This window comes from Nyctibius grandis, chromosome 1 (assembly GCF_013368605.1).
Source record: "Nyctibius grandis isolate bNycGra1 chromosome 1, bNycGra1.pri, whole genome shotgun sequence".
Classification (NCBI taxonomy): Eukaryota; Metazoa; Chordata; class Aves; order Nyctibiiformes; family Nyctibiidae; genus Nyctibius; species Nyctibius grandis.
Window position 1 is genome coordinate 21,471,396 of NC_090658.1, and position 144,179 is coordinate 21,615,574.

Consider the following 144,179-nt stretch of genomic DNA (forward strand, 5'->3'; position numbering starts at 1 on the left):
GACAGTCCAAGTGTCCTTTAATGTTTTCTTTTATAGATGATTACCCTTTTTTTTTCCTTAGCTGTTGAGGAAGGGAGAAAAGAGCAGGAGAGATCCCATCCTTTGGTGCTGTGGGACTTGGTCTGTTTTAATAATAATAACAACAAAATATTGAAAAGGAAAAAAAATGCAGTATATCAGCATGTTTTTAAGGTTGGTGGGAAAAAAAAGACCTTCTAGTCCCAGTGGTATCAGTGAGGAAAACATCCATTGGATTCTAGTTCTTAAAAAAAAAAAAAACTGAGTCATGCAGAAAGTGCTCGGCTTGGGTAACTGGAGCGCTGGCAAGGGGGAAAGGAAACAAGCTCCCAGTCCAGAGCCTCATCACAGCCTTAGGAAAACTAACAAGTCTGTGAAGATGTGTTCTCTAACGGGGAGGGTGCTGCTTGCCCAGGGGGAGAGGGAAGGAGAGGGGGAGGAGAAGGAGCGAAAGTTCGCTTCCATTTCACTCCAAACTTGCTAAATTCAGCCCTTCATTTGCTGAAGAGAAGAACTAGACCTCACACTCCACCTGGCAAGATAATTTTTCCCCTAGTCATCAAAGGCTGGAAAATGGGTGTCTGCACTGAAGGAATTTTTCTGAATAGGTGATGACAGTTACAACTTTATTCCTTTTTCCACTATTTTACATAGATTTGAGTCCTCTGATCTGTACCCACAAGAAAGCCTGCTTTCCAAAGGTGGGATCAGGCAGAGACTCTCCATAGCTGCAGGGAGAGGGTGCTAAGTACGCATGCACGCACATATACGTACACAGGCATGCGTGATGCACAGGGCAGCACCGCGCCAGAGCCCAGATCACTGCACGGACACCTTGCTTGGAGGATGGAGCCAGGGTGATGGAAGGGGAGGAATGGAGTTGGGTATTTCACTCTTTTTCAGAAAGGAGCTTCTCTGATGGTAGGGAAAGACACAGAGAGATGGAGCAGAGGAGGAGGGATCTGCATGACTGGTGTGACTGGGTTACAGCAGACCCCCGCTGCGGACTGCGTGCTGCTCTCTCACCATGGCTCTGCAGCAGCAGGCTCGGCCTCTCCCACCTCTGGCTGAAATGACAGTAACAGCAGGAGCAATCTCTCCTTGCCTTTGAGATGCTCGGGAGAAGCCACCCACCACTTCACTCTGGAGAGCCAGGAAACCTGAGTGGGGAGAAAAGCAGCTCCCCCTGGCCGGGCTCCCTGCCCCAAGCCCGGGGCAGCCCACGGGTCCTTCCAGCCTTTCAGCTGGCACTTGTTCCTTCCCAGGCCATGTTCCTATGATTTAGGCTCAACTGTAATACTGCTTTTGGTTTGATGGTTAAATGAAAGTCCAGATTCCCCTGAAGTCATATGATTTAGGAGCTCATTCTTTAGGTTCAGGCTTACTGCTGGTGTCTTAATCTGCCCCCAGCTACAAGTGAGCAGGGATTTCTGTTGCTTCTTCACCAAAAACATCCCTTTTTCAGGTTTTCAGTAAAACTGGCAAGTGTCCGTGTTAAATGCTGTTAAAGGAGAAACCTTTCATTTTGATCAACAGTTCCCAAGGACAGGCTCTATGGACAGCTCTATGGACAGGATAGGTGAGTGAGAAAGAAATGGGTGATAGCGCCTGCTTAACTAGAGGCAAAGCAATGGGATCCCTCATTAATGGACTGGGTCCTCAAATTTTCTGAAACATCAGGCCCTTAGGGTGTCACAAAATGATCAACCCATAAAGGAACCAGATAGAATCACAGTCCCCTAATAAATAAATAAATGGCCGAGTTTTCACTTGTCACCCACGTGCAGGCCTAGGAACGAGTCTCCCAGGGTCCAGCTCCAGCTCTACAACTCCCAGAATGAACAGGACTAGAATTTCGCTTTGGAGTCGTCTCTCCAAACACGTTGCAAATCCCTTTGCAATGAGAAGCACTTCATAATCCTTCTATTCATGACCGTCCCTCCAAATTTAAACACACATTTAAAAAATAAATAGGGCATGGGTGATGTGCAGGAACAGCTTGCTGCTGCTTTTTTTTCTTTTCCTTTTTTAAAAAAATCAATAAAACAGCCTTAAAGAGGCCCCCTCAAATGAGTTCTGTTCATTTATTTTTCTTGGAAACTTCCAGTCTCCTTAACTCTTTTTAGACACATAAGAGGTGAATGATTAAGTTGAAACTATTATCTTTGCAAAGAACATCTCTGCTGGCCGCCAGCCAAACGGAGAGGAAAAGTGAAATGAAATAAACATGCCGGAGCTATTGTGTCCCCGACCGGTCCCTGCGGCGAGGTGCTGGGAAGCCTGGCGAAGTTGAAAGGAGGTCCCTGGGTGGGGACTGTTAATGAGGCAGGGCACGTTTTAGAAGAATGTTTTTCTGGCCAGAAATAAGAGCGTATGAATAACTTAACATGAGACGAGGTCAGCCCTCGTACAAACAGGTGCCACGCGGAGCTGCAACGCACTGGCGGTCACTCCTGCCAGCTGCGGCTACCACCCTCCTCCTGCCCCAGACAAGCCATCCACCTCCTGCCCTTTGCCACCCCTCGCCAGGACATGAAAGCAAACCCTTTGCCAGCAAAGAGCACAAAATGGACATGAGCCAGCAATGTGTGCTCACAGCCCAGAAGGCCAACCATATCCTGGGCTGCATCAAAAGAACCATGGTCAGCAAGCCAAAGGAGGTGATTCTGCCCCTCTACTCCACTCTGGTGAGACCCCACCTGCAGTACTGCGTCCAGCCCTGGAGCCCTCAGTACAGAAAAGACATAGACGTGTTGGAGGGGTCCACAACTATTTGTACTGTCTCTGTGCTGCTGCAGCGCTCAGAGGCTGTGGGCAGGGAGAGGGACCCCGCAGTGCTGGACAGCAGCAGGGCGAGCAACAGGCATGGGCTCTCCCGCCCTGGGACGTGCACTGATATGAGCCCCCACGAGATGCACCCCCTTTACTCCTGGCTCTGCCATCAAGCTGATGGTGCACCCGTTGGTAATAGCCTGTGCATCCATTTTCCAGCTGACACGTGCGCTTTGGGCAGACGTTGCCAGGTAAGGTTGGGAAGAATGAAAGTCTTGTGCATGAAGAGATGAGCATCCTCAGGGCCTGACTCCCGGAGCTCCAGCAGTTGTGGTTGCTGCTCTCTGAGCCTCTAGGGCTGGCACACAGCTTGAGGACAGCACTGAGGCACTGCTGCACTGGCACCAAGGAAGCTCAGGGATGCATCCAGCTGTTGGTGCAGGAAGACATGAGCTCTGGGGCTGCAGCTGCCTGGTGGGGGGACAGTTCACAGCCCCAGGGTGACCCACTGACACCAGACTGCTCAGGGAAGGGTCTGTGCCAAGGGACCAGCAGTCGGCCAGGCTGCCGGCCTCGACACAGGCACAGAGGGACATCAAATGTGATAGCTCACGGGGCTTATCCTTACAAAACACCCAGACAAGTGAGCATCTACAAAGGTTACAAACACACTTACTCTGTTACAGCTGCATCTGATTCAGCAGAAATTACACGACATCCTGAAAATGAGGTGATTTAAAAGACCTAAACCATTTAATCCAGCTCTATTTCCAGACTTCAGACTATGGCATTAAGTTGTCTTCAAGAGAAACGTGAGATGCAAAATACTTACTGATTTATTACTCCAAAAGAACTACAAGCAGCAGTTCAATATCCTGCTCAGGATAGAGACATCAGTGCGTCAGTGGATAAAGTGGTGGGATTCATGCAGGCAGTTATGCACGATGCACATATTGAAGCTGCTCTGAAAATTTGTCTTACTTGCTAATTTCATGTGAAAAAGTGACATGCAAGGTATTGCAAATTGTCCCTGGACCTGACTGAGTCAAGGAAAAGCCTGAAATGGCCACCACAGGCCCATGTGTCTCACGTACAAGCTGACTGTTGCTTTGGAATCACCCCGTTGGACTACTTAAAAAAAAAAAAGAAGAAAAAAAAAAAAGGCCAGAAGTAACATTTACGTCACAAGTCACATCTGCTCCTGTAATTACTTTCCTGTCAACTGTTTTTAGCGGAGAAGGAAACCTGACAAAACTGGTATCCAACAATGGATTACAATTCACCTCCTTGAAATCTCTGTTTTTTCTGAAGGGGGAAGAAACGGTGGTGCACAGCTGATCCTCAGCGTGTTGCCATGAGGACAACAGAAAAATCAAATGCTTGGCTTTGAGACCGTGTTTACAGACCACTCGCCAGGAAAGGAAAGCTTAGAAAATCTCCCCCGTGAACTTCCTACGTGCGTACGTAGCTGCACACGGCACAACAATGCCCCAGTCACCTGCCAGGCTGAGCTGCTGCAGGAGGGGAAACCTCACGCGAACCGAACAGTGCCGGCTCATTGAGGCTTAATCTTCGAGCCACACGCAATCAAAAGACAAACAGTCCGGCAGCAATAGCGGCGATACCACATGCGTGCAGAACAATAGCACGGCAGCCAGGACAAGCTGTTTAAGTGCAGGTCACTTAGAAAAGTGCAGAAAACCTGGCAGACCACAGAAAAAAGAGAGAAACAAAATTCAGTGTAGCGCAAGCCATTTCCAAAGAAAACACGCAGTGTGCACAAATTATCTGCTAGACGAGAAAGGGAGGGTTTTCTGCAAGAGTAAAAATGGGGGATGACGCAAAGATCCTTTGTACTACATGCCTTAGCTTGGATCAGCTAATAGACAACTTCCTTTGCCTTCTCCAGAGCAGAAGGAACAAGAGGCAGCATCTGTTCGCTGCCTCACCAGAGCCAGGATTTTCTTTGTTTTGATTTGAGATCGTGATAGGTAAACCCTAACGCATTTCAGTGCTAAGGCACAGAAAATACTTATTCCATTGCCGCTCCTGCATATCTTGGTGGTGGTATCATCTTTCCAGCCTGGATGCGCTCCTGGTGCTGCAGCAGCGTGTTTGGACACCAGATGCTCGGCAGAGATGTCCTGAGCAGGGCTGAGCTCGCCCTGGGCTTGCTCAGCCCCTTGCCTTGCTGCTGCCACAGCAGTGATGTACCTCTGCATGCAGGAAAAAGGTTTCTTTTCTTTTCCTACACATTTTTTGATGGCATTTGGTCTCAATGGTGGTGGGCACCACAACCCATGCCAGCTCAGCCTGCCAGGAGGAAGCTTTGGCTGCATCCCCGTGCCAGCTGTTGGGAAAGAGTGGCAGTGACTTTCCCAAGCAGATGGAAAAATGATCTTCCAGGAGCACTGGATCCAGATGTTCAGTGTGACTTTCAGCACCAAGTCTGTGGAGATTGATTTCTGTGCTACGCCTGTCAAGCCCAGAGCACCAGTCCCATTTCATTCATGTTCATTTTCTTCCTTTTCTTAAACAAATCTAAAAATTATTCCAAAACTACTGTTTAATAGACATACAATAAAATCAGACGTCGTAAGGGGAGAACGCTGCTGTTCCCTGAGCCAAACACACTCCCATATTTCCTGGCTGAGGATGGTGACCATCAGGACAAGCATTACGTTTCAGCTTTGCTTGGGCCTGAAGTCAGCGGCCGGCAAGAGGGTCTCCATCTGGAGTCATTTTATAGCACTACAACGGTTCTCCTCCAGCGGCAGCCACCGCCTGCTAATATAAAAATACTTGGGAGAAAAAGTAATACATTTTATTAGGTTGGTAGGAGGAAAAAAAAGCAGCTCTACTCAAGACTTCCATTAACTTCTATGAATATCTCCAAAGAGATTTCTTTTTATAACAACATCGAAGCAGAGGAATAAAACCCAAGTTTCTTGACACTTGCAATTACGATTGCTCACCAGAGGCAAGTCCGGAGTGTCTGTGGCCAAGCCCTGCCCACCTTGTTCATATGAAGAGCACCTCTGAAAGCCGGAGCCTGGCTGTGAGAGGAAGGATGGCCCCGTGGCTGGCACTCAAGGGACCTGTGCTCATATTTTGGTGCTGCCGCAGGCTCCCTGCGTGACCCCCTCCGCATCACTGGTTTGTCCCAGAGATGTTCAGACTTGCTCCTGGAGTCCCACCAAGTGCTGAAGTAACCTGTCCCACTTCGGATCCTAGCCTGTGATAATCAGAGGTTGTCCTTTGCCTAGTAAAAGCTAGGCAAAAACTTAGTATTTCTATCCAATTAATACAACACACCCTCTCTTGACTTTGGCAAGTCTCAGCATTCACACAGCCCATCCGAACATCAGCCCTTTTCAGAACGTGCCGCACCGCTGGCCTTCGCTATCTCCTGCGGCAGGGAGCTCCTCAGCCTGAGCACATGTCGCATAAAAATACTTCCTCTGGTCTGTTTTGAATTTGCCACCTTTTAATTTCATTGAATACCCCTTTGTTTCAGTGTTACATGACATGGTCCTGCCAATCTATTTTCTCTAGACTATTTATCATTTTCCTTCCCCTCTTAAAACCTAAAGCAACGTTACAGAAGGAAAAAAAGGGGAAAAAAAAAAAAAGAAAAAAGCTCCCCAGGAAATTGTTCTAATAAAAAAACATTATACTTCACAGTGTGGCCTTGCTGCTCTCTACAGCTGTTGCAAACAAAACCCGTGTGGCGTTGAGCTGTCAGGACCGAGGCACCACGTACGTGATGCTCACGCATGGTCCCGCATGGCCCAGGCAGCCCAGATGTGCTGGCACCGGGTGGGCAGAGAGGCACCAGAGCTGGGAATTTATTTGTTTGGTTTTGAGGCTGCGATAGGCAAACTCGGAGGCGTTTCAGCATTGCAGCTCCCGCCCGGTCACCGCTGCCAGAGAGGGGAAGGTCCCGCCGCTGCCCAAGCACGTCTAGGTGCTCACGAGCCACATTCTCACCAACCCAACAGGAAACATGACAAAAATTTGCTCTGATGAGTAAAAGTCTCTCAGCTGGGAGCACATTCCTAATGAGATTTCCACCAGTGGCTGGGAAGCAGCCGGCTGGCCGGGGTGTTTGCAAGGCTGCTGCGGCAGGCGGCTCCCGCCCTGTGCGGCCCTGGGCACGTGCTTTATGCTGCAGCCACTGCAAGACGTGAAGAAGAAGAGCCCCCAACCCCCTCCCCAGGCACAGCTCCATCCCGCATTGTTTATGTTTTCAGCTGCATTTTTAAAGCACAGCTGATATCTTTGTTGATACACTGCCCAGTGACCACACAGCTCTTGCCGGGAAGCCCGCAGAAGCTGGGTGAGATGGCGCAGCACATGGAGGAGCACTGGGACCAGACTGGGAACTGGCACAAGGAAGGCGATCCTGCTGGTCCCTGCTGGGCTTTCAGAGTCCAAGGGGACAGATAAATGGTACCTGCTCAGTTGCAGCAGCAGACACTTGTCCCTGGTCGCCCAGCCCACGATCTACCTCGTGGCCAACAACGTGGCCATGAAATACTGAAACACTTGAAGTAACAGCTACGCCTTTCAGCAGTAAGCCAAGGGACAGCATGGACACTTTTTAAAAATAGCACTGAGGTAAATAGAGCTGCTCCCTTCTTGTTTCAGGCTGGCTGCAGACTAGGACATACAACATACAGATTTATACTGGGGTCGCTGTGTTCTTCCCCACCACAAAAGCCTGGTCACCTTTCCTCTTCTATCTTCCTTTAAACAAGTGGAACAATAAAAGCTCAAATTCTGCAGTGCAGCTTCTGCAGCCATTTCAGGAGTGACACTTTCCAGCAATTCAAGCAGCTGCATCCTCACACCATCCAGAGGCTCTCAAACATTTGAGCAAGAAGATGACCTTGTACCACAGGGGCTCGGTACTCCCTGAGGAACAGCCCAGGCCTTCACAGTTCTGGTGTTGACCTTGGAGCACCAACCACCAGCAGCTCTTGGCGCCAGGTCTAAGGCCACGGACTACGAGGGCAATGCTGTATTCACAGCCCTTCTGCCTGCTTCACCCAGCAAGTCAGCAAGCAGCTCCTGTGGAGGGAGGCCAGGGCACAGAAGCAGCAGCTCCTTGCGCATCCCTGGCTGGAGCAGAAGGAACAGGGCTGGCCCTTCAGGGCTCACCCAGACACTTCAGCTCACCCTTCCCTCCCTGGAATAAGAGGGGTCCAGCCTTGGCCCCTCATCCAGGTTGACACCATTTACACTTTCCAAAGGTCCTAAGCAGCCTTGAAGGGCTCAGAGCAAAGCATGCAGCGAGCAAGCACAGTGCAACCAGCCTGTTCAGGTATTTGTAAACGAGGAGAAAAAAGCCCCACGACTCTATCAGGACATTGTCCTCTGAAGTGGACACAAAGCTCCCTTTACTGGAATGGCAGGCACGTGTCTTTTCTGAGGAAAGAGGATCTGCCTCTTTGCTCTGCTTCCAGCAGCCGAGGTCCCACAGGGCAGGACATGCCGCGCATGAGAACAGCACACGTTCTGCTCGGCGCAGCGCACTGGGACTGTTCCCCACTGCAGCAAGGACAACAACTCAAGGCAGCTCCATTTTAAACTCAGGAAGACAGAAATTTAAGGGAGGACAATTTTACAACTGATTGTTGCAGGTCTCTGCAGTTTCTGCTCCCAGTGCGAAGGGGAAGCTCCACATACCATCAGCAATTTGTCCAACTCCAGAGGAATACCAGCGTCCAGGTACAATGACTCTGTCTCTCCGATTTATTTGAGGACAGAGGGTACTGCCTACCCCACTCAGGGCAGGCAGGCCAGGGAAGCAGGCAGCAGGCTCAGCCCAGAGCAGGGCTCCCCGTGCCGTCCGCTGTATCCGACTGCCCTCTACCCGGCGGCGCTGGACACACAGCGTGCGGCTCGCTCAGCAACCCAGCCCAAAGCAATGCTGTCAGTTATTAAAAAAAAAAAAAAAAGAAGAAATGCATCCAGCCCTTAGGACATACCCTCTTTAGTTTCTCAAGACTCATGCCACAATGCTCCGAGTAAGGAAAATGTGCCATTGCAAATATTTATAACATCTGATTTAATGTTACGCAGCTTCTCCCAGCCATAAACCAGAACAAATACTCCAAAGATTTATTACATCCTTTACTCCAGGGCCTTAAGCAATTGTACTTGATTAATTCAGCAGTTAAACAGCACCAGGCAGAAGCATGATAATTTTGCATCCAGGATTCCTAAGATGCATACTGTTTTCCACATGGATTTAGGTCTAAAACCAGAAAGATGAGTCTCTAAATATGATCTTATCCATTTGCACAGGATAACAACATGCACTGGACATTTCCTCCTTGCAGAGGGATGCTAAGTTAAGTTTGTTTTTGCTCCCCGACATTAAGAATTACTCATCACTTTTTGTAGCAGTAAATACCTGTTCCTCAGCTTACATTCTGGGTAGCACAAGTATTCTCACTGCCTTACTGCAGTGTCGTTTTAAGTGATAGAAACATTTCTTCAGTGCCACTGTTAACAGGATTGAGACCTTCTGGTCCATTTCTCCTGTAAACATCTCTTTGGTCAGCTCAACATCTCCTGCAAGCGGAGTGAAGAAACTTCCCTTTGCCCCAACCCCATTCACGAACATCCAGATTTGCCTCAATTCTGCTTCCTTGCAAATCTATGAGAGAGTTTTGAAAGTTCATTATTTCCTTTCTCTGCATAAATTCCTTACAGCAAAGTCTCCATGAGGAGAGACTCAATTGTGTTGGTAGCATGCTGGTGTCAGAGATGGGTACAGTGACAGGCAGTTCCCCTCCAGAAAGGCACTGGAAAAACAGACACCAAGAGTTTCTTACACATTTTCTCAGGACCTCTCACAGCAGGTCTATCCACATGACAAGAGCTCTTCAAATGCTAGCTAGAACACATGAACGGGATCTGGAAGAAAGCAGGTAGCCTTTCTGTTTCATAGCTTCTTCCAGGGTCCCATTCTGCCCCCTTGAGAGACCTGTGCACCCAAGGAAGGGTGTAAGCCGAGGAAGAAAGCAAACCTGCCTTTTGCATATAGTTAATGAATTTATGGAAGCAGAACCAGAAAGGAGCACTTGTGGACAGCGTATCGGCTTTGAAGTGCTAGAGCAATTGAAAACGGCGAGCCTACTTTATATCATCACTGCGGTAAGCAGGGGGTACTGAACAGGGTGTACTTCAGTTAACTATAATGCACAGAATTTATTGCAAATTAAACTGTTTACTGTACAGGCAATTTGCAAGTACTGTCATGTTCACAAGTTCCTTTACTGTTGATTTTTCAAGTATTAAAAAACCATCAAAACAATATTAATTGAATGCTCCCTATGCCCTTCCATATTCTCAAAGACATTTACACATCTTCAAGTAATTGAGAAAAATGACCTAGATTGTTTGCATCTGATGGGTCATTACAGTTCTACAATACCCACTGGAAAACACGTGTTAACAGCGGTTTGACAATAATGTATTTGAAGCTACACAAAAAATCGTGGAGTGTATAGACTAGTGCTTCAGTTGATTTGAAATACGGTCTAGCATTTGTCTTGGCTGCATTAACAAGGTCTGTTTTACCAATACATTTGTATTTATGATGACTAAGGGCAGATTATAGTTGTTAAAATTTGTCCTCCTGACATGAAAACACTACTTTGTCATTAATACATTTTGTAGTATAAACTATGATGTCAGGTCAATGTAAAGGGTAAAAACTTTCCTAAAGTATGCACACATCATTTTTTTTAAAGCTATTGAGCCTAATGGAATAACAAAGGTCATAATAACAAACCATTACAGCTTTGGTCTTGGCAACTATGTCCACAGAAGAATCCTCCAAGAAACAATCATCATTTCTCCAATGTTATGGCATTAGGACGACAGGAATGGTTCACAAATGAGTCATGTGAGCCCAGAAACGCAGTAGCTATGTGAAAGCTGAGCAATCAATTATTCATTTGTTTACTGAGAGCTTTCTCAGCTGACATTAACCAGAACTTCTTAAAAAGAAGAACTTTACAGCTGTCCTTGGCTGTCCCATGAGGCTGTGCTCAGAGGCTGAAAAGATTGCTTAATTTCTCTGTAAGTAATCTGGTATTTTTATTGAAATAAACAACAACATATGGACTAATTAACCAGGTTCAACCTGAGACCCAGCAGGTGTCAAAATATCAAGGACCCAGGGTTAGGGTGATGATGAGATGCGAGACCAGGGCAGGGAAAAGGACACTGAAGCAACCAAAATCTAGCTCTTGCTCAAAATGCAGTACATGAAATCCCAAGTAAGCTTTCCTGTACATAGCATATTGAGGATACATATACACATTCTGCTCACGTTAATACATGTAATTAATCTGCTCTGATTAAATTAGGTTTTTCTCATTTTGTAGTGATTGTTTACCCTAGACCCTAACAAAGTTGTTACACTGAAATCTCTTTCAGCCACAAATGAGTAAGGATTAAAGAGGTTTAAATATCACACCTTCAGCTCTCTTTAATCTATGCCGTTTTTGCCTTTTTTGGTTTGAAAGACCCATCCACACCAGGGAAGACTGCCATACAAAAGGAACTGAGAAAATCTGGACATAAACACAGTATAATCAAGTGCAAAGCAAGCACATAAAAAGAGTTGATCTGAGTAGAGCTAAAAAATGTTTTTTAAACAGTTTCCTCTACATGACAAAGCTGATGAGGAACACTAAAGCTTAGGATAAATGCAGACAGAAGAAAAATGTTTATACATGGGACTTCACTGAATTACATCTGAACTCCATTAATATTTCTAGATGAAACAAAACTGAGAAAAACCTGAAATACTAAAATCTTTCATGCTGACATTCCCGTTGTGTTCAGGCTTAGATTCTCAAGATGCCATCTGCAATACCAACCAGAAGTGTCTATGGAGTTGGAGATTCTGATTTTTCAAAGTCGCGAGCAAATGAAAAACCCTACCTTAACCTTTTGATATTTACCCTGATCAATCAGCCTCAGTTTAATTTTGTTTTCTTTTTCAGACTGAATGCAAAAAATGTGTGCACACTTTAGGAAACATTTCACCCTTTACATTGACCTGCATCTACTTCTAGAAATAAGGGCAATAAAAACTACACTAACAGCATACCTTTAAAAAGTTTGTTATATTTCTAGGGTAATGTAGTAAGAATTCAGATTCTGGCAAGAAGAGAGTCCAGCAGGATCTGAGAGGTGGTGTGGCACTGCTGTGAAATCCACTCACAGAAAAATCTCCTTTTTTTGTATGCTTTTTTAGCACTTCTAAAGAGGCTTTAGCTATCCATCCTACATGTGTTTCTCGAACGCACTGTCCCTTCTCTATCGTGTATAAAAACAACTGAATAAACCCAGCAAACTCTAGCACTTACTGGAAGAGCAGCTGGGATGGCTAGAGTGCCTTGCTAGCCAGGGAAAGGCTTGGAGGGGACCCAGGAATCCTACTTTTACTTCTTCCTCTGATCACGCCTAACGATACTGGCACTTCAGATAAGTTTATTACTCAGCACAGCTCCATCCTCCCACTTTACAAGGAAAGCAAGTATCAATCCACCCGTGTCAGAGACAAAATACAGGAGGCTCAGAAAGGCTGCGCAGGGTCTCTTTAGGCAGAGCTGGGAACAGAATCCCTGTCTAAACAAAAGTCTCATCCATTTCACCCCGCTGCTCTCCTGTAAATGATTATGCCAGCCCTATAAGCTATAGCCGGCCTATAGGTAAAATCCCACCTGTCTACTTTCACTAACAGACAAATGAAGAGATAACCATTAACAAAACAAAAAGCGAACGAGAGTATTGGCTCTTCTGCATTAGTCACTGCAAAGAGGAAATTCAGGAGAACAGGGAAATCCTGAGTCCCACCATGCAGCTACAGCCAGAAAACAGATGGATAAAATGTGTATCACCACCCTTCCAATACATTTATCTCTGTTACCATGAGCTACTTCTCAAGATACTTAACCATCTAGTACAAAAGCCTGTTTAGAAGGAATCTAGTCAATGTTGCTTTTGGTAGACATACCTCTAAAAGCAATCACCTCTTCTTTCAAGTGTGTGTCTGTCGCCTGAGAATTGTGGTTTGTTTCTGTGTGGTGTTTTTGTTTGTTTGTTTGTTTTTTGTCACTGCATACACGAGTTTAGGGATGGAGGTGTACAGAACACATATAACATAAAGACCAGGAGCTGATCAAAATGAAAACCCATAATATGAAGTCATGTATATCTAGATTCCTTTTTAAAAAAATCTGATTTAAACAAACTTTTTAGCATTTCAGTTTACTTGAGCTCTTATGCGTGAAATGCACTGTAAATATACACACTTGTTGGAAACACTGTTCATTTGCACAAGGTCTGAGCTGCTTATTCAGATAAAAAAAATGAAGCAGTCTGTCTCCATTTAGCCTGCACCCAGGGCTAAACAATAACCAGTTGGTCTATCACCCAATAACCCCTCCCCAGCCAAGAAACAGAATTGGGAAAAGGAGGGAGACTCGTGGGTTGAAATTGAAACAGATTTAATAAAATAATAAAACGAATATCAATGCTAATACAAAATACACAAAGTTATACTTAGCCCATACAGTGGCAGCAAGACCCTCCAGGGATAGCAACCATCGAGGAGAAAGAGAAGAGTCAGACAAGAACAAGCCCAGGCCATCCCCAGGAAACTTTCCAATTTATAGTGAATGTGATTTTTATGGTATAGAATACACCTGAGAGCCACTCTGGGTCAGCTGCCCTGGCTTTCGCTTGTCATACCTTTAGCGTCTGGCTAACTCAAAACCGTTAACAGCCTTGATCACCATGGAAGCCTGCATACCATGGCTGGCCATGAACTAAAACAAAATGTAACAGAAAATTGATTCTATGATTTTATCCCAGCAAAACCAGGACACAGTTATGAGTAAAAAAGTGAAAGCTATCACTCACAAAAAGTTGAACCTTCCCAAGGTCATATCCTTAAAAGAGACTCCACCTTTTGAATATATGAGTTACAGTCCCATCTGCAACAGATAGTATACCATTTTTATGCAGTTAGTTGGAAAATTGATCCCATATATTAGTTCATTTTCAACAGTAATAATGACTGGACAATATTATTTCTAACAAAATTCTAATAGTTAATGGAACCAAATAATGCTACACTAATGTATCTACACTAGCATGAAGGTAAAATTGCTGCCTTCACTTTCTTTTCCTAAAAAAGGCTGACTGGGGGTAATGTAAATGAAATCATCTTTTAATTTATTTCACCTTCCCATACCCACTTTTGTCCCAGATGATTAAACCTCTCTGGCACGTCAACTACTCTCTTTTCCAGCAGACCAGTTCGAGACAGAGCTGACTATATGCAGCACATCAGGGATACAGCGGTAGACAATTGCTGCCCCAACATATTCTTAATTTCTGGAAACCGGCACTGACACCCCTACCTGCTACCACGCTGCATGCTGGTTCCTGACTTTGGGAGATTCTAAGTCTGAGGCCTCAGCGTGAAGCCTAATTCTGAATTTCTTTCTCAGAACAGTTTCCAGCCCCTTTTTTTGTCAACAGCTAATCCTGTAGCAGAATCACTGGATTTCAAACGTTGACATAGCATCTCTTGTTTATAAATATCCTGTTGCTAAATCACACTGCCTTTTCCCTCCTTTCTCCTGCACATGGTTGCACTCACAGAGCCACATTTGCTGCTTTAGGGTCTTACAAAGAGGCAGCGATAGGCAGGCTGCAGGACGGTACATCTTCTCTCAGCACTTGCTCAGAGGTGCAGCAAGCTCCAGCTCACCTGGCCCTGTCCAAGGATCTGCTCGGCACCACTGAGAGGGCAGCAGAGCCTGGCACTGTGGCATTTGCTCTCTGTCACTGTGGCACTTGCCAGAGTATCTGTCCCTTTAGGAAAAGCAGATGAAAATGAGGTCTTGTTGAAGTCAGTGGGAACTTGAGGAGGAATTATCCACCAGCAGGTATGGTAATGCATGGGTGTTATTAGGAAAGAGAGCAACGGCAAGGAACAACCACGTGAGCACTGGCAAGCAAAGAAGAAGTAAAGCCACAAGGACAGATTAGCATAGGGAGAGCAGACAGGTGGTGAGGAAAGCAAATGAATAAATAGTACTACAATACAGATAGCGATGCTCATGACGAAATGACTCACCACAGCCATTTTACAGCATTCCTTCTGCTTGACAACATTTTTTCAGGACATTGTCCAAGCTATAATGGCATAGAAAAGAAAGCAAAGCCTCCCCATCCCTCTCATCTAACCCAGCTGTGTTCTAGTTACATTGGTCTGCTAGAAAAAGTACAGTAAACCAGAACTGCCTTTCTTCTCATACTCCTTCTGCCTCATTACTCTGTTGATCAGATAAAACATAAAGTATAAAATATACTTCATATTCATTTCAGGACTGTTGTTCTGCTAGAAGGAGTAAGCTCATGCTGTAAGGAAAACTTGAAGATTGAACATCAATATATCACCTGGTGACATGACAGGAAAGAATAAATAAAGTTTGGCAAGTCATAAGACCTGTACAGGGATAATATTTTTCCAGAGGTTTATGCGATGCAAAATCCAAATCAGAAGGGAATATGGTAGTTATTTCAGAAACATGGATTCAGAAAAAAATATAGTCAGACAGCTGAAAGCATATTCCCTTGCTCACTTTGTAAGTGGGAGCCTGGATTCCTCCCACCCAACTCCAGGTACCAGATTGTCTTTGCTTTCTTTGTAGTTAGGAGAAAGACAGAGGCATCTCTTGAGGGTGGTTTGGCCTTGCTAACTCCAGGTCCTCTGCTGGACCCTGCAGCTAGGCGGGAAGTTTTCAGGATGGCCTCTCCACACTGAAATGCATCTCCAAGCAGCCAGTGCTTTAAGGAATATTCTCACTGGAAGTGAAACCAGTTTGTTGAGAGGATTCGGAGAATGATTAAATTGTGCCTCAAGTACCAGTAAAAATTAAACTCACCATCAGAAAAGCAGAAACGCTGTTTCTAAAGTACAGTTCTAAGACTTTTCTTCCCCCAACGACAAAAGAGGGCAAAATATATAGCAGTATAACGTGCTTGCAGCGCCTGTTTGTGGATATGTAAGGCTCCGCTTTCTCTCCCAGCTCATCATTAGAAACTGTCCAACTGGTACCGAAAGAGCTGCGTGCTTTCTGGATTTGCAGGGAGCAGAGAAGTGTATTTGGAAGAATTTGTAAGGCAACAGGTTGCCCAACATGGGTGGCCTCTTTCACCAGTTTTATTGTACATTTTTCTTAGGGTTCAACATGTGAATTAAAATGCTGTAAAACAAGGAAAGCACATAAAATCCTAAACCGGTGGAGGCTTGATCCTCTTTCCTTTGAAAATGATGGCAAAACTTCTGCTGATACACAGGACAGGCAATTCCACAGTGAAACAACCAGTGGTATATTTGTGGACACACCACAAGCAGCAGATGGGAGAGGGAGATCTCTCCTAAGATCCCAGCCGAAAGAGGTGCATTTCCAGCAATACCAGAACACCTAAATAGAAAGGGGAGCAAAGCAAGCTCCCTGAAACATTCAGCCAAAGGTAATCCGAGCTCCAGCAACAGCAACAGCGCCCTGACAGGTGAGCAACAGCAACTCTATTCAAATGTGGTTTTAAAGTGTATTTATCAGTGATTTAAGATCTTAACTTTTGTATTTATTTAAAAAGCAGCACCACTGTCAAACAGCTGACAATAAGAGTAAAATGCAGCTTTCCTTCTTGAACATCTGGAAAAGGATAGGAGTAGGAGAACAGCTTGCTGACAACTGTAGAGCTAGCATAGATTTAAGACCCAGTGTTGCCAAATGCAAAGCCTCTCCAGGCAAAAGTGAAGGATCCTCAGCTGGATTGGTCCTCCAGAATGCAGCAAAGGACATCAGTCCCTCAAATTAATGATTCCCTTTCCTGGAAATCTACACTTTGTCATATTTATGGGAGCTTAAAGTTCATGCACAGTCCTAAGACAGGCTAGAGAGCTCATGTTGAATTCTATTATCTGGGAGAAGTTTGAGTTTTGTAAGACGGTTGAAAACAGGCAGAGTTCAGTTTATTTGCACTGAAGTCCCTTATGGACACAGTTCTCATTTATCCACGCAGACATCCTAGTGAGCAGGTACACGACAGCAGACCACATGGGGACTTCCTGGATGTGGACTTCAGCTGGAACAGGTCTCACAGCAAGAGTGCGACATTTCCAGTGCTGCATTTTTGTATATAAATAACACTGTAACAAAACCAGGGATGCTCACATGTGGACAGTTTACCAGACTAAACAGCTCACACAAAAAACAAGAGCTCTGAAGAAGCAGGAGCACAAATCCCTGCTGTATTGTTCAACAAAACATCCTGAAGGAAGGAGAAAGGTAAAGATGACCTGCAGCACACTGAGACCTCAAGTCAAATCCTACTCGCCTTATTTAGGTGAAATGATTCTTCAGTTTCAGGTGTCACTCTTGGAGATGCTGGATATATGGCTTCTTAGGGCTTACAAACCCTTAACAGTTCAAAGAAGATAACTAAAAATGCCAGTGATTAAGGCTGTGTGTATTCAAATGAAGAGCTACTGAAATGTGGAACACGTCAGGAACCACAAAAAGAACACAAATAAGGAATGAGTCACTCTAAAAGCAATCTCCAGTGGAAACTGAGGGTGAAAATGTATCATATTGCACAGTGAGTTTTGACAAGTATAGATGAAAATGGAAGTGAAACCACACAGGTTGGTTTGTGCTCTCTGGATATGCGAGGCTAAATCAGCTTTTAATTGTGTCCACAGATGAAATATGCCTCAGGTTGGTTTTGTTTGTTTTGTTTTATTTTTCCCAGAAGGTGCAGGGAGAGTTCAATAACAAACCAAATCACTTTTAGTCTGTCTATTCTTTGTACAGAGTTTTCTATCCAAACTTATTTATTCTAGCATAGGCAGAAATTAGTGTTTGTTTTTAATGACTCAAAATGCCAGATCTACGACGTAAGTGGCTGAAGCCACAGGCTACAATGTTTTACACACCTCTCCAGGCCCTGCCTGCTGTGCTATACCTATGCATACTTTTTACTTACATCCTCCAAGACCACTTCTATTTGGGAGAATGCATCGGCACAGGCTAGCATGTTTTCCTAAACATGGAAGAGGGAGGTCATAACATGTCTATGCTGCCAGCACCCTTAGGAGAGGACATCACTACTGTACATGCTGCACTTTCACATCCAGAAAGAATTTACAGACTAAAGTAGCAATGCAAAAAAAAAAAAACCAGAAGAAGGGGGTGGGAAGGACTGATAAATCATCCAGTTCAATCCCTGCCCTAAGGCAGGATCAGCTACTATGTTATTTCTGGGCAAGGTTTGTCCAACTTGTCCTTAAAAATCTCTAGTAGCAAAGCCTTTCCCGATGCCTGCACAACCCAGTCCAGCTTCTCCCTGTCTTTGCCGCTCAGAAAGGTTTTCCCAGTGCCTAACCTGGACGAGCTCTGCCGCTCAGCCACCCACAAGCTGAGCGCTGCTGTATATAAAGGTCTCCTTAAATCCTGTCTGGTTATGAGGACAGACTGCTTGGGCTACAGTAAAGTTAGGAAGATGGGATGCCTCACAGAGAAGCCATTCCTGTTCTGTAGGCAATGTTAAATCCTGAACGAGCCTTTTGCTCCACTGCAGCTGTGGATCAACCCAGGCTACCCATTATCCCATTATATATCCTAACACACCATTATCACCAGCCTTTGCTTCAGAAAGGGTGACAACTACAACTGATACCTCAAGGGAAGAGGAGCTAAAGGAGCTTATGAGGAGAGGCTGAGGGAGCTGGGTCTCTTTAGCTTGGAGAAGAGGAGACTGAGGGGTGACCTCATTAATGTTTATAAATATGTAAAGAGCAAGTGTCATGAGGATGGAGCCAGGCTCTTCTCAGTGACATCCATTGACAGGACAAGGGGCAACAGGTGCAAGCTGGAACACAGGAGGTTCCACATAAATATGAGGAAAAACTTCTTTACAGTGAGGGTAACTGAACACTGGAACAGGCTGCCCAGAGAGGTTGTGGAGTCTCCTTCTCTGGAGACATTCAAAACCCGCCTGGACGCGTTCCTGTGTGATATAATCTAGGTAATCCTGCTCTGGCCGGGGGATTGGACTAGATGATCTTTTGAGGTCCCTTCCAATCCCTAAGATTCTCTGTTCTGTGTTTCCACCCCACAAAGCCAAGCACAGGACAAAAATACCCACTGTAGCACCAACCCAAGCTCCTCACAGCACAGCCGAACACCAAGCACAGATAGTCCTCAGCAGGATTCACGTGGTACCTCCATCCAGGGTTCAGCCTAGCAAAGCCCTGGGTGCTCAGCCTTCACCCGCTGCTGCCTTGGAGTTCCTCGGCCTGCACCACCACGGGGCTACTAGACCCAGGTTATGTGCAGCCTGCCTGCCAGCACGCCGGAGGCTCCTGGGTGCCGTGGGCTCTCTGCGCACGCCCTGCGTGGCACACGTGGGCTCCTGCCAGCCTCTGAGCAACACCTGGCCGCCCTCCAGCAGCCACTGCTTTCTGACTGCAAAAAGCTGGCAGGAGACGACTGTCATTATCAGAGCATTTCACCTCTCGTGCTTCACTCTGCTCCTCTCCAAGAACGAGAGAACGATTATCCGTTCCCTTTGGGGTTTGTAAGAAGCCCAAAGCCTGCCAGGTGCTGAATTAACACGTCCGAGGTGCTGCAAGCCCTTCGTGGGGCAGCCACCGGAATATTTCACAAGTGACTCCTGGCTCTCATTCAGAAGCGATTTCCTGCTCTGCCAGTTGGCTGCAGAAACAACACTTGGTGACATTTTCATGAGCTTGTTACTACTGAGATAAAAACCAACAGAGACTGGAGACTCTCAGTGCCCTCCACCACCTGCCGATGCCACCTCCATCAGACGCAGCCGGTGCAGCACTGCCAGGCAGCAATGCAGAGCAGGCTGGTGGCCAAGACTGAGCCACAGCACCCTGGTGCTCGGAGGAGGGATTTCCCCAGTGCTCTTCCAAAATGTAGTGGAAGTGCACCTGTTATTTTGTAACACACGAAGAGTGCTTTTTTCCATTTGTTCTGATCCATCAAAAGGATGTTAAAAGAATGATGTTAAAAATACTGAAATTCTGACCAAAAGGAACCCATATGAGAAGGAAAACCATTTTCAAGATGCCGTGTTCTCAAAAACAGGAGCCCCTTCTCCGTCCCCGCACCAGTACTGCACACCCCAGGAACGTCATTATCACAGCACCCTCCTTCGGGGTGCACTGCCCAGTCATTCAACACTTCAGCCTTCACAGATAGCTTCTTGGTTATTTCAACTAGTCATTTCAGCAATCATAGGTTACTACAGATAAATCCTGCCCTGACTTAGAAAAACTCCCTGATAGAACTGCTTCATTCAATGAAGCATCATTTCTGCAATGTCACTTATGCCTGCCTTGAAAGCTGCTCCCAGAGATTTCCTTTCTGGGTGATTTTTTTTTCCCCCTGAGGCAACTTGCAAGATTTCGCCTAAAGTAGTTATTCCTTCTCAGACACTGATAGCATGCACAGCATTCTCAAGAAGCTGATCTGTGCGAAACCTTCATGTGTTTATTGTCACCCTTGTGTTCCTGCCTGGCTTGGGCTTGTCCCACGCAATTTATAGACGGCTCCCTAGAGCACAGGCTGCTGTTCAGCCGTGCCACTGGCAGGAACTGGTTCCAGTCACAGATGCAACTGAAACAAAAATCATGCATAAAACTTCACTTGGGACAGGTTTGAAGAGAGAATCTTGGTCAGTTATTTATTTCCTGGCACTGCTGATTGCCAAGACTTTCAACATGCCATGAATACTTTCGATAAGGATATACTTTCAATGCCATGAAGACTTTCAATATGCCACGAATTTCAATATGCCATGAAGATTCAAAGCAGAGAAGCAGAACTCCTGACACCAGTGGGATTAGACATAAATACATTCACTCTAACCCAATAAGCCTGGGACATCCTATTTCCCAAATTGATTTTGCATCTTTCTTTCTCAGTATATCATCTTTAAAAGATATATATTTGGCATGCATCTACAAAACAGCCAGGTGATACATTAATCAAAAGCTTCTGCAACAGTATAGGCACAATCAACGTGTAGGAAAGTGTATCAAACTGGAAAACCCCACGTCCCAGCACAGTGCACCTGAGAGATCACTCGGTAAAGACAGTTAGCGAAAGATTTACTGAAGCTGCAAAACCAAGATAAGCAACATCATACTCCAGAGAAGGCCAGCGGACAACCTTCAGCAGAGAGCACCTCCCAGTCACAGCAAAAGCTAAAGCAGACTACGCGCTGCAGCCAGTCACTAGTATACACCCAAGGCTGGTTTCCAGTTCCACCGGATACCTCAGGGGATGCAACCTGATGCCATCCAGCTTTCTTTTACAAAGCTGCACAGATGTGCACACACCAGAGCTGCTGTCTGGTTCTGCAGCATAGGAGGAGGCTGCAGGGTGAGTGCCCCACCTCTGTGCACAGCATCCTCGCAGATGCCACTGGGACAGCTGGCGAAAACCCGGGCTCCCCCCAGCATCACAGACACCCTCAAAGGAGCATACACCTGTAATGCAGCCAGTGCACCCCACCATGCACTGGGGGCTGGTGTTTTCAGGATGGGGCTGCATTTATGACCATGCGCTCATCTCTCTAGGAACCTGCCAGGCATGCTAAGGTAAAACATGGAAACCCAGGAGCGATGGTGAGGGTCCTACGTTCTCAACAGAACTTGCCCTTAACCAGCAGAAATGCATTATCCCCTGGGCAAACAGAAATCCCAAACTATTTACCTATCATTCCAATGAATTATGATAGTTCTTCTTCTCCCCTTCCTTTCCCTGACCTCACTACACACTAAGGTGAGCAGAGCGCCCCAATGCCAACTGATTGCCCACTTCGCATCTGACTGCACTACACCCTGAAAGGCTATGCGAGCAACTGCACTAAGAGTCACTGTAGTTGGAGGAAAGATGTTCAACCTGCAGAAAAGGTGACCGAGTACTCAAACGCACTAAGGGATGCACCATCGGTTTGACAGAGAGGGACTTAAGTGCAGCAGGGAGCACTGAGGCTGGACATTTAGAGAGAGCTTCCTTTAAGGTCCCTTACACCACATCACTTTCCAGTCACTAAAGACAGAGAAAGAAAAGAGAAAGAAAAATAAGTCAAGAAAAATAAAGGAAAGGAAAAATATAAGACAAGATTTAAAAGTTCAAAAGCTAATTACCACAACTTCATCCAGGGCTGGGACACTACATGCCATCTTTCTTTATTTCCCTAATGCCTTTTAATGGCCTTTTAGTCCAGAAGATGTACCAAAAGTGATGCCTTCATTTTTCAGTGGAAACCTGCCAGCGAAGAAAATGAAAAAATCCATGCATACGTTATAAAAGGTTGTGGTGAGCATAACACAAGAACCACAAGCCAAGGAACCTTCACGTTTTGCAGGAATGGAGCTTCCACTCCCTTACACAAGTTAAATATGTCATTCAAAATGATTCAAAAGTAAGTAATCAGGGATGGAAATAATGGGGTCAGAGCTGATTATCTTGCCAACTTGAGATGCCTTCGGACATTTGTTTGGGGCAGGGGAGCCTGAGAAAACAAAGTATTTGAGTATAAATGCAAACTATGCCATTTTGAAACAAAGGTTGGTTTCTTATACATTCAAGGATAAATATGCATATGTACATACATATACACACACACACATAGACACACACACACACTCTATAAACAGCTGACTACAGTACAGATTTAAGAGTGAAGGAAATACAGTGTCCATATTGCACTACCCTGTAAGGAAAGTGAGAAAGGACAGAAGGAATTGAATTGACTTTTAGAAAACGTATTTGTATTGTGTGATTTTTGCAGAGAATTTCAGGACTTTGTAATTTTGGGGAGAATATGCAAATTACACATTGACACTCCCCAGATAAGCCCTAATCAAAACCAAACCCATTATCTGAAGTCTATTGTAAACACTGCATGATCAAGTGTATTTTTTTTAATGAATAAGCTTAGTATAAGTGTAGCTGTATTAAGACTCACCTGCGGGCAAACTTCCCTCTCTTTTAAATTTACGTATCTTCATGTCTTCTAATCCAGCTCCAAATCCACTTTGACAGCTCCCTCTAGATGAATACATAAAACACACTGACCTCTCCTATGGAGATATATTAAACAGCATCTGTGGGAGGCCCCTTCAGAACAGGCATGCCAGAGACATACTTTATCCAAACCTACTCCATTTAAAAAGGGCAAACAACCCCATGGGGACCAGGGAGGCCAGGAACTATCTGTGATGCTAACTAATAGCTTTAAATATAGTCTATTTTCTTCAAATGTAGCTGGCATCATATGTATTTATGTACGTAGAAAGTTCAGTGGGGTAGGAACAGCTATTTTTGGGTTGCAAGAAGGTCAGAGGAATGCAAGACAAGCACTGGGGTTCCAAGGCTCTTGTAAGGATGCTAAACTTGACAGGGCTTTTTAGGAAAACGCTATTTTAGTAAAGGGTAGATGGCTGGTGGATGGCTCCATAATGATTACACATATTAAGTAAAAAACTCCACTTGTTGATCAGCAATACAGCTTTTCTACTGCTTGGAGCTGAGGTGTTGGGAATCTTTTTCGTAACAAACAAACAAAACCCCAGGGTTTGTTGGTTTTAGGGGTTTTTTTTGTCATGGTTTTTGTGGGGGTTTTTTTGGTTGGGTTTTTTTTTTTTTTTTTTTAAGTTAAATGAAATTGTATTTTAACATAACTGTGCAAATAAAGAATTGATAATTTTCTGCTGCCCTCTTGAAAAGCAAATGAAACAAAAGGTTTAATGGCAGTTAATTACATAGTCAAGCTAAGTAACTAAGGCTTTGCATAGAAACGAGATACCACAGGAAGAGCAGTACACCAGGCTGCCCCTTTTTAGTTTGGAGTGTAGCTGGAGCTCAGCCTCCTGCCACTCTGAAGCAAACCTGCTATACCTAAAGCATCCAAAGAAGCCCCAGACAGGACCTGCCTCGCATGCACCCTGCCCACAGCTCCTGGGGCCTTTGGGTCTTAAAAGCTCTCAGCCAGGCCCATGGACACTGAGGCTCCAGAGTATTTCCAGCAGCACCAGAGTTGCAGGCATGCTTTGGAAGCACAGTGCTTCACACACACTGCTACTTCTAACCTCTCTGGGTGCAGGAGGTAACCTCTTTTGCTCACCATGCAAGGAGCATATTTAGCCATGCCATCCACGTTTGCAGTTTCTCTACAGTTGGCAAGTGCAACAGAATAAAGAGGTGGAAAGCAGGCGAATCTTTTTATTTACTCTAGCGGCTTTCCCTTGTCTGCTGCATTGCCTGCCTGCCTTCCCTTGTGTTCAGCTGCATGTTCAAATCAAAGAAATCAGATGGACTTTGCTCTTGTTGACAATCTTAAAATATATACATATGCTCCCCTCTCCACTGTGTCTTTCACATACTGCCCAGAGAACAGCCCAGATAGCAGGCAAGCGTGGCACTGTTTCAAGATACTTGAAAATGAACACCAAAAGTGAAGAAAATTATATCTACAGGTGACAACTCTTGTTCCACACCAGGAAAGTCAATACAAGTGAAGATTCTGGCTCCAGAATCCAAATATTGTCATGCTGAGTAAGCAGATTTGGTGTCTGAAACCATTACTGACTTCACCAGTGTCTCTGGGTAAAATGTAAAAAATTACTAGGAACAGTGACATTCTAAGTAGATTGTTAACATTAACACAATGGCTATGTAGAATATGTAAAAATAGGAACCTTTATGAGGTATGAATGCCGCCTCTCTTCCAGCTGAAGAGAAAACTGATACATTGTTTTGATGCCTGCACTATTTTTAAGAACCTTCTGTCCAAAAGAAACAAAGAGTCTGCAGGTGTAGTCCTCAGCCCTGCAGCTGCCCAGTACAAGGAATTTCTTATGGATCACAAAATGAAAATGAGGGAATTTAAGGTGCTAGAATAGACCAGACACGAACACCTTGTGGCAGCCCTTTCTGAAACCTTTGCCATTTGGAATGTAAAGTGCCAGGAACTTCTTCTTAAGCAGAAGTGAAGCAATGCCTTTGGAAGGCTTTTTTTCCCCCTTAAGATGCAGAAGCATGGATCTTTCTCTTTTTTTTTTCAGGGGGGCAGTCTTGGCTGAAGATGTAACCATCGCAAATCTCAAGCAACCAGTAAATTTCTACCTGCAAGGACTGTCCTTCTCTCACACAGTATTCTGCAAGAATTATGTTGCTGTAGCAAGCGCTGTAAAACAAGTTTTGGCTTTATACTTAGAGACCTGAAATAGGAATGACTTTGCGTTGACTTGAGTGTATTAAACTTTCCTACTTTCAAACCCATTTTTCCCTATTTTCATGTCTGTGGAGAAAAGAAGATAGTCTGTCAACATCTTGTTCATCATCTGGATCATAAGGGTTGTAAAATTGAGTCTGAAGACCACTTACATCTGATGGTTCTGCTCTCCTACACATATGGCTTCCTCTGGTTAACTGCATGTTTTCCTGAACTTAGAGGTAAAATTAAAAAAAAATAATAATCGTTGTTAATTACATACAAGGTCCTGGAAACAGCAGTGGAAGTTAAATGCCGAAACAGAAAACCAAGAAAAAAGAAGATTCACAAATTTTACACCTTACAAGAGATTGGATTCAACAGAAGTTTATATTTTTGTTTTCTTCCTCTAGAGTTAAAAAAGGCAATTAACACTTCTAAGTACACAATTTAAAAATGTTTTGTGACTGACATGTTTTCAGTCAATTTCCTAAATCACTTTAGCAAAATCAAATACAATTCCTAGTTACAGCAGTTGAACATTTATATTAAGATATTTATATTGTAACATTCGTAAGTTACTCTCCATTTCCCAGAATGGCCCTCTTTCATCACATAATTGATTTAAGTGTTATTTGTGAAATGTGTTGTACTCAGATGCATACCTGTTTTAGGATTCTAGCCAAATTCTTCTAAGGGGCTTTTACAGGGATAATTCGGGGCTTTAGATCTACAGCATTTTCTTAAAAGGAATGCAGATGCAGTTTCTCATTGGAAAGACAACCTCATTTCCAAATTAGCCCAATCGATGACAGCCTAACAAGAAGCAACATGATCTATACCACACAAGTTGTGTTACGTAAATCCTAATGCGGTGCTAAACCAACACTCAAAAATATGTTTGGCCAGAGGCAAAAATTCAGCTCTCTTTCCTTCCGCTCCTTTGACTTAACGAAGAGACACAATGTTAACTAATTGCTTTGACAGGCCAGCAGGCTGTCTTTGCTTAATAATACCACTAGGAACTCCACAAGGTTTCAGCTTCTAATATTAAGGATCTTCAACATATGCTTTTTTTTTAAAAAAAAAAAACCTCAATACTATTTTCCTTCTTAAAAGATGCTTTTTCTCTCACTTCCTCCCACTAGTTGCTGCATCAGGCATAACAATGCACAAATATGCAACGTGCAGTCCTAGCTGGGCACTTGTCTGTCACAGGAAAACCTAACGCTTACAGAGCACTCTGCTAACAAAAGGACATTTGGAGCAACTCTTGCATTCACAAATAATAGAGAACTACCTTCCCCATATGCCTGCTTCAGACTTGCCACGTACATCCATCCGAATTTGTTCAAAGGCACGACGGCTCTTCATTTTACAGGTCTGAGTTGTGAACACGCAGCACAATTCCAGTTTCATATTCACAACTGAAAACAAAGAATCTAAACACCAAATTGGGTCATGATTTGTCCTTCTTCACACTTAATTAGATTCCTCTTTTTGGCTAGTTCAACCCTCTTTCTAGATCTAGTAATCCATAACAAAGCAACAGGCAGTCAAGCATATGAAAGATGGCTGACTTTTGTCTTGGAGTCCACTTTTTTTAAAAAAAATCATGTAATATTTAAAGAAAAGATATACTATCATCCAACTAGTTTCCTCCCCTACCTGTTTTAGGCAGTACATAATATAGCAGAAAATATAATTATCAGCTTCATACAAATGGCTGACATTTTGTTTAGAATATGGGTAGGGGTGGAGGCAACCAGAGATGTAAATGCGTAACCAGTAAGGATGTTAACAGGCTCTGCCTAAAACTGCAGCTTCCCAAACATCTGCTTAGCAGCCTAACTTTCTACAGCAAGAGATTCACTGAGCCAGAGAGGAATTACACATGAACACAGAGCCCTATAATATTGGCCTGGACATCAGCTTGAACGAGGCAGGCTCAGAATCAGATCACTCCCAACAGCTTTTCTTCCTCTCCAGTGTGCATAAAGTCTCTGATCCAATGAACACCTAATTCTTTTAATCAAACTGGAAGTTCTACTGATACGTTAGCAAATGCATCACTACTCTACAGCCTGGCTGTTACAGTATGCTTCACAAGAGAAAAAAAATTGATGGTTCCAACTCTATCAAGCAGAGGTCATAAACTAAACAACCCCCCCAGTCCTGCACATCGTTAGCCCGTGCTCCCACCTCTAGATTAGAGTAGCATTTAGTCAGCTCACAAACCTTTCTCCTTCTGATATTGCTCCAGTCTCAAAACACAGGAGCAATGTTCAGGAAACGACTGCAGGATAAGAAACATTGCAAGAAAGTACCTCCAGACATAGATCGGGTAAGATGCTTAGGACCAAAAGAAGTGCAGAATCTAAGACAGAGCCTTGCCATCTGCACTCCCTGTTCACCTGTAAAGGCAGGTCCATGAGCAACATACTTACTTTACACTTGGTATGACTGTTTCTGTGGTTCTTTATAGGCACTGAATGTATCTAATACATGATGCAAAGTTCTTGTACGTAATTTTGGATTCCGATACCAAGTTTGACATAAAATTTTAGAAGTGTGATACTCACAGTAGTGCTGTGAAATCTGTCTTGGATTAGAGTTTCTTCTATCACAGCCTCCAGTAAAACTAAAGACGTGATTGCTACAGGCATGCTAGTAGATGACACGATCTGAAATGATTGGCACTTCATAGCCTCAAAGACAACCCCTCCCCGCACCTCACAAAGGAACATAGCACAAAAAATATTTCAAGGTGTAAGAAAAAGTTACACTGGTGACTGTGTTCATGGGAAAACAATTTGCATATCAAAGTGAAAAGGCATCTTCTGATCAAAGCATCTCTCATTACTCGACCATCTTGTACACAGGGTCTCCAACTTGAATCATTCCAGTTTTGTCAACGGCAAAGTATTTTCCAAAGAGAGGGCTGGATTTGTATATGTTTCGCTCAGATGGATCACATAAGCGGTAACTGCAGAGAGAACACTTCTTTAGAATCAGTGGCAGCAAATTCTAAACATCAAAATATCAGTGATGAGAGAACATATGACTAGTGATGCCCTGTTTTGGTCACCATACTAGACTAAAAACTAAATAAATACTACAGTTAAGTGAAGCAAGTAGTTGAAATGGAGGAAAAAAGCCTGACTGTATTCACACATTCATGTATAACTCATACACAAAAGACTTTATAAAAAGAAATGCCAAAGTTGCAAAGTTAGACCTTTAAATACCTTAAATACCTGTTACCCCAGGCATGCACCCTACCAGAGATGAAAGAGACAGGGAATGTAAAGTTTGCAAGAAAGAAGAGAGAACTTCCTGAATTTTCTTACCATATAGAATTGCAGAAAGTAGAATGGAAGCCAATATACACAGACCTTTACACTGCATTATTATGTCCCACACCTACTTCAAACCACTTTTAAAACACTAATCTGACATCTGTTGGGATCTAGCCTAAATCCACTCCCACTGCCTAAGAAGCACTGGTATTTTTACAACCTTTTCAATGTTTCCAGGGGCTCCTTCCTGTCCAGGACCCCAGTGTCTGGGTCAACAGTTGTTAAAATACACCTGCAATGACAGACAGCGCCAAATCAATAACAGCTTCTTATTATACATCTCTATACGTCTATATAAAATAACGGTCTCAAACGTTTACCTGCTACAACACACTGTCCCTTTCAACTCCACATTGCCAATAAGAATCTCCTCCCAGGTGTCCTGAGGGAAGGTAAACATTATGCACAGATTAGACATATCCACATGCAACCATTTTTCCAGGAGTGGCACAGTCATTCCTAGAAGAAGCAGTACCATTCCAGATGATCACCTTTACTTGCACCTTCAAAATAAGTACAATTATATTATGGTACTATTTTAATGAAAACTCTACGGTCACTGCATTCATTCAATTCAGGAACCACTAGTAATTACATCTGGAAAGAAAGATACACAAGTAATAAATCCCGTTCTGCAGTGTGCGCTTGTCTGAACATAAAGCAAGCTTATTCTTACTGTATATGTGATAATCTGATCTGTGACCTCTGGTAAGTCACCATTTTTGCAGAAAGGAAATTTTTAGTGGAAGTAAGTTTTCACTTCTTGTTTACACAGGCTTCCTATTGTAATCCTTCTTGGAAGACAGAAACCCATTCCCATTTTAGGAACTACTTGGATCTGGGAAATTACCATATCTATCCAGAGCTAATTCTTTGGAAAAATGGCAACATGACATAAAAATTCTTTAAAGCCACCAACACCAGTTCACTTCATCACCAGACACCTTCCTAGACAGTGTTTCTTGAGCTACTAGAATATTGTCAGAGATGCAGTGATAGACTGCAGTATTGCAAGGGTCAGTTTTACTCTTGTCAAAGGCTGTAAAACATCACACTGCCAATTTACAAATTGTTCATTTCTATCATTAATTGATCAATTATAGCGTGCATAGCTTTCCCTACTTTACACTTAAAGATGAGCTTCCAGTAGCAGCCTGTCATTTAAATACACTTACTTTATCCTTTGATAAGCTAAATAAGCATTCACAGACCTGTCTCCTCCCTCAATGTTTCACATGCACTGATGCGAACAGAAAACGTATCTCTGGAATTCAGTTGCAAAGATCACAGTATAGCAGCTTTCCTCATCCTTGTAGGCACCATCACACAAGGAAACTGAGTTACAAAGGAACATTACCAAGCCTTCAAAAAGACATTTAAGACAGCTATTTACCTCCTCAAAAGTACTGCAATCTGTCACAAGAATATTTGGTCTGAAGTACTCTATCTTAACTTTCTTCTCCAGCCTGGTATTTAGATCTTCCAGGGAAGCTTCTGAGATGATCAAGACTGGGCTACAGTCAGGATAGGCAACCTATATAAACAAACACAAACAAATCCTAAGGCTGCTGTAAGAGCACGGGAGTAAAGTTAGTGAATGGCAAAAGGACAGATGTGTTGGAACCAGTGGCCACATATTAGCCTGACTGTTAGGCTGCTGCATTCAGGTTTTAATTTTCCTGGAAGCAGCTTAATAAGTAAAACAACATGCCCTTTCCTATTTCAGTAACCATGGCAAGTTTCATTTGCCTAAATTGTAAAATTAAACTTTTACTTATAGAATTAAATCAAAATTATATAATCTACCTCAACTTTTTACAAAATAATACTGTATGCATGTCCCAGACATTTATTCTACGTGTTACAGACGGACCTAAGTATATCAGTAAAACACGCTAAATTATGAAAGGTACTTAAGACATTTATGGACCTGCTGAAGTTACCTTGTTGACTATTATCAACCAACTGGATTTTTCTATATAATGAATCTATCTTGTCGCAACACCAGAGTGTCTCACACACAGAATCGCAATACTAAATTGACACAGCCCATTCGTCAGTCTCAGTTTGCTCGGAAGTGGGAGGGCTGCCATTTCAGCAAACAAGGTCAATAAACAGTATTAAAAGAAAACTCCTATATATACTAGTTACACAGGAAAAAAAAAAGAAATTTTGGCAAGAATTTTAGCGCATAGCCTTCCTCCTGTCTGTTTCTTATATCATCCTTTCCCCTGCCTTGGACATGTCTTTACAACCACAAGAAGATGAGTGTTGAAAGAACTATACAAACAACTCTGCCCTCGTATCATGCTAGGATTCCTGAATGTCACCCCTCCTAATCTGACATCCCTTCTGCTGAAGCCTAGTCTTCTGTATTGGTCTCAGTGCCCTTACATAATAAATGCGTATGTATAGAAGTCCATAATTGAATATAGCTGCTTCTCTTTGTGCAAAAACAAGCAAATCACTGATGCCCTATAGGTAATAACATCACATCAGTAAGGCAGGGTACTCACAATTTGCATTTGCTTACACTCATCACGTACAGTTCAAAACATCTTCACGTGAGAGAGTTGTTCAGACAAAAAGGGCATCAGTGGCTCCAAGGATATGAGGATGTCTGAACACAGCATCTCCTTTCCCTACCTGCATCAACTTTCTCTAATATCGCACCTTCAAGCCTCTTCCCACAGGAAGAGTGAGAGATGACACCACTGTAACCTCCTTTGAATTTTAATTCCGAAGCTCACAACTATAGAGCCCTGAGTTAAGCACCATTCCATTAAACAAAACACAAGGTAACACAACTCGCAGCAGTACACTCCTAGACCTAACAAGGGATGGGGAACGGAGGTTTTCTATGCGACACAGACTACACCATCAAAATATCTTTAAAAACATAACTTTTTTCTATTCACTGAGGCACAAAAGGAATGCTATTAAATTCTGCAATGTAACAGTTCCCCTTCAAATATCAGTATCAGACTCTTCAGCTGTGAATGGTCACCAGCTTAGAACAAATTTAAAGTAAAATCTAAGCAAGTCATCTCATCATAGAAAAGAAGAATATTCATGTGGTTTAAGTACATGACTACACACCTCGCTAAACTGGGCTCAATCACCAATGACGGAATGGGCAGGTTTCAGTGGGTGGGTGGGAAATGGTTAAAAGAAACTACTGAGAAAAAGAACATTCATTTACCTCATCTGTAGTTCGGAAAAGGCTTATGATGTCCTTTGACTTTCTTGGCATCATGGAGGGCTCAAAGTGCACCAGTCGATATGGCTCTGAATTCAGGAAAGTGGTGAGCCACTGAGCCACTTCATCTCCACAGTCCCTGCCTTGGATATCCAGCCGAAACACCCTGAAGGGTCACAAGACACATCAGCAAATTAGCTGCAAAGCCAAAGGCTCAAGCATGCTTATTGTTCAAAGGCAAACAACTTGTTTTAATAGTAGCAAGATACAGTAAACAAACAAACAAGGTGGAAGTTGGTTTCTGAATTTGGCACAAGGACCGCCCCCAGTGTGCAATCTCCTTGTGGCCACCCTGTTTTGGAAACTAAGTAACATGGACATGGCCAGATGATACCAGTTGGTGAAAGAATGAGCCACTAAATAGCCTTTAGATGCTCAGAGCTAACTGTCACATCAACGACCAGTAACAAACCTACCCATTTGCCATAGTTTCAAGGAAAAAAAGGATCTACCCTTGTATTTGCATGCGACTGTAACACCAAAAGACCTCTACCCGGAAATCAACGGAAAGGTAACTAATTTCAGAAAATGAATGATAGTTTGAAAGGATGTGGTTAGTTACTGTAATTGACATTTATAAATACTATTAATTGTAAATGTCCCTGATTGTTAAGGAAGCTTTCCTTCAGATTTTAGTGCTGTAAAAATTTAGCCAGAGCTGAGTGAAACTCTTAAGCTCAAACTTAGCATATAGAATAGCTCAGGATCTTACGAGAGGTTAAACATTTATAATGGAAGCAAAGTCCACAGGGCATAAAAAGCCACTGGCCGCAGAATACAAATAAGTTTACGCAAGCAACACTTTCCTGGCAAGAAAAGGTAAACCTCAGCTCAACCTTTCAATAAACTTCAACACCAGCCACGAATAGTTTTACTACTCTCTTCGAAGCAGCGATTTTGACCGAAATGCACTGCAGTTTTCTCCACCTCTGCAATCATACCCTGGACAGCTTAAAGCAGAGATGCCCAGGCAGTTCATCTAGCCTGAGCCCAGCTCCCAGGAGCCCTCCTTTACTCACCTTGGGGAAGAGATGAATCATTAGGGTGCTTGCAGCAACATCCCTGCTCTGTTTGCTGGGATCCCTGTATCAACTCTGTGGCATAGACTGGGATTAAACACTATTGCCCCAGACAGCATTCAACTGCCTTTCTCTTCCCTCCATTCTCTTAGTTCCTGCATGCCTTCCAGCTGGCAGGACAACAGAGGTGAGGGTCTTACAGCCTCCTATGCTACCGTTTTCTACCCATGAAGCAGATCTATCCTGAGCACTTGGTGGCATAGGGATCCATGGGAACAGATCATGCAATTTAAGTATTGCAACACATACTGACAAAAAGCACAAATGAAGAACACGAGGCTTCTTAACCAGAGGCCTATAGAAACCCTCTAACATTTGCACAAATAGAAACAGTGCCTACGCAATGGCTTCAGTCCTACCTTTGACTCCCCCAGACACAGGATTTTTAAATATACATGTAAAATCTGCAACCGAACTTAGCAAATAGCCTTTTGCACCCAGATGCACTATTGCATTGCCTTGGCTCCAAACTACCAGGCACAAGTCGGCACCAATCTGAAAGCACCATGCTCGTCCAGTGGCCGAACAAATACAAGTCTGTGCAGAGGGCCTTGCTGGCAGAGCGTACCATGCAGTAAGACAGCTACTCCTGTGCAAAAGCTGGAAGGGAAGAATCTCAGAGCAAAAGCCGAATCTTCATTTGCCAGAATACAGTACTATTCCCAAACCTCATTCTTACGAATAGCTGAATGGATCAGAAAGAATCAGCCTTGAGCTGATGAATGGCAAGTTGTTTAAGCACAGCAGAGTCATACAGAACCTCAGCATTTCTCCTGAGTACCAGGCAATGTTTAACTATGGGTATTGCTAACTTCACATCCTATGACACCACCTACAATACCAGACAACCTGGTAATTTTTAAAGTCCGTTTACATGCATCTAACTTTTGCTCACTTGTGTTCCCAAATTCTAGCAATTTTAAAGCCAGGGAGTGCAATCGTTTATTAAAGCAAAGAAAGAAAAATTAAGAGAAAAACAAGTCACTGAGATCTAAAAATTGGAAAATCCAAGAGAATTTTTCATTACTGAAATGCATTTAGTCTATTTAAATTTTTTTCTAATGGTACAACAAATTTCTGAAAAATAACATCTTGAAAACTGTATGTTTTTGTAGTATATGTGTCATTGGCTAACATATATACATTATAGACAGATTTTTAAAAGACTGTCCTATTTCTCCATGAGAAATGCTATCATTTGTAACTTGCACCTGCCTTGTATAAACAGAGATACTGAGCTATGCTGATCAAGAGTTTCCACAGCAACAGGTTTATGCTAAAAGCTAGCGAATGCAGTTCCTTTCTAGCACTCTTTTAGTTTTAATTATAGCAGCCGGTACATTAACCTTCTCTGCTATCCAAAGGAAAAACACTTACCAGTATGTTTGTAGGGGCTAACACCATTTACAGTTACTAAATAGTCTTACATATTAATTGACATTTTAATAAGGAAAAGGTTTTCTGCTTCAACTTGTCAGTTTTCCAGCATGGATTTCAATGCACGGATAAAATAACTAGGCCTGCACACAGCTAAAAGACTATGTTTGTAATCTGTTCTCCTGGAAACCCCTTTGAGATAGCGCCTACAGGGAATGACACGCTCTCTGGGGACGCCCATCTTTCCCCTGTGACCACAGAGTGAGCCTCGGGCAACCAAATTACTAATTTAGGCACCTCAGTTAAATGCCTACAAACAGGGGTGAGGGAATCTAAACCCCAAAACCTCAACAATTCCAAACAGCCAGTGTGTATCCAAAAATATTGATGCATATACTAGCGGTGACCGAGAAATACCAACAAGCATGACCAAGGCTCTGAGATGCAATTGCTCACCCAAGCAAAAATGAAAACACTAGAAGTAAGCACAAATGAGTAAACACGACAGTCTATGAAGACTGAAGATCACAGTTCATTTGGCAGGTGTATAATGTATGGTTTTTGAAACTGGCATATTTTTTTCCTAAGATTTGTTTTCACCCTTGTTTAGCAGATCAAAACTAGACCTTTTGTTATGACAATCAGCCCTGGCCTCCTGTATAACACACAAGGCAGAGAATTTCACAGAATGGTTTGGGTTGGAAAAAGCCCTTTAAAAATCACCTAGTCCAACCCCGCTGCCACAGGCAGGGACACCTTTCACTAGACCAGGTTGCTCAAAGCCCCATCCAACCTGGCCTTGAACACTTCCAGGGAGGGGGCATCAACTTCTCTGGGCAACCTGTTCCAGTGTCTCGCCATGCCCCTCATAAAAAATGTCTTCCTTATGTCTAATCTAAGCCTACTCTCTTTTAGTTTCAAACCATTGCCCCTTGTCCTGTCACTGCCCTGGTCTGAAGTCTCTCCCCATTATGCAGATGGGGAGACAGACCCTTAGAGCAAAGAAGCAGAGGCACCTAACTTTCACCCTCCAGTTTCTGCATAAGAAAACACAAACCATCACACAGTCTTGAAAAGCAAAGCATGTAAGTGAGAGGCAGTATTTAGAGAGAAGGGAGGGCAAAAAACCTCCTTCTCCAGTACCTGCAGTTCCGCACAGGATTTTTCCTGGGGAGCTTGACAGGCAAGCACAGCTTCTGCATATCTGGGGCCTCCAAGGTCAAGTGCCCGTTTTCACAGCTGACAGAAATGAGGACCAGCCGCGGCTCCTGGCGAGCTGTAACCATGTGCCCATCTTCCTTGGTCACCAGCCAAAACCTGCAGCGTGACAGGGGACAGAAACACGTTGAACAACGCTAAAGGCCGGTGCCGGGCGCAGGCTACTCCCGCAGCCCCGCCGAGAGCCGGGCACGGCAGCACCAGCACAACGGGTGCCTCTTCAAGGCGCCGAGGCAAACCAAACGTGGAGCCAGGACAGAGGCCTGGCAGCAGGGCCCGCCGCCAGGCCGGGCCGAAGCACCGCGGCTCGCCCCGCTCCCCAGCCCGCCCCGCCGTCCCTGTCCCGCAGCTCCCCGCTCCCCAGCCCGCCCCGCCGTCCCTGTCCCGCAGCTCCCCGCTCCCCAGCCCGCCCCGCCGTACCTGTCCCGCAGCTCCCCGCTCTGCAGCCCCATCGGCGTCACCTGCGCCCGCCCCACGGCCACCCCCCGGCACGACTTCACCGGGTACACGAAGAGCTTCAGCACCGTCCCCACCCGCTGCAGGCGGCGGCGGCGCCCCGCCGCCCGCCTCCGCCCGCCGGCCCACCGCCAGGCTCCCAGCAGGGCGCCCAGCGCCAGCACCGCTGCCGCCCCCCACAGCCAGCCCAGCCGCACCGCCCGCAGCGACAGGCCCAGGGCGCCCCGCGCCCCGCTCATGGCGACTGGGCCGCGGCGGCGGCAGCGCGGCGCCTGAAGGGGCTGGGGCCGGGGGCGGGCCAAGGGCCGGCGGCCGCCCCCCTACGGCGCCGCCGCGCCTGGCGCGCAACGGGCCCCGCTGCGGTCGGAGACCCGACGGCCTGGGGGGGTTACGCGGCACGTGCCCGCTGCCCCAGGCCGAGGCCTCCGCGGGGCCGAGACCTTTGGTGGAAGAAAGAGTTGCGGTCACGGCGCGGGAAATAAAAGCTTGAGTGCGCTCTGTCCGCGTCCGGCTTGATGAAATACAGGCAGCAAATGCGTTTCTTTTAATATCTGGGCTTTCGTTTAAAAACAATGTTGCAGAAAAAGTATGAGCTGTCTAGAAATACATGAGTATGTGAAATTCAGCTGTTTGCTTTGACTCAGAGAAGGGGGAAACAGGTGGCTGGAGGTGAAGAGCTGGTGTGGGGGCCGAAAAATGGCAGCGCCTGAGGTTGGGGTGGGGGGTCCCGTGCCCTGTGGTCGCCTTGGGGCTTCTGCCAGCGCCAGCTGCCTGGTTCCACACTCGTGAGACCCACTCCGAGAGCTTCCCTCTTGTCGACAGGATCGTGGGGAAGTCACTCTGTGGGACACCCGGCTGTGAGGGAAACATGACATCGTAGAACAGGCTGGAGTGGCAAACGCTGCTGTTGTCACAGGTTTCTCCTCACAGGCAAAGCAAGGGCCTTGGCTGTTGATTTCCCCCAGCTCCCCTGTTCAGGCTTGCAGGGATCTGAAGACAAACTGAAATTTTTAGGACCAGTGTGTTGAGACTAAAGTCCCAGCAAGCAGAAGACAGAAAAGCCTTGGTGTTGGGCATTTCTGAGAGATTTGGACAGCCCAGCCATGATGGATTCCTGGAAGTGCTACATCAATGGCATCCTGGTGGACAGGAATGTTGCAGATGTGGCTATCATGGGCCTCTCTGACAACAACTGTGTTGTAAGCCAGGAGGGCTTCTTGCAGCCATCTCACCTCAAGAAGGGCGCTTGATCACAGACCAGGATTGGAAAACGTTCCTGCTAACGGGAATCACCGTAGCTGGCAAAAAGTGCAGTGTGACTCGTGACAACCTGATGGTGGATGAAGACAACGTGATGGATGTCGGAAGCAAAGGCAGTGACAGCAGATCCATCTGTATTGGCAAGACCCCCAAAGCCCTGATCTTCCTCATGAGCAAGAAGGGAGTCCATGGAGGAGCCCTCAACCAAAACGTCCATGATATGATTGTGGGCATGAAAGCATGAAGCAAATAGTGCCAAAGAGCCAGACATCTTCTGCCTGAGCACAGGGGCACAGTCGTTGCCGTGGCAGAGAAAGGAAATAAACCTGATTTGGTTGCGCATGTCTTTGCCTCCTTCTTTCAGGTGGGGGGGTGCTGGGCAGGCAGAAGTGCTGGGACACTAACAGTCTACTTGACCAGCTGTGGTGCAGAAGGGAGTAACATCTACATTCCTCATCAGGATCCTTGGTATCACTTGCATGGTCTCCCAGCCATCTTGGATAGTTGCTCCCTGTTATTCTCATTTTACTGGCTGATTTGGGGGTGAAGGTCTCTGATAACATTAGCTTTGGGAAAGGGCAGGAGGGAGGGCAATCCCTTTGCCCTCTTGTTCACCACTTTGCTGTTCAATCATGCCCTAATGCCATTCATGGGTTTTGAGACCTTCTTCCTTCTACAAGTAGGCCACAACACTAAGGATAAGTAGGACCTACTGTTTATTTTGAATTTGCCCCTGGAACAAGCGCAGTTCATTCTGGAGATTAACTATTGATCAGCAGAGCCTTGTGCTGCTGTTGGACCGTGTGGGAGGCGGGTGCAGATATAAGCCTACCACCTGCTCACCTTCCACATACATCACTTGAAACCCCTTCTTACACTACTTTACTGAGCAAATTGCGGTTTTTATGAGATGTTACCTGTCTTGCATCTGTGGTGTGGGGATCTTCTGAAGGTTGCTTCCTTTCCATCCTGCTCAGTCGCACTGTCTGGGCTCAAGATCATGGGAGTCCCTGTAAGCCCCCCAGGACACCCAGGAGGACATGGATTTGTGCCGAATGCTGCAGATTTCCTCCTTCAATCACCAGTACAGCCCTCCTCTCCTGCTCCCGCTTGTAACCCTCAACGGCCAGTCTGAAATGAGGCAGAATTGGTGCGCTTGAGATGGGACTGATGCAGGGATGACTCGAGTGGTATCTCTGGCAGGGCTGATCTCCTCACACGCGGGCTTTCCTTGCTCTATTTCTCCTGGCAGCTGTGGCAGCTGCCTGGCAGCAAGCCTGAATCCACTGCATGCTGTCCTGCTGCAGCACAGGTGGGCTGTGACCACCCACCCATGGTGAAACACCCTGTCCTCTATACCCCTGGGAGCCCCCCATTGTGCCAGGTAACTCATAGGTGCTAAACTGCTTGGTCTGGTTTGACCAGACCTCCCCCACCACCTTCAAACCGTTGACCCACTGAGTCAAAAATAATTACTCATGATGACTTTTATGACGCTGTCACAGACACAAGGGGAGAGCTGGCCCTGCTGAGCATTAATCTTCTCATTTAACGTGGAGGCAATATTTTGTCATTTAATTGAATTCACACAGAGATCGTTAATCTGCAACCACACCCACAGGAGCAGAAAAACCCTACAAGGGGAACCAGACAACTAGTGTATTAGCAAATGTTCAACAAGACTGCAATGCCTGGCTAATTAGTAAGCGCTGTTTGATAAGCAGTGCTTACAAGCATGGAGCAAAACAAATTAACATAAGTACTAAAGGGAAAAAAACACAAAACCGCAAACTGGTTTTAAAATCTCACAATAAAAGCAACGCATCAAATCAAATAAATAAATGAAAAAAAAAGTTAATATTTATGCTGTCCACAAGTTTTTCAAACAGCAAAGGCATTCCTAATGAACATTGCTGCTTATTTTCACAAGCTTAAGGCAAAAATGAGTAACGATCTCCTGTGATTGCTCGAGCACCGGTAGTATTCTCCACTGCACAAGTCACAAAACGCAAAAAGCTTTCACCCTCCAAACTTCAGTCTAAGAGGCATCAAAATGACAGGATTTGGAGTAAGAGAAAATAATTTTGGATGATTTACTGCTTGCTCCCTTATTCAGGGTGCCAAAAAAACCAGGTCTGGAGTGTATATATATATATACTTTACCAGCATGAGAATTTGGAGAAGTATGGACCTATATAGCATGATGGTGGTGCGAATAGCTACAGCTCCTCCCTGGTTAGACCTTATGGACAGCACAATGGTGTACAACACTGGTATCTTTCAGTTTGAAGGCTTTATTAACTAAACTCAGAAATAACTAGCCTTTGCTAGTGATTGCACATTAATTTAGAGACAAATTATTTCGAAATCCAAGAAGGACCTTAAACTTCCATTCCCTAAATCTACCAGCCTGGAGCCTAAGGAGATTTTGTTCAGACCAGCCATGAAAAGTAGCTGTTATGTTCAGCCCTGACTCTTCTTGAAGACTATGGTGTGAAGGAGCTTAAAGAGGAATAACAGAAGGTGGCAGCATCTGTATAATCTCTCCTCTCCTGATCTTAAAGGTCCTTTCCAACCAAAACGATTCTATGGTTCTATGATACGAGGAACATAAAATTAGAAATAGCTGCAGAGAGTGTGGCTGTGGCTTAACGCTTCAGGTCTAAGACTGCAGCCTTTGAGAAGAGCTCTCTTCACACCAGGCACTTCTCAAAATGCCTCCAGTAAAGAGCTTGACCAGCAGGTTTGTTTAATCCTCCATCCCAGCCACACCTGTGCTTACCTAGGAGCCACCAACTCCATCTGCTATAAAGCAGTGTGAACAGATCCATTCAGACAGGGTACTGCTGTTGTTACAATCTCCAGCCTCTTAAGCAACAGCATTGTATTTGCTGTAGCCAGAGTGGGCACAGTAAACCTGTGCTCAACAGGAAATGACCATGTTTTCAATAGTTTATAACTTCATCAAACTTCAGGACAGTTGTGCTGAAATTCTCTGCGCCAGGTCCTTGCCACAGGCTGCTTAAAATGTGTCTGATCAGATGGAGCATTTGCTATGACAATCCCACAGCAAACTGGAGCTGGGTTCTCTTGGTCATGAAAGCGGGTGATGTTGGCATATCTTGAGAAAGCATGGTGTCAGCTCAGAAGTATCCATGTGACAAATTCTCAGGTGAAGCAAATTTTTTGGAAAAAGTAATGATGTATCTGCCTTCAAATGCAGTGGGCAATTGGAGAGAACTCTGCTAGAGGCAAACCTAGGCTCTCTTGCAGCTGCAGCTCAATCAGATGGCTAAGAAAGGTGAATGACGAGGAAAGAGTTGAAGAATTTTACTTGTTTCAGCTAAAAAAAGACAAGTGATTGAGGATCTTGTAGGTCTTCAGATATGTGCACAGTGCTGTAGCTTGGAAGGGCATAAAATCTTGGAACAGGCTGCCCAGGGAAGTGGTGGAGTCACCATCCCTGGAGGTATTTAAAAGATGTGTAGATGTGGTCCTTAGGGACATGGTTTAGTGGTGGACTTGGCAGTGCTAGGTTAATGGTTGGACTTGATGATCTTAAAGGTTCTTTCCAACCAAAACGATTCTCTGATTCTAAAATACTGCACTGAGGGGGAGATTTAGATGGACATTGCAAAAAAAGATCCCGGTGACAAAGACAGCAAAATGCTGGCCTAGATTAGGTGACAGGGTGTTAGGATGGAGTTAACTGTATGCTGGACTTGTCTCAGCGAAGGAATAGGGGTTAAATGCCCACACCAGGGATATGCCAGTTATTGTTTCACTGACTGATAGTTCAGCAAAAGGCAGGGATGAAGGGATGACACAGCTGAGTGTGCAGTCATCCTATGCTGATTTCAACAAGATATGATAGGAATTATATTACACCCACACACGCAAATTATATCCTTCTTCCAGACCTAGAACAAACAATAAATTCAAAAGATTCCTTCATAGAGAGAAGGTGAGGATGAAAGCATTGCTGTTTCCTCTTATAATCTTGAAGGAAATCAGAGTTCAGTGAGTCATGTGCTTGAAATGAGCTCAGTGAAATTCATATAGGGAAAAATCTTGGGTGAATAATTGGTGATGATAGAATTAAAAATAGAGTCATTAATGATAGATGCCTTTTAATGGAGTCAGAGCAATGAGATAAAGCAGTATTTTTGTGAGGCTTTTCCTACATGGGGAATCATAAATAGATAAAAGCCAGGCAGGTAGGTAGGCTACTCCGTCATATAGGAAGATGAATGGAAAAATTGTCTTTTTCCTTCAGTCAAACTTCAGTCTCTCTAAATTCACCAGAACAATACAGAAAATGGTTGTTCCAGGCCAATGTTCGGCCCAGTAGGGCTGAATTCAGGCTAATGATGTTACAAGTTCTCCCCATGTTCCATAATTGCAATTCTCCAGGCAGGTATAATATCAGTCAGGCAGCTTTAGGAATTTGAATAGTCAGTGTAGGGCTACATGTCATCAGGGAGAGCAGGTAAGGACCAAAGGAGAGGCTTGACTTGGGAGCAGTGCATTTATTCTGCAGCACAAGGACTAACAGACTTCTGCAGCTATGGTTTAGCAGCCGTCATGGGGGAGGATGGGATTCACCAAGGACAGGAAAGTCCCCACCCTAATTCAGCACAGCTGAAAAAGCAAGCTGATGCTAGCTTAGTGTCCCAGGAAAGGGAGGAGCAAGGATTGCTTTATGGGCAGGAGAAATAGGAGAATACAGAAAGCACCAGGAGGCAAGTACACATGGTGTGCTGGAGCTGGGGTCCAAGGCAGCTCCTGGGGGGGGCATTCCAGTCTGCCGTCCTCCGTTTCCCCTGCATTTGAAATGACGTGTCTTGTCTTAAGCAGCTGTGATCTCTCCAGTAGAGAATGGGATTCAGAAACAAGAAGCGGCCGTAGCTCATCCCCCTTCCCTCCAGTGAAGCATCCTTAATGAACATTTTTAAGGCACGCCAAGAACCTCAGTGTAATGAATTTTTAGGTGTTGAAGGAAAAAAAAAACCAACGTAAGAACAATGTTCCTATGGCTTTACATTGGAAACCCTTGCAAACAGGAGGCTCAGGATTCAACTGGGTAGAAAACACTGGTATATGGCGACACACATTACGCTGCTGGGACCCAGCATCGTGAAGATGGGTCTGGACAAACCAGGAGACCAGCCTAGGGAAGGGCAGGAAATCCCTGCAGGAGATGAGACCCAGCGAGAAGGCAAGCTGACAAGGCTGGAAATCTGATTTTTTCCCAGGAGATGGCACTAAAGGACAATTGCCTTTCAGCCGGCATCGTGCAATGCAGCGGAAACTTTGCTGGGGGCCAAACTGTTCTTCAGGCACTTTGCACTGCCATCCTCGCAAGTCGCTCCTTGTCATCAGCAGCAAAGCTTTATTCTTAGCGTCTGTGTTTTAGCAAGGGTGAGGATATCTGTCTTTTACATCCCTATACAGTAGGTAAATATAAGCTTTCTGCTTATCGTGGCAGGATCCTGCTCATGGCCCCAGAGAGTCACCCGGGCTGGAAGGACCCCAGAAGGCCTCTCCTCCAGCATCCTGCTCACAGCAGGGTCAACAGTGAATTCCGACCGGGTTGGTCTGCACTTTGTACAGTCATGCCTTGAAAGCCTCCAGGGACAGAGACAGAGACTCCCCAGCCTCATGAGGCAATCTCTTCTCATGCTTAATTATCATATTAGTGGGGGTTTTTTTGTCCTCATATCTGGCTGTAAACTCCCCAGTTTCAATTTATGACCATTGTCCCTTGCTGTCTGTCTGTGGACCTCAGTAAAAAGCTTTACTCCTCTTGTTAGCAACCTCTTCTTAGGTATGGAAAAGCTGCTGTCAGGTCCCTCCTACGTCTTCTGTCCTCCAGCTAAATGAGCCCAGAGCCCTGAGCCTCTCCTTGTAGGTGATGCAGGATTCAGGAAGGATCATCACCGTCTCTGAGCTCAGGCTAGACTTCACCCTGGAACAGGCGTAGCAGCTGGTAGCTCTGTCCTGCAAGGAGAAGGAAGGGGAGAATTTGCTTCTCTTACTTTCTTTTAATTTAATTATCTCCATCAATCTACAAGCTTTTTAGGCTCTCTGCTGGTCCTTGAAGAAAAAGGATTTCCAAAGCACACCATGTACAACTAACTGCAGCAACTTGGTTCAGATTTTAGGACAAGTTTTGTCTCAGAAGAGGCCAGTGCCTTGCTAACAAGGGACTCCGGATACAGAAAAAGAGACAACAGCACCCCAACACAGACAGACAGAGGACAGAGGTGGTTCATCCCTGAAGTGAACCTTGGCCTGGGACTGGTAAAGCCCTGGAAGCATGGAAGTGATGTGATGTGGTGTGGTATGGCTCTCCTCAGTTACAGCACTTCAAAAGCAAGCTGTGCAAGACTGCTTCCTTGCTGCTAATGTTGCAGGACAAAGGACAATAGCTGCGAGTCCTCTGCCATTTCCTCAGAGCCTACAGCAAGCCGGAGTAGTAATTAAATGCTCTGGCAAAACCAGCAGAAATAAGCTTTATTCCGCTCCGTGACTCATTGAGCAGGCACTAGGAATAGCCAGGGATTTCATTTAAAAGTGACGTGCCAGGCTGTCAGGGGAGCGGAGCTCATTCCTCAGAGAAGCTTGGACGAGTTGACTACTTCTCATCACACTTGTATGTATTCAGCTTCCCGAACTTATTCATCCTGCTGTTTGTTATAAAACATGGTGAAAGGCGGGTAGAAATCTGAAGAGAAACAGCACAGAATCAATCAGGTTGGAAGAGCCCGCTGCGATCATCGAGATAGCACAGTAGCACACCACTGAAAACAAAAACCTGCGGGGTGAAGCGATGGGTAGAGGTGCCAATCAAGTGCCCCAAGGGACGAACACATTTCATCCAGCAATATCCACCACATCTTACCTTTGTCAACAAAAGGGTCAAATGTCCACTTTATCCTAAAAAGAACCTGAAAACAAGCTGCAGACAAGCCCATTTTAAAAAGAGCCTGCCTGCATCCATGGGTTGAAACCTCTCCCTGCTGGGATGGCTCTCTCCAAGGCCATCCTCACCAAGAGCACACAAAGCCTGTGCAGAAGACAAGAGTTGATCCCGGATTGCCCTCCTGGCTTGGCATGCCATCAGGGCTGTCCTGGACAGCCCAGCCTCCTCACCATCATCAATGTCTCGCTGTCTTCCGTCACTCGCAGACTTCCAGCACAATGGCTCTGCTTCAGATGAAGGTTGCCATTTCTTGTCGTCTGAGCAGGATGACCTGCCACCTGACACTGAGTGAGTCAGGGAATGTTTCGTCTTGTCTCTCATGTCACCGAGACAACATTTAGCAACAGCACTGCAGGATCTGCCCTGTCCCACCTGTTTCCATCATAGCTAAGCCAGACCTGGCACAGCAGGGATGCTGCTGTGATTGACAGGAACTACAGCCCTCTGCCATCCACCCTGCTGAAAAATGAACCTCACCGCCCCAGATCCAGATCTTCTAGATGCTGCTGTGTCACCTGGTCTGGTGAAGAGAGTAGCAAACCCTCAGACCAAGGCTTGGCCTCACAAATCTGCTCCACCAGCTGAGGAGCAAATTACTGCTCAAGGAGTACTGATAAGCAGCACTAATTGGCAGCCTCGGTGAGAACCATTAGTTCCTTCTGAGGGAGGAAAATAGGCTGGCATGAATCACCAGCTGTTTTATAGCAACAGCAGAGGTTACTTGCTTACTTTTTCTTTCTCTTTCTGTGTTTTTGGTCTGTTTTAGAAACACTGTTCAGCAGAAGCTGACTCACCAATATGCATCAAGCTTTTCTTTTCTCAGACTCACACAGGAGCAGCATTTACAGATCATTCTGGTTCTGTATGGATGGCAATCAGTTTATTCCCCTAAAGCTGCAGCAGGTGAGCGGAGGCCATAGGTCAGCAGGCAAAAGTCAGCGGTAACCATTGTGCTGAGTTGTTGCACAAGCTAAAGTTCATGTTTACCTTTGTGGAAAATCCCTGCACTGAATGGGCTGGGTCCTGGGTGTTGCAATGAGGGAGCTGCCTTGCGATTCAGAGGACACACGGATGAATAGATGGATGCTCATTTCACACAGAAAAATGGAGACACAAATCCCCCCTGTGTTGCTTTAGTCATTTAAAAAAAATGCTCTAATGATTGATGCTGTAAAAGCAATGTAAAACATAGAGTGGTGTAACGAAATTTGAATTTTAATCACAAAATATGCAAGCTGGTGTGACATGTGGGTGTTAGGACAGCCCTGTTCTTACTGCAGAAGACACAGCAGTTATAAGTACCCTCTGGCATGCTGGTGGGGCAGACCAGAGGGACAGGTCTGTTCCCACAAGGAAGCTCAAGAGAAACAACTAAAGGCGTGAAAGCCCTTTGTGGCTATTCCTACCCCAACTTGTGCAGCCTTAGATCCTCTAGAGCCTCATCTCCACATCTCACCTTTCCTGAGCATTCCCATGGAGTCTGGGCTACAACCGTGTCCTTCTAGAAGAGCGCTGAGGCCATGGGCAGAACAACACGGGGAAGTTTACACTGCAGCTTCCCCTCACTGCGTGGGCCACCGCTGAGAAACGCCTCCTTTGTGCACTTATGTGTGCAGGTAATCACAAGACATGTATCACATTACTTTTATTTACAGTCCAGTTAGAAAAGAGCATTAAAAAAATCCACCTTTGTTTCATTTGCTACAATTAAAAGAAATACAGTCTGGTTTGCTAAGACGTGCAAACCCCTTCATTCAAAAAAGCCAAAGAAAGCAAATGAACAGCATTTTTTTTTCCAGAACGTAAGTCAACTCCTTGATTACAAAAACATTATCAAAACTAGAAAGATCTGTAATACAGAGAAAGTGCTAGCAGGGAAATCCTTTTCCGCTACCATGAAAGACTGATAGAAAAAAAGAAAAAAAATCAAACCCACAGAATTCTGAAGGCCCATAAACCCCCCTTGTTCCTGTGCCATCAATACAAGATTCATATCCCTGGAGGTGTGAGGCGGAAGCTGCTCCATCCGCACCATTGAGCTGAAACATCTGATGTTGACATTCTCTAGCTACAACTTCCACCTACGGAAATGAAGATGGAGCTGGCAGGTTATTTGGCCCCATTCTTATACAAAACAGTTGTACATTCTTATACCAAACGCTGTACGTAGTTTTTTTTCAGATGCAGCTGGTAATCCATTTTCTTTGCTGGTGAACACCACAGAACTGGGTGTTCTTACAGCCCCAGCTTCCAGAATCAGGTATGTCAGATACAAACTCTGTTCTCAGTAAGAAAAGTATATGCAGGTTTCACAGCAGCAGAGGAAAAGTTTAAAAGATTAATCACAGGGAACCTTTAATGCCCCAAAATTGGAAGACAAAACACACCTAATCTTCTTTCTGGATTTTTACATCAGTCTTAAGATTTAAAGGCCCGTGATTTCCAGTGTTTGAAATGAACAACAGTGATGCAGCAAAGCTCACCATGTCTCAGACCACAGTCCATTTATATCTGAGTATATTTTTAAGTATACTCGCAATCTTAACCCTCTCACGGAAAAAAAAAAGACATCAGAAAACCAAGGACTACCTTTTCCTGATCCCTCGTTATCTGTTTCCTCCACTGCTTTGAGAATTCCTCTCACTAGCCAGACTCCGATCACCACCTCCCCAGCTGCCCTCCCCCCCGTCCTCTACTTCCCTTCATTTCTCTCTCCCTCATCTACTTGCTTTTCCATCCGTCCTTGGCTCCATTCCACACATAGCCCAAAGCTTTAAAAAAACAACTCATGTCCAAGAACAAACTTCAGCTCAATGAGTCAAAGATTATTTTCTCATCCTTGCGTTTCTTCAAACCGATCTGATTTTATAAAGCGCTGGAAGTTTTTGCAGAGAAGAGCACTCAGTCCAAGGGAAGGGGCTGGGACTGGTTGTCCAAGAGGTTTCTGAGATGCGGGTCTCAGATTTAATCCTAAAGCAGCAGCAATGGCCTGACATCCCCCCCGGTGGGGCGTGGGGAGCTGCGCTAGCGGACGAAAGATGCCACCTGAGCTGCCACCCCGAAGGGAGCAGAATAGGCCGTCGCTAATCCTTGCAGGCCGACCACCAAGTAGCGGCATCCCTTTTGCAGAGCTTTGCCGACGTTCTGCGAAGAGAGACAGGAGAAGGGGATATAAAAAAACGGAGAGGTGATAGAAAATACCTTCACAATGAATCGTCCCGACAGCCAACGTCACCAACCCAGAAAATTATTTTCTCCCACAGCTAATGAGGGCTTGAGCACGGACCAACATTTTACCAGCTATTTTTATACAGAAACACACACCCACAGAGTATAGCTAAGCCGAACGGATGCAGCCTCCACAGGAAGCCAGGCTTTTACATGAGCTTCTATTCAAGAATAAAATTAGTTTAAATTCACACCTAGTTTGCAGAGGTACGTATTTCCCACACACACATGTTCTAAGTATGTTAGTAACTCTTAAAAGCACACAAACGGTTAAAACTGGAGCTGAACAAGAAGGCAACAAATTACTGAGAATACTTTTATGGAACTTTCATTGCTTTTTGTCAAAACGGGTTTTTTTTGTGAAAATAAGACTGTTTTGACCCACTTCCACATCTGTACACGTTTAAGAAATCATCTGTGTACTGCATTAGAAATAAATTGCTACAGATTATTTAAACTAAAAACCTTAATCTAATTTTAATTTCACTCTTGATAGTTTTTGCTCATATGGTTATTCATACAGTGTGGTCAGTTTGGGAGGAATATCAGAATTAACTGTTAGTAACACTTTATGGTTGCTTGGGACTAGATCAAAATCATCCCTTGTAATATGGAAAACACTGAAACAGAGGATACATTTTTAAATATAATGAAATTGGTGAAATATAGTCAATATCTATTATATTCCTAGGATTTCTTAAAGCTGGATTTACAGTGGTACTGCCACATGAAAACCTTCAGCTGTCATGATGCCACTGCATAGCTGAACTTTGATGTGTTCACTCCTGTGGAAACTTACTTGAAGGGAGTTAGGATGGCAAAATAAAAAGGCAGCTCGAACCCAGAGGTAGAGCCTGAGGATGGAGGAGGAGACGCAGGGCCTTCCCTTCCCACATCTGCCCCATCCTACTACGTCACACTGGTGACTTCTTTCCTCCCTCCTGAAATGTGTGCAACTTACCTACCCGGACCTCGCCAACGCTTTCACGAGTTGTTCTTTCCTGCCAAAGCTAAACTGGCAAACCTTCCCTGTGGGGATGTCATCTGACCAACGCAAAAGGGAATACGCAGTGTCCGAGAACTGGCCTGTGCTCTAAACACTGTTCTAAGCACCCTTATACCAATAGCACATACAGCAATAGCACCAAGAGCAAAATTCATAGAATCACAGAATGGTTCGGGTTGGAAGGGACCTTAAAGATCATTTAGTTCCAATCCTCCCCTAGACCAGGTTGCTCAAAGCCCCATCCAATCTGGCCTTAAACACTGCCAGGGAGGGGGCATCCACAGCTTCTCTGGGCAACCTGTTCCAGTGTCTCACCACCTTCACAGTAAAGAATTTCTTCCTAATATCTAATCTAAATCTACCCTACCTAAATTATGAACTGCTGCGACACAACCACACTCACAGAACTGTTCTGTATAAATCCAGCCTACAGACTTGAGACTGCTTCATACCATGTGTGTTTACTGTGACTTGAAAATCACAGTGTTGGAAACTTGAAGTATCAAATCCATCAAGAAGGAATGAAATATTCTATTCATCTCTTAATGAAATAGTAGTATTTGTGAGGCAGCTCATGACTCTGCTGTCATCTATAAACTCTGTGAATTTCAAAAGTAAGGAACTTTGCCAAACTAACTGGCATTTTCTGCATGTCAGACATAGCCAGCATATCTTTACCAAAATCATCATTTTTTTAATAGAATGCAGGAGGAAGTCAGGTCTTGTACTGACATCTGTAATCTCTCCTGTAGGAAAAGACTCCAGGCACCAGACAGGTTTTTCCGGCTAACACAGAGCCTATTTTTTGCTACAAATATTCCAGACATAACTGAGCTGTATTTAAGTAACATGAACAACAGAAAAACAATGGGATTCTTCCAAATAGCACTTGTGTAACTAAAGGCACGCGCCCTCCTGGGGGAAAAAAAAGATAAACCACGGGACTGCGGGACTTGCGACTTTCCACACAGGAAAGCAAAAGAACAGTTTTGATCCAAAATAGTTACACAATGAAGAACATGTTGCATTTTTTTTTTCTTTAACTCATACCAGTGATTTTCAGAGGACATCTAGAAGGTAAACTGGCAAATGAGTGTACTGGAGGGATGTTTTTACCCTTTCGGTCATTTAAGTAGAACACAAAAAAAAAGGCAGGCCAATTAACTGGAAGTTTTAAGGAATGGTGTCAAAACAATGACGCCGAGGGAAATGAAGAACAAAGAAAGGCAAAAGTACCCGTCACATGGATCAGCTTAGTGTCATTTTCACTCCGAAACGACAGATTTTCTACTCTTTGATCCAGGCCGGGGTGGGTGTCGTGCCCTCCCCAGCAGCACCGACTCCTCCCCGGGGAGAGCGAGAGCCAGCAGCACCGACTCCTCCCCGGGGAGAGCGAGAGCCAGCGGGCTGACCCCCGCCTCGGAGCTAAGCGCTGGCCCCTTAAACGCCTAAAGGACAACGGGGTCTTCGGAGAGGCCCTCGGAGGAGCCGGTGCCGAGACCCCGCTGCCCACAGAGCCCCGCTGCCCGCCCTCCTCTGCCCGCCCCGAGGGTCCCCGCTCCGGCTGCCCCGGTGGCCGGTCCGGCAGCGCTCTGCCCTCACCTTGCCGTACTTCTTCAGCCGCTTCGCGTAGGGCCGCTTGCCGGCGGCCCGCGGCGGGCGCAGCGGCTCGTAGGAGTCGGGCAGGAGGGCGAAGCGCACCTTCCTGGAGGCAGCGCCCTCCTCCTCCAGCGCCGCCGGCCGCGGGGCCCCCGCGCTGCCCCCAGCCGCCGCCGCCGCCGCCTCCTCCTCCTCCTCCTCCTCCTCCTCCTCGCCGGGCAGGATGGAGACTTGGTCGTCACCGGGCCCGCGGCGGCAGTACCTGCCCCTCGCCTTGGCGCCCAGCCGCGCACCCACCGTCATGGTGCCTCCGGGCGCCGACCCGTCTGCGCGGACCCACGGCCGCTTCCTCCGCCGCTGCGCCACAGGTGTGGCCGGAGGCGGCCCCTGCCCCCTCCCCGGGGCGGGACGGCTGCGGGAAGAGGCGCCCCGGCCCCCGCCGCCGCCGCGCCGGCCGTGCCCGCGGAAACCGGCCCGGGGCAGCCGGGAGAGGGCTGGCGGGACAGCGGCGTCGGCCCCCGCACCCCCGGCCCTGCCGCGGCTCTGGTGCGCAAAACCGTGTCCCGCCTTGCTGGGAAAGCGGGGCGTTGCGGGGGGAAGCCCGGGACTCGCCCCCCCGTCAGCTCAGGAGAGGGGAAGCCCACCCTGTCGCCAGCGGTGGGTCAGCAGGACGCAGCCCTTGCTCCGCACCCGCGCCGCTTCGGCCGCCGCGCCGCGACCACTGGTGCAACACCGACATAGCTCCTTCCCTGGCACCGTTCACACCGCCCCACGCCAGCAGCGCGCTTCGGAGATGGCACGTTTTTCCCATCCGAAAAAAAGCCCCAAACTCCCTGGTAATCCCTCTGTTACAGGTGTCCCTACCTACAACCTCCAGTTTACAGGGCTCCGTTCCGCTACCCCGGGCCAAGGGGAAAGTACTAAAGCCTCATCTAAAGGCAAAGTTTCTCAGTGTTTGGTGCCCAGGGGCAGAGGGAGGGTGACAGCCGGGCGCCTCTGCAGCTGGGTGGGCTGCAGGTTAACAACCGTGCTTCCTAAGCGGTGTTTGTGTAGCTGGGATAGATCAGAAAAAGCAAAATTGTATAGGGAGGATTGGTATCATTTATTAAACCGGTTGGTATATTTATCAACATTTGATACTGTCCTGGTTTGGCCCAAACCGGGCCGGTTTTCCTTTCAGTGATTTTTACTTTCAGCTAAGTCTCTTCTAAGTAACTGCACTTTCTGAAACTAACTGCGTGTTTTGCAGCGTCTGCTTCTAGGACTGATAACGCTCAAGGTTTGTAGTTATCACTGAGGCACTGGTAGGGATGTTATTCAGAAAGGCTCTTGCTGTACTTATTCTTAGAGAAACCAAGGTCACTGCTAAATTCCTCACTAACTACAAGTGAAAAGCCGAAGGGGGGTCGCAGCTGCAGGGAGGAGCGGACAGGGCAGGTGACCCAAAATTGACCAACGAAGGTATTCCATCCCATACACGTCATTCTCAGTATAAAGCTGGGGGATCACGGGGGTCTCGGCCCGCCTGCTGGTTTTGGGTGCTTCTGCTGCTTCGGGCTGCTTCTGCAGCTTGAGCCTTTGGCCAGTGTCCAAGGAGGACTCTGTCCATTTTCCTGCTGCCCCCAATCCCAATCCGTGCACCCCTGAATCCAGTTCTCGACCGTCGCTGGGCCCAGCCTGGGCCTTCCCGGAGCCTGCCCTGCAGTGCCGGTGGTGACGTGGCTGACATCAGGGGAGCTCGATCTTGGTTTTGTACATATTTGATTCTTCCAATATTATTATTATACCTTTTTTTTCATTATTACAGTTTATTAAAACTGTTTTAACTTTCCAACCCATAAGTCTCGCTCCCTTTTCCCTTTCCCTTTCCCTTCGGGTGGGGGGGGAGGGTTAACAGAGAGCATCTGCCACAGATTTAATAGCTGGCCCAGCTTTAAACCATGACAGATACATATACAAATGCTTCGGACATGCAGATGCAACAAGGGGAGAGACTAATCCTTCACTGTGGATTTTTCTTACTGAGGAACAAAGCTTTGAACCTGTGTCTCCCCAAGATGCGCCCTTAACGTTCAACATGTAAATCCTGCACCTGGGGTACTTACCTGCCCCGAGGACGGTGTTTCACCATCGTCACAGCTCCAGCCAGAGCGCTGTGCAATGCAGAGCTTGGCCAGTCCTCTGAAGTGTGGAAGATGTGAGCGAAGTCTCAGGTCTGTCGCTACCTCTATTCCTTCCCCTATTTTATATTAAAGGCGTCACCACTCCTGCTACCATCAGGTTTTTAATTTAAACTTCCAGAAAGCTGAGGCGAAGACCTAAACCCAGGACAGGATTTCATGCTCCGAGTACCAGTGCCAAACGGACGCCTACCACAGACCACACATGGCCCTCGGAGCCTCTCCTTCCTCTGGGCTCTGGCCATGGCAGCGCCAGCAGGGCCCATTTCTGAGCCACCCAGTTCTCTCCCTACCTCCTGCAGCTGGGTGCTGCACTTGCCTACGTCCTGGAGGTGCAGGTATGTCCTGAACACTGCAGAGACAGTGACACAGAGTAGCACCATACGTCCTGCCCCACGTACTTATTTTAACAATAATCACACGGTAGGAAGCCTGAAACAGCAAGGTATAGGAGTTAAATTTTGCACGCTCCGATACATTGCTGTAGATTTTAATGCGCTGTGAGTTTGAAAGATGAAGTAATTGCTTGATGCTGATTAAGTAGCAGCATCAAGAAATAAAGTTATCAATAATCTGTAGGCAGCTGTTGAATGGCATCTTCCATCTTGTTAACCTTAAGCTACCTTGAAAAATTTTAAAGGAAAAACAATGCATTAAGTATTTTTCTGGGGCTTTGAAATGTGTTTGTGTCCAGGTTTGCTATTTATAGGTCCATTACTGAATGTATACTTTGTCCCTAAATGAGAAGTGCAAAGATAGTGAAAGATAATCTGCCTTCTCAAGAGGGACAGGCCTTTCCCCACAAACCGGGTTTGTTCCTCACGAGTTTATTTCATTTTCCAGAGTTCAACTATCAAAACCCCAGAGGATACATCTCTCAATTTTACTGTCTCCATTTACGTGGTGGCAGGGGAACCACATGTTCTGGGATTAAGAGGTCCAAGGTGCCTCTCAGGTGTATGACAGTGAGTATCAGAAGTCTTATGTCTAACAAGCTTGTGGAATTTTAGCATCATCGTACCTGAACAGCATTAATGACGCCACTTTGTTCTCAAGCACTATTTTTCATCCACAGAAGCAGGACTGTATGTTTATAGCACTTTCATTGACCTACATACATTTTAATATTTTAAATTGGGCTGCATGAAAAGGGATCTATTCAGTTTGGAAGTGTCTGTATACCTTAAATACTGAAATAAAGCAAAAAAAGCAACCCCGACCCAAAAGAGCAGAACCATGCAGTAGTCTAACTGTTCCCCCTCCCTCCTCCCCACAAGCCCCCTAAAAACCCTGCCAAGAAATTACAATCGAATACGTAAGCCCTTTGAAGATCCGAGACATCCTTATCCCTTCCTGGAGCCCCGGAACACGACATGGCCTTTAACTGTCTTTCAGATTTCTCAAGTTAAAGCCCTGCTGATAAAATGCTGCACTGATACCCTCCCACATGAAAGTCAAGCTGTTAGTTCAGATTCAAATGTTCTTATCCCACTCCATAAGTCCAAGGAGCGACTTATACATAACAGGTACATAACAAGGCAGCTGTTGAAGGACTCAGAAACAGGCACTGAGGATTCAGTAGGCAACGTCTTAGAGATTTCCATACCAAGTACGCTCCCCTTGCCAATAAAACCAGCAGTTCTGAAAAAGTCTCTTTCTTGGATCTTCCCATCTTATTCCTGCCAGGAACAGGAGATTTGGAAAGCCAAGCGATGTGTTTGGGTGCAGTTACACCTTTCGCACTCAGATCATGCCCTCGCTGAAGTACTTGGTGTATTTGCTACGGAGAGCATGAGGTGGTTCACAGCTCATCTTCCAACAAGGCAAAGGAAGGAGGTGAGCGGGGTTTGGGAACCTGGGCAATTTCACACTGCTGGCAGTTACTGGAAATAATACCATTTGCAAACTGTCCACATATCGAAACATTAAATTGGCACTTTGTGGTGCCATGTTTCATGGGAGAGTTGACCTAGAATTTGTAACCTCTGTCTGCTTGCAATGCTGTGTTTTATGGAACATTAATAAATCTCTGGTTATACGAAACGCTGAAAACCAGCAACAGTCTGGGGCAAAGTCAGCCGTGTAAACACAGGGCCTGTAAAGCAGGAAGCTAGCCTAAGTACTTAATCTACCGTCTCACAGCATGACCTATATTTTTTCCACTGAACCTTCGGAAAAGGCAAAGGGTTTTGTTTCATGACTAAGTTCATACGTGATCTTGGATTAACATCACGGTTATGTTCCAATAGTGTATTTTCAAGGATAATTGAACATTCATGGACATTTATGGGTAAATTGAGCAGACATGCAACCCCCTCCCGAGGCTGATTTTTGGTGAATTTCTAGAAAAGCTCCTGAACGTCCTTTTCTAAGAAGTGCTAAACCACTGATCCTTTCTGGACAGCGTAGGACCACAGGACCGATGCAGTCCTAATCCTGAATTCACACAATGTAGAAGATGAAGTCAGTACACCTCTAGACTATTTTGCTACCTGCAGTAATTACTGCGCTTTTATAAAGGGCAAACAACAAGTATTTTAGTATGAGAACTGTTCAAGTAAGTTTTAATAGAGTGCACCAGTGAATCAAGATGACTTGCATCAGATTTTGTTTCAATGAACATCAGATAAAAAAGAAAAGGGGCTACAGTTCTTTCTTTCCAAACACCACCCTTTTTCTAAGGCAACAATACACGTCCATTTCCGAACATAACTGTTACAGAGGAAAGCTACATCACAGTACAGTATGTAAAGTCCATCTCGGTCAAGAAGCCATTAGAGAATGGCACATTTACTACACTTACAGCCTTCTAACTTAGGGTTACAGAGTTTACCACAGCTTTTTTTTTTTAATTTTTATTTTTTAAAGTGACAATTTCTTAATGAACTTTCTATTCTTCACAAGAGTGTGCAGATGGGGCCCATATGTTGATATTACAGTAATTACGACATTAAATAACATTGCACAACCAACCTCTATGGTTAATTCAGTACAAAATAACAAGTATTAAAATGTACCAGTACTAGTGGTTTTTACATAGTTTATAATCATTAATTATGAAGGAAAAAAATGTGGGTGTTTTTTTTTTTTTTCTTTTCTGTAGGCAAGTGCCTAATTACAAAGCTGCACATTACAGGCATAATGATGTGGAATAAATACAAGAAATCTGGTAAAATATTAAACACAATCAGGTTACATGGGAACAAACTGTACAACCATGAAAGCATAAATCAACAATTTATCATTATAAACAATGTATGTTTAGCTGTAAAATATTATGTGGAATTGCATGTACTCTTTGGGGGCACATGTTCCAAAAGCCAAGCTAATTCCTGAGGTGGTATTATTAACTTATACAGCTGGTCAACACTTCAGATTATCTTGTGCTATTAAACAGTCCCAATATTAATATATTTCCATAAAATGGAATTTATAGTATTCTGAAGGCAGCAAACAAGTGATATTTTTTACCATGATATTCAAATGAAATAATTACGGTTCTCCATTTTGGTGCTACATTTGTTAACGGGCCATGGGAGTAAGCACTGTAATTTGCAGACAGAACATCACTTATGCTTGGTTTCTGTTCCCCCACAGCTCTGAGCTGGCCGAAGGCAGAATAAAGTTTTTAAACTGTAAGTGCCAACACTGTAAACATGTTTGTATATTTTTTCCCCAACTAAACACTGTCCAATAACAAAGATAAGAGCCAAAGATAAGCAGGAACAGTCTCGTGTAGAACAAAAGCTGATTATTCATCGACTTTTGGTTCAAATTATGAACAATCGTTAAATAATTAAAAATGGTCACGCTACAGTTGTGAAAACTATTTTTGTGCATTTGACTCAGGACACAAGTTTTTTAAAAAACGCATGAGAGGTAAGACTTATAAAACCACCAAAAATGTAAATGATAGGGAAGGACTTCTCCAACTCAAAGCATCAAACATACATTTCTGTGCAGAAATCTAGACAACTATACAAGATCTGAATTTAAGCAGTCATCTTTTTATTATACAACTCTATGAACATAAAATGAACAGAATGCTCTATATACTTACCTGTACATGTGAACATAACTTCTTTAGCTACAGTTATTTAATATAGGTTATACTGGATTTAACTTTACAATTCTGAATAACTATGTATAACCTTATTGCAATAAGGGCAATTTCTACATGGGGAGTTTCACAGGCCAATCACATTAGGCGTAACCAGTACATTCAAAGTGTAGATCATGTATGAATCTTCCCTGATCCCAGAAAATTTAGGTTCTCTTTACAGCTTAAGCTCGTTTGCTATCTTGGATGCAATGTTCTTAAATGCGATAGAAGTCCCAGATATTCTCTTGAAACGAACTCCATTGAGCGACAATCGCGGCAGTTTGCAGACTTCCATCTCCCACTGAACAAGGCTATCTTGTCGTGCATCACCGTGAACACAGAAGAGCAAAAACCTCTCTTTTTGTTCGTAGTCACAGTTATTAGCGTCTAACACTTTCCGAATTTCTCTCATCATATCGTTTGGGTCCATAGAACTAGTGGTCTTCATACTCCACGTGAACCGCAAGGAGCGTGGCTTCGAATCTTTGCTGTCTTCCTTCTCTCTGTCTTTTGGCTCCCCAGAAGCACTCCTGAAAGAAGTGGCATACAGAAGAGTCAAAAATAAAAGCAGTATAGCCAAGAGACAGAAGAGAAATACAGTTCTACAACAGGGGTTTCTAAACTGTGACTGACACACCACTTAGTCACACATAAGCTAATTCAAAGAGCTAGATGGATACTGTTGGAACAGTTGTGCACCATCTCATCCACTCACGTGTGCTTTGGCACAGCACTGGGAGCTGCCACCAGCATTGGTGCAGCTCCCACTGCTAGCACACAAGCAAAGCAAGTTTGGAAACCCCTGCTCTAAAACATTCTGATGACAACATGTGCAATGGCAACTGCAGCAGACACATGTTACTCCATACTGCTCCAAAGAAAGTGGAATCTATGTAAAAGCATGACTGAAGTTCTGCTGATTTCATGATCTGGAACATGCCATACACCAACAAAACTGAAGTTGAGGGACACAATCCTGAAGCATAAATCATACTGTAAAAGCAGCAGAGGAAGAAACCCTACCCTGCGACGTCTTCACTTAATTCCCTCCCCTCTTTTCTGCCTTTCCTCCTTTTGCGTTTATTATGTATTTTTGACCTCTCTCTGTGTAAAGAGATGTTATAATAACATGCTTTATTTTAACTGATGAAGCAGAATTTTGTGCTGTAATGTGGTCGTAAACAGCTTGTTTGTCAACCAGTCGAGTACACAGCCAGCAGCTTTTTCACAGAAGAGTGACATGTAGATACAAAGTATTTTAGTTGGTACAATGACTTGGACAAATTTTCAAGGGAGTAATTTCCAATGAATGTTCTTACTCTGATGCTTCCTTACCAAACAGATTATTTATTCCATTGTAGAAAGCATTTTGAGAAACAGCACTAATTATTTTAAAGTAATTTCACAGCCAACTATTTCTGTTCTTGTCCCAGGTACTTGAGATGCCTGATGACTCCCCATCTGTCGCTGGGGAAAGGTGCTGTTCTCATTTTGATAGTTTATAAACTGTCGCTATTCAGAGAGGAGTCAAAACAAGCATTTTCAATTTAACTGTCAGTGTGATCCCCAGAGAACCACATCAATATTAAGGGATAGAGCATGGCAGGGATAAGATCTCAAATGACTTTTAGCCCAAAACAGACACTGTAGGATGACAAAAAGTAGAGGAAGCTAGAGAATGAAAGCAAGAGCTGAAAGCAACTTCACACTTCATTTGAATATTTGATTAATCTCTTTTCCCTTTCCACAGTCAAGAATTCGACAGCTAATAGACTTTGGATTGAAAAGGGCTAACATAGATAAAATGCATTGTGTATTATACAATGTATCCTGTTAAGAATGTGCTGCTTTTTTTTTTTTAAATAAAAGCTTTCTGTTTTGAAAACTAAGTCAATACTTTCTGTAAGTGACCAGTTTAGAATGCAAACTACAATGCCTGTTCATTAGAGAGCATAAAAATAAAAAGTTATGCACTGTGCTAAGCGCACCAAATTATGCAGAACCAAAGGCTGAAACATGGCAAAAGAGCGGATATGCTGGCAAATGGGCATATGAAGGAATGCTTTATTACTAACAAAGCATCTATAGATTTGTGTACAGCAGTTGCCATACAAATTCAGTATTTAGCAGTCACCACCCTTTTTGTCTGAATGTCACTTCTCTAATTTCTCAGTGCAAAGTGACATTCATTTCTCAGGGACTATAAGGTGTTTACTTCTGGCAAACAGCAGCTTTAGTAATGAACGCAGTATGTAACTATAGCAAAAATTTAATATATATATATATATATACACACACAGACACACACAAAGTATGCTACACTTTCCACTGAAACCAAAAGTAAACACCATTAAATGTTTGTAAGCCAAAACATGATTTTAAGTGCCTAAATGATTGGTTAACTCCTACAGGGGTCTTTACCATTCAAAGGAATATGCTTAAATAAAGTTTTATATTAAATACTTCGCAAAAAAGCAAAAGTGAAGGATAAAGGACCTTGCCAAAACCCCCTCCCCCCAAATAAAAAGCAATTTTGAAATGCAGATTACTTAAGCACTATTCTGTTTTACATCCTGATTAAAAATCTTTAAGAAATCACTTAAACCTTGATGCGAAAGACCTAGGAGCGAAGTATTAATAGTGACTCCTCACCTTGAGGTGTCAGTCCTGCCACTGGCTTCGCCTTCACTTGGATCCCTCAAAACAAAGTTAAGGTTGAGATTCAATGATAAAGGTGAAAAATAAAAGTTAAGAAAACCTACATCTAGAACAATGTTAAATGCTATTGAATAAAAAAAAAAATAAATCATTATAATAATATCAAGCCTAACACTGTTTAATAGTATTTTTTCACAGCTGTAATTTTAATTTCCCTTTACGATACCTTAACTTCTTTCAGCTCTGACATGTAGTTGTTTAATGTTTTTTTTTAAACTGATGGTAAAATTAACAAGTTGTTCTCCACCTACTGCAGACAGAGCAATGGCCACATGTAATTCCAGCAAGCACAGAGGAGCAGTTGATCAAGGTGGTCCAGGGGGGCTCCACTCTGCACCCTTCTGGGCCAGTCCTTTAGACCTCAGTCCTGAAAGCACTTAGTTACATGCCCATGCTTAAGCACACTCAAGTAATTAAAGATAAGACGTGCCTAACATTTGGAGGCCAGTTCAGAAAGGTTACTTCAACATCTGCTTAACTTTAAGCAAATCAGCTGTTACATTGACTTCGGTAAGATTACCGGTGAGCTTGAAGTTAAACACATCTTTTTTATCTTGTTGAATTAGAGCTGTACTTTATCAAGGAATTGTTTTGTGTTATGCCTTTGTAGTCTGAAGCAACTTGAAAAATATCCACAGATTGTATAAGCCACCTAGGTACGTTCCTAGTGCTGCTGTACAAACACTTAAACACTCAATTTCAATTAGATAATTAATTTAATACCTTCAAAACAAATACTTCAGTAACTAACATCAGAGAAATATCATTTGACATAAACCACCGATACAAAATACTTCAATGTCCTATTGATTAAGCATTCTCATTATGCATTTGTTTTATATACTTACCAGAAAAGGCATTTACCTTTGCCAAATATAAAGTCAAAAAAGTCTTTCATGACACCTTCTAATCAAAGTACGCTTTAAACTATTACTTCCTGAACCGTACAGAAGTTCAAAGGCATGCGGTTATGTGATCCAGCTAAAAGAACAACACCCCCGCCATAACCTCCATCCATGCGATCCCAGCTGCTAAAAGTCTCAAACAGTCTGAAGTTTAAAAAAAGAAAAACACAACAAAACACCAACAAAAACCCCACCATCACCAGCAGCAAAACAAACCAACCAAAACCCTGCAAGGCCTTTGCTGCTGGAAGATGTATTTTTAGCAGTATAAAACATAATAGAAAATGGTATAAAAATGTTCTATGGTAAAGAACATTTTAAAAGACATCAATTTACAATGTTAATTCTAAATACACAGTTTACAATATTATTTTAATATTGTAGTTTAACATAATGAAAATATTAATTCTTTATTCTGACTCTTCAAAAAATTTCAAAATACAAACACAGCCTGTGCTCTTGAAATTCGTTAGTTACTTAACAGAAAATACCATTCTTCCCATTTGGAAATCTACACTGACAACACAGTTGACTAACTTTGCTGTAACTTTTTTTTTTCTTTTTAAAACCAGAGAACAGACTCTTTCCCCCCAACTATGTAAGTGCTGGAGATACCAATAATGGAGGATCATTATCCTGTATCTTCAGGTTTCTGAAAAAAGAAAATCATTCACATACTTTTTTTTTTTTTAAGTCATCATAGGAGGCATTACTTAGACACACACTGACACACTATCAGCTCACCAAGTTAAATCAATTTTATGAGGAACATCACTGCATTTCTAGCTTTCTCTCTTCCCTCGTAATATCACCTTACGCGATTCATGATATTTTACTTACAAATTTGCAACTACTAGCTTAAACTAGCTTTGAATTTATCCTTCTTTTACACACAAATGATAGAATTCAGTACCTGACAGCATATTTCTGCAAACAAAACTGAGGTTTTCAAGATATAATTGTAAAACTGACAATAATGCAGTAAGGACACATCCATAAATAGGCTTAAGAATTATAGGTAAATCACTGTTAGAAAGAGGCAAACTGAAAATTAAGTCTTCTTTTGGGAAAGCTATTGTGACTGCTAAGTCAACAGTCACTTGATATTAAACAGTGTATTTGAAAATCTTTCCCAGCACCTCTCCTCACAGTATTATTACTACTAGCATCACCACAGGAATGAATGCAGGTCCAGGATGTGTGAGTTTTCTTCTTTCAGAATCCTGAACTTACATTTGAAGAAGCTAATAACATGATACCAGAGGCTGCATGATACTGAAATATTAATCTTTCCAGACATCCAGACTTCTGCCCACTTCTAAGCTTCTCATTTACTCTCAGATTTTAGAATTCCAGTTCCCTGAAATAATTTGTAAATACCAATTCCCTCTAAGCTCAGCAGTAAAATTGTTGTAAATATAGCCCTTGGACTCAGTTAAAGTAAAATATTGCTAACATTAAATAATGACTCATTTTTAAGTCACTGCTTTCAGTATTTAAGTTCATTTGATTTTAACTTAATTGTAGCATCTTTGTATTTTAGCTGTAAGGCATGAACAAACAAACTTTTTTGAGTAGCATCCTCTTGCTCCTTTAAGATAAAGAAGCAGAATAGCTGGTCAAATGTAGTAGTTACAATATACATGGAGAAGTAAAACAAGGCAGGTTCTGGAAGGAACACACAAAACAAGTAGCATTCTAACTAAATTTACATCTACTTCAGACTTAAACTGGAAATTCTCAATTACTTTGCAATTATGGCCCTAGTTAATATGCTAGGCTTTTTTTTTTTTTCTCTTAAAAATCGAGGTACTAACCTGCGAACAAACTTGGAAGTTATCTTGCTTATTATACCAGTTGATGTCCCTCTTCTAGCGTGTGCAAAAGCACCGGTTTCATGTGATGGTGAGGCGGGCGGTCCATTGTAAGTGGCATTACGCCGCTCCCTTAGCTGCTCACCATGGAAAGTGCTTCGACTTGAACTCCCCCGAGGAAAGCGGGTTCGGTCTGGAGTGGTAGTGCTAATACTATGAGCAGACGGGGAAGCAGCAGGCACTCTTTGAGTTGCACTGCTGGGAAAACAGAAGCATAAATAAAGAAAAAGACTATGCTAGAAACCCTCCTACATGACAACCATTTCTCAAAGATAAGAAAAAAAACCCCGCTCTTGATTCTTTTTTTTTTTTAAAACCTGAATCTGCTACTGATTTGCTTTTATGATTCATACTTAGAAATAATCAAGAGATATTTTCATTGTAAAATCAAATTATCTCAAGTATTAAGAGCAGTTTAAAAAAGTATACACAGATACTAGGATAAAGGAAAAACGTAGAAAAGTCTGTAGTAAGATCTGAAAGTGTTCCCAGCCCTCTTCTGGAAAAATATGTTCCATCAAAACCTTTAACACACAAGCACTCCAAAAACTTAACAAGTATTTCTTAAGAAGTAATCATCTGGCACAAATAAATGTATAAAGCTATTTGGGCAGTTAATAGTAAGAACAAATATACTATGGTGCTTTTAGACAGAAATGAGCCTAGCGATCTACAAAACCAAGAGGTTAACACTTCAGTATTTCATTTGAATTTATGGTGGTTTGTTCTGTATGGCTCTATCAAAATCAGTTAAATTTTTAACTACTTAAATTTTCCAGTAGCTTCCAGAGGGAGGCAGTCAAGGAACTTCTTTAACGGTATGCAAACATGTGATGAACAAAATCAGGCTTAAATCATCTCCAATACCCACACTACTTGTGTAAGCTACTGTTTAGAAACAGAATGCAACATGACCATTTCAAATAGATTACAAACATATTTAAGTATACCATGAACTGAACAACAATGTTTTTAAAGTGCACAGCATCAAAGAAAGAATAATCAATTTATTACCTTGGTCGGTAAGCTTCAGTGCCATCTTTGATGGTTGGCAGTGTAACTTTTATAGGATGGCCAGAGGCAGACATGGACTTTTGATGTCGAGGCCGTGTTGATACAGCAGAAGCTACTGCAGAGCCTGCAGAGGATGTGCTGCTCACAGACATCTCTGTTAGGCTTTTACCACAGCAGCAAGGCAGGAAGGACAGACAAACGGAAAGGGAAAAGAAGAGTTATTGTAAAACCCCACAGAAAACAGCAAAAATAACAATTATTTTTTTATTTTAGAACATAGCAAATGGTATTAAAATAACCAGAAGAATGGGTGACCAGGCTGCCTTAGTCAGCTAAAGTAAATAATACAGAATTCTGAGAAAATTATGTTAATCCATAAATCAAATCACCATATGTGTTAAATTAGGCCTTTTCACTGCTCTCAAGATTAAAGCTTACACACCCATTATTCCAAGTAACAAAGCAAGACTACACAGAGTACATGGAAATATGTACATGGCTATGATCTAGTGGCAATTACAGAGACTTGGTGGGACGCCTCGCATGACTGGAATGTGGTCATGGATGGCTATGTCCTGTTCAGGAAAGACAGGCCGCTAAGGAGAGGTGGTGGAGTTGCTCTTTATGTGAGTGAGCAGCTAGAATGTATTGAGTTCTGTCCAGGGGCAGATCAGGAGCGAGTTGAGAGTTTGTGGGTGCGAATTAAGGGGCAGGCTGGCAGGGGTGATACTGTTGTGGGTGTCTATTACAGGCCACCACATCAGGATGAGGAGGGTGATGAGGCCTCTACAGGCAGCTGAGAGCAGTCTCGCAATTACAGGGCCTGGTTGTCATGGGGGATTTCAACTACCCTGATATTTGCTGGGAGGCCTACTCAGCCAGCCATCCCCAGTCCAGGAGGTTCCTCCAGTGCATTGATGATAACTTTCTGATGCAAATGGTGGATGAGCCAACTAGGAGAGGAGCGCTGCTGGATCTGATCCTCACTAACAAGGAGGGGCTGGTTGAAGAGGTGAAGGTTGAGGGCAGCCTTGGTTGTAGCGACCATGAGATGGTAGAGTTCAGGATCTCATGTGGCAGGAACAGAATAGCTAGCAGAATCACAACCCTGAACTTCAGGAGGGCCAACTTTGGCCTTTTCAAGCAATTGCTAGGGGAAATCCCATGGGACAGGGTACTAGAAGGTAAGGGGGCCCAAGATAGTTGGTTAGCGTTCAAGGACTGCTTCTTCCGAGCTCAAGATCAGAGCATCCCAACAGGTAGGAAGTCAAGGAAGGGTACCAGGAGACCTGCATGGTTGAACAGGGAACTGCTGGGCAAACTCAAGTGGAAGAAGAAGGTGTACAGATCGTGGAAGGAGGGGCTGGCCACTTGGGAGGAACATAAGTCTGTTGTCAGAGGATGTAGGGAGGCAACTAGGAAAGCTAAGGCCTCCTTGGAATTAAACCTTGCAAGAGAGGTCAAGGACAACAGAAAGGGCTTCTTCAAATACATTGCAGGTAAAGCCAACACTAGAGGCAATGTAGGCCCACTGATGAATGAGGTGGGGGTCCTGGAGACAGAGGATAAAAAGAAGGCGGAGTTACTGAATGCCTTCTTTGCCTCTGTCTATACTGTTGGAGGCTGTCCTGAGGAGCCCCGGACCCCTGAGGCCCCAGAAGAAGTCAGGATAGAGGAGGAATCTGTCTTGGTAGATGAGGGCTGGGTCAGGGACCAATTAAGCAACCTGGACGTCCATAAATCCATGGGCCCTGATGGGATGCACCCGCGGGTGCTGAGGGAGCTGGCGGAAGTCATTGCTAGGCCACTCTCCATCATCTTTGCTAAGTCATGGGCAACAGGAGAGGTGCCTGAGGACTGGAGGAAAGCGAATGTCACTCCAGTCTTCAAAAAGGGCAGGAGGGAGGACCCGGGTAACTATAGACCGGTCAGCCTCACCTCCATCCCCGGAAAGGTGATGGAGCAACTTGTTCTTGGTGCTGTCTCTAGGCACATCAAGGATAGGGGGATCATTAGGGGCACTCAGCATGGCTTCACCAACGGGAAGTCTTGCTCAACCAACTTGATAGCCTTTTATGAGGATGTTACCCGGTGGATAGATGATGGTAAAGCTGTGGATGTGGTCTATCTCGATTTCAGTAAAGCGTTTGACACGGTCTCCCACAGCATCCTCGCAGCTAAACTGGGGAAGTGTGGTCTGGATGATCGGGTAGTGAGGTGGATTGTAAACTGGCTGAAGGAAAGAAGCCAGAGAGTAGTGGTCAGCGGGACAGAGTCCAGTTGGAGGTCTGTGTCTAGCGGAGTTCCGCAAGGGTCGGTTCTGGGACCAGTTCTATTCAATATATTCATTAATGACTTGGATGAGGGATTAGAGTGCACTGTCAGCAAGTTCGTTGATGACACAAAACTGGGAGGAGTGGCTGACACACCGGAAGGCTGCGCAGCCATTCAGAGAGACCTGGACAGGCTGGAGAGTTGGGCGGGGAGTAATTTAATGAAATATAACAAGGGCAAGTGTAGAGTCCTGCATCTGGGCAAGAACAACCCCATGTACCAGTACAAGTTGGGGACAGACCTGTTGGAGAGCAGCGTAGGGGAAAGGGACCTGGGGGTCCTAGTGGACAACAGGATGACCAGGAGCCAGCAGTGTGCCCTTGTGGCCAAGAAGGCCAATGGCATCCTGGGGTGTATTAGAAGGGGTGTGGTCAGCAGGTCAAGAGAGGTTCTCCTCCCCCTCTACTCTGCCCTGGTGAGGCTGCATCTGGAGTATTGTGTCCAGTTCTGGGCCCCTCAGTTCAAGAAGGACAGGGAACTGCTAGAGAGAGTCCAGCGCAGAGCCACGAAGATGATTAAGGGAGTGGAACATCTCCCTTATGAGGAGAGGCTGAGGGAGCTGGGTCTCTTTAGCTTGGAGAAGAGGAGACTGAGGGGTGACCTCATTAATGTTTATAAATATGTAAAGGGCAAGTGTCAAGAGGATGGAGCCAGGCTCTTCTCAGTGACATCCCTTGACAGGACAAGGGGCAATGGGTGCAAGCTGGAGCACAGGAGGTTCCACTTAAATTTGAGGAAAAACTTCTTTACTGTAAGGGTGACTGAACACTGGAACAGGCTGCCCAGAGAGGTTGTGGAGTCTCCTTCTCTGGAGACATTCAAAACCCGCCTGGACGCGTTCCTGTGTGATATGGTCTAGGCAATCCTGCCCCGGCAGGGGGATTGGACTAGATGATCTTTCGAGGTCCCTTCCAATCCCTAACATTCTGTGATTCTGTGATTCTGTGAAATAGTAAAAAATACTGAAAAAGAAATTCGCAAAAGAAGTAGATTGATTAATTAGACTCTCTTTTTGCGAAGTGAATACGCTTATTTTCAGTTAACACTCAAAAGACACCTACAACTTGAAACATTTGGAACTGCTGCCACTTTATCACTTGGAAGTGACTGTTTTTAAAGGACCAAGTTGCACCTCTCCTCTGGACTATCCAGCCACTGCTAGGCTGAGCCAACCCTTTCAAAATATTGTTCCTTCTACTGGTATGTTTATTTCTGCTTTGCCTAAGTGGCGAGGAAGGGATGGAAGTAGTGGCAAAACTATTGTGTTATTAGTTTTTAAAACCAAAGTCAAATGACTTAAGCCAAATTACAGCTTTGCCTCTACAAGCATAAATGAAATTGCATTAATAATATATTAGCAACAACAGACCCAAAGCTAAATAATATCTGTAGCAAAGAGGTAAAGATTTTGCATGAATAATCCAATGACACAAGACGTTCAGCTACATCAAATCCAAATTCAACTGCAACACAATGTATTGTAGGAAAGGCAAACATACAACTTAAAAGAAAATTATTCTTCATTTTTCAGAATATACTCAAAGAGCTGAGCATATTCATTGCACTGATGAAAGGAATAGGTACTAAGAGTTGTCTATCTTTTCAATACTATAGAAAAAAATTAAACTGTAAAATGAAAAACTTGGAAATAAAATCCCTACTCATTATAGTGTTTTTGGTATTACATCTGTTGAAAGAAAAACTTTATCAATCTTTGTGAGATCAGAAAAACTATTTTAGTATGTATGTTTTATACATATAAATCTAAATCTAAAAAATGTATGTTATCTTCTTTCTTTTTAAAAAAGGATCGTTACAAACTTTGTTAAAATACTTTAAACTATACACAAAAATTTGGAAAGATACTTTCGAAAACACCCATCGGATGATTTGAAATTCATTATTGAAAATTAGTTTTCTGCTTTTTAACGTACCTCCTTAAAGCAATTTGAATAGCTGTACTTTACATGTTCCATAGCTCATCACTTTAATATAGATCAACAGCCCTATACCTTTCCTTTTTCCAAAATGAAATGCATCATTAAAAAAAGTCAAACACTGAGACAGAAAACAAAACCAAACTAGTTTACTAGATTATGTTATTTCATGCTAGGGATTTTTTTGGTTCATTTTACCTTAACTTTTTTATTTAAAAATCTTTAAAAAAATCAGAGTAGGACCTATTGCTTTAAACTAAAAAAAAAAAAAAAAAAATCCAGTTTTGATTACTCTGCATTAAAGACAATGTTTTATTTTTCAGTCAGGTGCAGAGGTTCACTAACACCGCAGATGAACAAAGAATGTATTTTTAGAAAAGTAATTGTGGCAGTGTTAAATGCAATACTATTAAACAAAACATACTAAACTGAGTGTAATTACCATCCTGCATACAGATACAAATCGGTTACCATCACCACTAAAATATTATTTAGGCCAAAAAATGATACTGAAAAGGGTCGAAGAGTCTTAACAATTTCAACTTTTTGAGTGGTTACTAGGAGAAATGAAAAAGGATCAGGCTACACTGCTAGGGCAATCCCTCTGAAGTTCTCCACAGCAGAATTGCCTACTTAAGTTGTGAGCATAGTTACTTTACTCTGTGTTGGAAGACAACCCTTGGTAATAAATATGATTCCATAAAAAGAGGCAAAAGCAGATCTACACATTTAGTTACAAATTTCATCACAAACATAGAAACTGCCATGGAAGACAAGATGAAAACATAGTTGGACTTTATGTATTTCACCCCATGCTTCATAATGGTGTTGATTAATTGCATAACCTGCTTCTTTTATGCCACAGTTCTTTTACCCAAGTTAGTAAGCAAGAAAAGTTGAAGAATACCTGTTATCCTTTCCATTTTGTATTGCAGAATAGCGATCTGAAGAACGTTCACAAACATAAGTGTTCCTCCTTGTCATTCCACTACCAGAAAATACATTATTCTAGAAGAAAATTAAGACTAAAATTAAATTCTTTCATCTACTATATACTATGTTGTACAAAAATGTTAGCATTGGAAGCAAATCAAAATAGAGTTTCAGCCATTTATGTAAATTCTTAATGTCTTCAAATGTACTAGGTTAATCTGTTGCCACAAATCATTTGTATCATCAGCTATTTTTTCCAATAGCTCATTCCCCATCTCATTACTGTACCATTGAGAGTATGCCAAAAGAAAACGTAAGGAAATTTAATTTTGCTGACACGTGCTTTCCTAAGCATTATTGTCCAATTCCCACATACTGTGTTACTGAATTACTTGTCTCTGGGATCAAAGGAACTAACTGGAATACCAGAGAACACATCTGTCTGTCTGGCTGAATGGCTCCCCCGTGCAGATTAAGTTGCCAAGTAGAGCTCCAGCCTTACAGTTTGCTGCCCCTTGTCAAAAGAGTTTTCAAGAGCAAAATGAAAAGATTATCGATCTGTGTCAGTCAACCCACAAATTATGATGCAGATAACATGGCAAATAGGTCTTATAGGAACGAGTACCGATGGGACTTTGTTTCTGTTACTAATTTCAGTTTGCACACACTTCATAGAATACCTACATTCTCTTCCTTCCCCTGCCATGCACAGATTAGCTGCTGAAGACCTACTTTCAGTACATCACGTACAATTCTCAGTTTTTAATACAGTACAACATATTGAATTTGGGGTGGGAGAGGTTTGCAAAGTGGTAACATTACATGCTGATGCATGCTGGCAGAAGATTTCAAATACACTGAACTCGGGTACTGCAGGACATCGCGAACTCTGCAAGAGTTACTGTGTGTTTAGGTCTCCCCCATTGACCGCTTTTCGGCATTAGCATCACCCCGCAGAGACTACCGAATAAACTGTTTCAAAGCCAATTCGTAAGGAAGATTAACAACTGCAGTAACTGTTTTAGAAATTAAACTCTCATAAGTTAAACTAGTACGACTGAAGATGATAAATATGTTTTTAAGAAACCCTGCCTTGCCTAACATCATGTTATCCTCAAAGTTACACAAAAGTATTTTAAAGTTATCCACGTTAAATTAGCTATGTTCATTTTAAATGTTTGTATTTTAAAAAACAAATTCACTTTTTTTCTCTGTAAGCTGTTGCAATATCAGACTCTCTAACTACTGTTGCAATATCAGACACCACTATTCCTTAATCGTGCCTATTGCAAAGTCCCCAAAAAGAGTAATAGCTAAAAATGTACAACTACTGAAGCTGCCATTAGCAGGTAAATCAATTTCTCATTCTTCATAGCAAAGACACTCCATTTCATTAGTTCTCAGAAAGCAGAGAAATGCTTTTGACGTATCAGCTTGTACCCTACATGACTGCAATCAGCTGCGGGGCAATATAGTTTTGGGAAAGCTCAGATATGAAATCTGATCTTAGAAGACTCAAAGTTCCTGCATACAATCCACACAGCCATGATTTCAAATACTTTGTTGGGCGAAAAAACTCTATTTAAATTTTGAAAAAAATGTTTACAGCATCTGTGGATGTATTGCAGATACAGCCTGCAGAACATTAAGAGTTAAATGAACTTGAGCATTTATTTTGTTTAAAGAGAATTCTAGCAGAAATCCATATCAACTTCCCAGAATATCCAAGATAGGAGCCAGCACATAGAATCCCAAAGGACAAATGAGAATTCCTGCTGCCCGTCTACTGTACTAAAAGATGGCCAGCATTTTTGTATTTAATACAGTGTCTCTTAAATAGCAAAAAGTATACTTGACTCTTAAATTATGATTCATGCGTATGTATTTTTTTCCCCTTCACATCAACTCATGCTCCTAAGCAGGTGTTTAAACACTATGCAATATTTTTTTCATTGTGTATCCTAAACACCGATACTACTGTACATGATCTTCCAGAAGGCAAAGCAGATGCTTTCACATTAGGAGAGACAGACTCTCTGATTTGGAACAAAAATGTCTGAGGCAGTAATATGATAGCGGTTTACAAAACTACAAATGATTATTGTAACAGAAGAACTACCAAATTAATAATTTCTTAATACAAGAACCAGGTTGTAACTCATAATATCAACAGGCACACACACCAGGGAACAAAGGGATTGTTCCCCCTCACCTCACCCCATTTCTGAAGTCCAAAATGAAGCAGTTTCAGAAAGCTAAACAGACAAATTTACAAAGAACAAGTTCATGAGGAATATAAAGTAGGATTATTCAGATGAAATCTCTGATTCAGGAAGTCCCTTGACTTCCTTGTAAATACACAAGCATTAGAAACCAGAAAAAGAGCACTCCATATTGGCTCTGTTCTTACGTTCTTTCCCTAAATATCTACTATTTGTCTTGACAGATCTTCGGTTTGCCCAAGTCCAGACATTCCTGTGCTTACTGTTATGTTAGTGTCAGAAAAAGTCAAGTTGTGGGGGGAAGGGAAAGGTTTATTTTAAAAGACATCCACTGTAGCCTATTTCTGTCTGCCAGTAAAAGTTACCAGAAATAGACTTAGTGGCTTATTCAGTAACCATTATGTCTATAGTAACCTTATGCTGCAGATTTTGTTTAAATAGGGAAAAATAAATATGAAGCCAAAAGCGCACACACTCACACTGGGAACTGTAGTTGATTTCTTTCTTTCTGGACCCACAAGTGGACTTGCAGCCATCTCTCCTTTGGATCCCACTGTAGTGCTGCTAAGTTTCCGTGAAACATCTTTGTCCCAGTCTTCTTTCTGTTCGCTTTCCACACTATTTGCCTGAGCTCTTTTTGTGTATGACACAGCAGGAGGAATTGAAGGACCAACTGCCAAATAAAAACAGTATTAATAAACACCTACAAATAATCACTGCATTTTTCTTGGCCAAAATAGTCTAAATATAATTCCCCAAGTCAAAAAAAAGCACCTGAACAACTATGACTGAAAACTCAGCACATATGCCAACCTATTAAATTGAGCTTTTACAGCCTACATTCCTTTTACGCACTCTCTCTTCATTACCAATTTGCAGTATAGAATTAGTTCCCATTTCATATCAATATATAAAACCTAGAAGAGTATTTTACAGAATCACAGAATGTTAGGGATTGGAAGGGACCTCAAAAGATCATCTGGTCCAATCCCCCTGCCAGAGCAGGATTGCCTAGACCATATCACACAGGAAAGCGTCCAGGCGGGTTTTGAATGTCTCCAGAGAAGGAGACTCCACAACCTCTCTGGGCAGCCTGTTCCAGTGTTCGGTCACCCTCACCGTAAAGAAGTTTTTCCTCATATTTAAGTGGAACCTCCTGTGCTCCAGCTTGCACCCATTGCCCCTTGTCCTGTCAAGAGATGTCACTGAGAAGAGCCTGGCTCCATCCTCATGACACTTGCCCTTTACATATTTATAAACATTAATGAGGTCACCCCTCAGTCTCCTCTTCTCTAAGCTAAAGAGACCCAGCTCCCTTAGCCTCTCCTCATAAGGGAGATGTTCCACTCCCTTAATCATCTTCGTGGCTCTGCGCTGGACTCTCTCTAGCAGTTCCCTGTCCTTCTTGAACTGAGGGGCCCAGAACTGGACACAATATTCCAGATGCGGCCTCACCAGGGCAGAGTAGAGGGGGAGGAGAACCTCTCTCGACCTGCTGACCACACCCCTTCTAATACACCCCAGGATGCCATTGGCCTTCTTGGCCACAAGGGCACACTGCTGGCTCATGGTCATCCTGTTGTCCACTAGGACCCCCAGGTCCCTTTCCCCTACGCTGCTCTCCAACAGGTCTGTCCCCAACTTGTACTGGTACATGGGGTTGTTCTTGCCCAGATGCAGGACTCTACACTTGCCCTTGTTATATTTCATTAAATTACTCCCCGCCCAACTCTCCAGCCTGTCCAGGTCTCTCTGAATGGCTGCGCAGCCTTCCGGTGTGTCAGCCACTCCTCCCAGTTTTGTGTCATCAGCGAACTTGCTGACAGTGCACTCTAATCCCTCATCCAAGTCATTAATGAATATATTGAATAGTACTGGTCCCAGTACCGACCCTTGAGGGACTCCGCTAGACACAGACCTCCAACTGGACTCTCTCCCATTGACCACCACTCTCTGGCTTCTTTCCTTCAGCCAGTTCACAATCCACCTCACTACCCGATCATCCAGACCACACTTCCTCAGTTTAGCTGCGAGGATGCTGTGGGAGACTGTGTCAAACGCTTTACTGAAATCAAGATAGACCACATCCACAGCTTTACCATCATCTGTCCACTGGGTTACGTCCTCATAAAAGGCTATCAAGTTGGTTGAGCATGACTTCCCGTTGGTGAAGCCATGCTGAGTGCCCCTAATGATCCCCCTATCCTTGATGTGCCTAGAGACAGCACCAAGGACAAGTTGTTCCATCACCTTTCCGGGGATGGAGGTGAGGCTGACCCGTCTATAGTTACCCGGGTCCTCCTTCTTGCCCTTTTTGAAGACTGGAGTGACATTCGCTTTCCTCCAGTCCTCAGGCACCTCTCCCGTTGCCCATGACTTAGCAAAGATGATGGAGAGTGGCCTAGCAATGACTTCCGCCAGCTCCCTCAGCACCCGCGGGTGCATCCCATCAGGGCCCATGGATTTATGGACGTCCAGGTTGCTTAATTGGTCCCTGACCCAGCCCTCATCTACCAAGACAGATTCCTTCTCTATCCTGACTTCTTCTGTGGCCTCAGAGGTCCGGGGCTCCTCAGGACAGCCTCCAGCAGTATAGACAGAGGCAAAGAAGGCATTCAGTAACTCCGCCTTCTTTTTATCCTCTTCTTTTATTCTCATTTTAAACTTGTGCAGTATTATGAAAAAGAAATTTGAGGATACTTTTCAAATTATTTTTTTTAGTACTTTTTGCCACATATCTTTTCCTCTAAGCACTATGAAAGATCTTTTTTCCCCTGAAAACCCTAAAAGTACTTTGTTTAAAAGAATGTTTATACTTGGAAAAATTAAAGTTCTTTCCTCTTCATAATTCTTTAAAATGCTTTTTTGGGGCAAATCCTCTATCAGTAGAATTTTACATTCCCTTGAAATAAAGTTACATCAGCTGATGATCTTCACAATATTGGTTACTTTTTTGGAAAAAAAACCACCACCACACTAACACAGAGGGAGATAGCATTGGGAAAAAAATAGAAAGAACAATGTAAATTAGGTAGAAATATTTGTAGTCATCTGATAGTTGTCTTTGAGAAAAAAAAAATCACCTTTCATTTCATGTTTTAAATATGCACTCCTTTTTGATGTAACCACTTTCACCTGAAAATGTTTCCTGAATACTTGGTAAAATCGTTGTCTCTGGAAAACAAACAATTTGGCCCCAACTCCAAATATACTGATAAACATAATGCTTTGCAGCCTTTGAGTTTATCCAGAACAATATTTTGCCATTATTTCCTAAACAGGAAACATCCTCAAGCTCTTATTTAGTGAGTCAACCAAGTAACAAGTCCAAAAAATTAAATCTGAAAATTATATTGACCCACATTTACCATAGAAGCATTTATAGAAATAAAAGCATCACAGCAGAGCACGATGAAATACAGAACAAATGCACAGAGTGGTGGACCTGCCAGGTTCACAAAACACTGCACATTCAGACTTAAATTGTATATGTTACTTTACTTGTTGGAATGTCATCCCCACCATGATCACTGAAGCGCCGTTGTTTCTGATTAGTTGATATACTCCGTTGGACCTTCAGGTGAGCAGGAGACTGCACAGAACTGTTGTTGAGGTCACTGCTAGGACGAGACCTTTGACCCAAGTTGCTGCTGGACAAGGACTCGCCTCCTTCAAACTACAAGAAAAAGAGTTTTTCAAAGCATGAACAAATTTCAATATTACTAGTAGTTTTATGGCATAATAAAGTGAAGCGTTCCAATCAAAGGCTTTTTTTTTAATTTAAAATTGTATCCAGAGTTTAATTTTCTTCAACATAAATTTTATCACTTCATCTGTGTTTAACGTGCTTTAAAATCACACAGCTAGAGCTAAGAAGCTAATGAATGTTCAAAATAAAATTAGAAGGATCTTGACAGTAACAAAAACTGTGCTATTTTAAAACCTAAGCAACAGAATGGCTCCCCCTGCCTTTTTTTTTTTTAAGCTTGAAGAGCACTTATAGTTTCAGAACATTTCAAAATGCATTGAATTGAGTCAGAAGGGCTAAAAAAGCAAGTACTACTGATTCAAGGATTCTTTATGGCCTTCAATACATCTTTATAAGGTATTTAACTCAGCCACTGGTTTGTCGATATCTAAGAAGCATAAGTTTTAAGTAAGAGCAGTGGAAAAGACAAATATCCTCTCTCAAGAAGTCTGAGTCAAAATCATTTTAGACAGATTCCCTCCATGCTCTGCCATCACAAGGGGATTCTAGTTCAGAGATGCTGTGGGAAAATGCACTCAAGGATGCACATATCAGATCTACGCTGTCTTAGAAATGAAGGAAGGCCAATGAAGCAGCAGGAGAAAAATGCCTTCAAAAAGAAAGCCTTGGTTGTTCTCAGCTTGATTTCTTGAAAGTCCCAAAAGATCTACAGATCCCTGTAGTTCCAAAACAGTCAAAAGATTTTCTAACACAAATTTATTAATGACTATGACGCAATTATTTATTAAATAATAAAATATACTATAATATAGTATACAAATAAGAAAAAATGAGTACATTTGTGAGAAAAAGGATGTCACACGTTAGTAGTTAGAAGAATAATTGACCTAGTCAAATTAACTATTTCAGATTTTAACTGTCCACACATGACAGGAAGAAGACTCAGCACCTAAAAGTCATGCCACTTCAGATTAACAGCTAGCTTTTTAAAAAAGCAATTCAACATATTTACAAGCAAATATGAAGATACTATATTCAATTTATTTCTTCATATGGGAACTAACAAGATATCCAAGAAGATATAAAAAGGGAAAGACATTAGTGAGTTATCAATTACAATTTTTTAAAAAGATGTTACAAAATAGTTCATAAAAACACTGACAACCAGAATATTCAACCCAGCCAGACAGAAAGGCCAAAACAGAAGATGTAAATTAGGTAGCACTTACTTCAGGTGGTTTTCTACCTAGAAGCAGATAAGTAGCCATGACTTCATCATACTTTTGGTTTACTAAAGATTCATGGATTTCTTCTCTTGAAAAGCCCATTGTTACCATAATGTCTAGAAGTAAAAAGAGCTAGATACATTAGCAGAGTAAGTGCTTGGGTTTACTGACGACTTAAGAACAAGGAAAACAGAAAAAAACTCTTATAATTTAACAGATAACTAGGATTCAACTCAACCAGCATCATCTTTGCTGGTCAAGGCAGTCAAAAAGGTTACAACTCCCCTCTTTCATTGTTAGTTTCTTCTTGAAAACTCTCACCTATGTCATTCAACATAGTCCAACGTTATTCAACAAATAAAACACCAGCAAATAGAAACTATGAATGGCTACAGGGCCAACACAGTATCTTTCTCTGACCACGGTGGATAAAAATTCTTGCCCTCATAAGAAAATCTGTTTCCTTCTGCCTGTTGAATTGTGTAATCTTATTTGTCTTTCGCTGTGCTCGTAGAGTCATGGCAGCTCAGTGAAGTCACAACAGTAGTTATAAGGAGGGCATTGTAATGAAACTTCTAATTTAAATAAAACAAAAACATTTTACAAGTACGATGAGATTTTATCTCAAACTCGATGAGTTTAGTTTGACTTACAAGATACAATTGCGTATGCACATCAGAAAGCATCCCTGTAAAAGTCTTACCTATTCTCTTGGTGTCATTAAAATCTGGTTCAGGCTCAGTATATGGCTTTAGTTCTTCTTCTTCATGGCCAACATTCATCCACCGATCCTTCATAATTTGCTAAGAAAAGAAGTGACCTTTAGGTCAATATGCCATTTACCATACACCCAGTTAAATCTGTGCTAGCTGGTCTGGGAAAAACAACTTAAAATTCATAATAATCTGAATGCTGCTCTTTCCTTCCCACCTTTTCCCTTCTCATCTCACAGTTTGTTCTTTTATCTTTCACATTCTTTTGTTTCCATTAGTTCATTCTCCTCTACTATTTACCCTCTACAATACAACCCCTCGCCTCAAATACCAGAAAAAACTACTGAGAGAAAAAACCTGCACTTCCAACACACAAAAATCTTCCATTTTGTACCCTTCACTTCCACCGTCTCTTGATCTCATCTTGCTGAGTGCCTGACACTCATGCCCTGATCTTCGTTAAGATCCCTAGATGTTACTACAATACCAACTCTATCACAATAACTAACTCCTTCAAATAATAACAAAGGAAATGTTTAGAAACCAAGGAATATTTCAGGAGTGTGCCGATGCTTCCTACAGTCATTCGTTTCAAGACTGTGATGCCAACTGGTCATTTTTTTCCTAAGGATCTTCTTGCTGCACTTGACCTAAATATGTTCACAGTTTGGCTGGAGGGAGAAATGCCTCTTAACTCTCTCTATGCCATGCAGATATATACTTCAAAAATTTCTCTTCCATTCCTTGGAAAATTTTCTTCTGCTGTGGCCTGGACCTTTTCTATGCCTGCAAGACTGATCAGCTGGAATCTCTAATCACCACTACAATTTCTCCTTAAGGACATATTCATCTCTTTTGAAACAGCTAAAAACATTTTCCCTCCTACAGCAACACGCACACATGCCTCTTTAGGGACAGATGCTAATACTGCTCACTAGATTGACAGAAGAGCGAAACAAGTGCCAGCAAGTCAAGTTTCCCACAGGCTCCAAATATGCCTCGCAAACACCGAATTAAGTTATTTCTCACATAGAGCAAAAGACTCAATTTTCCATTGATATAACCAAATTCTTTGTATGTAATGCTGCTGCCAAACTACAGATCCAAATAGGTGTATCTTTACAAGAACAATACAGAACTTTGTACTTGGGCCAGTTAACATTTTTCTGACAATAAGACTTAAAAGATTTGTTCAAAGTTCTGCCACAGAATTGATTTTTTGGCTTCTGAGGGGGATTAAAGGGGAAGGGATTGTGAACATGTACTGTTATATTGCATTTCTGGCACACAGAGCACAAGTCTATTTGACAATAGACTTTGGTTATGTATTTGTAGCCTTGCAGTAACACGATATATTCCCCAAAGAGTACTATGCACTATCTGCAATTGCCTTTTTTAAAAAGATACTGTTAATTAAATCCAAAGTTTAAGCACGATGAGGTGTTTGGATGACAGAAATCACACTGCTCAAATCCTACCTCCCTTTCTTGATCTGTCTTGAATTGACAGGCAAACCCAAAAATTCCCACTTACAGTTTTTCACATCTCTTCAGTAGGTGGACCTACAGTTCAATATAATCTGCTCTAGGTTTCCATCTGTTAAAGATCTAAACTTTTGCTAGCTTTTGGCTCTTAAATACATGATCTCGTAGGCATACTGAGTTATTGTACAACTCTTAAAACAGGCTCTTACAATCAAGCATTTTGAAGTGACACAAATGATCCAATTCCAGGATCAATATTACATCTGTAAGTTCAGTTGGGCTTCCAGTCAGCTGATTAAAGAACAGCAGCCTTGGTCAGGGTATTTAAAGATCTGACCCAAGCTGTATTTCTTAAAGATCAACCCAAACTGAATTTCAACCAACTAGATATTATTGATGAGGTTTCCCTCAATTTTCAGGAAAACTATCTAATAAAAATCTGGCCTGGCTCAAGACCTGTCTGTCTCAAATCTACTTGCTTTATTATTCTTTGTAAGCATAAATCTGCTCTGTGGGAATTTCACATAGCATTGCTTTGTGAAGAATTGAAGACTGGGAGGGTAGGAGGAATTTGTTGAAATCCTGATAGTTAAGAGAGATACACGTATTTTCTGACAAAGCATTTTTCCCATCTCTTCCTGCGAAGATTTACTTTTTTATAACACTCTCTTGCTTCTAAAATGTTTTCTCTCTGTTGCAACCATGAAAAAGTCCAGACGAACCATTTTAATAAAAATTTGCCTGGTCCTTACGAGAGGGAAAGTGCTAAGCCTAACCCATATGGTGCTGATCCTGTGTCAGTCTCAGCTTTGATGCTAATGTCACTGACAAACACCGTATTGGATGGTCTGGGAAAAACATGCATGAGAACTGAGCGGGTGTATGGTTGGGACTGAGCAAATAATCAAAAGACAAAGCACAAACAAAAATCCTCCCCACCTAAGATGACATTGTCTTTCCACTTTTAGAAACTTCTAGTAAATATATACTTTCATTGTAAATATATATTTTTAGAAGTGCTCAGACAGAAGAAAGTAATTTCTTTCCTAACTACACACTACAGCTTTCTAATTCAACAAACCTGATTTCAGGAACATTAATTTTAAAAAAGTTTGTGATGTCTCTCTCCCTCAGATTAGCATACTGATCAATGCCCATTATCATCAGTATTTTGGTACTGGCTCAAGACCCACCCCCACCCCGTCACACATAACATTTACTCGCTCTCTTCCATACAATCTGACAACTACACTGGTCCAGCAAGGCTGCTATCCAACACCTCTCTCTAGGGACAGGAAGGAATTTTAGAAGAACTGGATAATGCTAGAATATCTAGAAAGAAACTGAAATTAGATCTGAAGAGAAACTTCTGAAAATCCAGAAGAAAGGTCAATAAAAGGAAAATCTATTTTCCTAAAACTTAAACACAACGCAGGAAAAAAAGTGATCTTTCACCATCCTTGAGTGACTACGCTCTTATCACTATGTCCTCTAGACAGGAATAAATACAACATAATTAATGAATAACAGTAAAGTAGAAGCCACCATTCACTATTCTCTTCAGCACAGATTTTATTCAAGTTAAAACTATTTATAACAAGTCACAAATCAGTATCAGCTTGAAATAAGTTGAATGCAGACAGAACTCAGTAAATGCATGCTTCCTTGCACAGGGAGCATCCACGCCAGGAAGCATAAGTCATGCCACTACAAATAAAAAGCTGCTTAAATGGGATTTATTCTCTGGAACACCATCCACTGCTGCACAAGTATGCACAGAAAGATGAAACAAAGGTCACTGGTGATTAACTCATGCAAATACTATTTTATCTTCTGCTCTACTTTCATCTCTATGGTAAGTAGATGTTGTTTTAAAAAGTCTCTCTTTGTCAAAGAATTCACAAAATAGAACAGCAGCATTTAGAGTGAACTCTACACAAAATATCTGTTAATATTAGCTCCAGAGTAATCCAGCAAGTACATGCCAATAAAGCAAACTTCAACAAAGCAGCCTGTTAAAAACACTGAATCTTTTAGACACCTTACAAATTATGCACAGATATTCTCTGCATCCCATGAAGAGAAAACCTAATCTACTAGCAAAAAAAAAAAAAAAAAATAAATAAAATCACAACTCAGTAGAAATTCTCAAAACAGATTTTAGCTGAGGAACACAGCAGGTATTATTATATATGTTACTTTTCCAGCTATCCAGAAACAAAACTACCAGAAGGGGAAAAAGAAAGGACTGAACAGAGATTTTAGCTTATCATTCAAAGAGTTCTTAGTGTTTATCCGTATTATGGCACTAAAACAAACAAAAAACCCATGTAGTTTTCTATCACAGTTCTTCTATGTATCCTTTTTAAGTAGTCATGCTGGAAATGGTAAGTTAAGTCAAAAATGCTTATGGTACTGCCTGCTGCTGTTTATGTTTTTCTGAAAAACTCCAAGCAGAAAATATTTACGATCTTGTCCTGCTTTCCACATATTTTGAACTAGCTCCCTCATCTGACTGAAACAAGTGGGAAACACTTTGAAATGCTCTTAAACGATAGTCTTTAGTCAGCTGCAATTAAGGTTAGACTTTCATTCATTAACACTTTCTATTTTAAAGTTGCACTGTTTCTGGGACATTTCCTCATTTTTTTAACAGGACTTTTGGGCCCTTAAAACAGGAAGAAAGTACCTACCATGAAAAATAAAGAAGTCTTAAGCAATTATTGTATTTTATTCTTTCTTAATCTGAAACTCCTTTTTTTCCAAGATGAAATTACTTACTTCCAAGCTGCCTCGTTTTATTGGATTCAGTACTAGTAGCTTCTTAAGTAGATTTTCACAGTCTGTGGACATATAGAACGGAATGCGGTACTTCCCCCTCAGTACTCGCTCCCTCAGTTCCTTTAAAATAAAGTTTTAAAAGGTGAGCCTACTAATGACACAGAAGATTCAGAGAGTAAAAGGCAAGCTTCCATATTGTAACTGTACCTTTAGATTCTGGCCATCAAATGGCAATGATCCGCTTACTAGTGTGTACAAAATTACCCCAAGGCTCCACACATCCACTTCAGGACCATCGTATTTCTTTCCTTGGAAAAGTTCAGGAGCAGCATAAGGTGGGCTTCCACAAAAAGTGTCCAGTTTATTACCAACCGTAAATTCGTTACTAAAACCAAAGTCTGCAATTTTAATGTTCATGTCTGCATCAAGTAGAAGGTTTTCTGCCTAAGAGAAAAATAAAAGAGGAAAAGGACAACTGATGTATCAGAATAAGATCAATACATTACAGTGTATCATTTATCAATAAAAGCAAAAATGTTTCTTTTTCTAAAATGGTTCACCATCTGTATTTTTCTTGCAGAACAAAAGAAACTAATCCCCCTGAATACATTACAAAGATTGAAAATGGACTATGTTTACTCAGGAAAACGTAACTGTTAAAAGCAGCTAAACAGACTGGAAAGTCAGCTAGCGAATCAACTATGAAGATTTTCTTTTCTGGAAGAAGTAACTTAGTTCAGCTTTAGACTGAAGTATCTAGACATCTCAGAATAGCAGTTTCAGCTTTAACAGGTTCAAGCCAACTTCTGATGCCAAGGAGTGTAAATCTAATCCCATACATCATCTACCATTTTGGTGGGGTAAATGTTAGAAGGGATTTAAGACTTTAAAAAGATGATCTCTTCTGCTTCCAAGGTGAAACACTTCAAGCTACATGCTATATCTTAGCATTCTGTACCAAAAAACTCTCTCCCTTTTATTATTAGTGTTTGCTTTAGCAATAACAACACCAAGGTGTTTAACACTCAAGTATTACACTGTGTATGAAAAATTGCATGTATTATACATTTAAGAATATTAATGCCTGTGCAGTAATCATCACGTGAATGCAATGCATCACATATACATAGATGCAAGTATTCAGGAACCTGGAGAAGCAGTGAACAGTATCTTATACGTAGTATCACAGGTAGGTCAGAAGATTAAAGAGTGAGGTTACAGTATTGTACTAGAGAAAAATAAAGTGCATTTCTCAAAATGCAAGGATGCTGTGCAAGGAGTGCAGCAGCTCTGCGCAATGTTTACTCATCTAACTGGGTCTCAGCTACTGATCTGAATATCAGCAACACAGAAGGGGCACTGAGCAGTGCAGGAATCCTTCTTTTTCAACAGGAGGACAGACATTCCCCAGAGCAGAGGATTCACCTAATTGCTAAACATCAGTTTTATAGCAAACACAGACATCTCTCATCAGATGCCACGCTCAGAATTGAACCCAGAAAATTAAAAAATTCTTGGTTTAGGATCAGAGAAGCAGCAATCAATTTGTTAGTTGCTTTAATTAAAAGGGTAAACACGATTTTGTTGGGTTGGTTTGTTGGTTTTATTTTTAATAACATCACTTGCACTCAATGAACAGAACAGGAGACAATTAACTACCAGTATAATAAGCCAATAGCTGTGCAACAGAATTTAGCCTTTATCAGTAGCAAAATACAGTCCATTTTTACAAATGGAAAATATCCTGGAAAATATTTTATTTTCCCACTTCATGACCTGTAATCTCAGCTCGTTCCAGCTGATGTGCCTGCAGACAGACTCACAGAGATGTTTTCCAGATTTGACAGCCTTCTACATTACTACACAAAGACTTCATTTTCCTTGTGGTGAAAACACTACTGTCAGTGCAGCTGCTCTGCGATTACAATAGTCCTCCTAGTTCAACAGTACTCTGCTGCCCAAGTACCCCATGCTTTTATGTTCTTTACTACAAACAAAAACACCACAAATCCTTTTCAATATGCCAAATAGGAAGACTATGCCCTTGTTGGTTACATGTTCAGAGCAAAAAGTATTAACAGGCACTGAAAAGGCAGGTTTTGTGCATCACAGGATGAGCAAAGTTGGAATTCGTTAGAGCCCTTTCTACATAAGCTGTTACAATCACAGAAAATTAAAAGGAGACAGTTTAAGCACCCACAGGCCTTACACTCCCTCCTCTTCTGCCAGAATAACCTGGACAAACTTGCCTATTTTTTTTTACACGTCTTCCTAGTTTAGTCTGAAGTAACTTACACTTGGTGGAGTTCACACTTTGTTATTAAAGCCAAAAAGGCTCATCAAAAGTCTCCAAAGTGGTGGTAGACCTCTGCCTTGCGGTGCTAACAATGTCAATTGGTCAGAGTGCTGATACCCCAGAGAAAGTCAACAGAAGCAGATGTGAATGCAGACACAACTTGAAAGTTGCTTTTTCCTTCTCTGCAGCTCCATGAGAAGAGTTTTAAGTGAGACAGAGATGACACATAACTTTTGGAAAGGAGAAGAAGTGAGAACACCTCCTCAAAGCCATACATCTAGCCCTTTTTTCTTTGGGGAATGTTTTTTTCATTGGCTAGGCTGACTGGCTCTCAGTCCTAACATTGAACTTTTCAAATGAGTCTAGCATAGTTCCATCCAAGAGAAGACAGAGAGAGAAAAGCAAACAAAGAAATTATTTTGGAGCCTGTCTGCCTGTCTTGCAAATAGGACGGAGATCAGCAGCAGAGTACCTGTGACAGATGGTAAAACGGATCCTGTGAAAACGCTGCGAAGCAGTTTTGGATAGTCCCATGAGCCATGCAGTGAGCTGTATGCGTGCTATGGAACTAAGAAATGAATGAGGGGTGAAGGCTGTAATGGGGTCTGGGAGAAAGAGCGAGATGCAGGACGCTGAATAACTGCAGGGGTTAGTGCAGTAAGACTCAATAATATAGCTGGGCTGAGCAAGCCAGTGCCAGATAAGTACAAGGAGATGGCTGTCTCCCTACTCCCAGTCGAATACAGGGCTGAGACAACCAGTGAAAGTGGCTTGTCCAGCCAAGCCAATAGGTCCCTAGATGCAGCCTTCTAGAAAGCTCAACAACAGGGGCTGCAGTAGGCTCCAGGGAGCTTGACAAAACATTCACGGGCTCCAAACCACCACGCAAGACGGGGAGAAATTTTTTTAAATCAAGATTTCAATGAGATCCAGCCCTTTCCTTCCTTGCATTCTGACTTCAGAGTGCTGGCCAGGCACCTCCATCATCAGATTACAATGGTCCTGGGGCAGGGAGGACTCAGCAGAAAAGGATATATTATCCAGCACCACATGCACATGCAGGAGCTGGCAGACGACAGGTATTAGGGAAAAGATTTGTAAGAAAGAGGTTGAGAGCGTGCTGCAGTGTATTATAAGAAAGTTAAGGCAAAAGATACTGGTGAAAAAAACCCTTAGGAATTATTCAACCACAGCTTTTCACAAGTATTTAGATACATTAGTAAAAAAGAACCTACACCAGTGTTTTTTTTGTAAATGTACAAAGACATCAAAGCAAGAACACAAGCCAACTTTTAAGCAGGTGAAGATCTTGTGTCCAAGTCCCATGATACCTAGACTTGGCAGGAAGACAACTTCAGACTGAAGGCTTAGGTTGTACCTGCAATTGCTGAACTCGTTAAAATGGTCTGGTATGTTTATACAGATAGATTACTAGAAAGCATCAAAAAAAGGAAGGCGACTGGTTTTTGTTTACCTTCCATTTTTTTTTGCCTTAATTAAACACTAGAGTATAAATCAGAAGTTCAAATGGATTAAAAACCTAACATACTTCTTATGAATCACTAAGAAAAGACCATTTTATATATCTTGCAATACATTTTAACTGAAAATATTTCAATTAAGTAGTGCTGACTGGTACTATTGAACTTCTGCCGCTTCAGTGTGTAGATATCTGCATGCCAGCAGGTATAATTCTTTGGAGAGCATGTCTTTTTCTTAAAGCCAAAACTGGAATGAAAGTAACACATGTTCTATTCTTGTCTCTCCCCTGTTCCTACTTGCAAGATACATTATTTTTGTGCTTCAGAAAACTGAGAATAAAATACAAGTGATAGTTCCCTCATTCACAGGTATGAGGCATTCAGAGACAGGGGCAAGGAAAAGTATATAGAATGAAATTAAGTTTGTCAATTATACTGTCAATAAGCAAAATAAAACACAAGTAACAGCCTACCTTAAGATCACGATGAACTATGCATTTCTGATGACAGTACTGCACAGCAGATACAATCTGAAACACCAAGATGATCAGTGAAATATTTTATTTCAATCTCAGTGTAAGTTTTCATATATAATTTAGTCATTTTGGCTCCTAATATGATTCAGTAGAACATAAGAAATTAACAAATAAAGCTTTCGTTTTAGAAAATATTCATGTAAGTTTCATTAAAGCTCAAATACTAAAAAGTCCCTAAAAGCAGCTAATTTTCTTATTAAAAGAAGTTTAATACATACTCCTCAAGGTAACAGCAGAAGCATCTATTTTAAATGCAGATCACCCAATAGCAGTAACTATAAAAGGAAATTATTCCATCCCCCAACCCAACAGCCAGATGTATCATCTCAGATTTTATCTTCTGAAATATTTGCAGCATACCTCTCCAATTCATCCCTAACAGAATAGTTCATTCAACATTTTCATATACTTCTTTTACATATGTATAACAAAAACCAACTCTGAAACAGCAAGTTAAAAGCAGTTTCTTTACATGTTAATTATATACCTTAATTCTGAAAAATACCAAATTTTGTATATTTATCTAATAAAAGCTTTCCATAAAATAATCACTAAAAACAGGGTAAGAAAAAGATCACACTGAGAAAGTTTGTAATAGGAATATAAAAACCTGTTACAGAATACCCTTCATACAAAACAATGTGACATGACACAGCAATACATGTCATCATATCAACATCTCCAGATAGAACATCTGTTAAATTCTAAAATATTCAGAAAAGGATTAAAATCTCAAGTGAGTCACAATAAAAAATGTGGCTCTTAGGAACATCCACTAAAAAAGAATGTAAAACAGTCTTACTATTTTTAGATAGTACGTAGGAAGTAGATATTTTTCTCTTCATGGATTTTTTCCACTCCAGCTTTAATAAACATTATCACAACAATGAATATTTTTTTAAAGTAAAAAAAGTATGCTCACACTCAGGTCTATCTGAAAACACCATAAATAGAAACAAAAGAAAGAGTGAATGTTAATTTCATACCTGCCTGAATTTTGAACGAGCCTCTTTCTCTTTCATTCTTCCATGTGCAACTAGGTAGTCAAACACTTCTCCTGATCATGACAAGGACAAAACATCAGTCCTATTGCCCAGGTTTTATTCTTGACTGTCATGCACAATCAAATTATGCTTGAAAACAACACATTCCCCCCCACCCCTAATTCTTGAAGGGAAAGGAAATAGAAGCAGCCAGGAAAAATTCCTTTTATTGTTTGCACTGGATTTCATTTTTCAGACATGTAATAGTCAAGAAATATAAAAATGGAACCCCTCGTACTAAAGCTTCTTCAATTTTAAAACTAAATTTACTTAAAACACTGAAACAACAAAAAAATACTTTAATAATGAAAAGCATTCATATTGCATATAAGACACTAAGAAACAGGCAACTTTTGTACCAGGTTCATTTCGTGTATCTCTAGCAGCTTCACTTAACGGTATCTATATTATTGTCCGTCTTTTCCTTCTTGTTCTCTTTCTAATAAAGCTGCTCAAATGCCTTTCAGATCCTCATCTTTGCACTGCCTGACGAGCAGCCTTTCCTAGCTGGTCACTAGCCCTGTGCTGGATTCCTTTCCCACATTCAAACATTTCCCATTCAGATACTAAGCAGCTTCTCAAGCAGGCACCCACTATCCCTCTCAACTCTTCCTGCTGGTCCCCTTTCCCAAGTTCCTTATTCCCATCCCCCAGACCTGCCTCTCCAGATGCTTTGGCACACATTTTCAAGATAAAATAAGGCACCAGTACTTGCCTAAACATAGCAGATAAATACTGAGTCATGTTTTTGACAGAATCAGCACCAGATTATCTCCTGATATTCCAGCAGAAATCTCAGATTGGTCACTAACCTTAAGCACAAACCTAAAGGGTTACTTTACAGAATGTGATGCAAGAAAAAGTCTGCCCTGGGAGGTCTGCTAGGACTGTTGTGAAGGCCAGACTGGAATAACCTATTAACCATAAAATCCTTAAATCGTTCCTAGGCATGCAACCAGCACGGCTTTCCATATTTCAGTTTATCCTTAAAGTAGAATTAAGAATCCACTTACCCCCACTGGCATATTCCATTACCAAATACAACGTCTTTTCAGTTTCAATAACTTCAAATAACTTTACTGCAAGAAAAATGAATGAGAGAGAGATTGCAGCAGGGAGCAAAAGCACAGCACAAATAAAAAAGCCTTACTCATGACGCAAGTACAATTTATAGCCAGCAATAACACTAAACCATACGAAAACTTTATATCCTTTAGGTTAGCATTCTTTCGAGGGGAAAAAAGCAAAATTAATTTCTAAATCACGGTTGATAATAAAGCATATTAATTCACTATTTTCTCAGAAGTTTACGCACGCTGGACAAATGAGTTCATGCTGAAATTAGTGTTCAATTTGACACAGGCATCTTTCAGATCATACCAACCTTCCCTGTTTTGCTAGTAAACTGCTCCCAGTTAGAAATCTGAGATTTTGACCAATGAAAAACTGAGTGGATACCAGAAACATTAAGTTTGAAAGACTTTCCTCAGACTGTAATAGTAACCACTCATTTAGAACAAACACACCCCCACTGCCACCCCCAAGAAAACAAAAAACAGCAGAAGCTAAGAATGCTGGAGAAGCAACAAACAATTCAAGGGATGAGAAGGGAGTGCCTAGCATGTAATAACTTGTACACCTCATCCATACCTTGTATGCAACAAGCCCTCTGGCCGATTCAGGACCATTAACTGTCTCTGGAACAAGACTGTCCAGCCCTCCTCAGCCAGAAGAATTGTCATCACAAAGTAGGGCCCTGAAGCTGTGGGGCAGGTGAAAGAACTAAAGCAGAAAGGGAAAATTACATACTTCGTAATTCTAATTTTCTAGAAGTATCAGTTGGCGGGAGTCTTTCCTAGACTCAACTAATGGAGTTTTGCTACTTTCACCTAAGAAACTCACGCTTTTTGGTCTCAAGAGTAATTTCAATGGACAGAGGGGAGTTGGGGCCCTCAACAGACCAGAGCGCTCAGGATCTCCTGCTTTGTCTTAAGGCTTTCCTGGACTGAGCAGTTTATCTCCTCAGAGCAAAATTCTTGTTTCAAGCAGAGTCAATAAAGGAGGTGAGACAACGAAACATTTATTGAATGCTCACTGTCCTATTATCTCAAAAAAGTTTAATGAAGAAAAGCATAGCAGTAAAGTACATTCAAATAAAGCTAAAAAGAGTAAAATGGAAACAGTATAATGAAAGTTTGCAGAAATGCAGGGCTCCTACCAATATTGGGATGATTCAGTATCTTCATTATTCGTACTTCTCGAAACAACTGTCAAGGAAGCAAAACAATTTTCTTAGAGTGTGTTTATTAGGGAAAAGTTACACAAGATAAGCAATTTTAGATGGCAAAAAGCAGCAGCAAAAGCCACAGAAAATAGCACTAGCATAAAACAGATAAATATAGTGCAGTGAACTCCAGAAAACGTAATCTACATCTTGTACATTATATAACAACAACCACTACCAACTACGTATCAAAACCAGACTAATTTTTAAGCTTTATACAAACAGACACAGATAAGTTTTATAGCCCTTTCTGGAGTGTCACATTGACCAAAACCAATGGACTATTCACACAAGTTTTTGTTATCTCTTTGCTCTGATTGCTTTGGTGACTGGCAAGCTCAGCTAACTACCCTGAATACATACATAACTGTGGGTGCAAATACGAGGTGTAGTACTACAGAGAAGTTGAACACAGAGATGTTAAAATGGAATTAGACACCAGGAATCCTGATGTCCCTCAGTCCTGCCGCTTCACAGAGGTGGAGCAGGAGAGTTTGCTTTTCTCACAACTACCAAATTTTACACTGGGTCACAAACAGCGATGACCCCTCTATCCCCAGCAAGGCCTGAAGGTTTCTGATTGATGAAAATCCGCTTTACGATCCTGAGTCACATGATTAAAAGCAATCGGACAAACTTACAGCCCTAAGTGTATGTACTTAAGACAATGGTGGGTTTACTTTTTTTTAAAAAAAAAAAACAAACCAGAAACAAGAGGTCTTCGTTCTTAAATTTCTAGCATTCGTGGGTTTATTGATTACATAAGAGGTGAAGCAAGACTAACCTAGGGGCTCAAAGTGAAGAAGGCAAATGAAAGGAATCCAAAATGACTACATACTTCTGTTACTCTATACTTAAGGCTGTCAATACTGGTAAGTTTGCACTGTTTTACTTCAAGTGAACAGCATATTCCCATTGTCAAACCTATTTACTGTGCTGCGTGCTCTTTAGTCCCATATTGCAGCTGGACTGAAGTAGGGTGCTGAAATAAAGGAAGAAAAGCTCACTGGCTTCAGCATAATGCTTAGCCATTTTGGAAACATCTTAGCACTACAGTCCTCCTTATAGAGAAACTTGGCTCAATGCAGAATTGCGTTGTTGCTGTTTTGCTTGTCTGATGTCTCAGAGGACATCTCTGCATTTTCAAAATTAGTCCCATTTGTTCAGATGCTACCTTCACAAAAGGGTACAATGCTGCAAGCCAGAAACTGAACACCTCCTCAAAGAGTTGCACTTTAGCTTATATTTTATGATGGCTGAGGCCAGAAGTTAAGAAAAATTAAAATTATTTTGCTTAGACAACACCTATGGTTTTTTACTCCATTTGTGCAATTTAGTCATAACACTTCTAAAATTCTGTGTATATTCTACAAGACTACAGAGAAACATATTTTTGAAATTCAGCTTTTGGTCAAGTAATATTATTGCAGTTCTATATTTATATTATTTAAGTATTTCAAGCTAGTTACTATCTACTTGCCGTATAATTGCCTTTAAAACAATTTCAGAAGAAAGCAAAGACTATTAAAGCATTTCTCTGAGAAAATATGAACAGTACAATGCAGTTCACTTGCGTTCAAAATGTAACACATGGTTATGTAACACCATGCACTAGAATTAACTTTAGCAAATATTCTTGTTTGCTCATAAAGCAAATTACTCCCATGAAAAAAATCATACCAGGCTGTTCTTTGTGCATTTTTTTTTTAAAGTATTTGAATTTGTTGCACAGGAAAAAGTTTCTCAGGTTTAACAGCCAGCCCAGCCTTAAACCGTGACATAAATCAGTATCAATTAGTCAGACGCTAACAAATCTAAACCAATAGATTGTACAGTACAACAGCTTCAGAGGAGTTTCTAAGCAGGTATGTGGAAAACTGCAATTCCAGCCAGAAGACTGCAAAGATATTTCATAACTTAACAGTATTAATGCTGGTATAAAAGTTACAGCAATGAATGCATGTCTTCATAAGCAGGATTAAAATATTATACTTCTATAAATAAAATAATTTTAAATCCAGAAAAAAAGACCATTAAGAAACAATTTTGCATGTAATGTGAAGCACACAGTAATTGCAAAAATAGATGTGCATTATGCTATTCAATGTTCTCACAGGACTTAGAAGTTTACTAATTGGTTTAAGATTCAAATTGTGACAAGAAATTTTGTTCCATATAATACATAATTTTTTCTTCCAGAAGGGAAAAAGCCTATTAGGAGATGGACATAAAAGTCTATTTTCCTGAAGACAGAACATTACTGACCTCTAACCCGATGCAGATACCTTATTATATGAAAAAAGCATTTACTTGCTCCGGTTCTGAATAGAAGACATCACCAAGACCCAAAATAAGGGCTTCGGTTTATTCCATACAAATGCCAATAAAATTTTCTATGCCTTCTATTATATATCCTGTTGAATAGACATTTTTTCTGAAAACTGAACCATGTGTTCTCATACAAAAGCAGGTACACAGTCCTGGCAGTCACTATGAGTATCTCAAGAGAAATAGTCTCAATCTTTTGAAAGAAAGCAGCTATTCTAAAGCAGATTCTGAATGAACTGAACAAACTCACAAGGTGAATTTGGGTATTTTCTTGCTGGTCAGTGTCTCTAAGGTGTTTTTTTTCTTTGTTTGGGGTTTTTGACTCAAAGGCACTTTTAATGCTGGTTGAAATGTGTGTGCATGCTTAGAGTGAGAACTGGACGAGGCTGAAGCATCCTGCTACTGAAACTACAGCACACAAGGTTGCCGCCTTTGTGCGGAGATCCATGTTCCTCTGACAGTTCATGTTTTGCAGTCATTGGTATCAGCTTCTGACAAGTTTACAGCAGTTGTTTACATGCTGCAGTTCTTACTCAAGTAACCAATGTTTTTAGACTTTTTTCTGAAGTAATGCAGGTATAGGCATCTTCCAAATTAGGCAGATGAAACTTAGTTATGTAGCAGTATTATGGAATACATAAGTCAAGCAGCTTTGCTAAAGCTGCTTGGCGTGACAGATGCCTTCCAACACAGGAAGGCTGGAAGACAGAAATTGTTTGAAAGGCTGAAAGAACTGAAATAATGGAACAGCATTGCTTAGAGAACACAAACACAGCCACACGGCACCTTGTACAGTTCCTGGCCCATACAGTCCAATGGGATGTGTACAGGCCTCTCAAATGCAGAGTGGGGAGAAAGAGTAGGGAACCTTATTTGAATACAGATGTCCAAAACAGCAGATGGAAACTGGGCAAACCAACTGTTTTCTGGAGTGCTGGTGTATATTCAGGATTTTATTTGCTACAGTATAAATGCATATTTATACCAATTAAGAAAATGCCAACGTTTACTCTTCCACCCTCCAATTTTCTCTCCCAAGAGAGAAACAATCTAGAAAACCCTTGAACAACGGATAACACTTGAATAAAAGTGTTAACAGCATTCAAATATTAGGGTAAATTAATTTATATTGCAACTGTGCATTCCATGGAGCACTACTTTGGGATAAATCTTATTTCCTCCCCTGACACTTTCCCCTTGAAGAAGTATCCTGGTCATTAATACTCTTTATGTCAATACTATTTACAAATAGAGGAATCCTTAAACAACAGTCACTACACACCTCAATAATACCCAGGATACCTCTACATGTAAAGGAAGAGACGGATTAAAGCAACAAGACCATAGTTATTTCCTACAGAGCCAAGTCTGTTAATTTTATAGAAATCTGGACAGAGTAGTGAGATTAGCTTTCCTTTTACTACAAGGCAAGCTGCAGGATCACATAATAATCTATTTTACTGTTAAAAACTAGCACTTTCAGAATTCAAGTACCCGTATTTCCTTGAGTAGCAGTGTACTGCTCTCACGTGAAAGAGCGCTCTAACTTTTTTCCTCCCACCCCACCACACGTTTATAGGACCGCTCTTCATTCTTAACGAAGCGCTACCATTCAAAAAGGCTCTTGAACAAGCATGTCCTTGTTGCAAATGGGCTGTAGGCACAATAGTTTCACTTATAGTACAGGATGGCCAGCACCATATTCAATTTGTAGAAGTTGTACCTTCAGAAAAGGCACAAGGCTTGAACATTTGATTCCTGCTTTTCCAGTTTCTTTTTTCAGGGCACAGACTGCAGAAAGTACAAAGATCTTCTGTCACACCATTGCTAATACTTCTACTTGCTGTCAGGTTGACATCTATATTTAAGATTTACAATTTTAATTCACTACAATCAAACTAACAAACTTCAGTTAACCAAGGTGTTTTCTTGCTTTGAAAGATGTGCTTGAATGCTTCTCTAGTTTCTAAATCATTACTGAGAAAGGATGTTGCAAAAAAGCATAGCTTTCGATAGGTTACATGTTGAAATTGTTCCAAATCTTCTACTGCTTCCTTACTTTTGTTCAGCTTTTCTTAACAACAAAGAACCTCTTTGAGGCTCTAGATACATTTAAAGAATAAAAAGAAGCCCTCTGATCCCTCAAGAAGGGAACATCTGAAATGCCACTTGCTAATCAAACCTATTAATAAAAAAAGCACCTTCTGCTCCACTAGCAGTTTGCAGAATAGCAACAGAATGCTATTTCAGAAACATCCCTAGTGAAGCCAGTACAAGACGACACTTCCAATGTAGCAGACATGCAGAAAATAGAACAGCTATTTTGATAGAAATTCTAATTATGATGAAACCCAAATACTTACATTTGAGAAGAAATTACAATCATGACAGTGGGAAAAGCTAAGTCAGTACAATATGTTACTGACAAGACAGCAAGTTCACCAAAAAGCCAGCTCTGTCTCTAAACAGGTGCTCACCGAGTAAGATGAGAACCACATACTGAACAAACTGAACACAAAATAAAAGGCAGTGCCCTTAATTCAACCTTGTTTCTCTATTTAAAGAGGTAGAGGTCCTGAAGCAAGAGATATAACTTAAGGCTATCACGTTGCATGCACAAGGATGCAAAATTAAAAATTCACAGGGTCACCCTACTTGTGTCATCTCCTAACATTTGATGGTTTAAGTTAAAATAACCATGTCTGCTAAGTACCCTGTCCATACTATATGGCATAAATAACATCAGAGAGTGACCAAGAACAAACTAAACACTTTCACTGTTTCATACCCGTGACTAACTGCAGACCCAGCCTGTATGACACTTTCAGCAACTGAAATATGTGCTCAAATATTTCTGTTTACAAAACAGAACGGTGCATGAGAAGCTATGGTGCCTCAACTCCTTTTACTTAAATAGGTCAGTAGCAAGTACTATGGGAAAATCTACTTGCACTTGGTATCCTTTATACTATAGTGAATGGAAAGGGGATGGTTTTGTGAATGACCCTGTGCCTAAGATCACTACATATTTGTCTTGTTTGATTAATAATAATCAATAGTGATTGAAGGCCTAAAAGTTTTGCTGACCTGTGTTCAATTCACCAGCTTTGAAGTTCTAGAGACTGTACTCTCAAATACACTAATTTAGATGGGTTCAAACTCAGGAGTGGTATTTTTGTGGCAGTAACATACTCCAGTATTCCTCTACAAACATTCATTAGAAAAGTGCCTGTTCCTATTAAAACAATACTATCACCGCTTCCCATTCCCAACATTACCTCTTGAAGAAAAAACTGACTACTTAACAGTCCTATGCACATGTCACTATTACATGAGTATTTTGTATACTTGCACAGTGTGACAGCATCTTTTATGGGCTATGAAAGTTTCATTTATACTTGGAATGATTTATTGAATTATTTTTGAATATTTTTGTGTGAAATACAACTTATTTATCATTAAAGCAATTATCCCAGAAGTAAGTTTTTCATGCTTAGTTTTCCAGAAAGTTTTAACATTTTCTACCCTCTCGCTGCTCAACAATGAGACAAACTCACCTAGCCCTCCAAGTGTAAATACCAGCCTAGGTAGGAAACAAGCTATGTGAGCAGCACAGGACTTCCCCAATATGCTCTGTCACGTACTGCCTCCGTGGGTCCTTCTTCACTAGCTCAAATATTAGCAAATAGATTTGCTTAATATAGGATATAGGACTTAAGGATAGCAAAGCTTTTGCACGGACTCTGGACAGTAGGTTGAATTAAAAAAAATAACCTGAAGAACCTATACTCAAACAAAAATACTACAGAAGAGAAATACAAGCAAATAAATCAAGAATTAGAAGAAAGCAAAGAAAAAAAGAAATTAAAGCAAAGTTGTTTATAACTCCCCATAACCAAAGTTACACAACAAACCCAATGTATATGGCAGCCAGAGATAAAAGAACAGCAATAAGCCCTAGCCTCTTTCCCTCATTCTACAGCTACAGACAGTAGCAGTCTAGTATTTGTAAACAAAAAAATAACCCAAATTTTTACAATGAGCAACATCCAATAGGACAATATAATATTTCTGTGCTTTAGTGAAAACCAAACGTATGCATAGTTAAATAGTAAAAAACCCCAAACCAAACAAAAAAAACCCCCAGGTTTTATTAAAACACTTATCACAATGGTTATGAAGGACTAATGAATTTCTACCTACAGGCACAAACAAACAAGAATGTTCCGATTACGTTCAGTCATTTTGTCAGTTCTATACACAAAAAGTAATTGCCAAAGGTCCCTTGAGCTTAACAAGTATTTTATTAAATGTAAAAAAAAAAAAAAAATTAAAGCCATAAAAATTGGCACTTCTATAAGTCCACAAAAACCAATTACTACATCAAAGAAAAATCCAAGAAAAAATACTATCCTTTACAGCATTACATCTTGATTTAGTATGTAGACAAACTACTTGTGTACCTAATTAGGTACAAACTTTATTGTCAGCAAAGAGTAGAGCTGGAGGAGGAAGGAAGAGCAAAGCAGCAATGCTTAGATAGGAACCAGAGAGTAACTGCCTTCAGACAAATTGCACACGCACATTATAGCAGACAGTAGGATACCACTATCTCCCAAGGTCATACACACACAAAGATGTTTGTTTAGCAAGATAAAGGGACCAAGTATTTTTGTCAGGCAAATAAAAGATCACAGTTCAACCATTTATAGGATTTCAGATGTTATGGTATATTCTTACCTTTTGCAGACTAGTAGGATTTAGCTGGGTTTTATCTATTATTTTCACTGCAACCTTAGGAAAAAACAAACCACCATGCATTATGAAACTCAGAAAAACGTTTGAACAAAAATATATTGCACCTCTGTGAGCAAAAGCATAGATGTGCCTATAAGACATGCATATATGTCTGCTTTTATGCATTTAATCAAGCAAACTTTCCTCACCTATCAGGATTTACCAGCAGGAGCTCAGAACTTTGCCACCAGATGGTACCACCAAGGAATCAGTTTTACAATTCTGTCACAGAACAATGTTATCCCGTCCACTGCAAAACCAGGCCTTCCAAACACAAGACCTATCTATCATAGATTTCAATATCAAGGGCCTATCTGTCAATGGATTATCAATATCAATGAAAGGCTGATAATAGAATTGTCTTCGGTTTTGGAAATGCTTGGGAATAAACAGACCCCCTCTCAGCCTCAAAATACCCCTGGATGAGCAACAAACTTTTTGACCTCTTCACCAAGAAGTTACATTTTAGCAAAAGGGGTAAGTGGTTAGAGGGAGAAAACTTGGGCAGCTCAGGTAACTTTTCCTATATCCTGCAACAGCCTCTTTGCATCTTCCTTTATGATGACCAAAAAAAATGCGCTTGTTCTATTCAGAAGAGAAAGGTAAAAGAATAGCAGAAATACTTATTATAAAGATAGCCAAAGAGAATATAGAACTTACTGTCAGCCTTTTTTTTTTTTTTTCTTTGAAAGGCTTACCTCTCTTCCAGTAAGCACATGCCTTGCCAGTTTTACTTTGGCAAAATTTCCTTTTCCTATTGTTTTCAGTAAGCGATAATTTCCAATGTGAGGATGCTCTTCATTGGTAGATGTAATGGAGTTTCTACATCGGGGGATGTTTTGTCTGCTACTTGACTTGATAGGCTGGATGTGTGGTTCGGCGTATCCATCCACAGAGGTATGCTGGAAGGCAGATAAAATAGTTGGGAATTCAGCTACTTGGATTTTAGACAGTTGCAGCAGAATAGATAAAAGAACAAAAAGGTGTAGAGGGAAGCCATTTATTTACTTTTACAATATAACTGATAACTTTGGATGGTAACCTAAACAGAACATGCTGTCTTCGGGCAGAGTTCGATGCATGTCTCAAGAAAAAAGTCTGAAGAAAGGTTTTACCAGCTCCAAAAGTAAAACTAGAGACACTTAGGCAGTAATCAACAAGCCATTACAGGGTTTGGTTTTGTTTGTTTGTTTTTTTAATATGAAACTATGACAAACTACACACTACACCACTATGCTGCAAATACACTTGTCTAATCATAACCAAATTTAGTCTTTTAAAAATACACAGTACAAAAAATGTTCTTACTTTGGCATATTTGGAAACAAGGTTTCACTCAATTATTTTTTTCTTAACTTTCTTTTCCCAAAACACATTATGAGAAAAATATTTTTTCAAGTAAGCTTTGTTCCCCAAATCTGTTTGCATCTTTTTGTAAGTCACAGAAGTTCACATTCAGGTAATGAACAATCTACATCGTTATTTAAAAATAATGAACTATTCTTTAAAAAAACCTCCATGATATCTCATAAATATATTTTAAATCTCAAAAAGTCTGAAGAAATAAAAGGATGTTATTTTTAATGCATGCCAACACATCATCCCACATTAAATGTTAGTCACTGAAATCTGCAGTGCTTCTGTACTCTTTTAACTTCCAAGCATATAAGGGGCAAGATACAGATGGAGCTTGGAAATGTTCCAAGGAGAAACCAAAGTAACAGAAGAAGTCGAAGGGGTGTTAAGTGTTTCAGTATTTCAAATGCTTTCTAACATTAGTGGCAGATGGGTACAAACGTTTAACAGATAAAATTTAGCCTTTAATCTTTAAGTTACGGATTTTAAGGCAAGCAAATACTGTAGGTAGAAACAGTATCTTCTCAGACCAGTTTTTAGATTTTCTAACAGAAAGGCAGGCTTACTCCCAGCTCACTCAGTTCCTGCAAAGCATAAAGCACCAACAAAACTCAAGACACCTTAACATTTTCCCATTATTCACTACTTCAATCAAAAAGGGGCTATCTCGGTATCTTTGTACAGAGCACTAACTGAGCCTGTTTCTTCACAGACCAAAGGTTTCTAGATCTTTGACCTTAAGCTGGAAGCAGAGCCAGAAGGCAGTGGGAGGCTTCACTGTTTCTCCCAATACCCAACCTAACGCTGGTCTATGCTGATCTCGCCCATCATTCCTTATGCAAGTAATTATTTTCTTATACAAAATGGAATTCAAAGCAGTGCTTCCAACTTCAGTGTGCATTTATTGTAGACTGAAGTCAATCCCCTCCTGTAAACACCCAGGCTTACCGATGGTCCCACTGAGCCGAGCAAAGTTATTTCAGGACATAAGCACTAGTAGAATTGGGAAAACTAGCAAACAGCTGCAACACAACCGGAAAAAACAAGTATACCACAACCAGAACGTTCTTCCCAAATGTAGCACAACTCTGCTTACATCACCTCCAGCATTATTAATTATTCACTATGGCCAGGAGAATGGTCCTAAATATAATTTTCTGTTTGTCATTTCATTACCCGAGTCTCTCTGCAAAATACTGCTTTACTCCCACTTCTAAACCATCTTCCAAATTACTGCAGACCCGAGCAAGCCAGGCATATTTCAGTTCTGTATATCACACAAATTTATTCAACCATGAAATAACACGCTAGCAATAGTATTTATCCTTTAGAAGCACACAACTGAAACACTTTCTGTGGACTTGGAAAGAGGATCTGTAGGACAGCTCCAGGCAAAGAGGCTTTGAAACATTCCTTCAACATCAGACACTAGTCCTACATGTGATAAACCAGAGCCCAAATAAAAGTCTCGCCTAAGAAAACACCCTGCAAGATCAGTATTTGTATGGTGCTAACAATGAATATTATAGCCCTACCTAGAACTCCATCCAGAGCTACAGCACTATGCTATACAAGCAAGTTTTAAAAGTCTTTGAGCCTATTTATGCACACAATTAGATCTTCACTACTTGAAATACAATATCTACCAGAAGCATTAGCAACCCTAATATCAATTGCCAATTTCATATGCTCCATAGGATTAGCCTATTTCCAATAGATACTTGAAGGGATCTTTTAGAGAAACAGCTGGATAGGCAAGCAAAACCAATGCCATAGGCAAAGTGAAAGATGGCTTCACAGGACAGATCGCTTTAATGTGGATTTAACAGGGAAAGCAGTTATTTAATCATAATGACAATGTAACGAAGAACCAAAGCTGAAAAGGGGAGGAAAAAAAAGTAACAAGGTTTATGGTCATGGCAATTCTGTATTTTGGGTTTATTTTTGCGGCAGAAAAACCAAGCCTCTCTGGATAGTTTCTTAATTATTCCCTCTTAGATTATCTTCAGAGTCAACCATTCTCCCCAGCTATATCCAAGGATGACAACATGCATAAAGAAGGTCAAGTTTCTTAGTCTGTGAGCCACATATACATATATACATAAATTTCTGAATTTGAACAGCACTGAATGAAATTAAAATTATTCTTCTTAAGTCTTGCAACAGGCTTCTCTCTTGCACATAAACAGCTTGCTATTGGTGGAAAGCACAGAGGAATTTAAACGAGAAATTCAGCAACATCTAGAAAGCAGCATTCAATGAAACTTAAACATAACAGAGTTAAGATGTTGGAAAAAAAAAATCAAGTTAGGTCAAATAATGATATCTCAGAGACTACTTCCAAACAATGCTAAAGCTGAATTCCACAAAGCATGCAATATCCACACTGTCTAGAAAGACAGGCTACATAGTTTTAAGATCTTTCTGGTTCATTACAATACATTCATTCATTATGCATCAGCTACTATGTGGCTATTTAAAAATGCCATTTCAGAAGAATCTCTAAATTCTGAGAAATTTTTCAGGGTGGTAGAAACAAGCAGGCTGTAAAAACCAACACTCTCCTTGAAGGTCACTGCCATCTAAAAACAATTCCAGCTAACAACCTGCATTTCCTACACAGGGCTTTAATTAGGGATTCTGGTATTTCTCTAGATACCTTAATAATCTATCTTAATATATATGTAATGTAGTGGGAAACACTACCTTACTAGTACATCATAAACATGACTCCCTGTATGTTCAATTTATGTCAGTGCTAAATAAAATGTCTAGAAATCAACACAAAATCAGATGTTTTTAAAATAAAATGCAATTTTAAACAAAAAAGGCACAGCAGTAACAGAAGTTTAGAGCCAAAACAGCACTTTAGAACGGCTATGCAGGTATTTTGTACATTAGTCAAGTATTTAAAAAAAAAAAACAAAAAACATACAAAACAAAATCCACCACCTTTTCAAAAAGTTCAAAAAAAGTAATTCTAGCATTCAATTTTAGATCTCGACTGAAGAGAGCTCAATTAACACTTATTACTCCTAACTAGGTTTGTTTCTGACACGTTCCATTACAGTTATTACAGAAAGCCAACGGCACTTAAATCACAAGAGAGTTAACCTGACCCATTGCTTCCCCAAGACTCAAAGCTGTCGTTTTCCTTGTTTACCCAAGGCAGCTTTGCGAAAGCAAGATGATCCCATGCCCAGACACATTATCTTTGAGAAAGTGCAGAACAACTAACCCCACCAAGCAGATACAAAGTGTGTGCTCCAATACTTTACTTAGTCAGCATCCTTTAGCCACTTAGCTAGCCACTGGAGTAGTGTTCTCACGGATTATATGCTGTAATTAAACTTACATCATCACGTACATTAACTGCTTTTACAGCTTAGTCTTAAAAAATCCCCAAAACTATTTATTCTGGCCACCAAACCACACAGTCCTCCTCAATCAAACAACACTGAAGGCCTCTATAGTCCTTCTGAGTAACAGGGTAACTTCCACACATTGATCTGCCTACAAATACACCTCACTTGACTAAACAAACGTCTTTTAGTCCTGAATTTTGCCCTTCCTGAATTACTGCAAGGCAAATTCCTTCATACAGTCAGCCCATGGAAGCAAAGTATGCACATGCGGTACTATAAAAGGCACGTCATCACATTTCCTATTATCTCCTGTTCTGAACTTCAGTCTCTTGCAGACAATTTTTATATTCATAACTCCAAACATTTTCAAGCATGTGCCATACACATGAGCATTTGTAACAGCTGTCATATTTTGCAAGGTAATCAAAATAGCTAGCCCAGACAGAGGGAGTCTGAAGGGTTTAGAAGATCATCTTCTGAATAGCTCTGATCTGCAACAGCTTTGATTCACAACACAGGGGAAGGAAGGGGGAGAAAGATGAGAAGTAATGTCCTGGACATCCAGCTGTTTTCATCTTTTAACTGCTTGCTGTCTGTAACTTTTCCTTTAGGACCTAGGAGCTTCTAGCAAACCACCTCAAGCAAGTCTTTCTTTTGCTGAAGTAAGAATCAAACTAAACTAGAAGAGTACAATTTTTCTGAAACTTCAATGTAGAAACCAACAGAAATTGTTCTGCATCACATACCAAGAGCACTCAGAGGTCCAGGTTTACAGGTATGCAGCATGGTACAACTCCGAACTGCACAAGATGATAGTACCTGATCCATCAGCTAGTGCCAGAAGACAGGGATTCATTCCTCTTCCAGGTAAACCTCCCATCTGCACAAAACCACAGCCTACTCTTGCCACATGTACCCGTTGCATCATACTACAATTACTAAAGCACCTCTGATCAGAATCAAAACATTAATAGAGCACTGTCTACTCTAATTTTTCATACATCTCAGACACGTGAAAAATTGCTTTGGAGGGGGCAATTAAAAAGACTGAATGTATGCACACATGATTCTTTTCATAATTTCTTATCAGCAATTAAATGTATACTAGATTGGGAATGCACGATAAAAACTGCCTTATTTAAAAAGGCCCAAAACCCAAAGCAACCAACCTACTCCACTGAAAGAGGATAATATGCAGGACTCAGCTCAGAAAATCCCAAGAAACACACAAACACACACAGCGAGGGAAAAAGTATATACAGATTTTAAATGAGATGCCAAGGTCAATGCACGGCAGAGACAGAAGAGAATCAGACAAAATCGTGATGTTGGTCTTTAACTTGTACCTATGCCCCGAGCCTGCTCACACACGTTTTCCAGAATTGCACAAAGAAAAATAATCAAACACATGCATGTGCATCTTTCTGTTTATATCAGATTTGCATAATATGCAGGAATTCCAGGCACGAACTTCTGAAAGAGCTTGAAGCTATCACCAATAAGAAACAATGATTTTGAATAAAGCTGGCCTCAGTCAAGCATATGGAAACATTTCATTAACTGATGCTGCAACTCTGAAAAGCATTTTATATAAAACTTTTTAAAAAAATGCAAACTATAAGCATGGAGTTCGATATATAGTATCAAGTGAGATACTATACAAAATAACTTTCCCTCACTCTTTTTTTGTATCTCTTTCCTTTTCTTCCCAATTGTAATATTTTGTATTTCAAAAAAAGCAACTTCAAAGCTAACAGTAAAACATTTGTATTGCAAGGTGAAATACAACCCCTTAATGTCAATACACAATAAAGATTCCTTTCCAAAAGCATACATATATGCTGGTGATCGGTAAACTTGCACTGAGCATTGAGTAAATCTTATCCTGTGCTTGTGACTATGGTATCTAAGGCCCTCAGAAGTTTTGGTGGGGTTTTTTGTTTTGTTTGGGTTTTTTGTTTGTTTGTTAAGTGCTCAGCATAGCTTTCTGAGACATATCAGAAATAAGTTTGCCAACTTCAAGACAGAACTGCATCTCTAATCACTAACTACACAGGATGCAATGTTTCCAGCTCCATACTTGAAGCAATCTAGGATAGAAAACAGAGCCCATGATCTACCAGTGCAGCACCATACACAGCTAAGACGAGTTTCAAAAGTTCATATACAAGGTTCTTCAGAATACTTGTAATTTTCATACAGTGACACTAACCTGGCATAAATCCTGTCCATGTTGTAGCAAGCTTGCTCCCAATTATTTATTCATTTATTTATTAAACACAGCAGTAAGGTCATATGGAAGGGTGGAGTTCGTTATCACATGGAATCACAGATATTTTTTATTCAAAGGATAAAAAAAAAAATTCTCCCCTGAGAAGCTGGTCAAAACATTTCAGAAAAACAAATATCTTCATAGCATTAAATCAGGTCTTGTAACCTGAACTCAGCTAACATGCTTCCTCCTTTCCATGGGCCCAAAGCCCTCAAGCTCAGCCAGGCGTGCAGGTGCAGAAGAACAGGACCTTCCTGCCTTTGTTCCATTTCACTCAGAATTGGCACAGTTATTTCAACCTGGCACTTTCCTTCCTGACTCATCCCAAACACACAAACAAGATTTTCCAGGGCTAATTCAGGACAGTCATATCATCTCCATTAATTGCTACGACAAAACTGAACCCTCGCTGTAGTCCCAGTGAAAACTGAGACAAGCCGGCTAAAAGCTGCTGCAGTAAAACCACAGGTGGAACCGAGGGGAAGGGGAAGAAAAGAAAAAAAAGAGTTTTTCCTAAAATCCTCTTATCCGTACTCATTTTCATTTGTCATTTGGTACAGTTCTAGAAGCTACAGCCAGCCCTACCATGCAAAAGAGTAAAACATTTCCTATCTTGTCAAAATAAAACAGTTAACGTCCCTCACCCATAAAACCTAACATGAACCCACATTTTTGAAGAAAAGCACTTATGGGAGAGGGAAGGAAGGAGAAAGGCTACTCCTGCTGCAGCCTCCTGGACACATTTAAACACTGCCCTTCACACAGACAGAGTTCTTACGACATTTCTTGCGAGCCATTGCACTCTCCTCAGGAGGTGATCACTTTAACCTCGCCAGTCTTTTTTGACTTATTTCATGAGTTCTTCAAACCTGCCAGCACAGAGCTCCCAGCAAGCGTTCCCAGCTCACCCAGGACAACCTGCCGGCACCCGGAGATGCAGGCAGCTACAGGGCACTACTGCTGAATGCCACGGCACTCACAGTTTGCTCAAGAACCCTCAGTAAAACAAAAAGAAAACAAAATGCTAATGTTGGTCGTTAATTGAACCAAACAAACAAGAACAGGAACACACCCAGAAAGCGAAACTTCTGGCAAAGGAAACTGGCAGGAGTTTTTATTGCACTTATAAATGATGCAGCCAGGTCATTTTTCAACAGGCCTGATGAAAGGCAGGAGAAGAGACATGAAACAACTTACGGTTCAGGATCATGTCAAGCACGTGGAGCTTCTCAAACGTTTGTAGCAGTACAAGAAGTGGAAAATGCTTTAATATCAAACCTCAAAACTGAGGGGAAAGGGCTGTTTCTACAGTCTACAGACTACAATCTGGAAACCTGAGGCTTGCCTCCAGATGAAAACAGCAGCAAGAGGCAAGGTTTACTCACAAAAGAGCAACCAGATTATAGCGCTAAGTGTCTCTGACACGATCAAACAACAGGCTTCTGGGCCAGCTGAGGTTCTTTCTACAGAAGGAAAGCATACATGCAGCTAATTGGGACCAGGCTCTGAATCCCAACTCATTCTTTCTCTCAAAGTTTATGAGATGGGAATTTTTTCCTTGCCCATTACATATCTAAAAGAACTCTGGAAGAGTCCACATGTGGCATGATAGCTGCTGAAGCTGACCCAACACTGCTCGCATGCCCGCACCCACTCAGAACCACATTACAACTGGGGCAGCAGGACAAAGAGCCAACACAGGTAGCCAAGGCAGACAAAACTTAGCAACTCTTCTGCCAGGGTAACCTCCAGCTCCCTGAGCACATGTACCCCCAGACAGTTTCCCAAGCATTGGCGCAGGCCCAAGGAGGAAGGGTAACACCCAGCACCGGGAAGACGGGGCCACATTAGCTCCATGTTAAGCTCTTGTGGAATCACACTGTCTGGACAGAAACAACATGGAAAAGAAAACTGATCACACCACTTTTCTTGATAATCCAGAGGGACACCAGTAGTGAAACTTTAGCTAGGAGATTCTAATTCCCATTTCACAACAAGGTTAAAAAAACAGAAGGACTGGGAAGAAAAAACAAAAAAAACCCCAAACCAAACAAAAGAAATCCCATAACCAAATAAGTAGGCTTGCTTATTTGTTTTTACCTGCACTGGGTGTGTGAGACAGAGCACACAATGCCAGCTTAAGAAGCTACCCTTTAGGAGCGACATGCATGGGCAAAGCACCCTTAACATTTCTGCTACATAAAAGAGAAAATTAAGTTACTCCTTTAGCAAGCTGGACAGTATCTCTAAAGTCTTTACATCCCCATTACTGGATTCATCCAATGGATCCAATGATGAATCCATCAAGACAGATTACCATCTTATTTTGAAGACTATTTTACCTCAAGGTCTTATTAACTTTCTGAAGTAAAGCCTGCTTCTAAAAAGTGATGAGATGACCAATTAAAATATCCAACCTGATAGCAATACACACTAATTGATGCACATGTGTCCTAGAAAAGAAACTGTACGGGCAGTGCAGGACTCTGCAATGTTTGAGGATCATGTCAAGCTATGTTTCAAATTAAGTTACCCAATATTCAGAAGAATTTTCCAATATTCTTTTGACAGATACGTTTTAGGGATCTTGGAAGTCTCATCTAAAGGCTATGGAAACTCATCTTAATATTTCCCTTCATACAATACAGTGCATACAACACAAATGTATCTAGAAGTAGTTGGGCAACCAGCTAATTCTGAGAATTAGAAGAGGAAAAAAAATGCATGGACCTACAGCAGATTAATAGGGCCTATCTCATGTCTGTCCACAGAAGCTGCAGTCTTCAGGGCAGGGGCAGGGAATCCTTCCTGACCTGGAGAGCACTTTCATGGCCTCTTGCACTAGAGCATACTAGCTTAGTTTCTTCAGCTTCAAGGCTTGATAATATTTTCTGGTCCATCTCTCTGCAGCAAGGCCTTCTGATGTCATTAACAAGTCTTGCCTCAGAAGACTGAAGTGCAGAGCACCTACGGGACCCCATCTGCCAAGGAGATGCAGTTTTAATATTTAAGCCAGAACATAATCAGACTCAGCATTTTGCAGGTATATTTTTTTCATAAGCATTGATACAAAGGTTGACTTTGAGGAGTAACGCATATTTTGGCACAGGAAAACCAGTCTCCTTCCTAAGAGAAGGAAGCACCTTAGACGGCGTAGGACACTTCTACCAATGAGCCTACAGTCAAGCAGCATTCAGTTACCATGGTTCTATCTACCGAGAACAGTCTAGCAGTCTGATCTGATGGTAGGAGCTGCAGATAAAGTTATACGGACACCACTAAACTTAGTCGGTCTTCCGAAAGCGTAAACCATGTTTTACACATAGAGCAAGATTATAATGATGTATCCAAGACAGCTGGTACAGTGGGACACGGTGAACTCAAAGAAAAAAAAAACAAAGCAAACTGAAGACAGTCTTCTGCTGAGTGTTCTCTACCCTGTTTTTCATGTAAGTGTTAATTAACAGATCAAATAAAATGTCCTCAGTTGGGCTGTAGCAACTATTTACCTTCATGTGGATAATGCTACACCGCATTTCAACTTAGCAAATATATTCCCAACCTTGCACAGATTTACGCTTAACTTGAAGCTATCCAAACACTGTATGCCCCTTGGACCAGCTCGTATCTTACGATCAAAGAGTGCGCTCTACACAGAGCTCAGGCTACAATCTCCTTAGAGCCCCTTGTTTCTAAACTCGTGCAAACACCTATTTTAATCTTTGGGCTTCAATTATTTATGATCACAAACTACCATAATTTAGCACTTCAGAAATATATGCAACTAGGAAGCTAAATTGAAAAAAGAAAATAAAAGCAAACAGCAGCAATATTCCTCAAAGATTTTGCAAAGTATGTAATATAGATAGAAAAAAAATTTTTTTATATGCTTTAAACTGGCAGATACAGTAATACTGTAGATAATGAAAATTGACAATCACACATATACCACAGATACTTGTCAATGTACTGAATTCAAACCACAAACAAATCGTATGTGAGTATAGCTGAGATGTAAAAGCCAAGCACAAGAAAGAACCAACAAAACAAATTAAATAGTCCATGTTACATAAGTCAGTAAAGGCAGCGAAAGGGAAAACATCACAGGATGCAAACAAAATATTAAAAAACAACAGATGCTGGATTTACCCAGCCCATTGAACTAAAAAGGTAAGAAAATGTGGAAGAAATAATGTACATGTATATATATGGCTAAAGCTTAAGAATACAAGCCAAAGAAGCTACGATAAAAGGGCTGAACAAAAACTAGCATGTATTGAAAATGAATACAGTCATTAGAACAAGAAGTCAATCCAACAGCAAGAAAAAAGGTAAAAAAAAAAAAAAAAAAAAAAAGTACAACTTTCTCTCTTGAGTCCTTGACAATCAGTGGGTGAGGAATCCCTGATCACCAGCTATGGTCTTTAGACAGTACCCCAGCCTGTAAGCTGTCAGTGTCAGGCATTTCCAGACTTCATCTAGATGGTGAGGTACAGCAAATAACCAGTAGCAGCAATGGTGGCCTCCAGCCCACCATTAGCAGTGCCAGCTCTTGGTTCTGTCCTGAGCTGGACATTGAAACAGTTTGGATAACACCAGAGCAACATGTCTTACAGTCTGAAAATCCCCAATTGAGGTGGCTTACCTAATCAGATGCCGTCTCACATTAAAACAGGAACTAATTTGATTCAGTCTTAAGAAATGGAAAGTCAGGAAAGCAGAAAGTCATGGGAACCTGAGGACAATGTCAGCAGGTGACAGGGACTATCAATCTCCCCACCAGCAACCGGGAATCCATCCTCAAAACCTTAAAGGAGATTCATCCTTATGCAGATTTCAAGTGGACATCACTGAACTATTCCAAGTCTCAGGATGGGTCAGACAGCAATGTTACATTCTCTTCCACCATCAACCTGCCAAGGGTCCCTCTCCCACCCACAGTCCTAAGATGCTCCTTGCCTCTTAAGAGATGAGGAAAGCCACAGCACTGTAGGAGAGATGATAATATATCCCCTTATGCAATGCTGCGATCCCTAAATTATCACAGGCTCATTGGGAACTCTGTCTGTAATTTTTTTCCTTAATTTACCAAACTAACTAGAACCCTTCCAATCCCAAGGGATGAGAGCTATTGCGTTAAATACCTTTCTTGTTTCATCAAGCAGCTAACAAAGAATCTATCCATTTTCTATCTAATCTTCCTACCACCCAACAGCTGACCTGAAATCAGGCACAGCTTTCTACCCTTTCTCAAAAATTATCTGGAGGCAAACTTAACTTCAATATAATATAACTGTACTACCTGCCAATATACTTGACGGTCTCCCACTTTTCTTTCTTATTTTTTTCTGTTTGTCATCCACTGAGCTAGTCTTAGAAATATCTTCAATTAAATCAAGACAATATTAGGAAAATGGCTCATGGACCATTAATATTTCACTTTATAATAATAACTTAAGCCTAATAGTCAAGTGCTATATTTAATTCAGCTTCTTCAGGTTTGTAATTATTATGTGGAGGAAACAAAAACAAACAAATGGATACAAAAGTCCAGTTTGTCTCTTCTATGCTACTCCAGAAGGCTTGACACTCACTTTGAAGATAATTCTATTTAAACAAAATATTACATACCACTGGGAAATGGACTGAACAAGTAACATTGAAAAAAGTTTGTGGACAATACCAAAACACAAAGTTTCACAAAAGGTCACACACATAAAAAAATAACAACAACAACAGCATCAGTAACTATCAATATTTTATCTTATAGTACTTAGAAAACATCAAGTTTGATTTTGATATGAGCACTATACTTCTGCAATAACTGGATAAGACAGAATAGCTTTCTTAAAAAGGACATTTAAATGCAGTTTTTATCAGTCTACTTTGCTTTGCAAAGGTTGAGGGATTAGATTTCCCCTAGCCTGTCTACAAACACTGCTGTAGACACACGTTCTCCAATAATTATGTCTTCTCTTAACTAATTCCAGCATCTATATTAGATCGTCCCTCATTGCTCATACCAACTTTCTGTAGGTAAGATTTCTCTGGACTATGCAGTAGATGGAGCAAGAGTTTCATTGTGAAGTGCTTTCATAAATTTTCTTTGTTCATGTGCAACTTATGTCCATCACTGGAAGAAAGAACTCTAAAAAGCAGCCAGTCTTGTTCATTTAATATCAAATTAAGAAAAGCAAATTTGAAAAGCTATTATATATAGGGATGCCTGGTAAAGACTACTCAGAGACAGTATTATTCATATTTTCTGTATACATCTCATTGTACTGAATGATTACAACTGTTACTCCTTCTGGAGTCTGATCTTGAGGAGAAAAGACTATTTTAGTCCTTCACCAAGTAATGATATTTTCCTGATTTTTTTTAACCAGTAGTAGACAGTCATACTGTAATAATTGCAGGGGGGAAAAAATCTGATTACTGCTGGAAAAAAAATACTAAACAAAAACCCAAATGCTTTAAAGAATTCTATTACCTTCAATCGATAATATTATCTGGAACAGAGATATGAGTAAATACATTACACATGTAATCCATTTGTGGAAAACAACCATATCCTCTGTAAGAGCTCAACGTAGCATTTAACAGGCTAAGGTAATTTCCATGGCAAAAATCAGACGACTCCTAACGTGCGAGATTCTCTGAATTTTTGAGCTATGCCTCTGCTTATTTTAAGTAATGTCAGAAACATCTAAGATTCAGAAAGATATTGGCTACAACTGAAGCCAAGCATGCACTCAGAAAAGGAATTTCAGATATTTACTATTTAAGCACAAGTAATTTACACTGCTGCTACACGTACTGCAGTATGCCTTACACTTTGCTTCCCTAACTCTGCAATTCTTGCACATTAAATTCCTCGCGTATGTATCAAATTTATAAAGAAACCCCCTCTCTACAAAGAACTTTATAAAATTGAATGTCCTTTCTAAGTAATCATTATAAAGCTTTGGTAACTCTCTGCTGTTATCTGAGAGAAGAAAGCACAGTAACTTTACTAGGGTGGAGGGAAGAAAATGCAGAGTGAGGAAAATACAGTCTAACTGGCTATGAGTATTTAAAGTTGTAACAATCCTTTTTGCTAATAATTTCAAGAGCCCTGAAAACAGAAACAACTCCCCCCAACCCATCCACAGCAAAGCATTTCTTCACTCCCTTTAGCTTTACATTTCAGAGATTTTCATATACTAAAATGCTCCTTGGGATTCATACAAGGGGATATTACTTGAAGGATAAACAGGAGCCACAACTACGTAGCTTTAGTAAAGCTTTGTATTGGATTTGCTTATGTCATTAAATGAGCAAAACTGGAAAAGGTCCCAGAAAGAGTGAGAAGCACAAGGAAGTTGGCAATAAGTACGCAAGCTCAAGCACAAAAGCACATTGGTAAGCAAAATGTGGGGGAAAACAAGGTGGGGGGCAAGAATGTGATAAGATAGGAAATTACAGGTATTAAATGGCCGGCAACTTAATGAACATGGCTAAATGGAATTTCAGAAAGATAGATACTGGGAAATATGTAAGGATAAAGCTGCTGTGATGGCAGGTTATATACTATCACCAGGTTTAAAATGAAATTGGTCAAATATTTGAGGGACTAAATAAGAAAAATGGTCTATGTGATAACATTTAACATTAAGATTACAAATAAATGGCCTTTTCCCCTCTGAAAAAGGGGTCTGCGTGGAGACAAGTAGAAGACGTTTTACATTATTTTTCTTTTACTTTCTTTCTAAGTATTGTATTAAGATGGAAAAGATAAGAACCAATAGTAGGGAAAGGAGGAAGCCGGGAGGAAAGCTTCCAAGAGAGCTGAAAATAGCACTCTATCGCAGTGACTAAGGCTGTGCCTCCACTTACAAGAAGATGAGCGTTTTACTGCACCATGAGTAAGGCGTGGTCCTCCTACAGAAGCACGGTGGAACAGAGGCACTACAGGTTTTACCACGAGGTTAGCCTTGGGCAGGAGCCTTTTCAGCAAGCCCTGCTTGAGCCTAATCTATCCAAATCTAATCTATTTTCTCCAACCACATCTGTCTAATGAAAGATATCACTTCTCTCTAACAACCTTGCCTAATTTTGTCTCTGCTTGAGATTTTAAAAGTTATCATGCACTACTATTACTTTATAATACAAAACCAATTAGACACTGTCACCAGTAATATTATCATTATCTGTTCTTGCAAAAGACTGCCATGGGCTATCCAGTAGCTCTGTATGTTCAGCTATGCGAACATCGATGTTCACAAGTGCTTTCATGAGAGGTGAAATAAAGTTCTGTCTTACTATTCAAGCTATCAATATGACAACTATGTATGTTTAAAATACAGTTCTGCAACACAATTGGGCAAAGCTCTTTATGCTTAATCAATTAAAATATATCATAAGTTTTGATACCATTCTCTGCTCTGATTAACATGATTAACATTTTTCTACTTCTGTGAATTCTACAGGCCACATGTTTAAATGTAAAACAGAATTATTATTCTGCTTACTGACAACACACCTCTACAGTCATGGTGAACAAGGCAGACACCGATCTGAAGTCATGAACACGTTTCGTTCTCTCCTCAATATAACTCAACTTTGTTCATCAATCCTTACCTGAGAAATCATTAGGACTATGAACACACACATCAGGGTATTACACTTACTGGACATTCAAAATGACTGAACAATTTAAAGAATATTTTACCGTTCATTTTTTTTACAAGTGCTTCTTTAGATTTGGTAGACAGCTTGGAAATTAAAACAATTAAACTAGCTAAAGCTTCCTGTAACCAAAAGTCCTCTTTGTGATATAATGCCAGTCTTTTGAAGAATGTAAGTGTGAAAAAAAAATATCCCTTTTTTTCAAAACAGGTTGTATTACTGTATTATGAATGCAGGTCTCTATAACATCTCACATTTTTATAAAACATTGCAAACTGGAAATAGTTTGCACACAAAGGGCCAGGAGTCATTGGTACTGAGCACTTAAATCTTGAACATCTCATCAGGAGCCTTTACAAAAATCATCTTGACCGTAAGCCACGTTAATGCTAACTAAACAGGCGGAGTGCAGACCACTTCTCATTGTGACACCCACAGCCTACACCTAAGGTGTCCCACAAGCATAGGAATAGCAAGATAAAAGAAGGAAAATTACTTTTTCCTGGATCCATATACAACAAACAACACAATATGAGAACTTGAAAACACACAAACAATGCATTCATTCCAGCAGAAGAGAGCCTTTTTTCCACAATGATTTAAGTGATGTAAAGTGGCTGTCAATCAGCTGTCCTGATAAGACGGATAATTTTAGAATAACATAATGATCTTCCATTCTACAGAGACACACACAAAACCTGCACTTTTGGGTTTTACGTAAATACACTCTATTGATCGATCATTACAGCCTAAGCTGTGCCACTGCTCCATGAGCACGTCCAATTCATTGCTTTAAAGGTTAATTGTAGCCCAGACGAATTTAACTGTGCAGACACTTTCTATGACTGTGAACATACGTCTTTCAGCATAAGTTGGTGCTTTCTTTGAAAGCACACATAAAGAAACCCCTGACAAAATGCTGATCTGAAAAAAAAAATCCCCCCAAAACATCCAACCAAACGATATTTTCAACTGCCATCTCAGTTCAAAAAGAAGCAGCATTATGATAAGCACAGAGAGTACTTTCCAATGCTTCTGCCTTGAACTATTTTACCATGATAGCTATAGTATGTTTGGTCACTACTTAGAAAAAAGATGAAACAATCACAGGGAAATCTGCCTTAAGTACAAGGACCATCTTATCCTCTTGAAATTTTTTACCTCAGATTTGCTAGGATGCTCACCAAAACTGTCTAAGTTGGATCATCACATACAGCTATGAAGTCTTAAACTGACCCTGAGATCTCAGCAATCCTCCGATTTTACTATTTTGTTAAGTTATTCACAGAAAAACAAAAAAAAAAGGGAGAAATTTCCTTTCTTGATGAAATACAACTGTCCTAATTTAAAGCTCAGTTTAGCACTGAGCAGAGAGAATACAAAAAAAAATGTTAATTTAGAATGTGAAAAAGGTAGAAAAATGTTAACAATTAAACAGGCTTGGTAGTTGATGTGGAGAAAGAGCTTATGAAAACTCCGATTCAGTTGCATTATATTTATTACACTGAACGATGTGAATGTTTCTATGGAACTTTCCTGCTTTCATAGTTGTTTTCAGAAATATTCAACTGTGGAGAACATTTCTACTTAATTTACCACTACCTAGAGGGGAGTAAACATTCGAGAACGAAGACCCAGAAAAAACTATGAAATCATAAAAAAAAAATAATTTTTGTGATTCGAAATTCCAGAAAGATTTAAACAAAACCCAAACCACAAAAAGCAAACATTGTGTTTCCAACAACAAAAAACCTAATAGATTGTGTCACGACCACAACACAAATAAGCTAAGTTTGAAACATGTTACTGTCTGCAGTAACTTACAAGGAGTATATTTAAGGTTGAAGCTAGTAAAAGATAATATCTAAACAGAAGCAATAAAATGCTTTCTCTCTGACATTTGAAAAATTTGCTCGAACTCTGAAGTTGTTAGTAGGCCAGTTTGTGAGAAATCTCTCTTAGGGCTTTAATTGCACCACACATTTCTAACTCCACATTAATTGTAAAATTGTCTCTCCTTTTTACAGAATAGTTTCTCAATGAATCTACTCTACTGGAAAACAGTGTTTAAAATTCTCTCTCAGACATCAGTAAGATATTAAGGGTAGGTCTATACTAAATTCTGAGAACAAGAAAAAAACCTCTGCAAGTGTAAATACAAACCACTGATCGAGAACATAATTTTACAGAAATCACTGTATCATCACTTAAAAGTGAAATTACACTTTTTCTGTGTTTAAGCTATTGATAACGATTAGAAGTTAGCAGGAGCTCCCTCTGCTAAACAGCAGCAATTGTGATGGTAGAAACTTACGACATTTATAGTAGAAGCATTAGTTTCCAAATATAATTGGGTGCCACGGGGAAAAAAAATATCCTGCTTTTACTGATGATTAAAACATTTTAAGTGCAGAGTTAGAAAATTAAAAAAGCTATATTAATATGAACAGTAAGCCTGCATGATCAGAGACTCCACCGACAACAAGGGTCCATGGAACACAATCTCCTTATTCTAGTTCAGTGTTTTAACTCCACTGACCATGTAAGTACAGTTTTCAGAACGCCAACCACAAACAATCTAAGTTTGTTTACCTACGAACCTCAAAAACCCCATCAAGTATGAAATGAAACAAGTAGCACAATGAAAACTGCATTAACTCTTTCTGAACTTCAATGCTATATACTCTTTTACAACGCCTAGAAAGAACACTGAAGCGTGAAGCTACATTTTCACTCATTTGTTCCAAAATATTCCTCTTTACAGAAGGAAAATGAAACTACACATCTATATCACCTGTCCCATGGCTCTCTACAATTCACATAGAAGGTTAACTTCAAAATGGATAACATACTTCATAACAAAATGAACCTTGCTCTCTCCATGGGTAATGCTCTAGCTAAACATGGGTTTTTCCCCACAATGTAGGAGCTTGCTCAAGACCTGAAGCAAACAAACAAACAAAAGGTCTGCACAGAGAAAACAGAAACTTTCAAAATAACATTAGGAGAACATACTCTGTTCTTACCATTCAAACAAACGTATGACCTAATAGTGTATTTATGATCAAGGAAAATAATCTTACAAGGAAAAAACACAGGCATTCTCCACTTTGCTAAAGCCCATCTCCTGTGGATAAGAAAGATACAGCTGTACTCCTGAACCCATAACGCTTGGAAACTAGGCCATTCTTCTGCTTAAGGCACTGAACGAAAGAATTCTTGTCAAGATACTTTCTCCCACACCCCCTCTGTCCAAATCAAAACCATGTGTTCTTATTGTGCAAAAGCAAATCCAGAAGGAAAAAAAAAAAAAAAAAAAACAGAAAGAAATTAAACATAATATAATTATTATTACTCTAACCTGACCACTCCATTCCATCCTCTTATCTCTTGCCCTGTTCATTTTTTTTCCTCTTTAAAATGCAGCTGTCTAGTAGCCTCCCCTATCAGAAAGTCATGCTTAAAACCACACCCTCTTCAGCCGACATCCGAGACATCACCCCTCCCTCGCTAGCCTGCAAATGGGTATGCATGTGTCAAAATTATAATTATTTGTATGATAATGAAGCAAGTCACATGATCATAGGTCACTGTATTATCCTTCCTTAAAACTCCCTCTGCCATGACATCTCAATCATTCTCATACGGCACTGGCTAGGTAAGACAAACCACGATTCCCACATTCCTCCTTGACTCTGGCCAGTGTTATCATCCAGCACTCCTGCCTTCTTTGTTCCTTCTTCCCCCATAAACGTGCAAGATCTCTGCAGCAGAATTAACCAACTTTTATGTGTCTGAAAAGTACAAAGCAAAATAATACCTTAAAACTTAGCCAGATGGGTGACACCACAACACAAATAGTAATACCTTCACAAATAATACCTTCAAAAGATTAAATTGCACTTACTCTAGGAAAAAAATGTATGTATTCTTATGCCAGACTAAGAGGTCCTTACAACAGAAAAAGCAAACTACAGCATTCTTATTTTTATTAATTTTACTAGAGAAAGTAGTATGCAGCTGACTGTTCAATCTCTATGAGTCTTTTCTTATAGAGAGCTCTCCAAAAACATTTAAGAGAATATATTACCGATGTATTTCTTTTCTTTTGCCTTAATTCAGGAAAACCATTTCCCCATTTAATGACATGATACAATACAATATGAAGGGAAAAACATAGAAGTCCCTCTTTCCTCAATTAATACCAACTCTATGAAAACAGGAGAGCTACTCTAGCTCTAGGCTTTTGATTCCTGTCCCTCTCCTCCTCCAGCCTCAGCAGAGGTGGGAAGCTCAGTTCACCCAAACTAACCCCAACTGCAAGTGTTTGAATGCACTGAAACATTACCTACCACAGCCTACGTAAAATGTATCAAGAGGAAGCTGTGAATAGTTACGTGCACAAAATCAAAACACAGGAAAGTTATGTTGAATACTACTCTTAACCCTCACTTGAAAAAAATAAATCCGGTAATAGGCATGAAAATAATCTTTACTGTACTGCCTCCACCCATTAATTTCCCCAAGTTTCCCAAAAAAACATTCAATAGGAATAAGTGTTTGACAATCATATTCTATTTTGTTTTCTTAAACATAGCTTTCATGAAAGAGAAGTAACATTTCCAATGAAAAATATTTACGGACATATGCTAGAAAAGTTAAACATAGCACTGGGAGATGTAAAGAACAGCAAAAAGAAAAAAAAAAAAAAGGGGTGTGAATTTCTATAACACAGACCTATCAGTTATACACACACTGACTGTTTCACAACCACTGCTTTCCCTCCACCTGTTGTTTGTCCATTGTCGGCGGCCCCTGTACCTTTCACTCCAGCTCTCTGATAAGACCTTATCAAGTAATTTGCATGATCTTATCCCTTCTAGACTATTTTCAAAAGGCACTGTGGGATAAAAGGCACAAAGAATTACGGAAATATGCATGTTTTTCACCCATCCCACCAAGAACTCCCATAATTCCTCAAGGAATGCATCTTCTTATGATAGGTGCTACATCCAATTATTACAATACTACTTTCCGAATGACAGAACACGTGCTTGTATACTCACTGAGAAAAGCATACGTTGAAATTTTTTTTATTTTCTCTTTTAAAGAGCACTGAAAGCAGCTGCCAAGAGACAGGGGGTGGCGGTGGTAGGGTAGCTCCCCATGATTTCATGTAACGACCTCACGCCACGTGCAAAGCACAGCTGGACGCATATGTAGGTTTGTACTCAGAACCATCGAAGAGCTTTCTCCGGGATACAGAGCTACAGTCTGTCCCTCGAGAGTCACACAATGGAGCAACATTGCCGAGATGGCCACGTGCATGAGACAGAAGAAAAGAGCGCTCTCCTGACGATCACCATTAGCTGCAGAACTTGCGAGAGCTTTGATAATATAGGTACTCCGGAACTGGAAATATGCACTACAAAGATGGATTTATTTACCATGCCAAAACCACTCACACACTGCTCTTTAACTCCTCACTCTTTCCAACAACTTCTCCCTTTAGTTGCAACTTCCTACCACCTCAGTTACCCAGAGCTTATTAGCTAAACTTTGTGCGTCAAGACCCATCAGCATAAACACTTCCCCAGTCCATTAGTGTTTACTAGCAGGAGGAAGCAAATTAAAAGTAAATTAAGAGTCTCACCTCACCCTGATAGAATCCATTTTAAATCAAGGAATGCTGCTCTTCCGGAAGTCAGCAATGGACCACCTCCTCCTCCTCCATCCCACATTAGCCGCTTTAGCAAAAGGTCTTATGTAAGGGAGACCACGGGTAGCAAAGAGGGCTTCCCAAAGCTCCCCAAAGGGCTGAAGCAACAACCTCTTGAGATCTCTGCTACAAAACCCAGCAGACACCATACTAATGGCAGCACTAGAATCACTTTGTGCAGATTTTGGAACGTACTACTGCATGGCTCTTTATTGTTTATCTGACTGGAGGACTATATTCATTAGTATTAGGTTACAGACTTATACCAAGATTTTCAGGAGCAAATGTGCAATTTTGAGTATTTTGATATCCTGTACAAACCTGGTTTTTTTAAGATACCAAATGCACTCTCTGTAATAATAATAAAAAAATAATCCTTACCTATCTCTAGGTGTCAAACTAGAGCATTCAAAAGTAGCATAATATTTTCTAACTACTAAGACTTTAATTGAAGTTTCATTCTATAGAAGTTGATGACATTCGAGAATACTTCCATTTGCCTTGTGTAAATGTACTTTGCAAGTCTTATGCGCTATATTACTGGATATATGCATAAATATTTCTTATCTCTTCCTGTCATCTATCTCTCATCTACATTCCTATATACATTTGAAACAGAGACTCATAAGTAATATGTATCACTCAAACCTGGACTTTGTCATTTAATTAAATCTAAACTTTGATTTTCATCTCAAGGACTTGCTTCATTCTGACACTAATACAGGACATCAGTTCCTGAAGAGTAAGGACAGACCAAATGCATCTACTTTCTTTAAGCTTTAACTAGTAACCACACTGACATTGCTATATCAATTAAACTTCCACTGAGCGACTGATAATAAAAGTTCATTATAAATAAGTCACCAAGCTAGGGTTTCACTTCTTTAACTGTATTATCTCTTTTCTGTTACTTTTGTCTTCCAAACCCTTTTCTCATATTCACTTTTCATTTCATATAATTCACTATTCAGCAGACACTGCTGCTTTGGCTTGTACAGTAACAAACATTATGAGCTCCTACTGTTGGCCAGAACCTCTACGGATTGATGCAACACAAACAAGCATCTTCTTCAACCCATTTCAACCCACCAGGCCATCTTTCTTCATTTCTTACCGATCAGTTTCCACCCAACTAGAAGTTGGGTGCAACTACATGTGTTAAATTTTGTATGACTCCTTCTTCCCTCCTGCACCTTCTGCCACCTTCCCAAAGGCAAATAATGATATCTAGCACACATTCCAAACATACCTCTTTCAATATTGGTCTCCTCACCTAAGACGAAAAATTCACACCTCGCACACTACAGCCTATTTAAATAATCATCACCGATGGACAGGACCAGATATGGTCCAGGATTTTAAGATTTCTCAGGTACACGTTCTATCGTAACCAAGACTGGTTATTTTCCATGGGAAGACCACCACAGCGCAGAACACCACTATGCTTCTACTCCATCAAGTCCGGGCGGAGCAGAGGAAGAGCGCAAAGATGTTTAAACAGAGCACAAAGGAAGATACAAACAATCAACTCGGGATGTACCAAGGACAGGATGACAGCCTGCCTCAGATGCAACACAAAGCAGAACAGAGGAAGGAATACAGTAACAGCAGCGCTGGGGACCATCTTCGAGGTGCAAACGAAACAAAGAGCAAGTACGGCTCAATCCCAGAAGGCGAGACAGGGCCGAGTGCCAGGCAGTTAGAAAGCCCACGAGTGGGTGCCCCGACCCAGGTGCAGGGGTGCCCGCTGTGGGGGACGGGTGGAGGCCGGGCAGCCCGGCCTGCAGCCCACGGGGGCCAAAAGCCTCTCCCCAGCGGGGGACCGAAGCCAACTGCCTGTGTGCGCCTACAGCCGCCAGCTCCAGCCAAGTACATATAAGGGCAGCCCGGCCCGGCCCGGCCCGGCCCAACAACGCGCGGACGGGAGTGCCGGGCCGCCGTGCGGAGCGGCAGCTGCCCGCCGACCCTGCGGGAGGCCCGGGGCCGCAGGCGGGCTGGGGCGACGTGGAGCCCAGCGCGCCGGACCCGCCCCGGCAGCGCCGCATGGAGGAGCCTGAGGCGCGGGCAGCCGGCGGTGCCGGCCCGGCGCTGGGGAGCGCCCGGCCCGTCGGGCGAGGGGACGGCCGCGGTCCGCCCACCCCTCGGGCACCTGGCCTGGGCGGCAGGACAGGCCGGGCCGCCGCCAGGTGCCGAGGAGAGGCGGCAGCGGAGGGGGCGGCGGACGGGGGAAGGGGCGCGGCGGAGGGAGAGGCCCGGCGCGGCACTCACGTTCTCCGTGTCCCGCTCGTTGACGGTGGGCAGCGGCGTCCGAGTGGACATCTTGTGGGCCGCGGCGGCGGCGCCGCGCTCGGCGCGCTGAGGGGAAGGCCGCCCGCTCTCCTAGGCCGCGGCGGAGGCCGTCGGCCGCCCCCGCCGGCAGCCAGGCGCAGACGGCGGGTCGCGGGCCTCCTGCCGCGCTGCCGGCCCCGCTAGGCACCCGGCGCCATGGCCTCGCCCGCCCGGCCGACCCTCCGCCCGCCTCGCTGCCGCCGGGTTCCGCGCAGCTCGGCCGCCGGCTCCTCCCTCCTGCCCGCTCAGGTGAGCGGCCGGCAGCGCAGGGGGGCCGCGGCACCTCCTCGCAGCATCCGGCGGCAGCACCGACTCCTCCTCCTGCCGCCTCTGCCCCGCGCTCCCTTCCCCGTCTCTCCCCTCCCCTCCTCCTCCCCGCCCCCGCCCCGCCGCGCTGGGCCCGGCCCCACCGGCCAGGCTCCACCGCCCCGCGCCGCAGGAAGCGCCGGGCGGTGCGGGCGGGCGCGGCAAACGCGGGCGGGCGGGCGGCCTCCGCCGGCGCCACCGTCCCTGCCGCCGCGGCCCGTCATGGGGGGCGCCGCCCTGGTCCCTGCCGGCTGGGTCCGGGTCCGGGCCCGGGCGCGGGGTGAAGTGGGCCGGGGCAGGTGTGCTGCTTCGTGAGGGAGGCCGAGGGGACGGGGCGTCCCGGTGCCCCTCGGTCAGCGCCGGCGGGGCCGCGCGCATCCTTCGGCCTGCCGGGATGGGGAGGCCCGGGAGGAGGCCAGCGGGGCTCGGGGACTCAGTCGCCTGGGGAGCCTCCAGCTCCCTGGGTGAGGGACCCGGGACGGGGCCCACGGCGGTGCGGGGGCGCGCTGCAGCTTGGCGAGTTGGTTGCCACAGGGACTCGCCCATTACCAGGAGTCAGCCTTAGAAAGGGCGGTGGGGCAGCTCTGCCCGCCTCCCGCACAGCTCCCAGCCCACGAGTCGCAGACTTTCTGGAGGCTGGTAAAACCCCGTGTCAGCATCTGTGTAAGTCGAGCCGTTTATTTGTGTGTCTGAGCCAGCCAGCCTCCTTTACCCACTGGAAGCTGAAGTCGGACCAAGAAGTCTCTCTGCAACGCATCTATCTGCTAGTGTCCGACCGGCACACAGTCCTCGAACGCTTAACCGATGACCTCATGTACTTAAAATTAGAACCGTACACACATTTTTGTCTTTGAGAAGTTACTAGTGTTTACATGACAGCAACTTCTGCTATAAAACCAGCCAAACCCTTCACCAAATTCTAAAAGTAACCTGTAAAAATAAAAAAAATAACATCTCCTGCACCAAAAACAAAGGAAAAACAATGTGCCTGAATTTCCATTGCAATATTTCGACAGATTTTTGTAGCTGAAACTGTAAACATCTTCATAAATGTAAACACAATCCTTGTTCTGAAAGCCCTTCCTTATGAAAAATACTTTGGAAGGCACTTGATGGGTTCTGTGTCTATCTCCAGGAAGCCCTTATGTGCTTGTGAAAGGGCATGGATTGTTACTTATCACCTATATGTATAGGTAATATATATATGTGTGCCTATATTTGCAGATAAACGCACTAAATAGAGTGTATTTAGTTCTGGCTGTTAGTTAGTTGTGGTATGATTCAAGAGGTGCCCCCAGCTCCTCAGCCCTGGTCAGCCGACAGTGGAGTTTTCCAGATGTTTGAGAAAACAGGTTTTCCTCTGTAGCTCATGCAGGCACAAGCAGAGAACATTCCCACGTTGTACAAGCAGTGAGACTGGACTCGCTCTTTGCACATTCAGCATCATGTTGCTCTGAGCATGCATGATTTGTCTGTCTGGAATGGTAGAGGTTCCCAGCTAGTCCTCAGCCCAAAACCTCCCAAATCCTTGCAAGGGCCTCTGTGAGCTTGTAGCTCTCTCCTCACATAGTTGGCACTACCAAGTACAAGGGAAATTTCAGGGTCATTCATTTTTCTGGGAAGAAAATAATCCAAGATTGGGTTTACTCAGGGTAAACAGCCATGGTCTAGCCAGCATGCCAAAACAAGTTTGTTGACAAACTGGATATTAACCCAGTTTGGTTGCTTAGCTCATCAAAATGCATTCACTTTTATCCCAAATGAGAACAAGGCTGTGTCTAGAGCTCTGCATGGGGGCCTGACTCTGAAACTCTTACTTGGTCAAACCTCCCACTGATGCTAGCCCGTCGTGGTATGGATTTGTGTATGCGCTTGTGGTCGGAGAAGAAAGGAGTGTAAACTGAAATGTCTTCTAAATGTGTTTAATGGCACCACTGACTAAGGGAAAACTTAGAAAGACTTCCTGCTTTAGAATTTGAATATGTTTTGGTCAGTAATTCATAGGAAAATGTTGGTTCATCAGAAATTAAAAGTGTAATAATGTAATAATTCTTGTTATCTGAAGATCTGCTTTGCAGTTTTTTTGGCCATGGTTGTTACTGTTATCATCTTCTTTCATGTTAATAAGGTCACTCATTCATTTAATAGCTTGGTTTAATTTTGTTTGGTTATTACTACAGCCTCTCATCTCCCCCGAGTGAGAAAATGCAGGGACAATGACTGAGGAGCTGCGTGGATGAGAAGGTGACCACAGCCATGGTTCTGTTGTCCCCCAGCCACTCTCCAAAGAGACAAAACAGAAGGTGGGCAATGGTCTGAGTGCAAAAATGATGTGGAAGAAGGATGCTCCAAACTGTCTGAGACCTGCACTAAAATATGCAGAAAGTTATTGCTGCTTCAAGTGGCATTAAGTCCTGCTTGGTGCCCAGCGTGAGTCACGGAGCACAAGCAGGGCTCGGATGGTGGCAGCAGCGCAGCCTCTGCGGCTGTGGAGGGGTGCAAACAGCAGGCAGCGAGAGGAAGGCTGTCATTTTGGGAAGGCAGGAGTGTTTCGCTTGGGATCCATGTTTTGAGGGGCTGGAGGAAGCCTTGGCTCCTCACATCAGAAGTGAAAAGGACAGACTCATGTCAATAGAAAGCTCGGGGTAGTGGTTGTGATCTTTTACCTGAGCTCTGAGAAACCTGCACAGGCCCCTGCTCGAGCCTGGGAGAGTACCCGGTTGTTTTGTTCCTGGCTGGTTGTTCAGGCAGAGAGACGATGCAGAGCGCAAGACTTAAGCTCTTACACCATTGTAATTCTGAAAAGTGCTCATTCTCTGCATTTTTGCCAGAAATGACATGTTTGTTTATGACTAGACAACTTTGTTTAGTGAGGAAACTAAGGTGTCAGTCAGCTTTGTAAGCACTTGTCCCTCCCAAGGAGAGCTCCAGCAGTGAGTCAGCTGCAGCCTCCCGGCGCACAGGCAGAACAGACTTGTTGCTTTGTGCCTTGTAGAAGCCAAGCCCATGTGCCTCCTCCTCAACAAAGCCAGCTGGCTGGAGCTTAGGCCCACTTTTCTTTTTGTTTGCAGGGATATGCTGGATGGGAGCAGCGCAGCCAGGCAAGCACAGAAACCCCAGTCCATCCAGCCCAGCACAAGGCCAGCTTCCCGGCTCCAGCACTCCCTCTGGACCCACCTCGGATGGTCTACGGTTCATTTAGTGACTGTCTTGAACTTCAGTGCTGGAAGGGTGGATGTTCCACCACCTTAACAGTAACTGAATCCCACCACCTCAACAGTAACTGTAGTAGCAATTTCAGACACTAACTTGAATGAAACATTTTCCCACAATTTTCAAATTTAATTCTCAACAGCAAAAGGGTGGGAGGTTCAGAAATAATGCAGGAACAGGTGACCACTGAGACGTAAATAAAACAGAGCAAAATCTTGGTCTTTATTGCCTTTCATTGCATCAGGACATCTGCTATATTGTGGAAAATGAAATGAAAGACCTGGCAAATATGTAAGAGTAATATATCTCCAGCTGCATGTAATAAGACTGCAATAGCATTAAGGACCCTTGAGGTCATTACAAACTACAGATACAGGGCTCCATAGATTATTTACTTTCATGAGGGACAGAGGAGAAAATTATATGTACTCTGAATATATGTAGACTTTGTAAACATATTATTAGTTACAGTCAAGATTCTGATTTTGCCGTAAGAATCATTAGGAAGTACAGACTTGGTGAAAAGTTAAATAACGTATAATTTGCCCCAAATATTTTAAGCCTCCAAACAAATGAGCATTCTTTTTTCATTTTAATAGGAACACATACCTCTTGTGAATACTCTTATCATGTACATACAAACAAAGGTTTAAATACATTTAACAGGCCAGAATTTGTCTCAAAGTCAGTTGTACTGAAGTTTGTCCCTAAATGTAGTTAAGTTTGTGTCTTTGCATTTTCTGGATAACTGAAGATTTTTATAGTTTCAATGTCATTACGAGGAACTGCCATAAGAATGTCCATGTAAGAGCTTCATATGAAAACAGTAAATAAAAGCAGTATTTGCCACTGATCAGCCTGGATCGCTGGGAGTAGTATAATAAAATCATAGTACAACTTCGTAGTTACAGAGCTTTCTTGCACATCCCCAAGGCCTCTAAAACGATATCAGCAAATCTAATTCACAGAAGGAAGATCACCTCTAAAACACGTGGGTTGCCAATGGTCTGAAGAAGCTAGTAAGGACATTTGCTCTGTCCCTGGGCATGCCTCTGATGGCCTGAAAAAACACAAGGGTGTTATATATTGGTCCTACGTTGCTGAAGATCTCTGTACTGGCTCTTAATAATCATTGCTAAAAATAACTAGTTTTGATTGTTTCCTTCAGCTTTGATATCTCATCTTTCTTTTGACGCCCCCAGTCTCTACAGCCACAGCCAACTTCTTCCCACATCTGAAGAGTTTCAAAAAGGAAACTAGCAAGCCACTGTAGCACAGAGGTAGAACCACAATGAAACCTGGGGCAATGGCAACTGCATGAATTTCAGCCCTTGTTTTCATTTGTTGCAGTCTTTTTTTGACTGTTGTGGCTTTCAATAGTGGTTTCAAACTTGCTTTTTAAAAAATTTCATTTTCTTTCTTTCCTTTTTGTAGCTCAAGTTTAGATTATGTATCTTGGCAGAGGAGGTAAGGCTTGAATCATTTTCTTGCATCAGCACTGACAATATCTTTTTTGATACTTATTTTTTTTGAAATACTAACATTCTTAGAAAAGACTAGCAGAGAGAAATAACAATGAAAACATAGTGTACCATGTTGGAAATCTCTGTAATGTAATGCAATATCTTGGTATCCTTTTTATCTGAAAATATTTGTTATGAAAGCACCTTAAAGAGTAGAATAACTATTTAAAGCAGGTACTTACATGATTCCTATCACAGCTCTATCTGAGCTATCACATAAGACACAATGCACCACTGCATTAGACCTGGGAGGCTTCCCTAGCTGTTGCTCAGCTGTGGATCTGAGGAACGGAGGGACTAAAAGGTCTGTCCAGGAACAGAGAGGAAGCCAGGGACAAAGGAGACAGCAGACTCTCTGTAAGTAGTCCTTTGGGACCCTCTGGGTACAGATTTAAAACCAGCTTTAGATAATCCCAGGAGATGGGGCAGGATGGCAGAAAGCCTGCAACAAGATGCCTGGTGATCTGCCATTGATCTTCAGAGGGCCATCAGAGACCAGAAGTGGGGGAAGAGTTGGGAAAGGCAATTAACCTAAGTGGTCACAGATGTTCTCACTCTACATCTGCCCTCTGCAGACTTCAGTGGTGTGGTTTCTGTGGAAACAGAAACTCTGTGTTAAATGGAGCTGCTGTCCTTGGCAGGGTCTAATTTTTCCAAAAATGTATTCTACAACAAGAGCTTGTTGATGCAGAAAGGTGCAAAGCTATCCTGCAGCAGTGTTGCATATTCTGATCCAAACTAGAACAGCTTTTGATACAGGAATAATTTCAGGTTCTGATACGAATTAATCCAACAAATGATTCTGTAACAGGGAAGTCGCTAACTGTTGCAAAGACCCTACGTAATCCTCAGTGCATGCGGGGTCAGTTCCAGTAGTCTTTCGTCTCCCCCATTTTAAGGTGACCAAGGAAATAAAGATTTATTCTTCCTGACTGCAAGATTGAAGATATGTGTGCGTCTGTGTGAGTGAATATTTTTTTACTACTTAGGACAACTTTTATTTCATATGTTCATAATATCTTATTTGGTTAAGATAGTTTGTTGAGTGAACGGGGTTTCATTTTTTACTGAGTCATTCTACCACTTTAGAGGCTTAAAATGGCTTGGGATTTTGGGTACTTTTTTTTTCATCTTCCCCCCCCAAAATAAAGCAACCTTCCTGTTTTCTTTTCTGCTGACTGCACTGAACTGGCAAAATAGCCTTAAAGATAATTGACAAAATGACAGGATAGAATAAAATGTTGGAAGGGAAGAACTGACACAGGCATTCCTGGACTTTTTAACAGTTAAACCACAATGGCCTCTTCAAATGAACACATTACTCCCACAAGAGAAAGTAAATTTTGTTCCTCCCAGAATTTGTGTGCAGAACAAAATGGCAAACAACCGTTTACTGACCTGAGTCGTACTGACCACGTCTTACAGCGGACTGGAGACTAAGATGAAATCCATCCTGCCTTCTCCGAGGTTATCAGGAACAAAGAAAGGCCATCTGGACCTCCTGTAGCAGCCGCTGAGCCGGAGATGGCAATAACCTTGGCTGCAATAGCTTCAGCAATTGGATTTAAAAGAAGATGGATTCTAGAGGTCTCCTTTAAAGAGTCCTAAGAGGGTGTAAAACAACTGGATGAGAATGATAGGCAGCAGGGTTCACTTTGAATTGACTAAGTGACTGCACAAAAAACAACACCCCGAAGTCAGGCGCAGCGAGAGGAAAGAGGCCTTACTCTGAGTTACCTGGTCACGCCTGAGATGTGACAACTGACGGTATGGGGCCATAGTCTGCCACCATCATCTTGCAAAACGACATCATCGTGCTTTCCCAGCCTGTGAAGTGAGGGTGCCTGGAAACAGACAGGAGAACACAGCAAACCAGAAAAGAAGCACGCTGTCGGATTTTACTTTTTATGTTAGCCAGAGAAGTAAGAAACAATGTCAACCCGATTTCCAGAATGAGCTAAAAATAAACCCAAGGGTTTATTTTTAGATGTACCAAGCTATCCAATAACAGCTCAACTTTATGGCATGTAGCAATAAGATCCAGATTCTGATTTTGGTTATATTGCTGGAAGTTTTCCATTGGCTTCAAAGATAATTAGCAGTTTCACCAAAGTAATTTGATCAGAATTTGGTCATAGATCTATTGTTCCTTAATGTGATGCACTTACACATAAGTTTTAGTGGAAAAATAATTATTAAAAAAAAAAATAGAAGCAATGTACTGATCTACCTCACAGCATTTTTGCAGTTTAAATGATTTTAAGTGTTTTGAGAATGAACAGTGCTGTATGTATGTAAGCGTTATTATGCATTATATAAATGCATAATATCAGGCATGCTGTTTTCATCTTTGCCCACAGCACGATAATGATGTATCTGCAGTGGGATGAAATGCAACACTATATTTAATAAAGGTTATGGATTATGTTTGTATTTCGTGTTGTTAGGTGATATGCTGCTTCTGATATCTACGTCACTGTTCAAATCTGTCAGGAGTTAACCATGGCCAGTCGTTCCTGTCTGACACCTGGTATGCTGCTTCTGCTAGAGGAAAAGCTGTTCCCCTCTGTAACTCATCAACTTAGTTTAGAGACAGTGAAAAAGCTCTGTGATGATGCCAGCACTTATAGGGGTGGAAGAAAATGCCAGTCTTTATTCTGGGATAACCTATTCAAAACTCAGCTAAGCAGTGTTGGTGATAGTGATGTAAAATGAATTAAGGACATATAGCTAAAATACTGTAAAGTCCAGCACCTTTTAGGAGCACTAAAAAACTAAGTAAAATATCTGAGATTAAGTTTAGTAAGGTAATGGTTTACTCAAGATAATAGTTCATTTTTTTACAGAGATCTGATATGGTTGCAATGAAGCATGGGACAGAAGATCTCACTGGAGTACCAAAACATTTTCCAGAATGGTTTGCAAGTCCATCTTTGAGAACGCCAAAGTTTATTTCAGTTGCAAAACTGAAATATATGTACAAATTTTTCAGGTTAGATTTGTGTCTCAAGCCTAACTTTTGGCACTGCTCCTGTATTGCCAATATTTGCCCCGCAGAAGTACATTGAAAAATCCACTGGATCAAATCTTAAGGCCTTCTGGTCAGTTTTTATTGAGTTCTTACTAGAAACAGAACTTGCAGTAGTTCAAATCCTGATGGATGAAAAGCAGCTGAGCACGCACCCTTCCCTCTGATTTCCATAGCTGTTGTTGCTGAGTAAGGGCTGGATGCGTCTCCTGCTCCTGCGTCAGGACTGCTGACATGAACAAGTGGGAGGAAGATCAAGCTCCGGCGAGGACGGACTTCAGGAGCCGGTCCATTCTTCTTTCACATGGATGGGAGTGTCACAGTGCACTTTCCTGCCTCATCAGTCTCAACGCAGCCTTGCACAACTCAGCCTGTTCTAAGCTTTTAACCAGGGTGTAGGAGTTCAGAAAAAAAAACACCTCCCTTCCCCCAAGAAAAATGTAATTGCTAAGGTTTGTTTTGATGTAGCATGTACAGTAAACTTGAATCACCAAAAGTGAACCACACATTTGTGCAAGTATTTTTTCTTTCCCTAATTTTCATTCCTAGTTAGCTATTCATTTTATTTACGTCCTAGAGAAAAGACACTAGAGACTGGATCCAACTCCCAGTGAGGCTCATGATGGAGCTGCCAGGGCCATAATCCCTGGGAGCTGTAAGACAGCTCCTCTCTGTTGACCCCACTGGGGCTATCCCAGTATCTACCAGCAGACAATCTGGTCCCCATCATTGTTAATGCAGACAGTCCTCCGTGTGACTCATCTCATGGGCCAAAGCAAATGTTAATCCACAGTAATAATATCAAAATGGTGCACGGTGATAAGTTCCACTCTCCTTGTAATTGTGTTACTAATTACAAGTGCTACTTATTCTTTATAACACTCATTTGTTTTAATACTCTGAGAGAGATCGGGAGCCTAGCGCATTTAAGGCTTCATACAAACAAAAGCCTTGATGTTACAACATGATCTGCGCTAAAAGCTAGGCATATATGCAGCTTCGGTGTCAAGATCATGGTCCTTGCAAGCTCTCTAGACCTCTGGTGAAGCCAACACGGAAGCTTCAAATTTATTCTTCTGTTAACAAGCTCAGAATATGGATCTTGGTTATTATTATTACCAGTATGTAGCATGTCAAGATGTGGAGGACAAATGGAAGAGCAGTCTAAAATTCAAGTTATGCAATAAATGGGCATAGTAAATAGCAGGGTGAGAATGGAATACTATGGGAAAAAGCCAAGAAAATGATTGTTCAATTTAGGAAAGATGATTCAACATAATTGACTAATATTTAACAATCACATACTCACTGTAGAGTCATTTATTGTGACCAGCAATAAGAAAAACACTAATGAACAGCTAGAGAAATTTACTGATTGAGCCCCTTCATATAGATTCAAAACAATGCCATCAGTGAATATGGGGATTCCTTGACAAGATGAAAAGGAATATAATCCTCTCTCCAGTACTTATACAGCCTCTTTTACCACGGCACCTGAGCATCTTTCTCATAATAGTCCTCATATCCCATGCCATTGGGAAGCCTTAGAGAAGGCCCACAGCAGCAGGCATCCCTGGGAGTGGGGCAGGCTGCCAGGGATAGCACAGCCGGGGTGGGTTGTCCTAGCCTGAGTGGCTGATCCCTACCTCCTACTAGCATAGCTGCTGGCACCATCACCTAGCAGTAGCTCTCCAAGCCTTCCCCATGCCATGCCATGCCATGCCATGCCATGCCATGCCATGCCATGCCATGCCATGCCATGCCATGCCATCCCATCCCATCCCATCCCATCCCATCCTTCTCTTCACCTTTGCTCTTCATTTCCCTGCAGCAGGACTATGCCACGACCTCAGCTGCCTTTCCCTCTATTCCAGCAGCATGGGAGATAGATACAGGAGAGAAGGCTGGGACTGCTGCTTCTCAGGGGAAAGGAGAGAGTTGTTGCTTTTTGGAGAGGGAAAGAAAGTAAACTCTTACTCTTGTCCCCATCTGCATTTCACTGATCTTACCAATTCTCCTCCCTTCAGACCTGCTCAGTGCAACTACAAAATTAACTTTTATCTTGGGATTCTTGGGAAATTTTATGCCCTTCATACTAATGGGAGCAGAAGCATGGAAAGAATAAAAGAGGCTATCCAGAATGTCTACAGTGGAGAGAGACCCAAAAAATGAATCTTCGCACATGCAGGCTGTTGCCCTAGCTACAGAGACTTTCTTTTTGTGGACCCATACTTTCTACATGTTAATCCAGGCTTCTCTTTTATTTTTCTCATATTTTTGCATCTTGAGTTCAGCGAGAATGTATTTTTGCTTCCTCTGACAATGTTGATCAACAGAATTTCACTTGCAAGCATATCTAGGTAGTGAGAAGGTTTTGCAAATATTTGTGCAAATGTTCATCCAGTTTGTAAACTGCATGATTTGACCATCTTGAAACCTTCCTATGGGTTGGAGAGTCGTGCAGACAGGGATTAGAAATGGTGGCATCTGACAAATCAGGCCAAACTATAGGCAGCTGGTATTCTAAGCAATCGTCCTAATGCATAGTTCATGAGCAAGCCATTGGCTGCGATATGTTTGTGTTAGTCATTTATCAAATAATAATGAGCACCGAAGGCTAGATCCTGTAAATGGATGAATGGGGCTGATTCCTGCACCTTGGTATGAGGAATGTGTCTCGAGGCCCGTGTTTATGGAGCCACAAATTTGTTCTTTGATCTCTTACCAATAATAAGACTAAAGGAATGCAATTTTTGTTGTTAATATTTTGCTTAACGTTAGTCTAGGGAAAGTTCATTAGTATTCTATAGGTATCTCGTCAGTCTCAAGGGACACGTCATATACATTAAAGGACACTAATCAATAATTAACATAAAACCCTCCTAATCCTAAAGTCAAATATTAACATCCTCCCTTACTTTTTTCTTTTCTTCTTCTTTTTTTTTTTTTTTGTTTGGCTTCTGCAAATTCCTAAAGAACCCAAGGCTGAGAGTGGTAGAACTTTGCCCAGAGATGACAAAAATAATGAGACAGCCATGTGCCTGCCTGTCTCTGTCAGATTTCAGGCAGATAAGTCCGCAGTAAGCTCAGAAGTTAAGTATGCAGGGAAGTGCTTTATGATGTGTCATAATCCTGCAGTTTGCTGTCATCAAGAGAAGGTTCAATACCTAGTATCTATAAAACAAGAAATTTTGGGGACGAAAGGTATTCTGCTCTGGATTAAAGCTGCTTCTTTCTACAAGTCCAATCGCCATTTATACAAACAATTCAATTGAAATAATCCTTTAAAATATGCCTATTTAATTATTTTCAAAATTAAATATTGAAACAGAGTTATGAACCTGCACATAAAACCCTGTAGTAAGAGCTCCATTTTCATCTTGCAGCATTAACATTTAGAGCATTTTAAAAGGTGTAATAATGCCACATGTTCAAAGCAATTCCAAACTCCAGTTGAAGGGTAACATCATGTTAAACAGTTATAAAGTTAAATATATGTGCATAATTTATTAGGTATAGGCATACATTTTTTTTCAAGTGTCTACGCACACCTGAAAATGGTACCTATCACTATATATTTATACCTGTACGCATAATAAAATGCACACCCATAGATACACTAGGTGCAGGCATAGAGATAGTTTAGATACATTCCCAAGGCATCTTCAATTGCTAACATTTTTGTCAGTGGGCAGGAACGTGATCTTTCATAACAATGAAGTAATTGTTTATTTTCTCCTGCCATTTTGTTGTAGAAATTAGACATTTTGTGTTACTTATTACCATGAGATAATTCCTGCCGGACTGCTGAAGGTACAAGCAAAGCAAAGCGTTTCCTAATTCCCAGAAGGCATGTGTTATCTCATGGTAACATACACACACGCTGCAAGACATTTCTTCTTGATACAGGTAAATGGACCATACTGTATCCAGGATATAGCTTTGTGCTCCCATTAAAATCTCACTTGTATTTCCCTGCTTGCAAAATACTTTATCAAGCTGTCTAGTACAGAATAAAAATTTCAGAGCGCTTGTACCACTGCGATATTAATAAAATCCAGAGAGAGACTAAACAGAAACATACAACTGCTAAAAAGCTAAAGGGGTGAAACTTAGGTGAAAGCTGCTGTCTTTACTCTTGTGTGTCTGGGAAAGGATATTGATAATCTCATGCTCCTGATGGACAATAGTGTGTGGATAGCTGTCTTAAGACATATTATGAATATAATGGAAACATATTATTGCTAAATGTTTTCAGGATGTTGCTGTCGGGGCCTGGCTATAACAAGGTTTCCTAACTTTGGTCAGCAAATCAGACGAAGAGCCTTCTACAAGTCTTCTCCTCCCTGGCTGTGTGTACTACTCAATATTGTCGGGAACGCATCCAGGATGCATCCCAACTTTCAGACGGCTCCTTGTACTGTCAGTTCTGCAGTTGGTCGCTTAGAAAGATGGACAAGTCTGTGCGGTGGGCAGCCATCTTGCGTCACATCAATTGCCCTCCGGGCCAGCTCTGGCTTGTTTTTCCACACCTTGGTTTACTCTGAGGCAGAGATTCTCCATGCTGCTAACGTCTGCTCAAGGCAGATGTAAAATCTCACTTGTACAAGATGTAGGAGAAGGAAATAGAGGAAGATAAGCCCCCAAATCCATTATTAATTTCTGATTGCAGCTTATTTTTCTCAGTTCCTCATAGCAGAGTCTCATTCCACTACTCTCAGCTCTTCATTTGAGTTTAAAGTCCACTGAGGTCAATATGCAATGAATGCGGACATGAGAGGACAGATTAATGATGGAACAGAGAGAGGACAGTGAAAACAGCCTACTAATTAATTGGTGATTTCCTCCAGAAAGTAAGGTCCTTCCAGATTTCCTCTAGAAAGGAATTTGCAGCCACTGGGCACATACTCTTTGTGTCAATAATTTATTGTATACTGCTGATGAGGCGATACAGACCTTTCTTTATGTACAATTAGCTATTACACTTGCAAATAAAGTCACGCATATCATATTATAAATGTGATCTTTAAACCCCAAGTTCTTCTATGTTACAGAATCATCAGCAGAGGAATCTCTTTCTTCTATTAAATGGGGAATTGGATATGGGAAAATTCTCCATGGGGAACTCCCATATGCCATAAAAATGATGAGGAACCTGGTTATCTTCTAAATGCGGTCATAAATCATCTTTTCCTTTTTGTTAGTAAAAATCTCCCTGATTAGTTTGGGACATTAACGGGCATATCTTTAGCAATAGCTTTTGGTGCTTCAAATGCTTTTCTTCGAGAAAAAAGGGGGAAAAGAGATTTGGATTGGAGGGAACTGAAGAGGCACACTGACTCGAACACAGTTAGCTACAGTAGCAAGACCAACATGAAAAACAGATTTTTTTGCTTGTGGTTTTCTTTTTCCCCAAAGTTGTCTGTGGGACTAGCTCCCCTACGGATGTATTTCTCAAGATGACAGCCTCTGCTTTGCGTCTGTCGCATACAGAGCTGAACATGGGCTCTGAAGTTTGAGACTGGATTTCCAGTCAGTCAGAGTTCAAGGAAGACTTGGAATTTTTGGCTTGGTTTCATAGCTAATAGTGTAAAATCCTAGCTCTCTTGAAGTCAATGGCACAAATCCCACTGGTTTCAGTGAGGCAAGAATGTCACCCCTTGCAGTTTTGGGGTAAACTACAAAAAAAAAAAAAAAAAGAGAACTATGATTCTGACCATACAGTAATTATATCATCTTTATTCATGACGATGCTTGTCGTCCTTTTAGTCTACCGGATCTATCCATTTCCATTGCTGTATATTTATAAAGGTTTCCCGGCCTGCCTCTTTCTGGAGTTCCCGTGATCTGTTCAAGGGGTGTGATCTTCGAATCCAAGAGACAGAAAGACCACTAGGAAGAACATGAGCTTGTGATAAAATGTTGATAGCATTCTGGCACTTAAATGCCAAATCCCAATGGGGTCACAAGACAGATTCCATTTATTTTAATTGTCTCTACATCAGTTCTTTTTAGTGCTTGAGGAGTACTGGACACCGTCAGATGAGATTTGCCAGAAGTGTTCGTCAGAACAAATTGGCAATAATCTTCTGTGCAGCTATAATCTTTTTTTTTTATCAGCATGTCTTCCTCAAATATTCCTGTCCATATATGGTATGAACTTTTTGACTTTATTCAGGAATTTCCTTTTCAATTTCTCTTTTTCTTAAAGCAGCCTGTACTAGGACAACATGAAAAAATTCTGGAGTGTGATCCAGCCCCTTGCATTCATATCTGATATACAGATGGTTCCGTGAGCCTCAGGCAGTGGAGGAATATCATCACATTTATAGAGTTTTAGTGATAACTCAGATAGTTACTCCAAAACATCATATGTTACACCAATATTTTGCACCGAGTAATGTGGAGTGTTCTGCCAAGGCTCCTCAGTGTGCTTTTTCACAGCTGTGATGCTGTCAGCCCAAAGACAATGCTTGCAGTGAGGAGCCCAGTGCTCCCACACACGCTCAGCTGTCTCGAGGCTGGATCTCAGCCAAAAGGCTCCTGAAACATTTTCCATGGGCTACATCCTAATGTATATTGCTTGTGCATTCATACAGTTCTTTCTAATGGGAGGACAGTCTGCAGGATAGCTGCTGGGCTGGCTTGTAGTCTGCTCTGGAAGTGCATAAGGCAGAGGTCCCCTCTGTAGAACTAATATTGCACTATTTTCTATGACAACTATGAGTTTACACGTAGATATTGTGTTGTGTTACTTTGTTTGCTCAAACCTCATTAAACTATGTGGCGTTTAAATATACCCAGGCCATGGTGGTTTTTAGTATCTTCCTTTTTGACCACTGTGTTGACATAGCTATGACCTTGTTTGACTGAACGGCGTGGTGTTCTGGGAAGACAGCCCCTGCTGTGATGATATGCCCCTTCATTCCGCACCTGGTGGATTCTCTGGCAGTACACCATGGGATGGCCACCACGAAGTACAGGGGCTGGAGGCTTGGAAATTAATGTCCCTGCTTCATCTCTAGGTATTGATTATGAAGAAACTGAGTACTTCAGCAGAAGTACTAGTTTATCTGCAGCAGCTCTGCTCAGTGCAGCACCACTTTGGGTGCAGTGGTGGGTGCAGCAGGGTACAGATGCCATCCTGAGGTCACTAGTGAGAGCGACTATTGTACAGAAGAGCTAAAAGCTCCACTCACACCTGCAGCAGCAACAGGCACACACACACAGAGCTCCTCTCCAATTGCCACTCTGGACTGCTAATGGCTGTAGCAAGCCAGTTTTGCAATGACTGATCCAGCTGCGGAGGTTGTTGTTATATGGACATTTGTGACTTTGTGAAAAGGTTGCTGCTGTATCATTTAATAAGACATAGCAATGCAAAGGAGTTTATTAGTTGCAATGCATTTCAAACAGTTTAGAAAAAGTCTTTACTGACAAATAGGCTTTATCAGATACCTTTAGCAGGTGACACATTAATACTTTGATTTCTAATAATAACATAAAAAATAAGACAACCACACAAAATTAAATCATATACCCTAAATCACAAGTTCCTTCTTCGATGAAGAGGTAATTTATACAAACCTAAGTTCCTTTCATACCCTTCATGCAAAGACATCATCAGTGAGAATGGTTATTTCTTAGTGATTTTTGACACATCTCAGTTCAGTGCTCCATAACATTATAGAAAAAGCAACTTACCTTATGCTTCTCTGCTTTGTAAAACTTTTTATCTGTTGGTTGGACAGGAGAAAACAGTGGTCTAATTCTGAACTATGTGTTTGCAGAGCGCTATGAATATGCTCTTATATAGCTGAAGTCAGTAGCAATGCCTGTATAAAAGCTGATGTATCTTAGCATCATGAGTCTGTCATGCTAAGTGCCTGATGGCTTTTCCATATTTGTGAGTGTAAGAGAAAGCTGCTGAAGGACTGTGGGGAGCAGGAGGTCCAGAGATCCTCTGGACATATATAAGACAAAGAAGGTACATTGGCAAGCTGCCTCATGTGGTCAGAGAAACAGGATCGGGGAGGCATTATGCTCCCATTTAGAGACCAGAAAGTAGTTGGAGGGAAGGGATGTCGTGTAACCAAGAATATGTGTTTGCATTTACTCATACTTGGAGTTAACAGCATGGAAGGATATTATGCTATTCATAGGTGGTACTGCAATTAAATTTTGCAACTGAGCGGTATCAGAATAAGTTTATTTTGTGATAAATAATAACAGAAAGTAAATGTAAAAATATAGGTAGCACATTGTTTCTTGAGTAACAAGACCCTGGTGAACTGACCTTTTGGTAATTAGGTAGGTAAGTAATAAAGCAAGCAGATGGTGTAAGTTAATTGAATAAAAATCAGGATCTCCACTGCAAAAGTGCTAAAGGTCTGCAAACCACAGACCACAGGTTAAGAACGACCAATGTAGGTAATGCATTAATTCTCATCCATCTTCCGGGGGGTGGGATTGCACATTGCGTGCTGTGGGAGGGCCCTCCCGTTACCCCTGAATGGTGTATCTTCTCCAGAGTGCAGTACTCTGGGATGCAGTCATTAGAGCTGATCACAAAAACAGTTAATCCATGACATTCCTCCCCTGCAATGCCTGTGTCAGGGCTCTTTCCAGGGCAATGAGCTCTATTTCAGTCCTCTGAGGATTCTCTGGGAAATGCTTTAGGGCCTTCTGTCGGGTTAGGTCCAGTAGTTGCTGGAACAGATCCCTCTCTTGGTCCTTCTTCCTTTTGAATTACATGTCAGCCATTCCATCTGTGTGAACTACTTACTGCTTTGGGGGAGCTGTGGCAACAAAAAGCCTAAAGCAGATTTAAAAAAAAGAGGAAGGTGTTTAAAATTATACTTAAGATCTTAGTATCAATCTTCATGCTAAATGTGAAAAAACTGCTCCCTTAACACTGCCCCATCTTCAGTTCACACTCTGGAGTCCAGACAAGGCAGTGAAGTGTAATCCAGATTGCTTTCGCTTGCTGTAGGTCTTCATGTAGCAAAGCTGAGATGCTTTGGAATACGGCAAGACAGGGGACAATTAGCTGAGGGGGGCTGTGGTGGCTCATGTAAATAGAGGACATCAGTCAGCAGGTTATCAATTCTGTTGTACCCCCTGTTCTCTTTGTACAGGAGGACATTACAGCCTCAGGAATCAGAAAGAGCCTTGCAAGGGTCTTGTGCAAGAGAAAGAGCTTTGTCACGACGGTGGCCCAGTGGCTTCAGTATTCCTCTTGTGCAATTTTCAGCCCTGCTGGTTTGTGCTGCATTGGCTGCTCTCATAAATCTCCTGATTGAATCCCAATGCATACACAAGATCAAAGGAGCTTGCAGTGGGTTTTATGCTGTTTGTCTGGCTGTCTCCAGTGCCTGCGCTGCAGCCTTGGGTGCTTTGCGAATAGATAACCACCATGTAATGTTCAGAGCCTCTGGCTGCAATACTTGCAAAAAGGTGGTCCACCTTGTCCCTGGGTAATTTGCCTGGAGCTCTCTAGCTTTGCCTTGGTAGAGCAGCCAGCGCAGTGTATTCGTTATTCCCTATTTGTCTTGAAAGCGTTCTCTAAAGGTGTCTGCATTCTGGTGGGTCTTCTGAGAGAGACCACAAAGGTCTGTATGAGTGCCAGTAAAACCTTATCTCTCAGAAAAGGCATACTACGGCATCATTGCTACAGTGCTGGTAGTTACTCTTCATTAAAATATCAAACAGTAACAAATTCACACATAATATTCCAACCTGGGATCTTTATAGACCCCAAAACTAGCCCCATATGAAGCGCTGACCCCAAATCCTCCAGCTCCTAATCTAAGTTTAGCCTGGGAAACTTGGCAAGTCCCAGCCCTAACCACAGCTTGCCAACACTTACATACGAAGCTGCGTGGTGTGAGGTGGCAGTGACCATGGCCTATGTTTGAGCTCAAAAGCTGCAGCAACAGTTGTAGGAAGTAGATGTATGGAGGATATGGTTCTAAGTATAGAAATTCTGCAAGACCATTAAGATTTGCTTTCTTTTGCTAAGTCATTCCTGATGTTAACCTTGCAAGACGCATCTGCTTTCTGCTCTCCTAGTTTTCATTTTACCTCTGAAAATTGATTTCAAACTCTAAGACATCACGAGACAATTCAACTTTGCTCCTTAGCACCCTTGCAGGACTGCAATCTATCATTTCGTATCTCTGCTTGTGACAGTCACTAGCCATACACTGCAATTTTGTAGTCCGCACTTCTGTTAAAAAAACAGCTAGTTCCGATTTCTTCAGACTGAATATCTGCATGTTTATAGCAGCCTGCTCCCTGCCTCTCTGTGAGAAAATACAGGTTCTGTAATCTTCTATACAGCCATTCCTGTGCTGAGTGCTGTCTGGAGACTTAAAACTACGTATCAACACAAGCATCTCTTATTCCAATCCGAAAGGTAGAACTTTGCTGGTTTGTTAAAATCACAAGTGACCTGTATACACTATACTTTCCCTTAAAATCGCTCATGCAGCTTCACTGCGTAAGTTAAAGGGAGATTGGTGTGGGCTGCTAATGAGATTTCTACCACCATGTCAGCCAACCTTGTCTGCAACAGTGGCCTATTTTGCATTCTCAAGCTGGAAGCGATAGTATACCAGTACATAGGAACACCTAATTTCATTTTAGCGTCCGTAAAGGGGACATTTTGATCTCTTCTGCAAAAATGAACTCTGATTATCATTTGCTGAAGTAATTTGATGAACGTACAGAGTTATGGGAACAAAAAGTATTGCAGCAATTATCTTTTGCCAGATGATTAATACAGTGGAAGAGGGTTAATTAGGAAGCTGAACAAATCATCACAGAAATACATATCGTAGAAACATCATTTTCAAGTGTTGTTGATCTCTTCCAACAGCATCGTGTAGACAGTTTTAACAGAAGTAATAAGACAAATACAAGCAGTTACTGCTAGAGGTGAGAAACATATCAGTCTCTTAAAAATACCACTGACTGACTTCACATTCCAGACACTCCACATAGATCATTTCCTGGATAGTGCTATGAATCATTTGCCCATGCCAACGTTTTGTTTGAACAACAACTCTACTAGTCATCTGATTTGTCAGACAACTGGATGATGTCAAATTTCTCCTCTGCATCTCACTTCGTGCCCCCAAGGCTGAGTAAATGGATTTATTTTAAAATGGGACCTATCGTGCCAAATTTCCTGAGCACTTCAAATGAATGCTCTCGCTCAGTCATGACTAATGCCTTCTCAGATTCTGAGAACATGTCCATGGCTTGCATGCTCTCCTTTTGGTTGAATAACAAAGAACCTCCATTCATAAAGAGATCTTTCAAGAAACTTCTTGTAAATCAATCAATGAGAACTGCATAGTCAGTCTTCTTGGTCTTGTCAGTTTTTAATTAAAAAGTTACGCCAACAAGTGAGAACAGATGTGAGCAGCACAGCCTTCTTCAAAATGTCCAAATACGTCTGAAGGTGAGCACACAGGACAAGTTACAGTGCCACTCACAGAATACTGGCTGAAAATGACCTGCCGTGTAGAAATAAAAAATAAATGTTGAAAGACAGATTTTTTTTAGTTCTTTGTGATTTGTGAATACCTGAAATGTGCTCTCTAACTGGCTGCCCTAATCCACGCCTAGATGTAGCCCCAGAATATACAAGGTGACTGTACTTTTGCATCATTTGTCTGCATGACATCAGCATTCATTTGGTGGTGCTAGCTTACAAGGAGTGATGATGGCTCTGTGTTTCCATCCATATATTCTCCTAAAAAGCACTTTACTGTTTGGATTTTAAATTAATTAACATGTTGGAGGAAGGAATCCTCTGTTACTAAGCTATCCAGCACTGAGAGTAGCTATTCCTTCACATCACCTCCTCCTGGCCATTTTAACTAATGCCTGAGAAGTAGTGACACACGTCCTTACAGGATGCCAACAGATGTTCATGCAAAACTAGTGAAGACACAGAATTGACAATCCAGACAATATGAGGTGAAAGGAAAGCAAGGCAATACGATTTAGAGGTTAAATCTTCTCAGGCTGCCTTTCAACATCAAAAAGAGGGAAAGGGAGAGAGAAAGGACAACTCAGTTTAAAATTATTTCTTTCAAAGAAGATAACCTTAAAAATAGAGAGAAGAAACCTTCTGATTTGAGGCTTGTGAAATCTTCTTCTATCCCTAGACCCATGTAGTTTTCTGCTTGGTCAGAAAGCAGAGATTAAGGAAATTGGACCAGATTCACAAGAAAACTTGAGGCTTATCTGGACTTTTTTTATCTTTGACCCCAAATATGAAAGTTTACATTTTTATCATTCAGTTAGTCAACTCAGGATTACCTAAGATATAGGGACTTACTGAGGATTTGTAGAATACTTTTCAAAGGGCTTTTGTTTCTGCACTATCAAGTAGTTCAGGCCAGCAACTTCAGAATTCCCCACTGTTACTGGTTTTGTTTTGTTTATGTCAAGAGGTGCTTCATACAGCTTAATAGCAATGTTATTATTTTGCTTTTTCATTAATAATTCAATGTCTTAAGAAAATGGTATGATTTTGTCTATTTTTATCCTTCCATTCTTTGTAGCAATGTCTGAGAGTAAAGTAACTGGAAGAGAATGGAACAAAAAAAGATCAGTTTTCTCAACTTTATTTTACCCCAGCACATTGCATAGCTTTTACTTTCTCACTTTTTATGGCACTTCACCTGCATTGCCAGTTAGGGCTCAGTTCTACACATGGATCCAACAGTATTGACTACTGCAGTTATGTAGTATTTTATTCTCTGAACCCTGTTTTCCTTGCATTCTGAGTACAAAAGGCAGATCATGGCCTTAAAATTTAACTTTCTGCCTATTCTTTCATTGCAAGAAGATCCTTTTAGACTGTGCAAGTTTCTAGCAGTGCTTGAAGCTTGGTGCACCCAATGTATGCAGTGAATATACGTGAGGTACATTACTTGCAAGGCCCAGCACATGTTAAAGCTTATAGTATTTGAGAAATATATTTCACTGTAGGAAAGGCAGAACACAATGTTAAGCAGACAGGCAGAATTGCTAGGAAAGCAAGAGAAAATACTAACAAGAAAAAAAGAGGAGAGAAAAGGTAAAAGACCAAATCAATGCTATGTAGTTAACAACTTCATAAAGATCAATAAAACCCTGCACTTCTCAGAGACAGGCAGGGCAACCACAAGAACATCTACAGAAAAAATTCAATAATTACAGATCAAGAAATAACATGCTTATTCATAACTTTGTCATTACAAACAAGTGATATATTCATAGGAAGAAGCCAAACATATTCCCCTCTTCCCAATAAATTATTTTGCCCCTCTTTAAATAGCTAGTAACTTCCCAGCCAGAGAAGCTCTCCTCCATATCTACCATACATTCTTTTCCTGAGGTTTGTATTATTGCTTAAAAAACCCATATGAAACACTTTGGCTTGACCCGTAGCTTCTAGACTATTCTGTAATTTCATTAAGAGGAAAGGACAGTATCGTGGTTACGGTATGGCATTTGGGCTCAAAATGTAGGGGACCAATTCCGTACAAGTTATCGCAGGCCTCCTGTGGTAGAAAGCTGTAGGGCTTGTTTTCAAAACTGGCTTCTGATTTTTTTTGTGTTTGGTTTGGTTTGCCCAGTTGGAGGCCTGGCCTTTAATGCCTCCAACTCCATCTGAAGTCCATGTGCAAATCAAGGCCAAGATGCTCCCAGAACCACCAGAAATGGCATATCCCCAAATTAGAAGCCATGCTTGAAAGTCAGGTTTTTAATCTCTTTGCGATAATTCAGAATACCTAATTCATGTGGCTGGGAACTTAACTGACTCTATAAGGAGCCTAAAGCTCCTATGTGCCAAGCCAGAAGCTTAAAGGTTGGCAGTGTGAATACATAATCCCCTGTAAAATGGGATACTGTCCCATCGCACAAGGCCACCGTGAGGTTGAACCCCTGCGTGCTTTTGAAGTGCTCAGACACTATCAATCAGGTGTACACCAAAGACAATTTATAGAAAAAGTAGAATAGGGTTTTGAAGAGCCTTCAGTTATGCCAACTGGAGGCACAGAGCAGTACGCTACCAATTTCCCCCCAACAAAATCCCTTGAGTAGGCCCCCATTTAACTGTGTCCAGAAACCACACCAGCATCAATGTCTTTATGGCAGGGACAAGGAACGATGGTGGGTAGCCAAGCAGAAGGTTAATATATTAACATTAGGGGACTGATTCTCATCCTTTTTATACTTGTTCAAACCAAGAGCATCTCTCCTGAAACTGATGGATTTGCCTCTGTGAAATTCCTTTGGTGGAAATGAAAAACAGGCTCTGACTGACAGAGACTCCTCTCCTCAATATCAGATGCCATTACATAGGCAACAGATATTGACAGTGAGAAAGAGCTTAAGTTCGGTTTAATCCTCTTAATGACTTATTATATGTTCTAGTGAGCTAGATGTCATTTTGGGATATCATCCAAGACTAATAATAATTATGATACTATTGCATGAAGATTGGCTTTTGCCCTTACCGGAGCCCAGCGCAGCAGCAAGGAGAGAGAGGAGACAGAGACCCTTCACAGCTTTTCCCCATCCACACTGCGCACAGGCATTCAGGGAAAATTCACTGTCTTCTGCAACACAAACATGCTTTGGATGAGGGTCAAAGAAAGAATAATGGCACTGCCAGCAGCTATAACTCTGCCAAATCCCTTCCTGATGTGGGATTTACAAAGGTTATCATGGACTGTGGAATAATTTCAAAGAACTTCTTTATTACTATGGCCTGGGGTCAGGGGAATAAACCTTCTGGAGCAGAGAAGGATTTCCTCTACCTTAGGCTATTCGTTCTAGCTGTGAACACAGAGCAAAATTCGACCTACCAGTCTCTCCCCTCCAGAGGATCCCCAAAGTCTCTTCTTACAGCACCTAAAGAAAATCAGCTGCTTCTGGAGATGAAAAGATTAGAGCTGAATTTGCCACTACCCAAAGCACATTGCGTAACACTGTGGAGGGAAAAGGCTGGGCCAATGTCAGAGGAAATAATGCTCCTATAAAAGCAGCACCAGGAGAGAGAAGCCAGGAATGGATTTCCAAAGCTCCATGTGAAACTCCAAGACAAGACTACAGAGATCTATGTTTAAAAACTTCACAGATAAACTGAACAGTTAAAATGGGGATTTTTTAATTCTCTGGAGTCTGTGGTCTGAGGCAAACACCTCATCAGCTCTTTTGAAAGTCCCAGCCTTCATTTTTTAGAATGACTTCTTAGCAGATGGATATTACTCTCCCTAGGTCAGACATCATCTAAAGCTCTCAGGCAGGGCAGTTAAATACCGAACTTTCCTCTTCCTAAAATCAAGGTTTGGGTGCTTCAGAGTAGACACAATTGTACTGAGGCGACAAATGGGAAGCTCCTGGAGAAGGTGTCCGATGCCAGGAGACCACCCTTGCCAGCAGGACCTCCTTGAGGGGGTCAGCGTCATCACAGTATTTCTGTTCTTTTTTTCCCCCCAGTCCTTTGTTTCATTGAACTCTGGAGACTGCTGGATCACTGTGGCTGGTAGAACTCAGTATATGCCTTTTTTTTTGCTTTCTAATGGAGATGTTGTAAGCTTGTGTAATTTTGCGTCCTAGGCAGGTTGACATAGTTGTGGTTTGTAAATGAAAGAAGGCTGGAAACTTACTTTCTTTGCTGTCATTAGTAAAACGGCTACGGCACAGTCACTCTGTTTTGATTGTGCCCTACCTTATAATGTGGCAGAGGTGCTCAGAGACTGATTTCTGGCTTACTTTGGAAGATACGAAAGCCCCAATTTTTTCCCATATCCTTTATTCACTTTTCCGGTCTCTTCTTTCCGTGACAATCACAACTGCCATCACTCTGCCTAAAAAAACTCCAACACATTCAGTCAGGAAACAGACAGAAATCCTGGGAGTGGCCATATGCCGCTGTCAGTTTTAATGCACATCCTTTTCATTGGCACTAAAGCCGGAGATCACGTGGAGCTGATCATCATAGACTGAGGGCGGGGTACGAACATGCATGTGCAAACACAGGACTTATCCCTCAGTCAATGGGAATACAAAGCCCATCCCCAGGCCATTATTCATTCAGAGTCCTGCCTTTTGATCAGTTAATTAGGACCTACTTTTGGGTGATGAGTACACCTAAACTCCAAGTAACTGCAACGGGAGCTAAGATCAAGCTTTCCAAGCACTGAGCACAAAATAATAATAAGAAAACCTACCCCTGACCAGGTTTCTTTGCTTGGTTGGTTCCCTACTCAGAAGTGAGCTTGTTAGCCTCAGAGCAGTTCGTCTTCTTGTCTTACATGGTAAGACTGATGCAGAAGAGGGTTTCTGATGCAGATTCCAGCCTGAGCAGCTCCTTCTTGGAACTGCTTCTGAAAATGAATTTACAGCTTCAAGACTACACCTGCACAGGAGATGCCTGTGGCAGTCAGTAGGGAATGTGGCTAATTAAATAGGAACAGATTTTCAAAGATTACTTCATCCAAGAAGCGAAAGCTAATAATTACATGGAACAAGATGATTACCTGGAACAAGATGATAAAACTGTTAATGTTCCTGTTTGTAATATGACTGTGAAGCTTCTCTGTTAAAGCTGGGCGGCAATGCATTACAGTTTATTGTTTAATAATACAAGAAATAATGCTGCTGGTATTCTGTCAGAATCGTGCTTTTCTTCCAAATAAAATTCCACCTGGAACTGACCCGTCCAAGTAACTCCCACGGTTTTCTGTGGTTTATCCTCACCTTGGAGGAAGGAAGGCTTAAGAAGGGAGAACTCTGGTTTTGCCTCATATATCAAACATATCCAGGAACTTCGGCAGATGTTGAAGGATTGGTCCCTTCTTTATGGGAGGGAAGAAAATCCTCCACATTTCTATGAGACAGCAAGTTGCAGTCAGTGGGGTAGATTTGTAATCCCGTGCCTCCTCTTTTGTGTGATGAAAATGTGCTGATGCAATGGCCACAGCTACCCCTCTCTCCTGGATTTTGTTTTAAAGGGAGAGCTCTGCCACTGTGTCCACACAGTCAAAAGCTACCGGGGTTCTTTTGTTCACCGTCAGCCGGGGATGTGATTGCAGGGTGTGCCCAGTCCATGCATCCAGCCACTACACAAGCAAATATAGCAGTGAAAATGTTGATATGTAATTTATCGTTGCTGAGTTAACTCCTCTGACCTCTCTGTGGCAGAGTCCCAAGCTCTGTGCAGGCTCTGCTCTGCTCTCCACCCAGCCTCTATGTCTTTTTATTTATATTCACATTTTTTCTACCTTTCTCTACTTCTTTTAAAGAAACTGGAGATTCTGTAGAATAAAATAGCAACTTCTGAGAGGTGCCAAAGTGTCATACCATGAGTATAGCTCAGTACATGCGCTGTCTAGACTCAACCACAGTACTCTCTATATTTTACTGATGACTCTTTGCAAAACATGACCCTCTACTTGTCTCAAAACCAACTCTTCCTCCTGCTTTACCACCTCCCAAACCTTCCCTG

The 144,179-nt window shown here is 41.9% G+C and overlaps 4 protein-coding genes across 10 annotated transcripts; 1 reads left to right on the plus strand and 3 right to left on the minus strand.

Annotated features, from left to right (window-relative positions):
• Positions 1 to 25,529: 25,529 nt before the first annotated feature.
• On the minus strand, positions 25,530 to 36,151 carry LOC137671202 (mitochondrial amidoxime reducing component 2-like). Its single transcript, XM_068414620.1, has 7 exons — positions 35,871 to 36,151; positions 35,376 to 35,549; positions 31,720 to 31,882; positions 29,911 to 30,051; positions 28,838 to 28,899; positions 28,678 to 28,749; positions 25,530 to 28,144 (listed from the first exon to the last, which is right to left on the minus strand). Exons 1-7 carry the CDS (start codon positions 36,143 to 36,145, stop codon positions 28,018 to 28,020), a joined length of 1,014 nt encoding a protein of 337 aa, XP_068270721.1. The 5' UTR covers positions 36,146 to 36,151; the 3' UTR covers positions 25,530 to 28,017.
• An 861-nt stretch (positions 36,152 to 37,012) lies between these two features.
• Positions 37,013 to 37,410, plus strand: PFN3 (profilin 3). Its single transcript, XM_068415164.1, is given in 2 exon segments — positions 37,013 to 37,103; positions 37,106 to 37,410. Coding segments are annotated over 2 exon segments (396 nt in total).
• Positions 37,411 to 45,778: 8,368 nt separating this feature from the next.
• Positions 45,779 to 50,353, minus strand: C1H1orf115 (chromosome 1 C1orf115 homolog). The gene is made up of 2 exons (XM_068408804.1): positions 49,988 to 50,353; positions 45,779 to 47,295 (listed from the first exon to the last, which is right to left on the minus strand). The coding sequence occupies exons 1-2, from the start codon at positions 50,285 to 50,287 to the stop codon at positions 47,176 to 47,178; spliced, it is 420 nt and encodes a 139-aa protein (XP_068264905.1). The 5' UTR covers positions 50,288 to 50,353; the 3' UTR covers positions 45,779 to 47,175.
• Positions 50,354 to 54,699: 4,346 nt separating this feature from the next.
• On the minus strand, positions 54,700 to 118,668 carry MARK1 (microtubule affinity regulating kinase 1). 7 transcript variants are annotated; one of them, XM_068425204.1, is made up of 18 exons: positions 118,532 to 118,668; positions 95,580 to 95,783; positions 94,825 to 94,878; positions 87,691 to 87,739; positions 86,486 to 86,551; positions 85,416 to 85,486; positions 84,367 to 84,423; positions 80,324 to 80,560; positions 80,117 to 80,236; positions 75,842 to 75,941; positions 75,142 to 75,254; positions 73,726 to 73,879; positions 70,683 to 70,876; positions 67,956 to 68,056; positions 62,778 to 62,939; positions 61,707 to 61,916; positions 58,919 to 58,963; positions 54,700 to 56,796 (listed from the first exon to the last, which is right to left on the minus strand). In XM_068425204.1, exons 1-18 carry the CDS (start codon positions 118,580 to 118,582, stop codon positions 56,442 to 56,444), a joined length of 2,343 nt encoding a protein of 780 aa, XP_068281305.1. In that variant the 5' UTR covers positions 118,583 to 118,668; the 3' UTR covers positions 54,700 to 56,441. The 7 variants fall into 7 exon arrangements, with proteins under 7 accessions (XP_068281305.1, XP_068281298.1, XP_068281289.1 ...); XM_068425197.1 differs by having other exon boundaries at positions 61,707 to 61,958; XM_068425188.1 differs by having other exon boundaries at positions 61,707 to 61,961.
• Positions 118,669 to 144,179: the final 25,511 nt, after the last annotated feature.

What these genes read in the sequence shown, in the direction of transcription:
- C1H1orf115 (XM_068408804.1), bottom strand. Translation starts at nt 50,287, where the DNA reads ATGACGGTGGGTGCGCGGCTGGGCGCCAAGGCGAGGGGCAGGTACTGC. An exon ending in GGCTGAAGAAGTACGGCAAG is followed by an intron (nt 47,296 to 49,987) that starts GTGAGGGCAGAG and finishes CTCTCTTCGCAG; the next exon opens with AACGTCGGCAAAGCTCTGCA.
- LOC137671202 (XM_068414620.1), bottom strand. Translation starts at nt 36,145, where the DNA reads ATGAGCGGGGCGCGGGGCGCCCTGGGCCTGTCGCTGCGGGCGGTGCGG. An exon ending in ATTGCAGTACTTTTGAGGAG is followed by an intron (nt 28,900 to 29,910) that starts GTAAATAGCTGT and finishes ACCTTCCCTCAG; the next exon opens with GACACCTGGGAGGAGATTCT. An exon ending in GGGACAGTGTGTTGTAGCAG is followed by an intron (nt 28,750 to 28,837) that starts GTAAACGTTTGA and finishes CTGTCATTGCAG; the next exon opens with GTGTATTTTAACAACTGTTG.
- MARK1 (XM_068425188.1), bottom strand. Translation starts at nt 118,582, where the DNA reads ATGTCCACTCGGACGCCGCTGCCCACCGTCAACGAGCGGGACACGGAG. An exon ending in TAATGACACCAAGAGAATAG is followed by an intron (nt 75,255 to 75,841) that starts GTAAGACTTTTA and finishes TTTTACTTCTAG; the next exon opens with ACATTATGGTAACAATGGGC. An exon ending in TAGGTAGAAAACCACCTGAA is followed by an intron (nt 73,880 to 75,141) that starts GTAAGTGCTACC and finishes TTTTTCTTGTAG; the next exon opens with TTTGAAGGAGGCGAGTCCTT.